Source organism: Acanthochromis polyacanthus, chromosome 18 (genome assembly GCF_021347895.1).
Source record: "Acanthochromis polyacanthus isolate Apoly-LR-REF ecotype Palm Island chromosome 18, KAUST_Apoly_ChrSc, whole genome shotgun sequence".
In the NCBI taxonomy this organism is placed as follows: Eukaryota; Metazoa; Chordata; class Actinopteri; family Pomacentridae; genus Acanthochromis; species Acanthochromis polyacanthus.
In genome coordinates, this window is record NC_067130.1 from 20,401,558 (window position 1) to 20,506,087 (window position 104,530).

The window sequence follows — 104,530 nt, forward strand, 5'->3', positions numbered from 1 at the left end:
ACCTCCCCGCCTACTCTCCGCTCTGACACTGCCTTGGCTCCACCCATGTGGTCACTTGGAAACTACGATGACAAAGGGATGACGAAATTTTTTTTTTTTTAACTCTGTAGCTCAGTGAGTTAAGGATATGCCTATGGAGCTGCAGGTTCAAGACCAGACCCTTCTTAAATATTTTGAAAATCCTGACAAAGAAAAATGTCAGTGGTGGGTCTTAAACCTGCTACCTTCCACTTGGTAGTCTCTTTTCTTACCCCCTGAGCTACTCGCTCAGATACTAATTCTTCCTTCTTTTGTGCATTTATCATCTATTTTTTGCCGTTTGAGTTTTTTTTTTAAACTCGAGTCTCGACTTGCCCGTTTTTCCCAGGAGGTTGGACTTCAGCCTTTGTGCTGGAGGGTTGAACCCTCAGTTCCAAGACTTTCCGAAGCCTCGAGCCCTCCCGAGTCTTCAGGACTTGAGCTTTCACACAGTCTGAGGGCTGAAATTTTCGAAGTCCCACAGTAGATCTCTGCTAGATTTAATTTTCTGACAGTCCAAGGACTGATGTCTTCGAAGTTCCTGAGTAGTTTTCTGTTAGTTTGAACCTTTAGACAGTCTGAGGGCTGAGCTTTTAAAAGTTTCTCAGTACTTCTGTTAGTTTGAACTTTTTGGTTAACAGAAGCCTTAAACCTTGTGACCATGAGTCTTGATTTCACATTTAGACCATCCATCTGAGTTCTTCTCAGACCTTCACCTGTGGGTTCTTTAGAAATCCTGAACAAACTTTGATTCTCTTCACTGAACAGAAAAGTTTGTGGAGATCAGAAGGTAACATTAGTTTGATTGATGCCTTCAACTACTAGTAGACTTTATCTGGAAAGCAGTTTTCTGAAATGAGCACTCAGTAAATCTGTCCACAATCAAACCAAGAATATAGAAAGAGGAAATGTTTGAAGAAACAACTTGATGTTTTCATTTCGGACTAGAAAAGCTCTTTTTTTATCGTTTTATTGTCTGTTCTGTTTAATTTGATCTTCTAAAGTCTAACTGGTGTCTTTAGTTTGATTTTTCTTAAATGTTTAGTTTTGCTCTTTTCTCACCTTTTATTCTTTTCTAATGTCTGATTTGATTTAAAAATATTTTGTCTTTTTAATGTTTAATTGTTGCTTTTCAAATGTTTGATCAGCTTGTCTTCCTTTTAATTAACTTTTTAAATGCTTCATTGTATTTTCTGTTTAATTCCTATTTAAAGTTTTATTGTTTTTAAATGTAAATTTTCTAATTAAACATTTTTTTAATTCAATGTTTTGTCTTTTTAAAGGTTTAATAATCTAATTAAATGTTTTGTGATTTTTTAAATGTTTGATATTCTTGTTTAATTTTATTTTTAAACATTTGATTATCTAAAATATTTTATCTTTAATGTTTAATATTTGTCTAAAAAAAGTTTAATTTCATAATTACAAGTCTTGTATCTTCTGTTTAATTACTTAAATATTTTGTCTGTTTAATACAATTTTGTTTTTAATGTTTAATTTTCTTTTTATAAGTTTGATTGTATTAAATGTTGTTTCCTTTGATTTAATTGCTTTTTAATGTAGTTTATTTCTTTAATCTTTTTTTCTGTCAAGATTTTAACCCCAACCTTAAAAATGAAACAAACCCTTAAATCACAATGAAAATACTTCTGTTGTCACAATCATGAGTTAGTCAATTATTCAGTTTATCAATTCAACTTTGTTTAGAACCTTTCACACAGATGACAAAACTACACAAGCAAAGAGAAAAAACAATGCCTAAACTATGATTAAAACTCAAAAACATCTTAAAAAAAGATTTAACATGGTAAAATGTGTTGTGTCCAGGGGATGGAGGAAGTTTATTGAAGTCTTCTTGGGCTCACATGGTAAATCATTTAAAATAGAAACTTGGTATTCAGTCTAAGGAAACTGCAGAGCGACAGAAGAACCAACAATATCTCCTGTTTCCTCCTTTGATGAGTCGACTCTTCTGGTGCTTTCAGACCAAAAAACTACAGACTCTTCACAACCTGCTCAAACTCTTGGTACAGGACCTCACAACACGGGCCAAGAAGGTTTCCTTCTCATTTCTATTCTGAAGCTCACCTTCTCCTGCTGAAACTGCTGATAAATGTTTCTGCTGCTCTAAAGTCTGGTCTCCAGAACTTCCTAAAAACTCTCAAAGTCTCTTCTGCTGCAGGTTGCTTTGTAAAACTGTTCCAGAAAACCTCACTAAACCACATGGAGGGGCCTCAAGATAGTCGTCCAAATGAAACCATACAAAAACCAAACTAGCATAACCCAAATGCTAAAGTCTCCTGCAGCCTACCAGAGAATCTCTTTAAACAGAGAATCAGGACAGGAACTCTTACCTTCTGGACAACCAACGTTGGTTCACAAACAAGAACACAGAATGTGTCTGACCAAAAACCTCTAAAGACTCACTACAGCCAAGATAAAGACACAACTCAGCTGCACCAAATCCACTAATCACTGCACACATTAACACCATGTGCCAACTGTGGCTAAAGAACCATATTTACCAAGACAACTATCCAGTACAAAGCCCTAAAACACACCAAGAAACACATTAAAGACGATTTTACTGCCTGAAGCTGAAAGCCAACACCTAAAGAACAAACTAAAGCAACAGAGCCAAACCAGGTTCAGTGAAGAGAAGCAGAGGAAAAGTTTGACTGCAGACAGAAAGCAGGAAGACACTGAGCTGCTCAGGTGTTCCTGATAACACCAAGCAGCCACCTTACTGGAAGTCCAGAGGGCTGGCTTAGTGAAGGAAATTTAGCTTAAAGTTGAAGCAGAAAGTTCACAAAGAAAGTTGAAAGCCATCTTCTGATACCTGAAATCTCTGAGTTTCCACACAAAGAACGCTTAAACATGTCAAACTGGTTTCATAGTAGAACCTTCACTGTAAAAACGTCATAGTATGGTGTGTTGCTCTAAAAACATTACGGATGGCTGATTAGGGTCGCCAAGGAGCGACACAAAAACAGGACAAACACTGGTTTCCAGGGGGTTCGTCAGCTATTTATTTGAAAGAGTAAGTTTACAACGACATGACATGTGAGCAGAAAAATCACAAAGTCTGTCTTTAGTTCGGCTGAAAATATTAGTTTTTGTCTTTTTTATTGACCAAACTTTTCAGGAAGTAGATGAAGAATAACTAAAGCTCTCATGTAGAAGTCCAACTTATTTTGGATCCTTGTTTATCTGAAGTTTAATCTTCATGCGTCATAGCAACATTTAATAAACCTAAAGCTTCCCTGTTGGCTCATTGGTGGAGTTTGTTCCTGAGCATCTGAACCTTAAATCCAGTCAGAGGACCATCTTCAGTCAGAGAACTTCAAGACCTTCCATCGGCTGGACCAGATGTGGCATCAGCTCCCTCTGAACATCTGGGTGACAGGAGAAAAGACAGAAATCAAACACAGTTCACAGAAATACAATTTATTCACTTTCATCATTTTATTAAAGTAGCATGAACTTTATTAGTACTGGACAACATCAGTAATGAAAGTAAATGTTTTGATCTCATCCTATTCCCTTTCAATTGTGGGCTTTGTGTATTTATTATCTTTTAATGACAAAAAATAAAATGGGTCACTGCTATGGTTTGGGCATAGAAAGTATTGGAAGTAATGCTTACTTGTTCACTCTGTTCCAACAGCTCACCTGTTCCTTTACTGACAGCAGTAATCCCCTCATCACTACTGGCTCTGCCTCTGACACTAAATCACATTTTTAAAATGGTCAAAATTCTCAGCACAAATCTCCCCTTTTTACAAAGCCGTCAGGTCACTTTCATGAATGTAGAGCTGAATCATCTTCTCATATAGAGCAGGTCTACACCAGACTCTTCATTATATTCATTCTAATAATATTCACTCAATGAACAATCCTACCTCTCACTCTGGACTTGTGGCTCTTGGCTGCTGCTTGGTGATGGATCTTTCTTCTGACTCTGAGGGGCTACAGGACAAAGTTTCAAACTTATGTGGTCGCATCATACTATTATTTAAATGATATAACGTTATGTTTTACGCTACAATGGCACACAATTAATTGACTTGATAATTAACTTGAACGGTGGTTTGCAAAGTTCAACATAGTCCATATCCGTTTCCTCGTCCTCGTTTGTCGTTTCAAACTGCGAGCTTTAGTGGAAAAGTTTCCAATTTCTGCACATTCGGCTGCGTCTGTTTCCAGAGCTTTCTTGTTTTTAACTCTTGCCTTCTCCGCCCCATCCTTGCACTTCCTGTTTCCATCTTTCAAACACCTCTGACCGTGTGCATGGACGTGTTATATCACGGTGTGTCTGCAAAAAAAAAAGAAAAAGAAAGAGCTGCCAGTGGAGGCGGCCCAGGAACAGCGGCAGCAGCAGAATGATCACCCCAGTGCCATGCCTGAACACCGGCCCACCGGGAATTGTCCCGGTCCCCACAATTAGCCACCCCGGGCCTGACGCAGGGTGTTGCTCTGTTACTGCAGTGAGTCTCCTCTTCTCTCAGCAAAACTTTCCCTCTCTCTGGAAACAAGAAGACACAGAGAAGTGAACTGCACCACACAGTGCTTCTGTCTACCTTCTTCACAACTGCACTGATGGTTTCTGAAGTAGTGAATCTATTGCAGACTTAAAGTCCTGCAGGCAGTCACGCAGCTCATCTGATCGTACAGTGATAAAGATAAAATGTTCACACTTTTGTTTCAGTTTTACTTTGTGTGGTGTCTTTATTCAGGGAGAAACACTTCAGTGGTTTTTGAGAGACTGCAGCAGAGCTATAACAATGAATCTGTAGGATTACAGCAATCCTGCAGATGGAAAAGGGTACATTAAGCAGCTATCAACTCTCAGTGCCCCAGAAGTGTTTGGAACTTGACAGAGTGGTGGGGAGAAGTAGGAATACATTTAATGGAGAGGACAGTTTTCTTTAGTCGGGTGTTGTACATGCTGCAGATGGTTTTTACTGGACTTACAGCCACTGTTACCTCCAGCTGAACTCATGCAGAGCAACAGATGGGGATAAAGAACACAGAAAAACAGATCTGGCTTAAACCTCGCGTTGTCTTAACATCCTGTACGCTCCCCTTGTCGTAAGAGTAAATAAAATGAACCGCCTTCACTGAGCCTCTAAAATAAAGCATTTTAATTGAATTTTCAACCCAAAATGTATTTTACATGAAGGAGCAACCTGTCCTGCATCACACACTTTGTGAATGTCTGGATTTCCCCTCTTCAGAGGGCAGAAAGACTGGATTTAATCAGTGGACACCACTCACTTTTATTAAATCTTACATGCTGTAGCTGTTGTCTTTATAAAGGTAGAGGTTTATTCTCACTATTGGTACTGCATAGGTGTAAACATTATTTGTGTAGCAAGAGGTAGTACTTGTATATCCTAAGAAAGTACCGGAAATGTGCAGAAAGTAGCTTGAAATGCATTTTTTTTAAGGGAAACAGTTTTTCTGAGATCAGCCAGTAGGAAACAAAATCTCAATTTCTCAGTGTGTATGTCTTTGTGGTTTTAGAGGTATGTGAGGTATGAAATGACCTGAAGAAAATCTTTGTACCCTGTTGATGTACAGCTTTGTTGAAAATATTTACAAAGACAGTGTTTCACTTTTTCTAGTTGCTGGGGTCACTTGAGTCATCAAATTTCAAGTTGAAAAAAGGTCATTTAGGGGTTTTCCTCTGCTGTTAACTCTTAGATGCATAAATGGGTTCATAATGACCCGGTGAGGTTGTTTTCTTGCAACATCTTTGTCATGAAAAGTTTTTATCATTTCATATTTCAGCTATTCCTTAAAAAAACATGCTTTTTGATGTCATTCTATTTAAATTTTTAAGTTACCCTTTGTACTTTTACAGAAACTGTAATATTCGTATTGCTACCCAAAGCTCTTTATCACTGATCATATCAAACCAGAGGTGATGAAATGCACAAACTTGGAGGAAAAGAGTGGAAAATTTTCAATAAAATGGACATTGACATTCCTCTATTGCTGTTCTGTGCAATATTCTTCTTTGTCAATTATCAATATATTCAAAATGTGTTAAAAAGTAAAAAAAAAAAAACATATTTCAAACATGAAAGCCATCTTGTGTGGACAAAAATGTAATACAAACAATAATACAAATTATTATTCTTGATCAAAATAACACAAATCACATAAAAACACACTGATTCTAAAACGGGTAACTTTTGACCCACTGGTGAAGTGTAGAGTCCAATCACTGGAACATCTAAGGGTTAAAAACATTCAGTTCCTCAGTTTTTTTTAACAGATATCTGCTGTATTTTTTTTTAAATGTGTTAAACCATTTCTAAACAGTTATTGTACAGATTTTCCCTGTAATGTTAAAATACAGATAATCTTGTCATGCTTTTTGTTTTTGTCTTGTCAGATGTCCTACTGTATGTTTTCCTTCTCCGTATCTCCTGTGTTTCTGTTTCTCTTGATTTACCTTCCAGTCCCCTTTTCTATTAGTACTTCCTGTTTTATTTTGAAATCATGTTCACCTGCCTGTCACATGCCCGACTTGTTCCTTGTTCTCCATGAGCTCACCAGGTATTTTGTATCTTTTTGGATTTTTCTTCTGACTAGGTTTTTTTTAGGTATCACTTGACCTTTTAGTTTGTTTTCTTATCTCACCAGCTGATTTTGCTGTTCCCCTGCCGGCCTGTGTTCTCCCTTTTGAGTTAGAATGACTAAAGATTTGCTTATTACTTTCAACTACCTGTCTTGTCTGTCTGCATCTGGGTCCTCTCTATATTTTCCCATGAGAAATATTGAGTAAAATCACAGAAAAAAATATGAATTTCCATGACAAATAAAGACCTCAAACAAAATATCTAAAACACAAAAAGGTCAAATTGAAAACATTACAAATTGTTTCACAAAAAGTAGTGTTTTTTTTTACAATGTAACCATAACATTACACTGTCACTATCTTTAAATCAGCAACAATTATAAAATAAATATTTGCCATTATTTTCACAATTTTTTTACCACTTTTAAATGTTGTATTTCACTTTTTTTTTACAGTGCAGTTTTTTTTCTTCAGCATGATTTTTTTTCTATAGCCAACTATGATGTACCACTTTACTGTCTGTGACAGTCTTAGAAACAAGTATTAACACCTTAAATGTGTTTTCTGTTTTCTAATCATTCTAATAATTAACTGGAGAAAACCTGAGAAATGTGTTTTGAGAAAACTTTCCAAGAGTCATCACTCAAGATCCTGTAACTAAAAAAATTATTGAACAGCAAGACAAAATAATTACAGTGGTACGAGGAACAACTGCTGAGGGACAAAATGACTGCAGAGACACAATAAATACGATGCATAGACAAACAGCAAAGACCACAAAAACACAAAAAGCTCAAAAAGAGACACTGTACAAACCCCCAAAAGATGCAAAATTAAGGCAGAAGATGCAAGCAGCTACAAAAACACACAATCTAGAGGTAGAAAGAAACAACTGCAACGACACACTCACAAAGCACACACAAATAGAGGGAAAATGATAACAAAATGCAAGAAAGTACAAAGAAACCTTGAGCAACCACAGCAAGGTGCAAAATTAATGTGAAAATGGATTGCACTTACGCAGCACTCTTATTTGTAACCTTTGTGGACAAATTACTTTTTATATTTTGCTTTTGACGAACTCATTCACACACAAACCATGCAAGATGCTCGCTTGCTATTGGGAGCAATTTGGGGCTTAATGTCTTGCCCGAGGACACTTCAGCACTTTCATAAAATTAATTTCTGTATTTTGCTGCGTAATATTCTAGACAGCCAAGTTAAGAAACAAAAATATATTTTTCAAGCATCACAACATATGGTCAGCCAAAAGCTTGATCTGCTTGAGTGTGACTGCGTGTACATGTGTGTTTTTAAGAGAGAGTGTGTGTGTGTGTGTGTGTGTGTGTGTGTGTGTGTGTGTGTGTGTGTGTGTGTGTGTGTGTGTGTGTGTGTGTGTGTGTGTGTGTGTGCGTGTGTAATGTTTTGTTTGTTTCACTGTGTCATGTACTTTCTTGTAATATTTTATTGTTGTGATGTTTTTATTGTGACCTGCCAAAGGGCTGGAGATGAAAATTAGCTTCAAGCTAACTCTGGTGCAATACATCAAATGGAAACATTTATGTTCAATGTTGTACAAGGTCCCTTTTTAAATAAAATGATACTACTAATAATAATAAACTTCATGTTGGACAGATTTACTCTTTACACTTTCACTCATGGGCAGATTAAGGCCTAGATAAGAACCCTAAAAGATTCCAGACATGGTCCATGTTCATCTGATCTGCTTCAGAAACACACACATTTCTCAGTGTTGTAGAGAAGATGGAGGATAGTGTGTGTGTGTGGTAAAGACGTTTCCATCAGTGAACTTTCAGACTCTCAGAGCAGCTGCTTGCTTCTTCAGACACGCATCAATAGTCAACTAGGATCTTCAACAAACAGCCACATTTTTCTACAACCAAAACACAACAAATCTCCAGAAACCCCAGTCTGACAGTGCAGTAAAACACCAGAGTGCTGAATTTCTGCAGAGTCTCACTTTGGAAGTTACCCAAAGTTCCAAGGAGGATTTGTAAGCAGCCCTCACCAGGCTGCTTCCCAGCATGCAACAGGTCATCCACCTGCACCGAGCAGAGCCATGGGATGTGTCTCTGGAAGACAACCGTCTTAAGGAGAAGGGATGTAACATGCAGTGACACTTATAAAAGCTGCTCACCAACAAGGAGAAGTTCCTCCATCAGGTACAGACGAGCAAGAACCAAATCTAGAGGAACTTCTGATTAGTAGCGAGAGCAAAGTTAGAGATGAAATAACTACTAGAAGCAGAAAAACACCAACCAGCAGAAGGACGAGGCCTCTAGAGAGAGCCAGAGAACAGCCATGACATGGGCCGACGTCATGGAGGGTATAGACGAGGTGGAACAGCTCAGTCAGAGAGATGAAGAAATCTCCAAACTGGACATGGAGAAAGAGTCTCTGAGATGCTGTTAGAGGTCAGAAACCTCCAGACAAAAGAAAAGCAGGAAGAGAAGGTGGTACTAGAGAATGAAATAAATGATGGAGGACAGAAATAAATAACTGCAAGATGAGAAGAGCAGACCTCAGAAAGAGAAGAAAAAGCTAAAGGAGAAGACTAAAGAACTGCAGGAGATGAGAAGGATGAAGCAGAACAACTCCTGAAGAAACAAATCACCAGTGTGGACGCTACATTTAAAAAGATCCTGGTTCTTACACCTGGCTCACAGGAGCAACATCCACATCAGGAGGCTGGAGGATGAGAAGCAGAAAAACTCCAAACTCAACTTCCAGAGAGACGAGAACGTTGAGTTTCTGAAGGAGCAGATCACTGTGAGAGAGCAGGAACTCCAAAGATTTGATGTTCTGAATCAGTTTCTCTGTTACGCTCTTCAGCATCGAGGAGCAGCTGCTGGAAGAAGAAACAGAATTCCAGCAGAGAGAAAAGACCTGGAGGACTGAACACAACACTGGAAGAGCTCAGGTAGGATGTTGTCCTGAGAAGAAGAAACACAAGAGGAGACTCTTCGAGCAAACAAGAAAAGAAAGAGACAAAACAGAAACGTAAAAGCGGGAGAAAGAGAAGGAACAGTCAGTCTAAATCAACAAACCTTCCATTTATGAAGACTGTAAAGTTCCATTTTTGTTCAAACATCCACAACAGGAAGATAATGTCCTGATAAGTATGTGTGGTAAATGTTGGTGTGAAAAAAAGGATATCTGTGGGCAACTTGATAGCCGAGTGTTCAGAGTGTAATCCACATGGGCACGAATGCAAATGCAGTCTCTTTTCACTGTATCTAATAAAAAAGATTTCAAAAAATGAAATGTTAGAAAACATGTAACATGAAATATTAAAAGCTAGAATATGAGCAATGCACCACGGGGACAAAACTCACACAGCAGAACGTTCATTTCATTTTTTTTATTCATGTACAAACAGTGCTTATTTGAAAATACAGTCGACTGAGTGCCTGTGAACTGGACAGGCGTGTCTTCTGTGGCTTTAATATCGAAGCATCTGCACTGACTTCTGAAGCATTTCCACTCAGTCTCCTGCAGCGTTTCTTTGAAGCTCACAGCTGGACGAAGACAAATAAAGAGGCTGATGGGAGATAAAAAACAACAACAAAAAAAAACAACATGGTCAGAACAGGAAGGATGGTGTGAAACACAGAGAGTTGCTTTGTTCATGTGCAGGTCTGGGCTTGTACTCTTAACTAAAAGCCCAACCAGGACTAAAAATACGACCACCTCAGATATTTATAAGTCCTGCTACACCTACTCTCAGCAGGGAGTCCTCGCTTGGCAGAAAATGACGCTGATGTTTTACACAACTCTAAGCCATAAGATGAAATTAATGGTGGTGCCAGAAAGTAAAAAATCAGGGTCTCATTTCTTGATAACGATCTTTTTCCTTCGAGCATTGCGACAAAAACTCATAAAAATTACATGATTCTCAGGGCAGTGATTAACTGTTAGGAGCTTCTCCATGTTGCAGAGAAAACTTTAAAATGGATTTTTTGAAATAACCTATTATCTCATTTCAAGCTGTTTGGTGAACTTGTTAGCAAGCAGGTGCTTAGTCATACATACAGCAGCTACAGAGCAGCTTTATCATTTATCTTATAGCTCCGTTTTTGGTCTCCTCCACCCGTAACAGAAATGTTTGGCTCTGATAAATGATAAAATAAAGTTCACCAGCTTGTCTCTCACTGTGTCTGCCTGCTGTTTGCTGCTTAGCTGGTATTAAATAGTACCTTATTAGAGGCATTTCTCTAAAAAAAGCGGTCAAATCCACCATGGGAGTAGTAACATTGTTTGTGATCCTACTACAAATCAACCACTGCGGACCACAAATTTTTTTAAAGATTTCATTGTAGGAAATCATACAACGACTGAGCAGCCTTGGCAGAGTACTGCGCTCTCTGAGTGCTTTTCTTATTATTATTATTTTAACTACAAAACTGGCGATGTTCTCAATCAACAATGGATGAATTCATGGCACAAACTGACCACAGTATATATTTTTCCTGTGTGGACATTATAGTTTCCGTCAACTGACACATTATACATGGACTTAAAAGGTGACACAGTTACATATAACACTGTCCTACTGTCATTAATTATCATAGTCATCTTTGTCTTGGTGGCCTGTTTCTAGTAAAATCCCTACAATGCTCTGATTTGGCAACATGAACTGCCTGTAGTCCGCATGACTGCCTTCTTGGGACACTACAGCCTTAATCTCGCTTCACCCATTCTGTAAAAAATAATAGTCTGGCTGCACATTAGTATCATTCTCCCATAGCAGGAAAAAAAACCACTCTGGCTTGTTTGTGTTTCCTTAAACCAATCACAGTTGTTGTGACGCCAAGCGAAGGATGCAGCTTTGGTATTCCCTCAAAATAATGACGAGTGGAAATGTTTTTTGCTAACAAGGAGATGAGCACTGTCATTAAAATAAATAATTCACTGATAAAACCTAGCAGAGGTAACTCACTGTAGGATCCAATTCCTGACATTTTTTGTGCAGAGCTATTCAGTTGTCAAGCATAGACATCGGATTGATTTTATTCACTACAGTGTACTTCAAGTGAATATTGGATTGGGACTCGATATTGGCAGATACTAAACTAGAGAGCACAGTACTCAAGCAATGCTGTTCATTCTCCCATATGGCATTGTCAGAAGTGCAGCATTTTTTTTAATGCGACATTTTTTATTACTTATTGATGATCAGAAATCACGGCAACATAGAATATACAGTAGATGTACGCACAAAGAAAATGACCCGTGATGAGCAGACGTGTGTTATACATCTGTACGTTATGTATGGATACTGAATCACGTGACCTGAATATGTCGTGGGCTGCAGGAATTGATGGGACTCGGAAACACCCCCACTATATAACTAACTGTTCCTCATATTATTCCCGATGGATAAGTCCCGATAAGTCCACAGCAGTGGATTTGTAGTAGAATCACAATCATATGATCATTAGCAGACAGACAGCTGATGTAGTGTTCACTTGTTGTCATGGTTACAGTGACGTCATGCCGCTCTCCGACAATGACACACAAATCTTTAACAAATCCGTTGATCCGGACTATAAGCTGCATCACTGCCAAAATCAAATCAGTCGGTCCTTGTGTCATTTCTGACCTTTCCTGAAAATTTCATCTAAATCCGTTAGTCTGTTATTGATCAATATTGCAAACAGACAGACAGACGGGCAAATCAACCCCAATCGTCACATAACTCTGCCACGTTCCTTTGTGGAACAGTAATATATGACACAGATTGGATTGGGAGCAAAAAAAACAAAAAAACAAAAACTGTAGTTGTACAAATACACACCTGAGTATCTCCACACTGGAGAGCTTACCTCATTTGCTTCAGTCAACCTCTTTCTTCAGGTATCTCTTCATGACTGATGCCACGTCTCCGCCCTCGCTGCCCTCTGCCTCCAGTCTTTCTCCCTGTGGCCTCTCAAACATGCGTCTTGGCCTGCCGCCCTGGGAGCTTCCTCCTGATCCACCTGAGCTGGACGACTCTGTCTCGGAGCTTTTCCTGCTGCGGGTCGAAGGAGGCAGCTCTCCGAAGTGGACGCTCAGGGCCCTCCTGCCCCCTCTGACGGAGCTGGCCAGGCTGCTGGTGGACTGCGCTCTCCGGATGGCAGGCAGGATGTCAGAGGCTGCATCCTCGCGGTCCCCAGCCAGACGACGGTTTTGGAAGACCATTGGTTCTGATCCCAGAGAGCCCTCGCCTCCATCGTCTGTAACAAGACTCCCCAGCATGCACCGCCGTGGTGCCTGAGGGGAGCGCTGGATGGGAGTTGTCACAGAGCGCAGAGGCTCTTCTAAGTCCTCCTCTGGGATGGCGAGGGAGGGAGGACGATGGCGAGTGGCGAGGGAGGATGCCAAAGAGGAGAGTCGTGGCAATGAGGGAAGCGATGAAAGGGAATCACTCGAGTTGAAGCGAGAGAGTTTGGCAGTAGAGGCTCCAGCAGATACCTGAGAGTCGGCGATGGAGCGAGTGCTGGCAGCTCGTGGCAGAAGTGGGGAGGACGGTTTGAGGATGCTGGGACCGGGACGGGGCTCCTGAACGTCTTCTGGGCCGAGAGAGAGGGCTGAGGCTCTCCGTCTAAGAGTGGAAGCTCCAGTGGTTTGATAAATTGGCAGGGAGATGGTGCTGCCGGTTCCATCTCCGGCATCACCACCACCTCTGCGTTTACGAAGTCCGTCCAAGAGCTCAGACAGCGCTGAGGAAGATGGGGCTTGACCAAGACCTCTGGTACCAACTCCTCCAGCCTCTGAGCCCTCATCGTCAGGATCCACGCAAGAACTTAAGAGGGATGAGAGAAACTATTATAGCTGGAGCCCATTTGACAAGCTAACATATATCTAAGGCTGGAACTCTTTTCTTTATATTAATCTATTAATTGATAAGCCTGAATTTACAGTTTTGCAGAGCACATATGATTTGCTTTTCTGTCCAACCAACAGGCCAAAATAGGGCTGAGTGTTAAATGAAGGTAATTTGAATAATTTATAATTTTTTTTTCAGCATTATGTGAATATGAGATCTTTCTTTCTTTGTTGGACAGTCTTGCAAGTGCTACTATCTTGTTGCTGCACAGCTGCACAGCAAATACCAAGAGTAGCTGCTCTTGGTATTGCTCTTCACTATGTTATAGAATAGTCATAAAAGCCTGGTGCTTTTCTACTGTTGTATAACAACAGTAGAACATTTTATATAACACACAGGAAAAATGGCATAAGGGCATAGTGTACTTGCTGTGACCTGTGCTGGTCAGACCGTCAGGTTTATTACCTCCAAGTATTGTCTGTACAGTCCTTAACTAGAAAAATATTACTCTCAATTTAACATTATGGTATAAATGAATCAATTGACACTGAAACTTTGCAATAAAGTGTCTTATCGTCTTTCTTCTCAGTCATCAGTACTTGAGGTGACAGTCTAAACAGTTTGTTTGGTATATTGGCGTTATCTGATACTCTCTTTGGTAAGGATTGTAAATTCCATTACTATACAGAATTATGTGTTTGGACAAACAAGTACACTATGCCCTTATGCCATTTTTCCTGTGTGTTATATAAAATATACCACATACATGAAGAAAAGTGCCATTTTAATACTCATAAAATAATCATACAAAACATAAAAATTCCTTAAAATTCAGATTTTTAATTTAGCGCCAAAGCAAGAGTTGTAGTTTGACCAGCAAGAGCCCATTCATGGCTCCAGTGATTTTGGTGGCTCTACAGTGAAGTTATTGAATATATGTGTAGTGTCTCTTTTCGCTGTTGCAGCGGTTTTGCTATTTGCAGACGGTCCCTGTTCACTCGTTGCACCGCCGGCTGCTCATAGACGCCAATGTTATTTCTGTAGCTTGAAATACAGCGACTTTTGATAAAATTGGCCTTGTAGCACATTGTCTACCTTACAACGATTTGAAAGAGGCATCGTTCATGTTTTGACAACATATATCTCATGAGTTATTGATGCCGGAAGTCCGAATCTGTGAATATCTTTCCAACTTTACCGAACTCCGCCAGATTCATTGTAAACTAAACTAATGCACGTGTCTGAGTTTGCAAAGAACTAAAACTGGACTTAATTTTCAGCAATTTAGGCTGTACAATGGGCTGATTCATACGCCAATTGCCACGATTCATAATCTCAAATTATGTTGTTTTGTTATTAAGCCTCCTTAGCCTCCTCATTAGCCTCCTTGCATTAGAAGGCTAATGTGTCACCGGCCCGGCTCGTTAGCGTGCAAGCTAAGCAGTACCGTCTTTCGTCCATAAACTGTATATCAATTAAAACAGTACAGTTTCATGAAATAAATAAATTACAAGAAGTTGGATGTGTTATTTACTTGACCTGTGAGGCGTCACCTGCCCCGGTAGGTCCACCGGGTCCACCCGGCGTCTACTCTTTATAAATGGCGCATGCGCGTTTGGAGCAATCTGTGTTCGATTACCTTCCCCTGTGACCTATGTGACGTCATTCCAGTATTTTTCTACTCGTACCCATAAACTTGAATTCGTCCTCACAGGGAAGACTTCGTAGTCGTAGAAATTAGAGTTGCACTCACAACTTTTAGGTTCATACTCGTAAAAACAATCCTAACCCTTAATTTATCAAACTCATGCATATGACAGCAGAATTTTGTGTACACATTTTTTATTAACATACAAACGTTTAACATTACGAATACGAATGGTTAGAATCGTGGATGAATACTTTTGACAGTAATCTTACTCCATATTATTTTGGCAAATTTCTTTCTTTCTTCTTTTATTCCCCTAAGAATCTTGAGATGAAAGGGAGGCTGAAAACAACACATCAAGTTTATCTATTTTTACAGTTTCTGGCTCTGGTAAATGGTGTAAAGACAACATGCCTTTTATAAACCCTACAGTGGGTTTTGAGGTTCAGAGTTTAAACACTGAACACTATTTCTGAGTTAATGAAGCATAATGTTTTAAAACTGTGAGTCGTCTATAAGACTGAAAACACTTTTTGTCCCAGCCGTAATTCTAATATTAAATGTAACTCTCTATAAAAATGTACGTAAGAAGTGTACTTCAAGGATTAGGAAGTATAAAAAGGACAGAACAGATACAAGTTCTAATTTTTATATTAAAAGTGACTGAAATAATCAGTCAGTGATCTGACAGCAATTATTTTTAATACTTTTGACTAACTCGTAATTGTAGCTCTATATATACACAGTCCATCCAAAAACAAAGTCACACACTCTAATATTTCATTGGACCACTTTTAGCTCTGAGAACGGCAGACATTTGCCGTAGCAGTGTTTCAATAAGTTTCTCCAATGTCACAGCATTTATTTCTGTCCAGAGCTGCATTAATTTTCTACCAAGATCTTATATTGATGATGGGAGAGTCAGACCGCTGCACAAAATCTTGTCCAGCACATCCCAAAGATTCTCAGTGGGGCTGAAGTCTGGACTGTGGGAGGCCAATTCATGTGTGAAAATAATGTCTCATGCTCCCTGAAGCACTCATTCTCAATGTGAGCCCCACGATTCCTGGCATTGTCATCTTGGAACATGCCCATATGCCATCAGGGAAGACAAACTCAACTGATGGAAAGATCTGGGGCCTCATTTATAAAGCTTGCGTACGCACAAAACAGGGCTAGAAAGTTACGTACGCCACTTTCTACGCAAAGGTTGTGATTTATAAAAACAAACTTGGTGTGAAGAATGTGCGCACCGATGCGCTAACCTTTGATGCTTGCTTAAGCACATTTTGGAGACAGAGGGAACGGCAGTGCTGGAGGGTGAAGTGGTGAATTGAAACCAGATTGATCTCAAACCTTTATTGTTATCACATATTAGACTTGTAGAGCCGAATAATCATAAACCCTCATTGTTGTAGATGTTCATATAGTGCGCCATTCGGCCTACGACTGTATTTGCAGAACTAAGTTCATATATCAAACTTCAATCTTCAAATGATATAGAGCTGTGGATGGCACTGATTGATTACTATTTGGGACAAGGCATGTGACAGTCAGTCCAATGTTGATCAAGCGGATAAATAGCGGGTGACAACCGTGCGTAACGTGGCACAATGGATGCGCTGGCATTGCTGGAAGTCACATAAATGGTAGATAAGAACTGAAAGAAATTTTAGGGATCACGGAGATTTCCTGGCCCATGAAGATGACTGGCTAACAAGCCGATTTAGAGTCCCTAGAGCAGTACTCTTGGATCTATGTGCTGAACTAGGCCGTCTTAGACAGACCCACCCGCCGAAACCACACCATCCCGGTACAGATACAGGTGCTGATGACTCGGGAGTTTCTGGTGACCGGCTCCTTTCCAGCGGGAATTGGCCGACAGGTATGTGTTTTATGTGAAGAATATATGAGGTTACATTTGTTGTCTAAATCCTATCTGGGTCTGATATACAGTTAAATGATGTCCTTTAGGTCTGGGATATCACAACCATCCCTCAGCGCAATAATGCCAGCTGTTTTGGATGACATTATAAACATGACCAGTGGATACATCAGGCTTCCTTACACTGTGGGTGAACAGGCCAACATTAAACGGCAATTTGCAGCGATGTCCAGTTTCCCAAATGTAATCAAATCAAATCAAATCAACTTTATTTATATGGCACTTTTCATACAATAGAGAAACACAAAAGTGCCTCACAGAGGATAAAAAACAAAAACAACACAATACAAAACACTGTGAAAAACCCGAAACCTTCCACCCCCCAACAAATATACACACAGATACACAATCACATATACATTCACACACATACGTAGACATACGAACAGACATACATACCCACACACACAAACATACTAACATACACACACCCCCACATACACCATCTGTCAGTAAGGAGATATAAAGGAGACATGGCTGGGCACCGAAATCCGAAGTGAGGAAGAAGCTACCTTTGGGGGCCACGCACACCGAGTGGAGTCATGGACCATGACTGCAGGGGAGCCGACACAAGGACCACCCCAGCCCAGGCAGACAAGAGGCTCCACACGAAGGTGTAAAGCTCTCCAGCAACCTGGGCCAGGGCCATCCACGGCCGGGACCCCCATCAATGACCAGAATCAACTCCAGGTGTGGTAGGCCCCCAGGAGGAAACACTGGAGAAACGAGGGACTGAAACAGTAAAACAAATAAATAAATAAAAAATAATAAAAATAATACATCAATAATAAATAAAAGGTATGGAAGCTAAGACTGAGATAAGAGAAAAGAATGTATAAAGTAAAAATTTATACATAAAATAGTAATAAAAATTGTAAGAATAAAAATGTAAGAATAAAAGTCAGCTTAAGAAATTATAAAGAATTAAAATGAGTCAGTTAAAAGCCTGATTAAAAAGATGGGTCTTGAGCCTCTTTTTAAAAACATCAACGTTCTCTGCGGCCCTGAGGTTCTCTGGGAGGGTGTTCCACAATCGGGGGCCATAACAACTGAATGCCGCCTCCCCGTGTGTTCTAGTTCTAACATGTGGTATCGTTAAAACCCAGCACCAGAGGACCTCAGGGTCCTCTGTATGCTCCCGCCCTCTGGTCCTCAACAGCACTTGTGCAGCTGAATTTTGCAATAATTGTAAGTTATGCATGCTCTTTTTAGGAAGACCAGAGAGCAGGGCATTACAGTAATCTAAACGACAGGAAATAAAAGCATGAATCAGCACCTCCGTACTGGCCTGAGAGAGGAACGGGTGGACTCTCGCTGTATTCTTGAGATGGTAAAAACCTATCTTTGTTATGTTTTTGATGTGTGGAATAAAAGTGAGGTCAGAGTCAAAAATCACGGCCAGATTTTTTACTGATTTGAGGGTTTAAAATCCTGTAACTTTGGTAAAATTTTCTCTCTCTGGCCTTCAGGACCAATAACTAAAACCTCTGTTTTGTCCCGGTTGAGCTGCAGGAAGTTTGCTGCCATCCATGAGTTGATGTCTAAAATACAGTGAAAAGGGCATCAATTGGCCCTGTGTCATCAGGAGACACGGGGATGTACAGTTGCGTATCATCAGCATAACTGTGGAAGCTGACGCCGTGCCTCCTGATGACATCCCCAAGGGGCAGCATGTAAAGATTAAAAAGAGTTGGACCTAAAATTGACCCTTGGGGAACCCCACACTTTATCTTATGGGTTCCTGAGGAACATGTATCCATACTTACAAAGAAACTTCGGTCAGTGAGGTAGGACGTGAACCAGTTAAAAACAGTACCAGAGAGGCCGACCAGGTTCCTCAGTCTATTTAATAAATGTGATGGTCTACTGTATCAAAGGCGGCGGTTAGATCTAGCAGAACCAAGACTGTGAGTTTATGGTTATCTAAATTACACCTGATGTCGTTTAAAATCTTTAAAAGTGCTGTCTCTGTACTGTGGTTCATCTTAAAACCAGACTGATGAGTCTCTAAAATATGTTTCGTGTTTAAAAATTCATTCATTTGATTAAGAACAAGTTTTTCTAAAATTTTACTTAAAAATGGTAGGTTGGATACAGGCCGGTAGTTATTTAAAACATTGGGGTCTAGATCACTCTTCTTCAGAAGGGGCTTCACCACCGCCGTTTTAAAGGAGGTGGGGAAGACACCCGTCTGAAGAGAGCAATTGACCAAATACAGCAGCTGGTCCTCAAAGGATCCATAGAGTGTTTAAAAAACGGTGTGGGAATTGGGTCTAAAAGCAGGTCGTGGGCTTTACCTGGGAGAAAAGTGTCTTCGCATCAACCAGGGTAAAATTCTCCAGGGTTTCCTCAGGTACAAGCAATGATCCAGGTGTTAAAAGCTGTTGGGATAAAAGACTGGATCTTATGTCATTGATTTTTCTTCTGAAGTGGTCTGCAAAATCCTCACAAAGGGCGTTATCCGGTGTCTTAGAGGATCTTTTAAAGTTTTTGTTTATTAAAACATCAATTGTGGAGAATAAAACTTTAGGATTATTTTTATGGTCATGGATTAGGTTTTGAAAGTGGGAGATTCTTGCTTGTTTGACTGCGTTATTGTAAATTTTGAGGTGTTGACGTAGTATTTCATAGTGAACTGTCAACTTTGATTTCCTCCATCTCCTTTCAGCACTCCTGCATTCCCTTTTAAGTTTTTAATATCCTCAGTTCTCCACGGAGGTATGGGTCTTGTTTTAATTGTTTTGATAAAAAGTGGACCCACTGAGTCTAGTATTGACCTTATTTTATTGTTCAAGTTGTCGGTGAAAAAATCGCAGGGTGCTGGTAAAATTTTGGCAGGAGTGCTCCGTAAGATCTGAATAAAATTTTCAGCCACTTCAGAAGTTAGGTAGCGCTTCCTCACTGTTCTCATAGAGGCCTCCCGCTGTTTAAAACTGGTGATTGTAAAAAAACACACAGAAGTGGTCAGACACAGCCAGGTCCACAACAGAGGGCGCACCAACGGACAGACCATAAGATATAACGAGGTCCAAGGTGCGCCCCCTGCTGTGGGTCGGCATGACATGATATGTTGCTTAAAATCAAGGCAGTGTAAAAGATTTAAAAAGTCTCTAGACATTATGTCTGAGGAAATGTCGACGTGTAGATTAAAATCACCAGTTATTAAAATTCTGTTAAAAGAGCTATGAATAATTGATAAAAGCTCAGAAAATTCACTAATAAAAGAAGTAGAATACTGGGGTGGTCGGTAGACAGTTATACAGAGGATTGGTGGGCTGCTAAAAACGAAGGCATGGTATTCAAATGAGAAGTAGCTGTTAAATTGACTTCATTCATTTGCATGTTGTTTTTTGTAATTGAAGCAGTACCGCCCCTCTTTTGCACCCCCTAGTTGAAAATAAAAAGTTAAAATTGGGTGGAGAAGCCTCGGTGAGAACGACAGGTGCATCAGTGCCAAGCCATGTCTCCGTAAGGAGAATGCTGTCCAGGTTATTATCTAAAATTATGTCATTTATAATAAATGATTTGTTTAAAAGAGAGCGCATGTTCAGCACAGCCATTTTAACATCTGTGCTGAACGTGCGCTCATCATATTTATCCAGTGGAATGTTAAAAACACAGTTTGATCTAAAAGTAGTCCTAGGTCTCGTTTGTCTGTGCGAAATTATGGTTTTGATTGTGTAATTATTGTCCTGTGCCACTGGGGTCACTGAAGGAGGGGCGTGTATGATGTAGGTGGGGGTGGGCGAAGGTGAGTGTGGGTGAGGTGCAGAGGGTGCGTGTATGGGTGTAGTGAGTCAGGAGGTGATTGTGGTGCGAGACCGGACTGTCAAGTCAATCGGCGTAACTGACTGCACTCATGCTGCTGTAAGGGCTCCGAGTGAAAATGAATGTGTCTATGTGAACCGAAAAAATGTGCATTCAATCAGCGTACAAATTTTTTGTACATCGGACATGATCATAAATTTAGTGGCAGGGTGGCCTGGGTCAACACATGATTCATTCATCCTGACGCACAGCAGTGTGGGGAAAAGACTGCAGGCCGGCGCTGCGTAAAATGCCATGGATCAGCAGCTTATTTATATACAGATACATTCGTGAGTTACTTTGCATTGACCATTCATGGTAAAATGTGGGTATGCTGGGGTGGGATGTGAGGTGGATCCACCTGCGCAATCTTCCAGCTGGTGTGTGATTTATAAAAGGGAAATTGTGTGCCGCTGTGCGTACGCACAGTTTTATTAATCAGAATATTTTTTGGCGTACGTCTATTTCAGATTTTCAGCGTAGTCAAACTTCTAGTGTGGATCCTACACAACGTTTTATAAATGAGGCCCCAGGTCATTCAGTATATTCAGGTAGTCAGCTGATTTCATTCTTTGGGAACATAAGTTGCTGAACCTGACCAACCCCAGATCATAACCCTAACCCCCACAGGCTTGTAGGCACTAGCCATGATGAGTGCATCGCTTACTTTGCCTCTCTTCTTACCCTGATGCTCCCATCACTTTGGAACAGGGTAAATCTGGACTCATCAGATCCCATGGCCTTCTTTCATTGCTCTAGAGTCCAATCTTTATGCTTCATAGCAAACTGAAGCCTTTTTTTCTGATTAGCCTCGCTGATCAGTGGTTTTCTTAGAGCTAAACAACTGTTTAGTCCCAATCCTTGTGGTTTGTTCCAACCACATTTGTTCCTCGAAGATGATGGTTCACCACTATCCTCCAGGTTTTAATAATGCGTTGGATGGTTCTTAACCTGATTTTAGTCGATGGACATCCTTTCCACAACCACAGGATATGTCTTCCGACATGGCTGTTTAAAAATGAGAAGCTCCTCACTGTGTCAGCTCGGGTTTAATAAGTTGTTGCAGCTGAAATGTATTCATCACTGCAGTAATTATCCAATGGAAAGCTCGTACCTATTTGTATAGTTAAATCCAAGTGGCAATTTTTTTTGACAGACAGTGTATCTTTGAAAGAACATATGTTAACAGACTTACCGAAAGCTGTAGGTGCTCATGGTATCAGCTACAGACTGACGGCCACTATGGCTGCTGTAGGGCGAGCCACCACCGCGGGATCCTCCTCTGGGAACTCCCAACCAGTGACGAATTCCCTCTCCAACATCCTCTGTCCCGACAGAGCCAACACTGGACACAGAGTCACTGCAGGACAAAATCACATCTCATGGAAAACATCTCCTTTACTATTCCTCGATATAGGCACATTAAACATTAGTAGCTGCAATGGGTATGTAAGCACATTGCAGACTGCAATTTATGACTAGATTCCACTGCAAACTAGGGCAGCATTACAGTTAGGACTGCACCCTCATTTGCAAGACTAATCTGTGAAAGAAGTATCGATCTCGATAAAAGCATCAAGCTTGTCTTTTTAATGATTTGTTTTACAAACAAAAACCCAAAGTCATCAGAAGAACTGAAAGTTCCTGCAATAGGGGTAGCTAATGCTGAGTCAAAGCACACAGCAAGTTGTTGGATCAGCTGGTGCTGTTTTCTAGTTTCCAGGTCTTCCCAAGTTCTTTAATAGAGGGCAACTGGACTTCTTCTGAGTTCTTGAGAACACCTAACCTTTATCCAAGTGGCTTCAGCTAAGTTCTCTGTTTAATCTCTTAGCCAGACTGTTCTTGTAGCCTAGCCTTGCCAATTACTTGTTCGGTCCTCCCACTTTTTGATACTGTTCACAGTAGCTCCTGCTTTCCTGCCTAGGTCTTACCTATTGTGGGTTAGTTTCATCCTTGTTGTATTTTGTATTACCATTACCCTGGTTATGGTTATTCCGCATGCCCTCTGGAGGGCTCTAGTTTTGAGTGCATTTTACCATTCTGTTCTTGACCTTTACGCCACTTCCTGTTGTAGTCCTACACTTCTAGTTGTAGTCTGTGTTCTGTACTACTACTCTCGTTGTACAACAAATATTGTTTTATCTTGCTTTATGCTTGTTTGTCATGTCCCTTGTCTTGAGCCTTATCTGGATTTGTAACAACATCCTAAGAAACTAAAGAAGTCAGTTACACTTTACTGAAGCTGGATGACTGAGAATCTACACAGACACCCCACTGTTCAGGCACCCTCTGAATTCCATTAAGTCATCAACTTGTGTGATTCATGCTACCTTCAAATGGACTTCAAGATTTCATTGGAAGCTGCGTAAACCAAATGGTTGGCAATTAAGGTTGTAACATGGACTGTAGGTTGTGAGAAAGTCGCTGCTTGGCAACAACAGCATGGACAGTACTGTCAGTATCAAGAAGCCATTGATTTATCTATTTAGCAAGCGAGCAAGCAGGTAACAGTGTAGGAAATGCAAAGGTATACTATAAAGATGAGGCATTAGGAAGATCAACATTTTCTTCAGATGTTTTAAAAATTTGTCAGCACGAGCCATGATGAGTGCATTGCTTACTTTGCCTCTCTTCTTACCCTGATGCCCCCATCACTTTAGAACAGGGTAAATCTGGACTCATCAGATCCCATGACCTTCTTTCATTGCTCTAGAGTCCAATCTTTATGCTTCATAGCAAACTGAAGCCGTTATTTTTTTTTTTTGATTAGCCTCGCTGATCAGTGGTTTTCTTAGAGCTAAACAACTGTTTAGTCCCAATCCTTCAAGTCGCTGCTTGGCAACAACAGCATGGACAGTAATGTCAGTATCAAGAAGCCATTGATTTATCGATTTAGCAAGCTAGCAAGCAGGTAACAGTGTAGGAAATGCAAAGGTATACTATAAAGATGAGGCGTTAGGAAGATCAACATTTTCTTCAGATGTTTTAAAAATTCTATACAACTAAAATTGCAATATAGTGAGAGAAGATTAACAGCCAGATTCCAAGGTCTCTGCCATTTCAGAAAGTGTCAGCAAGTTAGAGCTTTCATAAAATTTGCAGGTACAAAGGTATACATACTACATATTCATGTGGAGTTATCACAGATGAAGAAAAGGAACAGATGATCCTTGTTAAAGGCCCAGAGAGGCCCATGTAAAGGTTGATGGTTGATGCCAAAATGGGATGAAGTATAAGTGGATGAGGTGTTCAAGTTGAAAAAATTGTCCCCCAGTCCGCAATTCTTAAAGCTCGTGTCCGGAGTTTCCGTTTGTTTTCAATGTATGTATCATTGTTTAACAAAGCTTAAATGTGTTAGTCTAGTTCGATACTATAATATAAAGTTAGTATGATGCGATATGAAAATTTATTCATGAGCTCCGCCTTCCTCTCATAGACCCCCATGTTATTCCAAAAAGCGCCGGTCGCTGCCGACCAATCAAGTTTGAGCTTCAGCTTTGTCATGCTGTCAATCAACGGTTACGCGCACAGCAAGCAAGCCCATGCAGAGGTGGGCGAGCTACGCACTACGCAACCGCGCGCACATTTGTTTTGCTTGTGGAGGAGCTGAGAGAGCATCAGGGATCAGCAACTTCCAGAAAAGTTACCAATCCCACGGCTTGTCAGGCCAAGAGACTGCAGGACGTTTTTTGGCTCGGAGTGCTCGCGTCGCTCCCCGACCACGGCCTCCATAGCCCGCTTGACGGCTTCGTTTAGATGCCCGACCTCTGGAGGAAGATGTTGGGGCGTCTGGGACATACTCTTCGTCAGAGGAGTCATGCAATTCTGAACTCTAGATAGAAATAAATAAATAATGTAACATATATACACACGTAAATGCACTAAGTTTGATAAACAACGTCATCGAGAGGGATACACGAGTGTAATCACATATTGAAACTTTACTCGTTCGTCCTAGCAGATTCATGTTATTTTGGTATTAGGACAAGTTAGACTCAATACAGAATTCTAACGTAATTCCTTTATTATTCACTAAATGTACTAAATGTAGAGGAGTGGAAAACAGCAAAACAGGCAAGATGCTGCAGCACTCCGGGCACTCCTGTCAGGTACTGCGTGCGTGCACAAATAAAGGGGCGAAATCAGAGGGAGGGAGGGGACCAACAGTGTATTGGGAGACGCTGCGATTCAAACTCCGGACACGAGCTTTAATAGTTGGCTTGATTTTAATTCAGCACTAAACATGTCACTATTTCTATTTGCTACCATGCCATCATAGAGGCATGTGAGGCTAATGACTCTGAGACCAGTTATTAGCTTGAATCTTTGTGATACAGTGCTAATCGGAAGTGGGAAGTGTTTATTATAAGCCTATGGCAAAAACATAATGTACAGCATACAGTAATTTTAGGATAATTTGAAATTTTTATGCTATTATGGAATAAAAGGTTTGCTGAAGGGCTTCACAGTGGCGTGGTGGTTAGCACTTTCGCTTTGCAGCTAGAAGATTCCTGGTTTGTGTCGCGGCTTCCCCGGGATCTTTCTGCATGGAGTTTGCATGTTCTCCCTGTGCATGCGTGGGTTTTCTCCAGGTACTCCAGCTTTCTCCCACAGTCCAAAAAATGTGCTTAGGTTAAATAATTATTCTAAATTGCCCGTACGTGTGAATGCGAGTGTGATTGTCTCTATATGTAGTCCTGTGACAGACTGGTGACCTGTCCAGGGTGTCGCCTGCCTTCTCCCTAAGTCAGCTGGGATAGACTCCAGCAACCCTGCGACCCCAATGAGGATTAAGCGGTGTATAGATAATGGATGGATGGATGTTTGCTGAAGTGCAGCAGAGACCTACTGACTGCTCGCAGCCATGCACACAGCCTTTTTTTTCCATTTGCATCAAAGGATAATTCTGGTTCCTTTTGGTTTTTTGCTTGTTTTTTTGTTTTTCAGTTTTCTTCCAGTAGACAAGAATTATCCTTTTAGGTCACACAGGTCTCTTTTATATTTGGGTCACTCTACATCATTTCAGACAGTAGTATTACTCCACCATCACAGATTAAAATGTTATTTGTTGGTCAGGACCAAAAACTCCAGAAATAGAACTTCCATCCCAGATAGCAAACTATGGGTGAATCAATGCTGAATCTATGTTGGGACCTAACGTCGAAATTATACAGAAAGCGCAAGGTTGATAAAATGTTGAGTCAACGTTTGCTTACATAGATTACATGTTTGCAAACATAGATTCAACATTAATTAAACATTGACCTGTCAAACACTTTAATTAAACCAAAATACAATGTAGATTCAATGGTATCTTTTAAACACAAACTTCAATGTTGACAAAATGTTGTTGAATCAACGTTGATCCAACCATCAGTCTTCAACCGTAACCACAATTCAACCTTCTTAACCCTAATTCAACATTGATTTAACATCTTTTGCTATCTGGGTAAAGTGTGATTTATGGTTGAAAAGCAAACGTTGACTCAACATTTTATCAACCTTGCGCTTTCTGTATAATTTCGACGTTAGGTCTCAACATAGATTCAGCATTGATTCACCCATAGTTTGCTATCTGGGATGTCCATTAAATTTGGTGAGAACACAGACAAAACTATCCCCAGCAGATCCAAATGATTGAGCCAAATTTGTATTCATTTGCACTTGAAAAAAAACAAGGGTGGTATTGCAGCAGAAAGTTCCTGTAAGTTATATACATAATAATGTATTCATATTTTCTACTAAGATTCAGTCTTTTGGCAACATTTCACAAATTCTTAAGGCCTCTAACATCAGAGAAAATTTGATGTGTGCCAAGTTTCCTGCTTTTTGCTATTTTGACATGTCAAATTGTGATTTGGACTCATTTACAGGACCACAAAAACTGGTGTGCAGAGGAGTCTACATATTGCAGTTGTATGTGCCAAGTTACAAGTTGCCACCATGTTGTCTTCATGTTGAATTTAGCAACATATGAGACCTATTTTGCCTTACTGAATTGTCCCATACATATACTTGAAATTAACAGAGCAAAGAAACTGATGCTAATTCAACATGTATCACAGTAAATCTCATGTTTTAAAAATCCTAGCAAGAGCTATAACAACAAGACAGGAACCTTTGGGTCCCAAAAAACAAATCAGTTAACTTTTAACAAAATCTGAGATGGTGCAGCAACGTATTTTCTGAATTTAGAGACACTTAATGATGACAGGTCAAGGCCTGTTCAGGTCACACTTGTAGGCAGAACCACACACTACCAAGTCACACACACAGTCATGAGTTTCTTACAGGTCTTTCTTTCGTGTCATGGACTCCACAGCAGTTTGAACGCTGCATCGAAGGGCAGAGTGGTGACAGGTTGAGATTAAAAACACAGAAATAATTATTTAGGCAACTGCCGAAGCCAAATTACCTTTCAGCATCGCTTTCATCGCTCGACTCCACCTCCTCCAGTGCAGCCTGCAGGTCAACGATGCGGCGAATGGATGTCTCCAGGTCAGCCTGCAACGCCTGTCTGACAGCAGAGAGCTCCTCCACCTGCATCTCCTGCAAAAAAAAAATCATCATGAGATTAAAGGACATTGTAGAAACAACAGTGAAAATCATGTAATTGAACCACATGTCACGCAGTTCAAGGACAGCATGACAGTTGAAAATGGTATTATTCTTTCTATTTTTACAGTTTTAGACTAATGTGTGCCTTAGTTTTTGGGATTTATTAAAATTTTTCCAATTGATAATGAGCAGCGTTTCCAAGCAATAATAATTTAATAATATTACATACACTCCCATTCAAAAGTTTGGGATCACTTACAAATGCCCTTTTTTCATTTTTTTTTTCATTTCATTTCATTTATTTATTTTTAAAATGGGACAGTTCATATTAATGTACATTTTCATGTAAATACGAGAGATTATAGCCATGCGGCTAATTTCCATCTCAAGTCCCATTGGCAGATCAAAGATAGAATAACATAAAACCATAACTAAACAAATAACATGAAACCATAAATGGAGATGACATTCAATGAATCAGAAATACAGTCTAGACATTGATAATGCAGTAAATTACTATTCTAGCTGGAAACAGCTGATTTTTAAAGGAATATCTACATAGGAGTACAAAGGAAAATTTCCAGCAACCATCACTCTGTGTTCCAATGCTACAATGTGTTAGCTAATGGTGTTGAAAGGCTCATTGATGATTAGAAAACCCCTGTGCAATTATGTTAGTACAAGAATGAAAGCGTGAGTTTTCATGGAAAACATGAAATTGCCCGGGTGATGCCAAACTTTTGTGTGTATATAATAACAGACTAAGTATCAATATATATCATAGCTATTTCATAAGTCACTCAAATGCTTTGGGTTACATGTACCATTTGACTATGAACAGACTGCCCCATAATACTTTGCCTTGAGCATATCAGCTCTGGCCTGGTAGCCATTAACCATCACACAAGTCTTTGTCATGGTGGCCCTTTAACTCACAAAACGCTGGCAATGCATTTCACTGGTCAACACAGAACTATTCATAGCCTAAGTGACACTGCAGTCTTAAACATTCTCTAAGTACTATGATTAATCTACAGTACATTTTTTGACATGAAATTTCTTCATCTTCTTCCTCTATTTGTAATCAGTTAAATCACTAAGGGCAAGTAATCAATTAACCCTTAATCATTACCATGCCCAGTTCAGAAGGTTAAAGGGGAATTAAATGAAATTAAACTTGTTTGGAGCCTTAAAATGTCTCGCAATAGAAAAATTGCTTTTTAACAGACCTCTTTGGTGTTAATACACATCCCGAGATTAAAGGACGTTTGTGTATACAAAAATCACCTTCAACAGGCCAAGTTGGCAACCTGTACAGACCCCGGGGTCCAATCCGCCACAGCAATTACCTTCATTCGAGCCCATATTACCTCATCAGTCAAACGCTGAATGTCCGATGGCATCACACACAACCCTATGACCTGAGCTCTGCTGCTGTTGCCCGGGTTATTTGGGAGAAAATTGTTACATACACACGCTGACATTGGGGAACAGAGTGATTTATTAATTTGGCTTGTCTGCTTTTGTTGTTTTTGTCGTTGTTGTTGTTATTCTGTCTCTTTAGCATCCTGTCACACATGCCTGCACACTCACACACACACACACACACACACACACACACACACACACACACACACACACACACACACACACACACACACACACACACACACACACACACACACACACACACACACACACACACACACACACACACACACACGCGCTTCTAGGCTTTCAAAGTTATTGGCTTTGTTGGCTTTGAGGAGACGGGTGTGGGTGCAGTGGTTGTCATGGAGACACATAAGCATGTGTGCGTGTGTGTATGTGCGTGCGCCCATAACCTTGAAGAGACAATGAGGATTAATCACAGTCAGAGAGAGAGAGCAGGATGAGGGAAAGATGACGTGAAGAAGGGTGGAGGGGAGGTGGGAGGAGGAGTGTGTGTGTTTTCGCTGTGGTGTGTATGAATATGTCTATTCAAGTAAGCGTGTGTGTGTTTGTGTGTGTCTGTGTCTGTGTCTGTGTGGCTGGTTGGTAGGTTGTTAAAGGGCATCCTTGTGTGTGTTGCTTTGTGCTAATAACTGAATAATTATTGAAGCTCCTTCTCTTTTTCTCGACTTGGCTCAGAGGTCACAAAGAAATCTGCTGTGAGCACGAACAAGAACATGATTAAGGAAGTCTCCCATCATCAGTGGGTAAAAATAATGTTTATTACCCATCAAATGCCTATATTTAGTGTTTATTGCATAGAATAATAAACGTAAGCCCAAACAATTGAGTATGTGTGGCAAAAAAAAAGAAAAACTTTACATGCATACTTTTGGGATAATAAATCCTCTAAACACCAAAAAATGTGGGTTACTCTGAAGAGGCATGTTACGTTTTTAAAAATCATCAAACTCACACCATTTGTCGGCCAGAAACGGTAAAAACAGTAAGAATCATCAGATCTTTATCTTTCTGATGATCGCAAAATAAATATTTGGATACCACCGTCATGACCAAATATTATAATATTCGATTGTGACGAATATGGAGACAGCTGCGGGGATCGGTTCATCTGCTCACAATCACCTCGTTCCATAAAAACCCGGTTCATTCCTGCACTCTCTGCTAGACCACAGACATTGAAACACTGCTGATCCCTGACCTGTCTCCTACCTGCCTTCCCCTGGTCGCTGCTGCCTGACCACCCTGCATCAGCGACACACTCGCTGTCCTGATCCTGGCCACAATGTATCTGCTGCTGCTGAGAGACAAGTCATCAGGGTGGTCAAGAGTCAACTAAGAATCACCAAAAAGCAGATCAGAAATAAATTAGAAGATGCTGGAACACAGATGTCAGTGTCCACAGTTAAGCTTACTTAACATTGCCAATGACTGAGAGCCTGCTGTGAAAGAAGGAAATCCTTCTTCCAGAAACTCAACTGTAAAGCTTGACTGAAGTTTGCTGTTGATCACATGAACAAAGACAAGGAGGAAACTTCTGTTGTCAGATGAAATGGAAACTGAACTGTAAGGCCACAATGACCCAAAAGATGTTTGGTGAAGAGCGGGTGAGGCCCTAAATCCCAAGAACACCAAACCTGTCAAGCATGGTGGTGGTAGTATTATGCTGTGGGGCTGTTTTGGTGCCAGCGGAACTGAAGCTTTACACAAAGTCAATGGAATAATGAAGAATGAGGATTACCTCCACATTCTTCAGGAAAATCTAAAATCATGAGTCAGAATGTTGGGTCTTGGAAGCAGCTGGATTTTACAACAAGACAATGACCTCAAACATACATCAAAGGTGGTAAAGAAATGGACAAATTAGCTTAGGGTGGTCTCCTCAACATTCTTAAACCCCATCAAGAACCTGTGGGCTGTGATGAAAAACCAAGTCTATGTTGGAAAGCCAATCAAATTAGTTTAACAGCCCCAGTTCTACCAAGAGGAGTAGTCAAAGGTACAACCAGAAGTTTGGGGACAGCTACCATACACTACCATTCGAAAGTTTGGGGTCACCCAGGTAATTTCATCTTTCATGAAAACTCACACTTTCAATCATGTACTAACATAATTGCACAAGGGTTTTCTACTCATCAATTAGTCTTTCAACAGCATTAGCTAACATAATGTAGCATTAGAACACAGGAGTGATGGTTGCTGGAAATGTTCCTCTGTACTCCTATGTAGATATTCCATTAAAAATAAGTCGTTTCCAGCTAGAATAGTCATTTACCACATTAACAAACTGTATTTCTGATTCATTCAATGTTATCTTCATTGAAAAAAATGCTTTTCTTTTAAAAATAAGGACATTTCTTAGTGACCCCAAACTTTGGAATTGTAGTGTATATTTTTGATCCAGCAGATTGTCATATTTTCAGAAGACCATAAATACATCTATAAAAGAACCAAAATGCATGATTGTTTGTTGTGACAAAAGTGCATGGGTTTCAGTGAATACATCATAGAATATTATGAGATAGCAGTCATTGGAAACTCAGACAGAACACAGAGCAGAGGATGCATGGAAACAAATCTAAAAGATATGAAATAAAATATCTATACCTGCATCTGTTTTTCTCAACAAGTCCTCAAATTCATACGACCACATCAGTCGTATGTAACGTGCACCGGAATACGACCCATGAGAGCGTATTTACGTTAGCGCCCCTACGGGGAAAAGGAACGCATTACGGGATTTAATTCGAGAAACGGCTTTTCCCTCGTGAAACGGCTTTTTCCTCACTTTCCCAGCACGGGTTTAGGGTTAGGGTTAGGGTTAGGGATAGGGATAGGGATAGTGTTAGATAAATGTTTGTTCATGGTGACGTTTCACCTACGACACCGTAGTGTCGATATTTACTCAACCGCCAGAGGTTGCATAGTCAAAACGTAACACTCGGTCGTAATACGGGCGTGTACAGACGACGTATGTGGTCATTTTTGGTTTGAGGACAGGCTGGTTTTTCTACTAAGCCACATTTCTGAGGTTAATGTTGCACTTTTGTTAACACTAAAGACACCACCAGCAAGTCATTGTCTGTTGACCACAGGCTGATTCATATTACTGTTGCCCCTCATTATTTTTGATGACTTGTTTAGGACCTGCCTGAATGTCTGAACTCATCTAGGCTACCACCTTACGAAATACAAATAGTTTCTGCTGGAAAATTAATCCCCAAAACATTAATGACATTGAAATTGTTAAAATACTCTTTGAACTTAGAAGTCAACATAAACCCATTTTAAATGTGTCATAAAGAACAAGTAATTTGGCAAAAATATCTTCCCTATTATCTCATCTGATTGAAAAAAAAGGGCAGGTATTTAATTAATAGGTGAATTTTGGCCTGTTTTGTTTGCCGTTACCTGTTACTTTTATTCTTTTTTGTGGCTTAGTGATGACATGGGTATTATATATCACGTAAGAACAGAAAATTGCATTATCAAATTAGCCATACTATATGACTGTTTCTGTGTTTTCGTGTTTATCCTGAGTGTGCAGAAGCCCTCCCTCATGCTGTCGGTGCTGCTACGATCTCACTCTGCTGTAATGAAAGTGATGTTTTTCAAATGTTCCAGATAATAGACCAGCTGTTGTTTTTGTTAATGAGAACAGCCGAGAAGTGACTGTTCTGGAAGTGTGCTGCACTTTAAATCATAGCCTGGAGGATGTGCTTCTTGCCAGGGCTTTTTAAGTCCCAGCCCCTCTCTAAAATGTTGACGCACAGCTCAGATGTGCGTAGCGGCCTGTGGGGGTTTGTATTTACAGTGGCATGCAAAAGTTTGTGTCCAAATTTCTGCCACTGTGAACAGCTCAATGAGTAAATGATGACCTGATTTCCAAAAGACACAAAGTTAAAGCTGAAACATTTCTTTAATATTTTAAACAAAATTTTTTATTTCCATCTTTTATAATTTCCAAATAACAAAAAAGGGAAAGGGCTGAAGCAGAAGTTTGGACACCCTGGATGGTCAGTACCTAGCTGTAGCCCCCTGGGCACATATCAAAGCTTGTAAAGGCTTTTTGTTGTAGTTCAAAGTCTTTCGCTTCCTCCAGCAAAAGGCATCTAATTGTGTCAGTTTCTCAGACTGTTCTGCTGTTCTGCTCTTTGAGGCCCATCCACACCTTTTCCATGATGTCCAGGGTGAAGAATTGCGAGGCTAAAACCTTCAGTTTTCTCCTCTTGGGGTTGTCTACTGGGGATTTTGAGATGTGTTTGGGACAATGACATTGTTGTTGAAGCAATGCTCTTTTTTTCCCCACCATTTGCTTTAATTTAACTGAATCTATCGTTCCCTCTATCAGAAAATCATTTCCTGTTTCACCAGCAGCAACATAAGCCCATCATCATCGATATACCCTGCTTACCAGTTAGAGATGTTCTTTTTGTGAAACTCTTCACCTTACTTCCTCCAAAGTTTGCTTGCTGCAGCCAGAAGCTTCAAGTTTGATGTTGTTAGTCTTTAGCACTAATTTCTTTGGGTCATATTTGTGTAGCTGCATTGTAGAACAGAGCAGCTCCACTTCACAATCTGATCAATCTTCCGGAAGCTCTTTTGCAGTCAAACAGAGATTTTGATTTGCTTTTCTAACAGTCCTACAAGCTCAGAAAGTTTCTCCCTGACCTTAGCTTCATCTCCACCATTTCTATTAACTGCAATTTCCTGACTGAGGAAATGAGCAAATGGCTTTCTAAAAACACTCTGCTGTCGTTTTACAGCCTCTTCTGCTTTGCGGACATTAGTCATTTTAATGTTCAGTGCTGGCAGCTGCTGATTGTTGGGACAAGCTTTGAGGAGTCAGTTTTCATAAAGCTGTAAAGGTTTCTAACAGTGAACAAGCAAATGCCCTAAAATTACAACTAGGAAATGATTTTAAAATTAGTGAAGTCATTTGGTGTAGGGTTGTGAGATAAAAAATCTAAAGAATCTGAAAAAAGTTCTCAAGTCACCCCTTTGGCTGAATTTTTTATCTGCAATTACTTTTGGTTATTTAATGAAGCTATGCAAAATGTTTCCTTCATACTATGGATATTTTCAGAGTTATAGGCACCTGAAGCACATTGGGGTGGGTCCAAATTCTACGCTTTCCAAACTTGTTAGACTTTTTCCCTTTTCCCCACATAACTCATAACTTCATAAGCACAGGACATAGACACACAGTGTCAGTCTAAAGCCAAAATGCAATTTTGGTCCAGCAGGATTGTTTCTATATCCATATAACATGGTTTCAATAGCAAAACTGAACCAGTTTAAAGTCTAGAACAGTAGTAGAATCAAGCATAAGTAAGAAGAATAATTTAAAAGTGCATTTTTGATAAACTTTCACAAGTAACATGAACATCCCCATGTAGGACAGGTGGTTGGTCAAAACAAGGTAAAGCAAATGAAGGTTTTATTTTTACAATGTGATTCCTTATGTGTCAAAATCATTTTCCAATTACAACAAGCTAATTGTTTTAGATTAGGAAGGTAATTTGTTATAGTATACATTACCATAGTTTCTTAATTGTAATATTTAAACTTGTAAGGTAAATTTGTAATGTGAATTTTATTTCATATTCCTATAATCTTAGTGTTCTTGTTAAAAGTGTTATTGGAAAACAGTGACTTGCTTAGCTATTAGGTACTGACACCTGTGTTAAAGTCATTTGGCAGTCCAGGCTTTTGCATGGTGCTCCTTTCCTTTATTCAATAAAAAACAAAAACAAAATACTAATCGTATTTAAAATGTTGAAAAGTTTCATCTTGAATTTTATGTGTTCTGGAGGTCAATCCATCTTCTACTCAACAATTTACACAAACAGAAATTTGGACCAAACTATTGCATCTATTGTAGCAGCATGTGTGCTGTCCTGCTTCTGGGTTTGAAAGTCATGCGTAAAAAAAAAAATCACCAAAATTGGAGCATCGATCAGAGGAAGAAACTGTACAGCCAGAAGGAATCCGATCTGAGCTTTAACTGTCTGATGGGGCTCAAAATAATCAAGTGTGATGTGTGGTTCTGTGAGGAAAATTAACCAAATCTAAGCTTAAAATAAAGAGAGTTCCTTAACTTTAATCTACTTTAAACATTTCTCCAAAAATAAAAGATTTGCAACCGATTCTGTAAAACACTAAAAGCTTAGTGCTCCTCTGTACAAAAACAAATCTAGAAAGATTCTAAAATATATGTTTACCATCCCTAACACAATACCTTACAGCAGGGTTGTCAAACCTGTGGCCCGTGGGCCAAAATCAGCCTGCCAAAGGGTCCAATCCGGCTTGTGCTACAACTTTGCAAAGTGCAAAAATTACAAAGACAACATTAACTGCAAAATGTAAATTTGTAAAATTGGAAATTTTACTAATAATTTCTAAACCTTGACAAGTTGTTTTGATCATAAAGTGAAACACTGTATTGTTCAGGTCCAGACATCTGTTTCTAAATGTTTCATGCTTTTGTGGACACACTGTAAGTTGTAATGTGTAAATGATAAATTGAGGCATAATATTGTTGAAGCGGAACTTTTTATTAATATTTTTTCTTAGGAAATTTCTGGTTGTTCATAATGTTTTATTAAGAGAAAGTTCATTAAATGTGAACGCTTTCAGAATGCACTTTTTTTGCACTAAAACAGAGGGAAAAAATGGAGATGTGGTTATTCATAGGCTATTACACTCTGATTTTACTGGTCTGGAGCACTTGAGATCAAATTGGACTGCATGTGGCCCCTGAACTAAAAGTAGTTTGACATCCCTGCAGTCTATTGTCACATGTTTGCTGGTGTCACTTCCATCCAGAAGAAACCGATTGGTCAAACAAAAATTCAGCACAAATCAATATTTGGCTTGGATATGGCTTCATAGCCTTTTCCCATCTTGTGTGCAGCCACGGTGCACAAGCCTCTCTCTGTCATGACAAAAATAAGAGAGACAGTCCTCCCCTTGACAGTAAGTATAGAAAAGGTGTTGTATTGCAATCTTTTTTGCTGTGGCAATCTCAGATCTTTATATGCTCATAAGACCATTTGCAATTGTTTAAGTACATCGGAAACACATCTACTGAATTGTATTGTTTGTCAACAGATTTTTACAAAGTGCATAGACAGGTTTTGGGCTTAAATGTACTGAGATAGAAACAGCAACTGGTTTATACTGGTATTATAGGATCACCTCCTTGTAATTGTTTTTATGATGTGTGCTGTTGACCTCTTGGCCAGGTCACCCTTGTGAAAGACATCCTGATCTCAATGGGTTCTATCTGATTTAATAAAAAATAAATAAACTGGTAACATTATTGATGGTTGGACTGTTGTGAAGCTGCATGCAGCAGCTGTTTGAATGCATTACCAGCTCCATGCGTCTGCGGCTGCTGTCCTGCTCTCTCTGGGTCAGCTCCTCCATCTCCAGCCTCATGTCCTGCAGGCGCTGCTGGTAGTAGCGGGCGTTCTCTTTTTCTCGAGCTTCAGCCTGAGCGCTCTGCTCCAGCTCCTCTCCCAGACGAACCACGCTGTCCCTTAAACGCAGCACCAGCACCTGCAAAAGACACAGAAATGGCAATGAAGCCATTAAGGGAATACAATAACACACATGTTAATAATTATGTGTTTAAATTGGATAAGAGTTATCTGATCTCACCTCAAACCTCTTGACTTGCCCTCTCTGGAACTCTAATTTGTTTTCCAGGTCACATACACGGGCCTCCTGTTTACTGACAATGCTACGCCCCACAGTGGATGACTCAAGGAACTGCACCCTGGACACGCTCTGCTGGAGCTGCATGACGAGTAGGCGGACAGAGGAGTGAGCCAAAAGCGTTTGGAGGACCAAATTATGCACAGATATATCAGTGCTCCACCTGAAGCTTGCAGTTATATTAAGATCTCCAACAAGGAGGTTAAATGATCCAAAAATCCATTGCAGTCTCTTCTCAGGAAGTTCAAACAGCAAATTTGGTTCATAAACCTCTCAGTGCTGCATATACTTTGTGATTGTCAAACACAGGTTACCTCTTCTTGCAGAGAGTGTCTCTGTTTCTTCACCTCCTCGAGTTCAGCCTGCAGCTCTCTGATCTGAGCGATGTCACTGGAGGACTAAGGAGGAAGAAATGATATGGGATGATTCAGTATTTAAAGAGGCTTAAAGACGAGCTATGAAGTCCAAAGCAGCACCTGTGCAATGAGCGCTTTGTGCTTTTTCATAAGTTCGTTTAGGTCTTCCTGGTCCTCCTCGAGCCTCTTCAGCAGGTCAACCTTCTCGTGCTGCAACAGGGCCAACTGCTCGTCCACCTGGACTCACAAAAACAAAGAGGGAAATTAGGCTTATGTGCACATATTCTTCACTTTGACTATTGTAGTTATCTAAATAATGTTCTTGGCTGCCAAAATCCAGATGGCAAATAACAATCTTTTACTACAAAAGATTTTATTACAAGCAAGCTAAAGACACAGAGAAAAATGTTACTGAGAGTAACATTTTTGTGACTGAAGGAATGAGCTTAACTCTTTGCACATTTTAATTCTTTGGGTTTTATTTTAAATGACTCACCTAATTTAACACAGCTGCAGGCTGTGTGACTTGTACAACAGGTGGTTCTACAAGTCACACAGTTAGTGAAATAGAGATTATCTGAGTGCAATGAATGTGTCTCAAGTGATTCTAGCATAAATACACATGTAACTGGAAGGTCCTGTTGTTGGTGAATCAGTAGTCCTGGCTAAAACTACACCATGAAGACAACAGAACACTTCAATCAACTCCGTGAATAGGCTGCTGAAAAGCATAAGTAGGGGGATAACTCAAAACATTTTTCAAGTCACTGAATATTCCTTGAAATACAGTTAAAAATCCATCACTAAGCCATGGAAGAAATATGGAACAAATCTCCTTATAAAGTGGGCTAAGCAAAAACCGAGTATCCATGCAATAAAGCGACTAGTGAAGGAGGCCACCAAGACACCTATGACTCCTCTGAAGGAGTTACAAGTTGAAGCAGGTAAGATGGGAGAGACTGTTCATACAACAACTGAGAGTGACAAAGACAAAGCTCAATAAATCTAACCTAGAGTTTGGCAGAAGGCATGTGGAAGAGTATGAAGTCAACAGGAACAAGGTTCTTTGGTTTGATGAGAACAAATTTGAGCTTTTTGACCATCAGACTAGAGACTATGGTTGGTGGTCCCCAACACTGCACATCATCACAAACACACCATGTCCACCATGAAGCATGGTGGTGGAAGTATCATGACGTGGTGATGCTTCTCTGCAGTCTGGAGCACTTATAAAGGTAGTGCAGTAAAGTATAGAAAAATCACAGAGGACAACCTGATGCAGTCTGCAAAAGAACTGCATTTATTTTCTAGCAAGATGATGATCCAAAGTGTAAAGTCAAAGATACACAGAAATGGTTTAAGGACTAGAAGGTGAATATTCTGAAGTGGCCTAGTCAGAGCCCGGACCTCAATTCTATTGAGAATTTGCGGCTGGAATTAAAAAGTACTGTTTGTTCATGATACCCATGCAACCTGACAGAGCTTGAGCAGACCCTTGCACATACTAATAACAAACAGCTTCTGTCTCAAATGTGTCATTATGTTGAAATATCAGATGCAATTTTAGGAGGGCATTGCTTCATTTGGTGTATTGAGGACAGTGGGAAATAGTCTCTCTCATCACGTTCATCAAACCATCAGTTTAGCTCTCATGACCTGCATTGAAGCTTCTCTTGGTATCTGTCATCCGTCTACAGATGCCCCTCCAAAAAGACAAAAACTCACCACGCTCTTCTGCTTGCAGATATTTTCCAGTTCGATCTGAGTGTTTTCCAGCTCCTGGGACAGAGTCGTCTGAACACTCTCGGACTCGAGCCGCCTCGCTTCACTCTCCTCAAGCTAATTAGAGACACAGATTGTTTCTCACAGAGCAGAGGGTGACATTGCAGAGGTGTAAGGATACAAAGGTGCTTATACAGGTGAGAGTACCTGGCAGTGCAGCCGTTCGATCTGTTCTTTGCTGCCGTTGGGCAGGTTCTGCCCTGAGCTGTCGATGGTGGCAAGTAGCAGCTGGGTGTCAGCCAGCAGGGCATGAGTCCTCTTCAGGTCTCTCCTTAGTTTCTTCTCTACATCAAAGTCTCTGTGTCCCACCTGCAAGAGCAGACACCTCAGATTCATTCTTCCCCTAAAGCAGGTGCAGTGGAGGAAAACGAGACTACAGAAAACAAGAAAGTAACAAAGAATTTTTGTACGCACAGGTACTAAAGAACAGAGTCCTGTGTAGGACTATTTTCTTAATCATATTGCTGCTGGATGTCTGACCATTCACGCCCACACAATATTGAGCTTCATTGATTTTGTGTTGTCTCTGGTCTCGCACAGAAGCATGTTATTATACCGTGTAGTATGAACCTAAAACCTGCAGACAGGCTCGTCAAATCACACAATTTATCAGTCATAAATTGTAAAAACAGGAGGAAGTGTGTGACTGTCCAAATTTAAGATTAAAATTGGCATATTTTAGGGAAATCCCTTTATTCAGCATGTATCATTTAAAAATTCTCAAAATAAAGCCTTTGCACCAGATTCTTCCAAAAAAAAATAAAAATTCCATGCTCCTCAGCACAACACATTGCCCATGACAGACTCAGCTTTGACCAACAGTCAAAAATTCAGTTTTTAACTGCAGGCAGTCTTTCCCCAGACAAGAGAAGAGATTATAAGACAGACTGAAAGAAAATTAAGCATATTGCATCAATTAAATGTGTAGCATGGCTCAAAAATGGTGTATAACAGAGCAAGATGTCGGCAAGTTGATGGAAGATACATTCAGCATTTAGCGATGTGTGGACTTGTGTGAAAAAGTTTGTAGAGACTGTAAAAATGCAAGTAGTAAGATATTTATAGCATGTGGAGTCTCCATTTTCTCTAGTAATTAGTAACACCACAAAAATTTCGGACAAGTCGATCTGAGGTTTTTTCACTTTTTCACCTTTAATCTTCTTTGAAACCATTTAATACATTATAACTGTGTTAGACTACACAGAGGAAATTTCTTAGTTCTTATTACTTCTAGACGTGGATGTGCTGTTTTTTTGCAGTGAATAACATTCTTTATTATATTGTGATTTTTGCTTTATTTTCACTGTGTAATAGAACCAAAATCTGTCATGGAGCATTACCATGGAAGTCACCATCAAAAGCATGACTGTCACATAATTAGGATGGTAGGAATTTGCAAAGCAATGGCTACATTATTTAAAATTGTGGGTTACACACACTGAATACCATGCATGGGTCATTCCATATAAAATCAACCAAATCTGGAGAGAGCTCCTACTTTCACACTACAAATATTTTCAATAACAGGCCTTTACGTACATAAAGGTGGTTAAAATGTCACATCTTTAATTTTGCCTTATTTTTCCCTATTTTTTTTAAACCCTCAAAACTTCATAAGTACAGGAGATACACACATGAAATTTTCACAGATAAGAAAACACCTTTGAGTACTGGTGAAAGCCAACCAACCAAATTATTTTTACGTCCATTCCAGGTGTCACAATCTCAAGCCAAAGTCCGGTTCTTGTTTAGCAACACTTATGTCACAGTTCAATGACAAAAACTGCAGCAATTCAATGTCTGTAACACAAATTCATAGAAACAAGCATTGGTACCCTAAATGTGTTTTCTGTTTTCTGAAAATTCAATGGAGAGAATTTTTTTTAAAAAGGGCATTTTGGTAAACTTTAAATGGCCCTATTACCATGGGAGATGGGTGGTTGGTCAAAACAAGTTATAGTAAATGAAAAGTCTCACTTTTACCAACATTTTAATATCAGGCTCAACCAAAAAAAAAAAAAAAACAGACACTTTTTAACAGCCATTTTCTTACTGATATGATAGTTTACGGCTGAGAAATAGATAAACAACACTGGTGCTTGTACAATTTTTCATGGAATAACCTATATCCTAAATTGTAGCCATTATGCAACTTGCACTGTTTCAAATCACGATTTCTATTAGAAATTGATTAATTGTTCAGCCCTACTGGCTGCTCTAGCAGGATCTGCATTACAATCCTACTGCAGTCCATTACTACATGGTGCAGCACTGTTAAAGTTTAATAAAAAGTAAAAAAGGAAAGTCTTTCATCATGTTACAGCTCATAGACCTTATCATTATCAAGTAATGTAAATTACAACATGTCAGAGTGCTATTTCAGATAAACACAAGTTAAGAAATGGGTTTTGAAAAGTTGCTCCCATAGTAGGTATGTCTGTCCAGTCACTAAGGGTGATGCTCTAATGAAAAACCAAATCACCTCAAATGTACTGAGGTTGAAAAACTGCAGCCTAATACGGTTATGTAATTTACAGCATGTATTCTGTATGTGGGTGGATCAAACACAACTAATCTTTCTAATTCTCTTCAGAAACACAGCAAGAATAAGATATGTGGGCCGTAATATGTTTGGCTGTTTTAAAACTTCACAGGTATTTAGGGATTACAAAAATACAGCACAATTTATTCCGTCTTTCCTTTAACATTCTAAAATCCTCAATTGTTCCCAATTGTCTTGTTTTTGTTTTTTTTTTTGCTGTTACACCTATTTAGATTCAGCTCAACTAGTATTTTATTGGTACCAAAATCATGCAAACTTGTACTGTGATTTGTGGGCTGTATAAAAAAATCATATTCTTCTCTTTAAATTTTTTAAAAGACTTAAACTTGGAGCTCCTTGCCAACTTGGCCACATACCAGCTCCTTGGCCACTTATCAAGAGTCCAATTACATCCTCACAGTGACAGAGTGTTAAATTAGCTGCTGCCTCTTTGCTCCATATGCTTGTTTTGTGGTGCTTGTAATGCTGCCGTGGCATATCCATCATCTAGAGAACATTAACCCACAATGATAGTGATCTATGACAGTCGCCTGCAAAGAGCTGTGGCCCTCTGACAAAATGATTTGTACTGTGTGTAGGATTTAGGGCGGCTCTATTTGTTTTTAAAAAAAAGGAAAATAGCAGTCTGAATTATAATAAAATCTGTATATAATCACCTGAAAATAAGAACTGTTGTCCTTTGTTAGGTATTTATATCTACAGAGAGCATAGGTCATCGTCCACAGAGCTCACTGTGCTTCTACATTGGATGCTATTGTTTTTCCTTGGCAGTTCAACCACCACAGATGTTTAAACAAAACATATAACTCATGACATAATGTGTGACATACGATATACAACAGCGGTGAGTACACTCCTTTGCAATATAATTTGAAGGTCAATTGATTCTAAACTGCATTTCTTCTCAATATTTGGATTATTTCTAAGTTGGGAAGTGCAATATGTCCTCTTATCATTAATTAATACAAGCCCTGAGTGTAGAAACTCTCATAGCTGTTATTAACCACGCCTGATGAACGTCAGCGGGGTTACTGCATTCGGTGCGGTTTCTGGCTGGGTAAGTATGTATGTATCTATGTATGTATGTATGTGTGTATGTCCGTTCCAATATCTCTGCAAGTGCTGAAGTCAGGATAATCAAACTTGGCACTGAAGATCAGTCTAAGGTCCCCTGCCAAGTTGTGGAGTTACAGGTCAGCAGATCAAGTAGGAAGGGAGATACGTACGATGATCAAAATTGATACATAATGCATCATTTGTATAGGGAGGACAGGGTTTTGGCCAGTAGAGGGTGTAGTTGTGCCCTCTACTGAGGGCTCGTCTAGTTTACAATCAGAAAAACTGCATGAATGTGATTGTTAAATGAGAGGTGAACAGCAGAATTTTCTCAGTTTTCTCAGACATGATTATCTGCATGTCTGCATCATGGCTCTACATCGAGTATAACCAGAGAAACTGAAAGTCAGATTGTGAGATTGTGAGACCAAGACAGACAAGGATGCAGGCAAATGAGTGACCAACTAACAACAATATAGTACCACTAATCAGAGCCACGCTGGTCGTCCTCCTAAAATGACAGCATGGACAGAGCGTTACTCTCACAATCTAGCTCTAAAAAAAACAGACAAGTGCTTCAGACATACCACAGGGGTTATGAATGTAAAGCAGAGATTTTTTCACAGCTAAGTTACACACGTGGACAAAATTGTTGGTACCCCTCAGTTAAAGAAGGAAAAAACCCACAATTCTCACTGAAAACACTTGAAACTCACAAAAGTAACAATAAATAAACATTTATTGAAAATTAAATAATCAAAAACAGCCATTACTTTTGAATTGTTGATTAACATAATTATTTAAAAAAACAAACTAATGAAACAGGCCTGGACAAAAATGATGGTACCTCTATAAAAGATTGAAAACTATTTGACCAGAGTGACATGATTAACTCAGGTGCGTCATTTAATTGACATCACAGGTGTTTCCAAACTCATAATCAGTCAGTCTGCCTATTTAAAGGGAGACAAGTAGTCACCCTGCTGTTTGGTGAAAAGGTGTGTACCACACTGAACATGGACAACAGAAAGCGAAGGAGAGAATTGTCCCAGGACATCCGAAAAAAAATGATAGACAAACATCTTAAAGGTAAAGGCTATAAGACCATCTCTAAACAGCTTGAAGTTCCTGTGACAACAGTGGCTCATATTATTCAGAAGTTCAAGACCCACGGGACAGTAGCCAACCTCCCTGGACGTGGCCGCAAGAGGAAAATTGATGACAAATTGAAGAGACGGATTGTTGGAATTGTATCCAAAGAGCCCAGAGCAACCTCCAAAGAAATTAAAGGTGAACTCCAAGGCCAAGGTACATCAGTGTCAGATCGCACCATTCGTCGTTGTTTGAGCCAAAGTGGACTTCATGGGAGACGACCAAGGAGGACACCACTGCTGAAAAAAACTCATAAAAAAGCCAGACTGGAATGTGCAAAAATGCATGTTGACAAGCCACAAAGCTTCTGGGAGAATGTCCTTTGGACAGATGAGACCAAACTGGAGCTTTTTGGTAAGGCACATCAACTCTATGTTCATAGACTCAAAAACCAAGCATACGAAGAAAAGAACACTGTCCCTACGGTGAAACATGGAGGAGGCTCAGTAATGTTTTGGGGCTGCTTTGCTGCATCTGGCACAGGGTGTCTTGAAAGTGTGCAAGGTACGATGAAATCTGAAGACTATCAAGGCATTCTGGAGAGAAATGTGCTGCCTAGTGTCAGAAAGCTTGGTCTCAGTCGCAGGTCATGGGTCTTCCAACAGGACAACGATCCAAAACACACAGCCAAAAACACCCAAGAATGGCTGAGAGAAAAGCGTTGGACTATTCTAAAGTGGCCTTCTATGAGCCCAGATCTGAATCCCATTGAACATATATGGAAGGAGCTGAAACATGCCATTTGGAGAAGACACCCATCAAACCTGAGACAACTGGAGCTGTTTGCTCATGAGGAGTGGGCCAAAATACCTGTTGACAGCTGCAGAACGCTCATTGACAAATACAGAAATCGTTTAATTGCAGTGATTGCCTCAAAAGGTTGTGCAACAAAATATTAAGTTATGGGTACCATCATTTGTGTCCAGCCCTATTTCATTAGTTTGTTTTTTTAAATAATTATGTTAATCAACAATTCAAAAGTGATGGCTGATTTTGATTATTTAATTTTCAATACATTTTTATTTATTGTTACTTTTGTGAGTTTCAAGTGATTTCAGTGAGAATTGTGGGTTTTTCCTTCTTTAACTGAGGGGTACCAACAATTTTGTCCACGTGTGTAATATGAAGGACAGGTCAGAACATAAACTTTGCTGAACAGATTTCATGTAAAAACACCCTTGGCTTGCTGTTGTGTAAAAAATAGCAAGATAAAATTTGACTAAAGAACATTAAACATGACTGGTAAATATTGGGAACCCATTCTATGGTCAGATGAGATCGAGATGTATTTGTTCGGCTCGGATGGGGTCCAACATGTTCGGTGTGAACCTGACAGTGAAGCACGGAGATGGACGTGTGAAAATATGGCGCTGCATGAGAGTAAAAGGTGCTAGGGAGGTGACGCTTACAGATGTGCCATGAATGCCTGTGGATAAAGAAAACGCAGTGACAAGATGACTTCCAGTCTGCAGAAGCTTGGCAGAAGAGAAACATTCCAGCATGATAAGCATCTGAAGCACACTGCCAAAACCAGACTTAACAATAACGTGAAAACTATGACTTGGACAGGTATGTTGCCTGACTTGAATCCGACATAAAGATAAGCAGAGCAACACAACCAGTCCAGCAAAGAGCAGCTGAAAAAGCAGGCCCTGATGAACTGCACAACATCTGTCGAGAAATTTGGTACCCTCCACGCTGAGAAGAATTGAGTCTCTCATCATAAATTAAGTGGTCATATGTAGTAAGAAAAAAGTTAAAGATGTGGATCTTAGTGCAGACTTTTCTTGTACTGAGTTTCTTTTGTGAATCCCACATTTTAAATATCACAAATTTAAGCTTTCAATTTGATATCACAGCAAATACCCTGCCGTTCAACTTAGAAGTAATCTGATTACTGCAACGTGATACAGTTTCAATATTGCACAGGGGTGTACTCACTACTGTTGTATGCTGTATGTGGAAAATGTGTCCTAACATGCGCAAAATTAATCTTTATTTTGTAGTATTACACAGGTAAACTGGAGGAGTTAATGGAAGTACTGTACATATGAGGGACGATGATGAAGTCAAGGAGGCATGTTATGGGCTGATTTATGATGTGCGTGTACACGTCAGTGCACATGCGTCAGTCAACGTTCTATTCAGAGCAGGACTGATGCTCCACTTTGTTCCAAAATCACTGAACTATTGACCTCTGCCAACATAGCAGCCATTAAAAATGCCAAAAAAAAAATCAGATTGCTAAATGTGATTGCTAAGCCTTAATGTCCAATGTTCCAAAGCTGATAGTAGACACACAAGAAAAACATGAAGATGTACAGTGTGAGCCTGCACGTATCTGTAATTAGAGGATGACTTTATTTGAGTTGTTAAATATATATGTAATATACCTGGTCGCACAGGGTTGCGATGAGCCCTTCCAAGTCGTGCTTCTCGTGAATCACCATCTGTTTCTCTTCGTACTCCTGCTCCAACTGCATCTCCAACTGCCTTAGCTACACACACCGCAAACAGAGAAATGATGAACGACCGGTCTGAATGAGCTTTTATTGTCGCTGACAGGAAGTTTTCCCCGCAGCAGCATGCATAATTAAAAGCATAAAAACATCATCATCTGTGGAGGAGCATAAAAATAAATGGTAGAGAATAACTGAGGCCTTGAAACCATCTTCTGTTGAATAAATCAGTGAGTTTGCTTGGTTTAAACCTTTAGCCAGAAGGAAGATATTAAGGCTCCTCATCGAGGAGATTAAGACAACATTCTGGTATCATTCTGACCTTCTACACAATCTCCAGTTGCACCACGTCAGCTCGTTGCTTCAGTGTTCACTGTACAAATGACTACCCTGACAAACGTCTATGACCTGCAAGACCGGGGTCACGTAACATATAGGGGTAGAAGAGCTAGCAAGCTGCAACTACAGGCTAATCTGCTAGCTTACCATTTGGAAGCCAAAGCATTAAATATTTGTTAAAATTATCCTACTTCGCACTTGATCTGTTACTTCTATAAGCCTTTTCCTGATGGGTTTATGGTCTCAATTGCTAGTTTCAAATCTCCTTGAATAAAGCAGGGTATGATTCAGGATGTGCGCCTGCTTTCAAAATGACAATGGTGACAACTGAATTCCAAACTCAAGACTTCAAAACAGGTATTCACAGCATCAACTGTGTACAATTTAACAGTGTTTCCCACAGAACCTAAATCAACTAATACGATTGTGTGGTGATGAGCTTGCTGAAGAAACGTTGTCCTTGATGGAAGTGCAGAGTAACTGCTGTTTGCCTGAACAACATGGTGAAAAGGGGGAAAAAAAGCTAAGTGAAACAGTAAGTGGAAAGAACTGTTTTTTTTTCTTTCAGCCAAAGAAGGAGATTGAAAAAGAGCCATCTGTACAGAAACAACACAATGCTGCTGTCTTCTACAAATGAGGCTGTACGGTTCACTGTTGCTAGAGGCTGGATTCTTACCATGCATGATTCTCTTTGATCCCCTGAAGAAAAATAATGAGTTGTGTATAAAAATCAAACCAATGTGAAGACAGTTTCCACCTGACCCCCACAGAATCAGCTGATTTACTTCATAATATAACTTTAGCATATTGAATAAAAGGGGTTACATTAAACCTCAATACTGTGACTATTTCAAAGTCGAAGGCCCTTCAGTGACATGGGGGTGCATCGAAATGTGGTGCATTTAAACATTTTGCATGGCTTTGTTGAATCTAAAGTAGCTATTGTACAATAAAAAATCTGCTGATATTGATGAGGTCATGTGTGACTCATTTTTCATAGAATGAGGAGTAGTATATTCATGACTAAAAGCACAATATCTGAAAATGCATACTGCAGAAATGGATAAAATTTCTAATAGGATTTCTCAGTACGCAGTGTTCCAAATTCATACTCATGCAGTTAATTAGATTCTACCACAGGGTCCCGGGTGATCTGAAAGGCATGCTGGGATAATTGTAGACTTTCTTAGTTCACACACACAATCAGCTCCTAAGGCAAGAGGAGTAAGACCACCTCGGACTAAAAACAGATTCTGGAACAGTGCTGGTACCTCAACATGGCCATCAAAAATAAAGATTTCATTTCATTGCGTTAAACCCACCCGTCTCTGAGAGGACTTGTGGACATCCTCTAACTCTTCTTCTTTATCCTCCAACTCCTTCTGATGGATCTGCTTCATCCTCTCCATCTCCATCTCAAACCGCATGTGTATCTGTCAGAAAAACATCAACGAAGAGGTGAGGGAGGCAGCAGACAGCAACAGATTTCAGGAACAAACAGATTTTGTCCAGAGCTTACTTGCATGTTATTTAGGACACAAAACTAAGTTGTGTAAAATGTATTGGCAGAATTGTGAGAATTTCATGTTTTTACTTAGAGCCTGAAAAAAAAACCATCTAACCTGTAAAACCATTTTCAGCAAATAATAGAATAACCTCCACAGCCAGCAAATTTAATGCGGACATAGACAACATTTTTTTTCAGCAAATACAACAGAGGCAAAATTTTTACTTATTTGCTTTTGAAAACTGAAAAAAGTGCGAATGCGGATGGTATTGGCTCCCCAGATAAATCTTTTAAATATATATATTTGGATGCTTCCATATTTCCTAATAAAAATACAGTCTTTGGTTGACCTTTGAGTCCTCTTGCATCAGTGGAATTCGAAATGTGGTGAGTGTTGTGAGCCAAGAGCTTTCCTTTTTGCCATTTTGCCATGCCAAAAAAAAAAATGACATGGGCTTATCTGTAGGACCACAAGAACTGATTTTCATGGGTGTCAATGCATTGTTGTGCACAAGCTGCATCCATGTTGTTGTTTAACAACATATGAGGCTAATTTTGTTTTACTGAATGTCTACATACACTACTGTTCAAAAGTGTGGGGTCACCCAGGCAATTTCATGTTTTCCATGAAAACACACTTTTATTCATGTGCTAATATAATTGCACAAGGGTTTTCTAATCATCAATTAGCCTTTTAACACCATTAGTTAACACAATGTAGCATTAGAACACAGGAGTGATGGTTGCTGGAAATGTTCCTCTGTACCCCTATATAGATGTTCCATTAAAAATCAGCGTTACCAGCTAGAATAGTCATTTACCACATGAACAATGCCTAAACTGTATTTCTGATTCATTCAATTATCTTCATTAAAAACTGCTTTTCTTTCAAAAATAATGGTATTTCTACATGACCTCAAACTTTTGAATGGCAGTGTACATATATTTGGATTGAACACTCATCATGACAAACCTCATGTTCTCAGGTCTCTACAAACATATACAAATCTTGGTTTTGGATCCTGAATAACAATAAGTAAACTCTAAACAAAATGTAATATGTTGTAGTGACACAGTTGTCTGAAATGCTACGCGCTGACCCAGTAAGCTAATTTCCATGTGTCTGTGTTCACTGTGAGCACCTGTTGCTGCTGCTGTATCCTGGCGGTGAGTTTGGTGATTTCTTCTGCTCTCTCGTTGGCCTGGCTCTCCAAGAGGCGAAGCTGCTTCTTGAGGTCAGGCAGCGAATCCGTGGCGAGATGGACGGGCAGGCTGAGGTCACGGATCTGAGCGCAGAGCTCCTCCTTCTGCATCTGCAGACGGCCCACCTCTGTCTGGCTCTCCTGCATACACCCACACACAAAAACATTAAGCTTTTGTTACAACTTAGAGATTCTCTCATCTCATTGCTGCAGCGTCTCTGGAGATAGTGCTGGTTAAACAGCCTCAACTCACTCAAGCATACTGGAGGTTTTGTAACATGGGAGTTGAAACCAAAACACAAAAACACAAAGGAGCACAGTCACACAAAAACTAGAATTAAACAATGCTTCCTGTCTCAGATCTCATGCTAAATCTCAACTTCTGTCCAGATATCAAATTCTTTTAATATAAAATACTGAACATTAATGAAAAGTTGTTCTAAATATAAAGCTGTAACATTTAGTAAATTAACTGATTGGTTGATTGTTATGCTGTAACTAACATTTGCTTTCATTGTTGATTTGTCTGTTGATTACTTGCTGGACTAATCATGAAGTAGTTCAGTCCATAAAATGACAGAAAATGGTGACAAAATTTTGATCAGCGTTTCGCAAAGCCTAAGATGACAAATATGCTGCCTTGTTCACAACCCAAAGATATTCAGTTTACTGTCTGAGAGAAGAGAAACCTGAAAATATTCCCACTGAAGAAGCTGCAGTAAGAATCAAGTAGTATAGTAGGAAGGTAAAACTTTGCATGGCTTCATTAAATATACTAAAGTTATTATGCATGAAAAATCAATTGATTCAGATGAGGTCAGAAGGGAGCATTTCTCAGATTTGATTCATTTTATATGGAATGACCCTTGTAGCTGTATGTTCCTCTTTTTATTTTTTTACTCAGGCTTCATATGTTTGCTTTTGTCTTTTAGATGTTTCTGACTGAATCTGATATATATATATATATATATATATATATATATATATATATATATATATATAGCATATATTTTGTACACTGTATGTATCCTTCTCCGCAGACACCAATTACATTCTCTTACTGTGTCATCTTGTTACTTCACCAAGGAACGCGGTGGAGTTATGTGACAATTGGCGTTGGTTTGTCTGTCTGTCTGTTACCAACATTACTCAAAAACTGATGCGGATTTGGATGAAATTTTCAGGGAAGGTCAGAAATGACACAAGGACCAAGTGATTAGATTTTTGGCAGTGATGCGGCTTATAGTCTGGATCCATGGATTCATCAAAGATTCCTGCATCATTGCGAGATAGCGGCACAGTGTCACTGTAACTATGACAACAAGTGAACATTACATCAGCTGCCTGCGGACGATCACATGATTACGATCCTTCTACAAATCAGCTGCTACGGACTTATCGGGACTTCTCCATCGGAAATGATACAAGGAACAACTGATTAAATTGTGGGGATGTTTTCGAGTCCCATCAATTCCCACCACCAGCTACATATTTAGGTCCCGCGATTCGGTATCCGTACATAACGTACACATGCATAACACACCCCTGTGCTCAGTGCAAGGTCATTTTGTTTGTGGGTGCATCTATATTAAATGGCCACATTCTATGTTGCCGTGATTTCTGTCAGAATTTTTTTTCAAGATTTCAGCTGTCGGAAATGATGCGACTGAGCAGCGTTGACTGCGCTCTCGGAGTGCTTTTCTTGTTGAAATTGTGACAAGCTGCAATAAACAGCAATAAGAAATCACAGAGGCAGGAACCATAACTGAATAACAATGAATTCTGAGTTTCATATATGTCAGTTTCTTTAAATCTGTATTCATATTTGATAACACTAACCTTTTAGTGGGCAACAAGCTGTCAGAAGCACAATATTTTGGGTCGGTCATATGTCAAATATGCTGCTGACTACCTTAACATAACCGTGTAATTCATCAAGCTACAATGCAATTTTTTTTTTTACTTTACTGGAATAAGACCGGTTCATGAATCAGATCTGACAACTGTAATTTCCACAATAAATTCTGCGCTCTATTCCATTTTAAACTTGATGAATGATGGCTGTTGACTTTTTAACTTAAAGTGGATTACTTTATCATCACTGTCTGCTTGTGACTAGCAGAGGTCATGTTCTGATTTCAGATTAAATAATAACATTTTTCCTGTGATTTCATACTAAAACAGACATATTTGGTCCATTTATAACCAAAGTCGTACCTGCAGATTGTGGCGTAGGTTGTATATTTCAGCACCGAGTACTGCATTTTCCTGAAAGGCTTTGTCCTTCTGCTCCCTCTCATTGTCGGCTTCCTCCAGAGCCTGAGTCAACTCATTATCAAACCTGTATGAAAACAGAAAGAGCAGGCAGAAGCACTGGTTAAAACGCTGTGGACATTTTGCTGCTAAACTGGCCAGAGCAACATTTTTGTGAACACGTTTGATATGTAAAAACAGGTGATGTTTGCTTTAACAAAAAAAATGTCAAAATGACACTATTTATCAGCCAGAGACTGTTGTAAACTGTTGGAGATGTTGATTCCAGAAAATAAATGAAGAAATTTCTCCTTTTTATGATTTATGATAAGTCTAACAGTATCACAGCTGCACAGAAAACATTTTTTCTCCTTCAAGCCGTGTTTGTGCTGGTTCCATAAAACTGTGGGGCTTAATATTTCAGTGAAGAATGAGTTCATAGTGAGGAAAAATAAACAGCCAGAGTTTAGAGAGTCACAAGGGACAGCAAATTTAGTTCAAAGATCTCTTATACTTACTTGAAAAAGGCTGTTTGTGCTGCTCTATGTAGGTTGCATCCCAGCTTTACTTTAACATGTACAAGAATTTCATTGTTCAATACACACCAGGAAAAAAAGCCTTTTAACTTTTCTGCCTGAAGGGTAATTAGGATCTTTTCTTTTTCTTTTTTTTAACTTTTGTGTTCCCTACCAAAGAGCGCCTTCATTATAATCATTTGAATTTCCGAAATAAATATCAGGACTGGATTTATAAGCCGTTTGAAAGATCACAAGATCACAATAAAAAGACCATCATCCCTGACAGTGACAGATACCCAAAGATGATAGATGTTTACATTAGAAATCAGTAAGCATTAAATAGAGGTGTGCAAAATGAGGCCAAACACAGCAGCAGGGTGGTGTTAAAGATAAAAAATAAAGGCCTGCTACATCATAAAATTACTGGGTGGATTCAAACCAAATGATATAAAGATGAAAATGATGTAGCAGCAAGATGGCATCTTCCATGCATCCATCATCTATACACCGATTAGTCCTCATTAGGGTCACAAGGGGGATGGAGTCTGTCCCTGCTGACCTAAGGGGAAGGCAGGAGGCACCCTGGACAGGTCACCAGTCTATTACAGGGCTACATATACAGACAAACAATCACATTCACACTTATAGACAATTTAGAATTACCAGTTAGCCTCAGCATGTTTTTGGACTGTGAGGAAGCCGGAGAAAAGCCACGCATGCAGAGGGAGAACATGCAAACTCCATGCAGAAAGATCCAAAAAAAAAGATCTTCCAGCTGCTAGGCCACTGTGCAGCCCCATTGTAATCTTGATTTAATAATAACATAAAAAAAACAGTATGAGGGGACACTGACCTTCTCTGTTTGCGGTCCACTTCGTGCATGCGGCTCTGCAGGCTGTCAGTGAGGACTCTGGCGTCCTGGAGGTCGGAGGTCACTCGGCGACAGTGACGTTTCAGTTCGGTCACGCTCCTCCTGGACTGCTCCAGCTGGGCCTGCAGTGTCGCCACCTAGACACACACACACAAAAACACACACAGCGTTATTAAGCTCAGACATTTAATCTGCCATCAGTGTTGCTGTGCACGTCACAGTGTCCTGTCTCACCTTGGTATCGAGCTGTTGTCGGGTCTGTCTCTCTGTCTCCAGTTTTTCCTCTGTCTGCTTCAGTCGTCTGCGGACAAATTCCACCTCCGTCTGGCAGCACTCCAGCTGCATGGCCAGCTCGCATTCTGCGTGACACGGAGAGATGGATGTCACTTTGTCCGGGGTGATCGTCAGGGTCACTTTAAACCTGGTGACTCTCCTCTGCCTCATTTGTTAAATTTGAAACTAGGTCAGTCCTTGTCAATTCAGATATATTTCGAATTTGTTGCTGCACTGTTTAAGATTTTGTTCACGGTTCAGTTATTTGGGACACAAAACTTATGTAAAACTATTTTATATTCCTGACAATATTTTGACCCTAAAAAGGTCTAACCTGGGAAGCCATTTTATGGGTTCCATGACACCAGATATATACACACGTGGACAAAATTGTTGGTACCCCTCAGTTAAAGAAGGAAAAACCCACAATTCTCACTGAAATCACTTGAAACTCACAAAAGTAACAATAAATAAAAATGTATTGAAAATTAAATAATCAAAAACAGCCATTACTTTTGAATTGTTGATTAACATAATTATTTAAAAAAACAAACTAATGAAACAGGCCTGGACAAAAATAATGGTACCTCTATAAAAGACTGAAAACTATTTGACCAGAGTGACATGATTAACTCAGGTGTGTCATTTAATTGACATCACAGGTGTTTCCAAACTCATAATCAGTCAGTCTGCCTATTTAAAGGGAGACAAGTAGTCACCCTGCTGTTTGGTGAAAAGGTGTGTACCACACTGAACATGGACAACAGAAAGCGAAGGAGAGAATTGTCCCAGGACATCCGAAAAAAAATTATAGACAAACATCTTAAAGGTAAAGGCTATAAGACCATCTCTAAACAGCTTGAAGTTCCTGTGACAACAGTGGCTCATATTATTCAGAAGTTCAAGACCCACGGGACAGTAGCCAACCTCCCTGGACGTGGCCGCAAGAGGAACATTGATGACAAATTGAAGAGACGGATCGTTGGAATTGTATCCAAAGAGCCCAGAGCAACCTCCAAAGAAATTAAAGGTGAACTCCAAGGCCAAGGTACATCAGTGTCAGATCGCACCATTCGTCGTTGTTTGAGCCAAAGTGGACTTCATGGGAGACGACCAAGGAGGACACCACTGCTGAAAAAAACTCATAAAAAAGCCAGACTGGAATTTGCAAAAATGCATGTTGACAAGCCACAAAGCTTCTGGGAGAATGTCCTTTGGACAGATGAGACCAAACTGGAGCTTTTTGGTAAGGCACATCAACTCTATGTTCATAGACTCAAAAACCAAGCATACGAAGAAAAGAACACTGTCCCTACGGTGAAACATGGAGGAGGCTCAGTAATGTTTTGGGGCTGCTTTGCTGCATCTGGCACAGGGTGTCTTGAAAGTGTGCAAGGTACGATGAAATCTGAAGACTATCAAGGCATTCTGGAGAGAAATGTGCTGCCTAGTGTCAGAAAGCTTGGTCTCAGTCGCAGGTCATGGGTCTTCCAACAGGACAACGATCCAAAACACACAGCCAAAAACACCCAAGAATGGCTGAGAGAAAAGCGTTGGACGATTCTAAAGTGGCCTTCTATGAGCCCAGATCTGAATCCCATTGAACATATGTGGAAGGAGCTGAAACATGCCATTTGGAGAAGACACCCATCAAACCTGAGACAACTGGAGCTGTTTGCTCATGAGGAGTGGGCCAAAATACCTGTTGACAGCTGCAGAACGCTCATTGACAAATACAGAAATCGTTTAATTGCAGTCATTGCCTCAAAAGGTTGTGCAACAAAATATTAAGTTATGGGTACCATCATTTTTGTCCAGCCCTATTTCATTAGTTTGTTTTTTTAAATAATTATGTTAATCAACAATTCAAAAGTGATGGCTGATTTTGATGATTTAATTTTCAATAAATTTTTATTTATTGTTACTTTTGTGAGTTTCAAGTGATTTCAGTGAGAATTGTGGGTTTTTCCTTCTTTAACTGAGGGGTACCAACAATTTTGTCCACGTGTGTATAGTTCCCACCGGCCATGAAATTTGCCGAGGACACAGACAAGCAGATCCAAATCATTAAATGGCTCCAGGAGAAGACATATTTATATTTATTGGCTCTTGAAAATGGAAGAAAGTACAACAGTTTCAAACAAGGAAGGAAATGCTGTCCCAAAAAGTTGCCAGTGCATATATACAGCGTCCTCCATAATTATTGGCACCCCTGGTTAAAATGTGTTGAAAGCCTTAAAATAAATTAAATTTTTATTGCAGAAGCATACTCTCTCACTGAAAATTGTAGAAAAATGTGTTATAGGAGAAGATTAGATGCTGTTTTGTTGGCAAAAGGGGGTTGTACAAAGTCTTAACATCAGGGGTGCTAATAATTGTGGCACACATGATTTGATGTAATAAATTTCCTAATGTGTGATTTTTTTCCCCACTGAATAAATGCAGTTTAATTAAAGGTTGGATTTCCCTCTGCTTTTCATTGTAGTCCTATGTTATTTAGAAAAAAAGATTTTATTAGAAGCTAAAGAAGACATCTTAACCAGTGGTGCACTGTGTATCCATATTCCTAATAAAAATACAGTCTTTGGACAACATTTCACCAGCCTTTGAGGCCTCTAATATCATTACCATTTGATGTATGCCAAGTGTTGTAAGCCCAGGTTCTGTTTTTTGTTGTTTTGCAAAAATGGTGATGCAGAATCATTCGTAGAACTACAAAAACTGGTGCGCATTAGGGTCCATAAATAGTCATTATATGCGATGAATTACAGGTCTCTTGCAAGTTGTCTTCAGTTTAACTTTCTGGGGTCCCAAAACCACTCGTTTGAAAAAAAAAAATTGCGCTTCTTTCCATTTTCAAGGACCAATAATTCAAATATTACTCTCTGGTGGAGCTGCTCAACACAAACTTTTAGTGAGTTTTTAGGAACAGTTTGCCTGTTAGTCTGAAAATGCCTAAAATTCTTGATATCCTTAAACACAAACCTAAAACTTACCTTTTAATTGAAATGTTATATTTACATTTTAAAATGTTCTATTCCTTCTTGTTGATTGTACTCATCGGTCGGAGTGTCTCAGTCATCTGTAATGCTCTTTGCATCGCACTAACTTCTAGAAAAGGTGCTGTACAGATAAAGTTTGACAGAATGATTGATAATTAAACGGGTTTGTACCCAAGATGTGGTTACGGAAGTGAAGCTGGCTGTTTGCTACAGATTAGACCACTGTGTCACTGTTGTCTGTTCCCAAACCATTATGTCAATCCCATCACTTTAACAGTGCTTCATGTTGGTCTGTCTTCTTGGTACAAACATTTATTTGTAACTGATTCACCACAAAATCACTGTTTCTTTATCACAGCTTTAAAGAAACTCTCTTAAAATTCACTTTTAGCTTGACCCATTGCTGCCCTATTTACCTGTCAAATACCATCAATAAATCTTACTAGGGAGCAAAACTGAGCTGATGAAATTATAAAAGGAGTATTTCCAGATCTACAAAATAAATAGCAAAATTAGTAACAATGATGAGACTGCTGTTGTTGTTTGTCTTTACATGAACTAATAATCTGGGGCTGAAAACTGCTAGCTAAACACCTAAGTAACTGCCATCACTGACTGCAGGAATTGAAGCTCTGCAGTGTTCATTTCTTCTTTAGAATGAATGAAATGTGCACAGCAACAAATAAGAAGAACATGGTAGACTTGTGTGGCAATGTAGGTGTCATTGATTACGCTAATGATCACATCTGACACCCATGAGCAGGTGGCATTCATCAAGATGAAAGAGCAATTTACAGGCAATTTGTTTAGTTAGGAAAGTCAAACCTCTTGATAAAAAGTGAGAAAGGTTTGGAATAACAACAGGGAAATGTTCCTACATGAGGATCAATAGGTGTCTCTGCACTGCAACTCAGGCTGTTGACAGGAATGGACCCCTAATTTGCTTTTCCAGCCTTTCTGTTTCCATCCTACAGCTCTGATTGTGACATTATCTCTGAGTGCACTAAAACAACAACAAATATAGGTTTGGGATGTAACTCAATTTTTATGAGCACACAAGAAATAGAACAATGAAGGTTTGTTATGTCAGCCTTTTTGTTGAAGAAAGATGTTAGAGAGTAGAAGACTGTTGGACAAGGATATTGAGAGGACAGAAAAATAACCTGTCAGCATCGTCGTTTGCACTGCAGCTTTTAGGGACTGCTCAGAAAGACCTACAGGTTCCACAGAGGCAGTTCTCATCAAGGTACACTACCGTTCAAAAGTTTGGGGTTACCCACACACAGTTTTCCATGAAAACTCACACTTTTATTCATGTGCTAACATAATTGCACAAGGGTTTTCTAATCATCAATGAGCCTTTCAACAGCATTAGCTAACACAATGTAGCATCAGAACACAGCAGTGATGGTTGCAGGAAATGTTCCTCTGTACCTCTATGGTGATATTCCATTACAAATCAGCTGTTTCCAGCTAGAATAGTCCTTTACCACATGAACAATGTCTAGACTGTATTTCTGATTCATTTAAAGTTGTCTCCATTGAAAAAAACTGCTTTTCTTTCAAAAACAAGGACATTTCTAAATGACCCCAAATTTTTGAACGGTAGAGTACACTACTGGTCAAAAGTTTTGAGACACTTTCTCATTCAAATAAGTGAGAACCTTTCTCAAAACTTTTGACCAGTAGTGTATTATTGGAGTATTTCTTATCGAGCCATAATTTAGACATATTTGGAGAAGCCTTTTGAAACTTTAGAATTCTGATCCAGTTGGATCAGGTTATCTACCAATATTCTTGTTTATGTGGTACAACTTGTCATAACTGCTCAATCTGTCAAAGAAGTTTAACAAAAACAACTTTTTATTTCATTTTTGCAACCAAGTATTGTATGTTAAACAGTATTCTACGCGCTTTGTTTTGTATTACTGTGACATGCAATGACGTGGTGCAACTAGTTGACATCTGCATTATTTATATTATTTTTTTGTTAATGTGTGCTCAAGTGACTTTTCATGACAGCTACAGTTTTTTTTTTTCATATTTCAGCTCACCCACAATCAGGAACTGTTTGATCTGACTGTTTACAATAGATTCTGAATCAGTGCTATAGTTGGAAATAACAGTGAACATTTACGACTTTTATCTTTAATATCTATATATCTATAATATCTGTAATATATCTATAATGACCCTATACATTTCAAACCAGCTGAGTCTCTCCAAAACCCTTCCATGTATCTCCAGGTAAAAGCAGTCCAGTAAACTACAATTAATGACTAACAGATACAGAAATGATTTTGACTTTTGTGTTTTCTGTCCTTAATGATGAGAAAAGCACAGAAAAGCGAACTCTCTTGTTCTCTACCTGTCCCTGTTCCTCTCTGACTCTCAGCAACCTGCGCTTTCTGCTTCTCCTCCTCCAGCTGCTTCTCCAGGGTTTCCATGGTGACTTTACACTGGTCTAGGCGAGCCTACGGTCGAAAGAAGACAGATGTTTGACAATAAAGAGGATGAAATCATTTCAGGAATGCTATATTAAAGTCACTGCACCCATGAGGTGAATTACTCTCTTCAGAAGTCACGCGCTGTGTAATAGATTACTTTTACAGTCGGCCTACCTGCAGGTCTTTGTTCTCTCTGCTGAGTCGAAGTCTCTCTGCCCTCTCCACATCCAAAGCCTGACCCACCGCATCGCCACGGAAACGCTCGTCACTTAGCTCAGATGTCACAGCCGTAACCTGCACACATGGATCACAACATGAGCAGTGCGTGTCTGCGTGCGTTGTGTATGTGTTGAAGGCAGCACAAACCTTTGTCTCCAGGCTGTCTGCAGTCTGCCTCAGCTCATTTCTCTCCTTCTCTGACTTCTCCAGGCGTCGTCTCTGAGCTGATATCTCATCCTGACAAAACAAGAGCATCTTAGAGCGACCGAAACATATTTTAAGTCACACCCTAAACTATTTGCTTGATGAATTGCTTATTTTTCTGACTAAATCTTTTGCTGAGACCAAAGTCCACCTGTTGGATGCGGAGGCAGTGGAGGAAGGCGCTGCTGCAGCCGACCAAACTTCCATCATTCAGACTAATCAGCTCACTGCGTATGTCCGTGTATCTTATGGACTAACCATCTTCTTCAGTTTTCCAAAACAGTTTCATTGCAAGACAGTGTGATGGTAGCTGTTGCTAAAGATCTTAGTACTGCACATGAGTGGAGTGTATGATTTGTTCAGAGGCAATGACTTTAATTTGCTTGAATCAATATTACATGCTGCAGAATTTATGCCAGGCTATTGTAGCAGTACAAGCTGAGGTTGTTGTGAGACTCTGGGAGCTGACTGCCCCTGGCCAATAAGCAGTACAAAACCACAGCACGTTGCTTTTACAGTTTGGTTTTGTACAGACTAAACAAACAAGATACGATGAGTTAATTACTGAGCCTCAGGCAACAGAACGCTCCATCTTGTCATATGTTTGAACAGTTTCAGAAACTCCTTCGCTCTGCACTTTTATGGCATCACAACTGGGAAGGGTTTCTTAAACAGACAATGTGGCATTCACACAGCGATTCGAGGCAGAGGGCAGGGTTTGAACCATCTTTAATAGGTAGTGAAACACTATAAGCTTCTTCCAGGAGAGCAAGTCTAAAAATGTAAAGCGGTGGAAAAAAGTATTTGGATACCCTCAAAACAATCTCAAATATTATCATGAAATATTTATGGAAAAATCTTACTTGTGTTTCAAAAGGAGGGCTGTTTTGGACAGACATAAACAAATACAAATTATATTTTTTTTGCTTATTGTTTAAAAGAAAAACTAACAAAACTAAATTCTTGACAGTTTCAATATGTCAGTTCTCAACATTGTCAGTACAAAAGTAAACAAATGACAGAGAATATGTTCAAAACTGAACAAAAAATAAATAAACCATCACATCATCAAATTAATATTCAGTAGTCCTGCCATTAGCAGCAGCAGAGCTGTAATCCTGGCTGGCATGTTCCCCACGAGCATTTCACACCGTTCAGGGGTAATGTTGTCCCATATTACTGCTTTTAGTTCTTCTAAATATTTGTTTTGTTCTTGTTTTAGCCATTTTTGTCTCTGAAGAACTTTCAAATGTGCTGACTTTATACAGACACAAAGCACGGCAACAAAAATTGTGTCTTTTAATAAAAAACACAACTTTCATTTGTAGCACTGTGACAGACTGGTGACATGTCCAGGTGTCCCCTACCATCACCCCAAGTCAGCTGGGATAGACTCCAGCTTCCCATGACCCTAATGAGGATAAAATGGTGCATAGATAATGGATGGATGGATGGATGGATGGATGGATGGATGGATGGATGGATGGACTTTCATTAGTGGATCACTGCTACTAAAATGACCCAATACTCAAAAATTCTTTTAAGTTTTTAATGGCTTTCTTTAGGATTTGTTTAGCATTATGGCTGTGACTGCACTAAAATAAATTGCATTTGAAGATCAAAGAGTGATTCTTAATGCAATATTTCAAAACATTTTTCCACCACTGTACATTATATTCCCTTTTTTTTTTTTACACCTCTCCATAAGGATGACCTGGCCAGGATGACACACAGGAGCACATTGCAAAACTAATTAGCCAATATGTTCAATTAGTTCAGCAGATAACCCTGAAAGGAATGCTTATACTCTCTTAATGGCATCGTCAGTTTCTGAAATCTGTTCCTTCAGTTGGTTACATTACAAAAGGTCTGTGAAGCAAATTTAAAGCAAACTTTTGAAATGGCACAAAAAAAATCTAAATCAAAAAAATATGAATTAGGTTTCTTTCTATTAATGCTTTTGAGTGAATAAACTAAGCTGCATAGTGCCATCAGGAGGTGGCACTATAGGCTGCATAGCCAAAATAAACACAGCAAAAGAAGCTGTTTAGCAATCACAAAGGAGCATGGAGATACTGTTCAGTGTAGTTTTGCTATATTCCAATTTTGCTTGTTAGTGGATAAGGTGCTTTTCAGTGGCTGAGAACACCGTGGAGGTTTAGCTAGCAACAGGCCCAAAAGACAGACTTCTATAACGGCTTCCAGCCAGCATCAATGTTTAGGAAAGCCCAAATTTTCCTGAGACAGTATTTCAGTAGCCATGTCACCCACGAAGTTAACTGGTTTCACAGGAAGTATCCATGGTACAAACAGCTTTATCACCACAAGGAAAAATAGCCACTTTGCGTAATGGTTGATCAAATATTGATTGATAACATGGATGATCATCAGTAGAGAAAATTATCCCTATTGACAACCACTAAAAAAACCTTGAGGAAGAACAGGGAGAAACAAACAAAACTTCATCTGTTTACAAGAGTAAATGGAGAGTCTTCAGGAATTGTGTTCAATCTGTAAAGTTGGAATTATTCTTTCATGTCAGTTGGTATCGGACATGTTTCATGCTGTTCAGTGACAAAGACAGCAAAAAAAGCAGAAATTTGCTGATCAGTCATGTGAGTTCATTGTTCACCACATCAGCACTTATTTAGAAAAGACATTTTCATGTCTCATGAAGCTCATCAATTATTTTTTTTGACAAAATCAAAAACACAAATGGGAATGTTTTTTTTTTTTTTTATCTTTGTGTTGTGACGTTTCCATGAACTTTTTCTCATGTAACACTTCCAAATACGCATACCCAAACACTATGAAGGCTCAATGAAAAGTTACAGAACAACTGTAGCGATTAAGAAACCTTGAATGAGCCATAAACAGAGACATAGTAAAAGAATTAGTCATAATAATGTTTACAGCAGCCTTGAATTCAGTCTGAGGTACTAAGTCCAAGTTGAAGCAGAAAACATAGAACACTTTTGGCTTCCAACTATCAGGCTCATCAAGGAAATCTGAGTAAGAGAGTAAATAGGTGTATTTCCCCAAATGTTTTAACACCAGAGCATAATCATATGTCTACCTCTTTGGCCCTGAGCCTCTCATTGTCCATGTTGACGTCGAGCAGAGGACGCACTCTGCAGAAAAGTTTCCACCAGCTCCACTTGGTCACAAACCTCAGGGCCCGCAGGTTCCTCTGGAGGCATCCGACGGCCATCTGCTGCACCTGGAGACATAAAACAGGGTTGAAGTCAAATGTGTGTGAGGTAGGCGCCTCGGTAGCTCAACTGATTGAGCAGGTGACCCATAAACAGGGGCTACAGTACCCGACACAGCAGTCATGGGTTCAAATCCAACCCATGGCCCTTTGCTGCAGGTCCTTCCCTCATTCTTATCCCCACGTTTCCTGTCTCTCTCTCCACTGCTCTACAAAATAATATCTTTGAAAAAAATTGTGTTAGAACTATCACTGAGCTCTCTGTTCTCCCAAAGTGACGGCTATCAAATCCCCAAAAGACATTTTAACTGCAATACTGATAATGACTACAAATAGAAAACTTACTTTCAAATGACTGTATTTGCACACAACATGTACCACATTATTGAAAATATATTACCAGTTTGGCTTGTTGTTGCTAAAGCCAAAATTTCTTCTATCACAGTCATTAGGAAGAGGCTCAAACGCCACAGAAATTCCACATGGAGTTGCTTCAATTTCCATTTTATAAACATTACTGCAAATTATACAAGTATTTTGTAGCTCATTCAGTACTAATGAACAGGCCTACAGGGCCCAAGAGTCTCTGTATGAAATGGTAATGTTTTGTCTTTGTCAGAGTTCAGTTTAAAAACAAGCAAATATGCAATATGACCACCAAACGAAAACACAAAGGGAGGCAGAAAGAACAAAAAAAGACACCAAAAGGAATGCAAAGAGACACACAATACATAAAATAATCACAATACATATTATTTGGAGAGACAAAATAATTTACTGGTGTGTTTAAGTCTGAAAAAAATCATTAATAAACAACTTAAAAACACAAATATTTGCATCTAATTCAAATCTCAGAATGGTTTCTGGTTTCATTTTCTCAGCTCTCCCTGCTTTTCTGCGTTGTATAACAAAGCAAATTGAAAGTTTTTCTTCTGTAGACAAACTGATGTGCATCTTCAGTGATAAAAGTTCAACAGACAGTCAGCACTGCAGACACTCACAGCGACACACTAACCTTGAGTTTGCGGTATTTCTGCCGGGCCAGATGTCCCATGCAGGCAGCCTGTAGATGCACCAGCCAGCCGGTGACCTGCTGGTCCCTCTGCTGCTCCAGGTATCGCAGCACACCTCGCTTCATAAACACCTGACAAGCAGCAGGGAGAGGATCCATGAGCCACATCGACTCGATTCATGTTCGGCCGTTTATTACAAGAGTTCAAACGTGTTCTCACTCTGCTGGCTCCTACGACGATGCTCTTTTTATCCACATCCAACTCAACCAGCAGCTCCTCCACTGCCTGAGACACAGAGGGGAAAAACGACTCATTTATTCTCAGCTGAGCATCACAGAGTGTTTGTGCTGCTTCAGTGTGACATCTGACCTTTCTCTCGTCATGGCTGACAAACATCGAGGCATAACGTTTCATAATTGGAGGAGACAGCGCCTGGAAATGACACCGGAAGTCGCTCAGAGTCATGTGATCTGGATAACCTGCAGCCAGAGACAGAGGGAAGTTAATGACATTTTGTTTCTACAATCAAGTCTGCATGCATAAAAGCTGGAAAACCTGAAAAAATGATTTGTAATAGAAAACATGATAGAAGTTAGGCACAAAATGACCACAAAAAACATAAAGTGTCTGTCACTGTGAGTGTTTGTATGTTATATCTATGCATTATTCAAATATTTGAATAACAGAACATGAATAAGCAGCTGCACAACCATAAGACATGAACATCTTTTTTTTTTCATTCTAATGATGACAATTCAACACTGAGCAGTCTGTAATATGTCTCTGCTTCATCCAAATACAGAAGTGGTTCCAGATCAGGAACACTGTAATCCAATAATCCAGTAAATTCAGACTTGAGCTGATTCCAAAGAACTTATGCTGAGGCTCCTGTTTCTCCTGCATCACTGTGCCAGGCCAGATAAAAAGAGGCACATTTCTGAAAGTAAACTGGATTGTGGATCTTAGTGGATAAATCCGCTCCCGTGGAAAGAAAATCTCACCCAGAGGTGGAGTGTGGGCTGCTGGTTCTTCATTCTATTTCTCAGGTAATGAGCTTTATGTGAAGTTTGGCACTTGAATAAAAAATATTTTTGTAGGATTTGTACATCAAAGGCAAAATACCGCAAGTCTTAGATTTGTCCTTGTTGTTTTCTTGCAATATCTTTGTCATGAAAAGTTTGTGTCATTTTATTTTCCAGCTTTTCCTCAAAAAACAAGTTTTGATATCATTCCATTTAATTTTTTAAGTTACCTCTTATAGTTTTAAAGAAATTGTAATATTTGTATTACTACCCCACGCTCTTTATCACTGATAATATCATACAAGAGGTGACGCAGTGCAGAAACTTGGAGGGATGGAGAGCAGCGAAAGCTGCAGGAAAAGAGTGGAAAAATGTCAAAAATATCAACAAGATAGATGTTGACATTCTTCTACTGCTGATCTGTGTAATATTCTTCTTTTTCAGTGATAAAAATGTTCAAAATTTGTTATAAAGTGAAAAATAAACATATTTCAAACAGGAAATTTTTCTTGTTTGGACAAAAATATAACACAAATGATTATTTTAAACCAAGATGACATAAAAACATTGATTGTTATACAGGCTGTTTTTGACCCACTTATGGAAGAGTGGAGGGTCCAATCATTCATGCATCTAAGGGTTAATAAATTAGACATTAACTGCCATATTATATACTCTCAATTATTAAAGTATCTCCCACTGTTAGAGTGGCTTTTTGTTTTGATTGTAAAAATATGAGCAATGTGAGTTATTATATTATATTGATCCTATATTGATCAGATGATAATAAGCTGTTATAGATGGAATAGGTAGAACGGAGCCTTGTTTTCTTGGAGCAAACATAAAGGAAAACATGCAGAATGGGGTGCTGGTACAGTTTTTAACCTCATGTTCGAATTAAAAGGTGTTTTGTTATTATGTTTAAAGTGCAAATAAATTACTAAAATCGAAGGCAGCAGTCAGCAGGTGCAGTGTTGCAATTTAGACAGTTGAAAATGTAGTTAAGCAGTGGATCTCTGTAAAGATAGTTTAGCAGTTTAACCCTAGTTTAACCCTCTGAACCCCAAAACCCATATGATGGTTTCCAAGGCATATTGTTTTTTTAATGACTCAATTTATCAGTTAGAAACTGTAAAAACAGAAATTATCATCAGATTTTCAACTCAGTTGGTCCTTGCTCATTACCCATCAGTGAAAGAAGTAACTAAATCAAGCTTACAATTGTGACATTTCATTGAAATCACTGTATTCTACATGTCTCATTTCAAAATTAACCAAAACTAAATTGTTTGCCCGAACAATGTTTTGTAAAAAAAACACAACAAAAAACTGTCTGTAGGTATGAATGTGAGTGCAATTGTTTGTCTCTATACGTAGCCTTGTGACAGACTGGTGACCTGTCCAGAATGTTCCCTGCCTTCACCCTAAGTCAGCTGGGATAGCTAACGAGGATTAAGCTGTGTTTAGATTATAGATGGATGGATGGATATTTGATGTGGAATGTTCAAATTCAGAATTCGCAGTCTATTTTCACACAGGAACACTTGCTGGAAAACTAATAACAACATGAAAACATCAAAGACATTAAGAAAACAGGCAAAAGACACCAGGTCCATTCTGTGTTTCATTATCTGCTGCATAGTGTTCAAATCTTAGGCATTGAAGAGATTCATGGTTCATTAATTAACAGGTTGTTGCTGATTTGTTTATCTGTAACTCCTCAGCTTTTTGTGAAAAAAGAAGAGGTTTGTCCGTGTGAATTTGCCAACCTGTGCGGTAGAGCTGCAGGGCGGACAGGATCTGTGTGGAGTGCAGCTGCACTCTGAGAGCCGGGACGTCAAAATTTCCACCATCAGTCTTTGCATTCAGACACTGCAGGAACACTGGCCGAGCTCGACGGATCACATTCACCAGAGCATCCTGGAGGCCGAGGTCAGAGTGGAAGAGAGAGACTGAAATCAGTGGTGCTTCAGAAACAAGAGAAAGTAAAGTTACTGGTATACTCACTGCCTGCACTTTTACTGCGATGCACTGGGAGTGTCTGCGTATGGCTGCCATCCCCCGCTGAATGTCTTCCTGATGGTGCCATTCCTCTGCAGAGAGCGCTGACTGCCGCCCTCCAGTCCCCCCAGACCTCGACACAGAGGAGGCAAGGAGATTCTGGGGGTGAACATGGACTTCACCTCCCCTCTGCAAAAGAAGAAAAGAGAGAAGCCGGCTTTGATATGGGCAGTACAGCATGTTTTCTAGTTACCATTGCACTCATTTATCATCGACAGCAAATGTGTAATCTTGGATGAGTGTTTTCTGTCCATTTGGAATGAATGTAAAATCATTTTTGAACCAATTTTGAGTCATTTTGGACTCTTTTAGTGCCAATTTAGACAAGCTTTTCAATTAATTTTGGACACATTTTGAATAATTTCAAAACTACTTTGGACAAATTCATTTTTCTCATCATTTTTCATCACTATCGTTTAAAAGCGTGGGGTCACCCAGACAATTTTGTGTTTTCCATGAAAATTCACACTTTTATTCATGTGCTAACATAATTACACAAGGGTTTTCTAATCATCAATGAGCCTTTCAACACCATTAGCTAACACAATGTAGCGTTAGAACACAGAAGTGATGGTTGCTGGAAATGTTCCTCTGTACATCTATGTAGATATTCCATTAAAAATCAGAATAGTCACCACATTAACAATGTCTAGACTGTATTTCTTATTCATTTAATGTCATCCTTCTTGAAAAAAAATGCTTTTCTTTCAAAAAAAAAGGGCATTTCAAAGTGACCCGACACTTTTGAACGGTAGTGTATGTGACTGTGAATTTCTCTTGGAGTGTGAAGGCAGAGTGTTGCCATAAGTCACAGTGGGCAGAAGCCACAACACAATTGTCAATTTCCAACAACTCTACTCGCCAGATTTGCCTTCCTGTGACTTTCTCCGTTTCCCCAAAATGAAATTCAAGTTAAAGGATGGCTGTGTAGACAGAGTGGACCAGCAGGTGGTGCTTGACGTGCTTACAGAACAGACTGTTCAAAGAGCTTTTCAAACTTTGCTGGAGCACCAGGAGTGCTGTATCATTACACAAGGTGATGACTATGAAGGGAATGGCGAGCAATTTTAAATCAGGTTTTTTTGCTTTTTAAAGGCACAGCTCTGAGCTTTTTGATCACACCAGCAGGAGCCAACTGAAAGACTCACACACACACGACCTGTGTATCAGCCTCCTGGGTCTTTAAACAGACTCACATGGTGGAGTTTTGGAGCAGACAGATGGCGTTGAGAGCAGACGGGTTGTTCTGGATCAGACTGAACCATCCAGTCAGGTCGTAGCGGACGGGGTCACCGCCCATCAGGTGGTTCACCTCGCACTGCAACGGCTGCTCGCACTGACGCACTGCGAAGACACACATATTCACCACACCCACCACTGAAGTAGGATACTATATGTAGTATAGAGTTCACACACTCTGCACACACGCTGGGAGAGGAACTCTGTGAGTCGGTGAGTGTGTTTATCTACCAGTGTTGCTGTAATACTGGCAGACTCTCTCCAGGGCACTGTTCTCAGAGGAGGCTGGTGTCACCATCTCCTCATCCAGAACCCATAACAGACCTCTGGGGTCTCCATCTGCCGCCCGGACCTGAAACACACACACACACATACATACACTCACTCGCAATGTACAATTACCACAAGGCTGCAAAATGAGCTCTTGCTGTTTTTCAAAGATAAATTCAGCTAAAGCTTTGAGAATCCACCCAGATGGTGGATGGACAGAAAAGAAGAGAGAAAGAAACATTTTCACCATATTCATATTCTCAGGCACTAACAGCAGGAGCAGTGTAAAGCAGCTTTAATTTAATTTAGAGAAACAGTTCCCCATAGCATTAGATAAAAGCTGCCAACTAAGTGCTGTGCTTCTGGTGCCTTTCTCTTTCTGAGAAGAATAAACAAAACTACAGACTGAATAATGAGCACACAGAAGAAGTGGAAGTGCTCCAACAACCTCAGCCTGTAGGTTAGGGCAGCATTTCTGTAGCATGGAAGGTTAAACTCTGGTCAGTGCTTAAATTGCTCACAGTTGCTGGTAAAGCTTTTTGTTTACCTCTTTTATCACCTGAAATTTAAAGGTTGGGAGGTCAAAAAGTATCAACCTGACACGAATCAGTCTTCAAAAATAAATTCTTTAAAATATTTTGGCTGAATGTTTTCAGAAATGCGACTTTCTGTATTTTCACCCTCAAAAAACATCTTACCTGGACCGTCATTTATAGTGTTCAATAGCTCTAGAAATATCACTCCCACGGATGATTCCAGCAGATCCAAATGAGTGAATGGCCAAATTAAAATTACGAGAGCTTGAAAATGTAAGAAAAGTACAAAATGATACTTGGGTATCAGAAAGTTCCTTTAAGTGTATATACACGTGGACAAAATTGTTGGTACCCCTCAGTTAAAGAAGGAAAAACCCACAATTCTCACTGAAATCACTTGAAACTCACAAAAGTAACAATAAATAAAAATTTATTGAAAATTAAATAATCAAAATCAGCCATCACTTTTGAATTGTTGATTAACATAATTATTTAAAAAAACAAACTAATGAAACAGGCCTGGACAAAAATGATGGTACCCATAACTTAATATTTTGTTGCACAACCTTTTGAGGCAATCACTGCAATTAAACGATTTCTGTATTTGTCAATGAGCGTTCTGCAGCTGTCAACAGGTATTTTGGCCCACTCCTCATGAGCAAACAGCTCCAGTTGTCTCAGGTTTGATGGGTGTCTTCTCCAAATGCCATGTTTCAGCTCCTTCCATATATGTTCAATGGGATTCAGATCTGGGCTCATAGAAGGCCACTTTAGAATCGTCCAACGCTTTTCTCTCAGCCATTCTTGGGTGTTTTTGGCTGTGTTTTGGATCGTTGTCCTGTTGGAAGACCCATGACCTGCGACTGAGACCAAGCTTTCTGACACTAGGCAGCACATTTCTCTCCAGAATGCCTTGATAGTCTTCAGATTTCATCGTACCTTGCACACTTTCAAGACACCCTGTGCCAGATGCAGCAAAGCAGCCCCAAAACATTACTGAGCCTCCTCCATGTTTCACCGTAGGGACAGTGTTCTTTTCTTCGTATGCTTGGTTTTTGAGTCTATGAACATAGAGTTGATGTGCCTTACCAAAAAGCTCCAGTTTGGTCTCATCTGTCCAAAGGACATTCTCCCAGAAGCTTTGTGGCTTGTCAACATGCATTTTTGCAAATTCCAGTCTCGCTTTTTTATGAGTTTTTTTCAGCAGTGGTGTCCTCCTTGGTCGTGTCCCATGAAGTCCACTTTGGCTCAAACAACGACGAATGGTGCGATCTGACACTGATGTACCTTGGCCTTGGAGTTCACCTTTAATTTCTTTGGAGGTTGCTCTGGGCTCTTTGGATACAATTCCAACGATCCGTCTCTTCAATTTGTCATCAATTTTCCTCTTGCGGCCACGTCCAGGGAGGTTGGCTACTGTCCCGTGGGTCTTGAACTTCTGAATAATATGAGCCACTGTTGTCACAGGAACTTCAAGCTGTTTAGAGATGGTCTTATAGCCTTTACCTTTAAGATGTTTGTCTATCATTTTTTTTCGGATGTCCTGGGACAATTCTCTCCTTCGCTTTCTGTTGTCCATGTTCAGTGTGGTACACACCTTTTCACCAAACAGCAGGGTGACTACTTGTCTCCCTTTAAATAGGCAGACTGACTGATTATGAGTTTGGAAACACCTGTGATGTTAATTAAATGACACACCTGAGTTAATCATGTCACTCTGGTCAAATAGTTTTCAATCTTTTATAGAGGTACCATCATTTTTGTCCAGGCCTGTTTCATTAGTTTGTTTTTTTAAATAATTATGTTAATCAACAATTCAAAAGTAATGGCTGTTTTTGATTATTTAATTTTCAATAAATTTTTATTTATTGTTACTTTTGTGAGTTTCAAGTGATTTCAGTGAGAATTGTGGGTTTTTCCTTCTTTAACTGAGGGGTACCAACAATTTTGTCCACGTGTGTATACACTATCATTCAATAGTTTGGGGTCACGCAGACAATTTCATGTTTTCCATGAAAACTCAAACTTTCATTCATGTGCTAACATAATTGCACAAGGGTTTTCTAATCATCAATTAGCCTTAGCTAACACAATGTAGCATTAGAACACAGGAGTGATGGCCAACCCATCTTACTCCCTTATCAGCTTTGACTTGACACAATTCATCCAAAGCCACTGAGGAAAGTTGTCACAGTCCAGATGATGCTGACCTTTATGTACAGACTACATGTAGTGTTTCTTTTAACTTGTTAAGTCAGAAATCTCACTCCTCTCTCCTCTTCCCCAGGTTTATCTGTGTACCTGTGGAGGCGACTGGTCGATGGCAGACACAACCTCAGCTGGGCTGCTCTCTGGACACTCAAACTCCACACGGATCTTCTCCTGTAACAAAGAACACATTTCAGAGCTAGAATGAATGTAGCTGGAGGGTTGTGGAAGCATCGTTGCATTAGCAGCAGCTATATTTACTGCGCCAAGGAACCAGCGGAGTTATGTGATGATTGGCGTTGCTTTGTCTGTCTGTCTGTCTGGTAGCAACATTACTCAAAAACAGATTTGGATGAAATTTTCAGAGAAGGTCAGAAATGACAAAACGACCAAGTGATTAGAATTTGGCAGTGATGCGGCTTATAGTCTGGATCCACAGATTTGTTAAAGATTTCTGTATCATTACGAGATAGCAGCATGGCGTCACTGTAACTATGACGACAAGTGAACACTACGTCAGCTGCCTGCTGATGATCACATGATTGCGATCCAACTACAGATCCACTGCTGCGGACTTATCGGGACTTATCCATCAGAAATGATACAAGGAACAATTGATTAAATTGTGGGGGTGTTTCTGAGTCCCATCAATTCCCGCCTACCATTACATATTTAGGTCATGGGATTCGGTATCTGTACATAACATACACATGCATAACACACATCTGTGCTCAGTGTGAGGTCATTTTGTTTGTGGGTACATCTATAGTAAATGGCTACATTCTATACTGCCATGATCAATAACTAAAAAAAAGCTGTATTCCTCAAAAAATGTTGCATTTCTGACAATGCCATATGAGGGAATGAACAGCCTTGGCAGAGCTCTCTGAGTGCTTTTCTACATCCTTTGAATGCAGCTACCATATTTATATAAGTTCATAAAACAAAAATATTTCTGCTTGTTGTTCCACATTTGCATAGCTTGCACTAAATCAGGTAAAAGAGCTTAGCTATGCTGCAGATTTAATACTGTAAAACTACTGTTTAGTGATGCAGAGATTAATCAACTGGTTGGCAACAAGTAACTCTCTAAACAGGATATTAAAAAGCACGTTGTCTGTAAGAAAATTTGCCAATATCCCACCATTTAACACTATTAACATTGAAATACAGACTGTGAAAAAACATTGGATTTTGACCTTTTCAACACTCCTTGAATTACTCATCTCTGATGATGTCTCATTTCAAAATTCCACTGTTTGCTCTAACCAGAGGCCGTAAAACATTAAAAAAAACAAATAAAAAAAAATTAATAATTTTATGCTTCTCAGCACAACTTTGCCATTAGTGGTTCAGCTGTGGCTATAGTTTTTTGGTTGTTTCTTTGACAGGATGGTACATTTTGGGGGGAATTTTGAAATGATGACATGCAGAATAAGAGGATTTTCATGAAATGTCACTATTTCCAGGTTAAATGTGGGTAGGTCTGGTTGTACAGTTTGTTGCTCTGATAAAGGCTGTAATTTCGGAAAATATAATGTGCTCTTCAAGCTTTTGGAGGCGAATGAAGGTTCAGAAAGTTAAATAAATAAATAAGAGCTGGAGCGTTTGACCCTGTGGTGGTCCTTGATGAAACATTGCTACAGTTCATCTTTAAAAGACATGAACAAATTCACATCTTAAATTTAATGACAACCCATCCCGTTTCTGTCCAAATATTTTCTCGAAATTTTGAACTTCATGGTGTCACCAAAAGACAAATCAGAGAAGTCATTAAGATGCATGTTTTTAGGATCATGAATGCCTTGATAAAACGTCATGACCATTTACGGGTTAGTTAGTTTCAGCTTTGACTGAGGTGTGTGGAAGAAATTATCTGCATGACACAACACAAATCGGCAGCCTCCGTGTTACCTGAGCGTATCTGTCCTGTGTGTGCCTGAAGGTGTGCGAGTGGTAATGCTCCAGCAGCCTCTCCTGCAGGTAGTTGTGGCAGAGTTCAGACCAGGTGGCTCCTCGCTCCTCTGCAGAGTGTCTGGGGTTCCTCAGGCCTGGTGTATCCACCACCATCACAGAGGCTAACGTCAGCTGCTGTCCACTCAGAGCCCTGCACACAAAATACAACCCGTTTATCATTTACTATGTAGTCAGCGCTTCCTTTAGAGGATGACTTTACCTAAGAGTAAGCAAAAACAGCTGATTCTCAGGAAGTCAGGCAGGAACTGCTTTCAATTTGTTAATTTAAAAATTAAATGACCCTATTGCTAACTATTAAGGGAGCTACTGTGTGTTCATTATTTAAGGACTAAATGAGTAAACATTACAAAAAATAAGTTTAAACAGTGCAGCTAGTCTATAATAATAATGCATTTTGTTCAAAGGAGCATTTTAAAACACCCAAGGATACCGTACAAAGTAAACAAAGTTAAAACACATTCCCAATAACAATATAAAATTTAAAGATGTGAAAAGTTTAAAAGGAGGAAATTAAACATTTTTTAAAAAAAACAGAAGGAAGAAGAGGAATAGAAGTCAAAGTCAGTATGCTTGTTTGAACAGGTGAGTTTTGAGACAGGATTTGAAAATATCCAGCGTGTCGATGTTTCGGATGTCATGTGGGAGGGAGTTCCAGAGGCGGGGGGCAGAGGATGAAGGCTCTGGAGCTCATGGTGGTCACAAGAGCAGGAGGGATGGCGAGGTTGAGGGAGGAAGATGATGTAGATGAATAGATGATGAGAGTCTGGCTGTGTGTGTTTATGTGGAGGAGGTAGTGAGGTAGGGAGTGGAGAGGTTATGGAAGGCCTTGAAGGTTCGCAGCATGGTTTTATAGATAATGCGATGTGTGATTGGGAGCCAGTGATGTTGTTGGAGAACAGGGCTTCAGCATTCTGAACTAGTTGGAGTTTATGGAGAGACTTGAGGGGGAGACCAGAGAGAAGGGAGTTGCAGCAATCCTATTTATTTATATAAACTATTAACGTAGGGAAACCCTGCATGACAGCTGCTGTGTTTAAAGTCTTGCTTGAGGTCTAAATGGACAGAAGAGGGCATGCATATGAGACACATTTACCTATTGAGCAGCAACAGTAAAAAGCTGTCTTAGTGTGGACGTAGTGTGAGGTGCATCCATACCTGTTGATGAGTGAGACTACAGCAGTAAAGAGCTCCTCATAGAGTCCAGCCGCCATCCCATCAACACACTGAGTAGCTGTTAACCTGGGACCTGTACACGAGAAAAACAGGAGCAAATAAAGATATAGATTCTTACTTTGTTTACCTTCAATACATTTAAATAAAGGCCCCACAGTCCTGTCAGATGAACTGAACTCTTATAAACACAACCCCTTATCTTCAAACGTGTTCCTTATTTACCTTGTTTAAAATGTAATTACATAAATGTAGATTTGTCATATATTTGTTATGTATTGTTATATTTTTCCATCCAGTCTAACTCTGAATGTTTAGGTCCGTTTGGTTGGAGCTACTTATTCATTAGTGTAAGCTATATATGTTAATTGAGAAGGTATCCATTATTTTCGACTTTCAACTTTCAGTAAACTAAACTGTTAACTAACCATACTTTCAGTGTACCGTTTCAACTATCAACCATACTTTTAGCTTACTGTTTCAACTATTAACCCTACTTTCAACTGACAGTTTAAATTGCTTATCACATATTTGGCTTACAAACTGTAGCTAATGTAGCTAATAAGTGTTAGCTAGATTTAGCTGCCAATATTTAATGTAAGCCATGCACTTAGTGACCAATATTAAGTGTTAGCCATGTTTACCCACCAATTTTAACCCTAGCCATATTCTTAGCAACTGCTATTAAGTGTGAGCCACTTTTGGCAAACAATTTTAACAGTTTATCCATAATTTTAGCTATTTCAACCACTTATTTACTTTGGCAATATGCCTTACATACTTTCCTTTTAGTCTTCTGTTTCTCCTGCTTATTAATTACATTTACATACTCTTTAAAAAAAAAATCCTAATTTCAGTTTCTGGATGAGTTGTTTTAGTCTTTACACGTGTCCTATAGCTACACCAGATGTACCCCCTGGGGTATTTGTGGCCCTGATTGGGAATCACCTGGCTACAGCACCATGCTAACACATTAGCTCGTTAGCTTTCAGTTTGTTTCCCAACCTTCACAATGTAACTTTTTGGATTTTAATTCCTTCTTCTTCTTTTTTTTTGAAACAGTGTCTTTCAGTTAAGCTACTGGAAGTCAGTTAGATAAAGAGTAGAATTTAGTGTGTGACAGTTGTATTGCAGTAGCCTTTGTTGGTCTGTGTGTCTGTCCCACCCTCATCGGTCTCAGCGGCAGGGTTTCTCTCTCTGCTGCCTCCAGTTGCTCTCTGCAGCAGCTGTCGGAGGTGATGTTTGAAGACGGCAGTGTGCAGGTCCTCTCCTTCACATCCAAGCACACTGCTGGCCACCTGAGCGCTGTCAAAATTCACAAACTGCCTCCTTCCCACTGCGCAAACGAAGAGAGAGGACATGATTATAGCGCATCCTGCTGAGGGAAACCATAGGTAGGTTACTTTGTGGATGTTTCCCCAAGACTGCAAACAATTGGTACCAATTATGTTATTCTGAACACTGCAGTCAATCGGTAACATTCCTGAAGTTAGAAAAGTTTTTGTTGTTTTAAGTGAACCATTTCTAGATTTGCAATTCAGTCTGAGTCTGATGTTGGGGCAGTTTATTTCTGTACCTTTAACTTTCTGTTTCAACTTAATATGTAATGGAGTTAATAATGATAACAGCACTAAAAAGAAGGAAATATGGCTGTTTATTTAAAAAAATAAACAAATAAATATGCAACATAAAATTAGTGAAATAATGACTAAAATCACAATAAAATCAACTTGTACAAATAATATTTAATCTTGAAAATAAAGGCAAGAAAAAAACATAGGAAAGCTAATGACAATTATCATTATCTGATTAATATTTATCATTATTTACGATAATAAAATATTCAGTGGAAAATATTACTTTTTCTATCGAAGCATTTATTGTATATTAAAAGTCAAACATGCTAAAAATGAAACAATGATAGCAACAATGAAATTATTAAGCTAAAACCATGTCAATAAAATTAACAAAAATGATAAAAGGAAACCTAATAATTAATAATATTCCTTAGAAAAATGTTAATTTTATAAAAAAGAATTTTCTAAATATGCCTTATTATTATTATTATTATTATTATTATTATTATTTAGAAGTTAGTATTACTAATTAACACAACAGATTCTTCTTCATATTATTATTATTATTATTATTATTAATTATTATTATTTTGTTTTTATATGATACACATCAATAAAATTAAAATGAACTAAAAGAAAATTTTCAAAAATCTAATATTATATTTGGAATCTTTTTACTTGTTTTTTTATTTGTATTTATCTTGCATTTTCTTTTAGATTAAATTGTTTTGTATTATTGTCATTATCTGTAATATAATTGTATTTTCTTTTGCAGTCCTTCATGAAAAGACCACCTACCTAACATCTGGTGCGGCAGAAATGCAGCTGCCTTTTCTTAAAATTTAATAATGCAGTATTATATCATTATTATTCTGGCAACTAATAATAAAAAAACAACTCAATCGCATTCAAACCACTGTAGTACGAACATTTCTCTTATGAGGACACTGCCTCATAAAGGACTGTTTGAGGCTTCAGATTTAAGCTAAAGGTTAGGCGCTAGAGAAGTAGTTATATCATGAGAAGCCTTTATGAGTACACTGTGAGTGCATATACAGGACTTAGTGTCACTGTCTGACTGATGATGAATCAGTGTTACCTTTACAGGCCCCAGCAGCTCCCAGATGGTAAATACCAGCCAGAACATGCCATATCGCTTTCTGCTCGCCGGCTGAGAAGCCCAGCGTTTCCATGGCAGTCAGCAACTTAGTGAAGGCGACGGACGCTCGCTGCTTCTCCTCGACCTAAGAGCAGAATAACAGAAAGGGAGGAGGTGCGGTCTGTCTATTATGTGTCTGAAAATCAGCAAGTTAATAGGGTGGAGTAACAGCTGAGTCACATCTCATCTCCCATCACAGCCTGAGTCTCTTCAAGATGGAACTCTTCACTGCATGATTTCACCACTTCAGAACCCCTTTTCTATTTTTGTTCCCTCAGAGCTTCACCCTTTCTGTGGTCACAGGAACACACTAAGATACTAGCTGAACCTCTCATTTGTTTGCTTGCAGATTGAGTTGATGTAGAAACGTTGTTTAATGTCTGGAACCAACAACAACCAACTGAGCATACTTTCTGTAATTACCCAGTGTGATTTAGTGGCTCTGATCTACAGATCCGTATTATGATATATGCAGATAAGCTACAACATTCCAACCAGGATTTCTTTACTATCCAAGTCCCAATCCAATACTGTACTCCCAAACAATGCACACCTCAAGTACAGTAATGCTATGACAATCAATTTACTGTATATGCATGACAATTGAAAAAATAATCGCCTTTCTGCATCCAAGCTGTTGCTCAATGGTAGTAGGGAGTGATGAACCTTGTTGTAAGGCTCGTGTAGAGCACCGTCTAAAAAGTAGTATGAAGGGGGGAGGGTGTACTATGGAGACTCAAAGATGTCCCTCAAATTACAGGCAGTTACACTTTGGTAAGGAACGGCATTGTTGGGCTTTAGCTGGCAATGGGCTCCAAGGCAAAGACTTCCAGCCAGAGATCATATTCAGCTCAACTAGAACAGTGTGCCTACTGGGTCCTGATCAAGTTTTTATTGCCCCCAATCCAATTCAAGTCTTTAGTCCTGCCCCCTTTGCAACCCTCGTGAGGATTAAGCCATGTACAGATAACGGATGGATGAATGATACTGACGCCTGGTCTGATACTGATCTTTTGATAATACAAATTTCAAATACCTTAAAGTTCTTTAAATCAATCCCATGTCTAAAACTGAGTCTGTTCCACAAACTTCAAAAGGAGGCAAAATCTTCTCATCTCCACATCCATGTCAGAAAATTTGTTGTAGATTAGCTGTGGTACCTGGCTGTTCCACCAGGTGGACTCTCTCACTGTTTAGTACTGTAGCAACCACAGGACTCACTTGGTATGGTCAGTTCCTTGTTGGCAAACAGAGATCATTTTGGGGGTTTAGCTCACAATGGGCACCATGGAAAAGAAGCTAGAAGGTCAGAATTAATGTGTCTGAAACCATGTTCTTTTATTTCAAAGCTGCTTTATACCCCAATTTCTGTGTCCACTGACCGAACCAGCAACATTAACACAGAACAAGTAATCACTGTGATGACAGTATTGTCAATTAATCCTTTACTGATTTATAATGTTGCCCATTATTTAGTAAGAATTAAAAAAAAATGCACCTATAGTGTCCTGACACAGATTGTGCCCTCTCATTATGTCGCCTGTGTCACAACAGACGTAAGCTAAGAACTGCTTAGGTTTGTGCTGATTTAAATTTCTGAAATGAGATTGGGACATGACAAACTAAAATCACCTCATTGAAATTGTGTGGGTCCTCTTAGCGCCATCTATTGCGCCTTGAACTCCACAAACATTTATGAACAGCAGATCCTGTAGTGCAGGGGTGTCAAACTCCGTTCCTGGAGGGCCACTGTCCTGCATGTTTTAGATGTTTCCCTCTTCCAACACACCTGATTCAAATGAGCAGGCTCTTCATCAGGCTTCTGGTGAGCTTGATGATAAGCTGATCATTTGAATCAGGTGTGTTGGAAGAGGGAAACATTTAAAACATGCAGGATTGTGGCCCTCCAGGAACTGAGTTTGACACCCCTGCTGTAGTGCATCTGCAATTTTATCTGTATGTGCAGTTCATAAACAGCTTGGCATATACCCTCACACTTTTTTATCTGCTTCCAGCACATCAACTTCAAGAACTGACTGTTCACTTGCTGCCTGATGTATCCCACCCACTGACAGCTGCCATTGTAACAAGATAATCAGTGTTATTCACTTCCCTTGTCAGGGGGTTTTAATATTGTGGCTGATCGATGTGGTATTAGTAGACGTGAGTGGGCGCAACATCATCCTCAGCTGTGGTAGTTCAGCAGTCATCATTAACCACGGCAGCTAGAAGGACAACTGACAGAGCTCATTCACTCAGCTTTCTGTAAGGCTGATTTAGATAAACTGTCGCTCTAACTGTGGCTGTGTTCTGGCTGTTAAAGTGAGTACTAATTTCTAAAGGGTGTAACCCTAACTACATGCAGTTTGAGTGTGTGTGTGTGCAGTTATGGTTGTAATAGTTACAGTACAGCTCAACATGCAGGTATAAAACCCCAGATTCTACCACAAATGTCAGAGCATAGAGCTGCAGCAGCACTGCTCAGTGCATTTAAAGAAGAGTCCTATGGGGGGCACAGAGCTACTGCAGGGTGCCATGGATGACTAGGGGAGGAACATGGGGTGAAACTAAGTGGTGGGATTCATGTATGGAAAATGAACAAATGTTTTCTGATGATATCAAGCTAACATTTACTCCACTAAAATTCTACTTTTATAGTATTTGCTTCCCCTCTCATTATTAAGGATCAATTAAAAAATGTGTGTGTGTGTGTGTGTGGGGGGGGGGGGGGGGTTGGCTGTGAACGTTTGTTGGTCATTGAAGGGCAGAAGAACAACTGTAATATGTCAAGTGTCCCATAATCTCTGCTTTCTTTAGTATCTGCAGAGTTTCCTTAAAAAGTACAGAATCACAAAATTCAATATGTATACAAAAGCAGACTTATGATGAATTTATACATTTACAATGAAATCTATAACAAAATAGTTGAATCCATACAGCATTTTTTTTTTTAACTTTCATACTATGAATATTTTCAGTTACAGGTCCTTGAAGTACATAGGGGTGGATCTAAATCCTAATAATTAGTTATTGTACATAAAAAAATGAGCTGATGCTAAGGGGGTTCGGTGGATGTTTTTTTTTTATTTGGGTGATTTGATATGGATCCATGCAACAGCACCATCTGTAGTCACACATGCGACTCGTCGCCTTGCACAGAAGCACACAGCTGCACTACTGGCATGCATGTCATTATCTGTGAGCATTAACTGTAGCTAGCTGTTACTGTACTGTCAGACTGTCTCCTACACATAGTCTAATGCCTGACACACACACACACACACACACACACACACACACACACACACACACACACACACACACACACACACACACACACACACACACACACACACACACACACACACACACACACACACCACACACTTGTATTGCACTTACTGTACCTTGGTGGGATGAACAATACCAAAAGAGTTGGACTCAGAGAGTTGGTGCAGCTGCAGCTCTGTCCTAATAAAGAGTCATCAGAGAGAAAATATTAGTGTCAGCTGTAATCAGGGCTCCAGGCTGCGACTAAATGCTCGCATTTTGTGACCAGTAAATTTGTTGATTTTTTTAAAATTACTATTGAATACTTTTTGTTGCCGACAAACTTCTGCTCCACATTTCAGCCTGGTAGACAGTAATGCCCAAATGAGCTGGTTTATCTGACATGAACTCCAAAAGAAGAAGAAAGGAGACGAACACCAACGAAGAAGAAGGTGGGCCAATGTGTGTGTGAGCGGGGGGCGAATGACGGTGAAGCTCCTGATGTTTCACAAAACCTTTATTTACGTTCAGCCTTATTTTGAACACAAATTCACCTTTCTGTCCTTCCCTCCTTTCTTGTCTCCATTCCAGCTGCTTCTAAGTTTAGACACATCCTTTGTTAGACAGCAACAGCGTGAAACCGTTTTCTTTCATCTTTACGTGAATTTTTGGACTTTTCTGCAGTGTCTTCGTCATGTAAAGAAACCTCTTCTTAGAGAAACATTTCCTGTGCCGCTGAAATGGTCACAAAATAAAAGCCCATCGCATTAAAAATACGCCTTCAAAATAAAATCCTGGAGGAAACGGTTATTTTAACACTAGCAAAACAAAGACTCGTCAAAAGTGATGAACTGATCAACAGACCTTTATAAGTGTAATTTACATGTGATTCGGTATAAATACATAACGTGCACACGCATAACACATGCCTGTACTCAGCACAAGGTTATTTTTATTACAGATTTCAGCTGTCAGAAATTATACATCAACTGAGCAGCCTTGGTAGAGTACTGCTCTCTGAGTGCTTTTCTTCTTATGTTGTGTCAACTGCTGCACAATAAATTCTGAATTGAAAACATAGTTTCTGCATTTATTGTGCAAGTATTTATACAGTGAAAATGAGAGGAAATGTGAATATTTCCTTTGCAAGTCGATTTTGGTATGCGCCCCTAAATTTTCTGCTTGTGCTCCTCAAATTTGAAGTTAGGGGCCACTTGTGCTCCGAGGAAAAAAGTTAGTCTGGAGCCCTGTGCAATAAAAAAAAAAATCTGACTAGGGTTGCGGGAGGCTGGAGTCTGTCTCAGCTGACTTAGAGTGAAGACAGGGGACACTCTGGACAGGTGGCCAGTAAATATACAGACAAACAATCACACTCACATTCACACCCACACACAATTTAGAATCACCAATTAACCAGAGCATGTTTTTGGACTATGGGAGGAAGTTGGACTACCGAGAGAAAACAAGAAGATCCTCATCTTCCACACAAATGGCGATCTTGCAGCTGCAGGTGTTTGGTGCTAACCACTGTGCAGCCCATATAACATAACATATCATAACACATATTAGCACGTGGATCTTTACTTAAGTAACAAGAAAAGCACTCAGAGAGCCCAGTACTCCACCAAAGCTGCTCAGCCGTTGTATGATTTCTGATGGATGAAATCTTTAAAAAAATTTGTGGTCTGCAGCGGTCGATTTATAGTAGGATCACAATCACATGATTGTCACCATGCTGGATGTATCTTCCAAAAATGTCTTCCCCTGTAAACTGTTTCCGAGCCATGTTGCATTAATTTTATTGATCTGAAAACTCTCAGAAACTCTCGCTTTGATTGTTGGCCACAGCTGAGTCAGTCACAGCTTCTGGGTTGCAGGATTTTTTGTTGTTGTTATTTTTTAATAGGATCTGATTGAAACGTTTTATCTTTGGCAAATGGGCCCTGTGGAATAAAGTGATTTTGATGAAATATAATGATTCTAAGCTGAGAGTTGGTAAATTTAAACGGTTGCATAATTGTATAAGTAGTATTTAGTACTTTATATACAGTGAACAGTGGGCCCCAACAAAATGGTCACCTGTCAATTATAGTACAAGTTGCAGTTGTAGAATGCTGTGCAGTAAAAGCACTGTGGTACAGTTTTTAAGTAAGTCTACATAGCTGCTTTCTATGAAGATTACCTCATCTCTGTGCCGATTCCTGCCAGCAGTTGAGAGAAGATGAGGAAGTTACTCTCTCCTTGAGTTTTCTGACACACTTTCCATTTGTCCAGCATCATCGTCTGATTTATGGAGTGGCAGGAGAGCGAGAAGGAACAGAAGAAGACATGAGCAACTTTGCACGCAACCATTTCTGTGTGTGTGTGTGTGTGTGTGTGTGTGTGTGTGTGTGTGTGTGTGTGTGTGTGTGTGTGTGTGTGTGTGTGTGTGTGTGTGTGTGTGTGTGTGTGTGTGTGTGTGTGTGTGTCCCATGCCTGTAGGTGTCCAGCAGCAGCCTGTCCAGCATGATTAAAGTCCAGAGAGAAGACCATGGCAAATCGAGATGAAGCGTCGCTGTGCTTGGAGCTCACGCAGCCAAAAGACCTGAGGATGGTGAACATGGCCTGTACGCGCTCCACTGGTGAAAGACAACAAAGACATAAACTGTCATCATTTCAGCTGCTGCACTGTCTGTAAAAAAGTACAAATGAGAGAAAACTATAGATTTTAAGCCAAATAATTTTTATAATCAATTATCAGCAGCTTTATCAAACATCCATCCATCTATTATCTATGCACCACTTAATCCTCATTAGGGGCGCAGGGGGTTAGAGTCTATCCCAGCTGACTTACATACAGAGACATTACATCTGACACATGCTAACTATCTAAATATCAAGAAAAAAAGACAAATTTCTGTGGAATTTAATGTCAGTCCAATCCACTGTGGGAAGTCTGGGACACACAAAAAAGCTAAATATGCTTAAAATGTGCATTTAATAGAACTTCTTGTGAGGTTTTACAGTGTACACACTAAGTGAACACTGATTTTGGAAGGCTTGTAAAGTTTTTTTGTGGTTAATCAAAAAAATCAAGATTCAAAGTTATCAGCAGTTATAGTCACTGAAGCAACAAACAAGTGTCAGGTTTTACAAATGAAAAGTTCCTACAGCTTAGCAACTGGTACTTGTGATCTGTGCCAAAGAACAGTTCTGTGCTCACCGCTGATGTTCTCTCCAGTGGTACCGGCTTGTTTTAGTAGAGCGTGAGTGAAGGCTTGACATGCTGTGGTCTTTCCCGTCCCGCTGCGTCCAACCGCACACACACTGTGGTCTCTCCTGCTGCCCACCATGGACACATACACCCGTTTGACCAGAGCAGCTAGAGCAGGAGGGGCCTCCCACACCGACTCCCCTCGCCGAGACTTTGGGGTCTGGTGGCGAAGAAGACAGAGTAAAAGCGGTGGGCATAGCTTTAAATGTAAGTAGCTAAAATGTTATGTTTGGACACTGAGCAGCTCAATTAAAATATAAATGAGCTGAACACATAATCAACAAGAAAAGCACTCAGAGAGCGCAGTACTCCACCAAGGCTACTCAGTCGTACGATTTCTGACGGCTGAAATCTTGGAAAAAATTGTGACAAAAATCACAGCAACATAGAATGTGCCAATTTAATAAAGATGTACCCACAAACAAAATGACCTTGTGCCGAACACAGGCATGTGTTATACATGTGTGCACTAAGTATGGATATCGAATCACGTGACCTAAATATGTAGGAAACACCCCCACAATTTTATCAATTGTTCCTTGTATCATTTCCAGTGAGAAGAAGTCCTGATTAATCTGGAGCGGTGGATTTGGAGTAGCATCACAATCATGTGATCATCAGCAGGCAGCTGACGTTATTCACTTGTCGTCATAGTTACAGTGACGCCGTGCAGATATCTTGCAGTAATAGAGAAATCTTTAACAAATCTGTGGATCCAGACTGTAAGCCGCATTACTTTCAAAATCTAATCAATTAGTCCTTGTGCCATTTCTGACCTTCCCTGAAAATTTCATCCAAATCTGTTAGTCCATTTTTAAGTAATGTTGCAAACAGACAGACAGACAGACAAACCAAAACCAATTGTCACGTAACTCTACCGTTCCTTGGTGGAGTACCTATCATTGCAGACACTGCATCTTTCACAATGTGTTTAGTTCACCTTGTTGTTGGCCTGTAATGGAGGCCAGAAGTTCACCAGGTTGGGTCCAGCCTGTGTGAGCGGCATGTTGTTTTTAGCTCGACTGGTGAGCGTGTGCAGAACTCCACATTCATTCACACTCTGCAGGTCACTGAGATCCTCGCATAGATCCAGCTCTGACGGGTTACACTGAGGAAGGAGAGGAGCGACTCTGTCAAACTGTTTAGGTGTTACTGGGAAAATCTGCTGTAAAAATACCATAAATAATGTCCACATCAACAAACTGTAAAGAGTAAAAACACATTTTTTTTTCCAGGTACACGTTGACTGTAACAAAAAAATTAAAAAGAAGTAAAGACTGTAAATTCATGTCTGCATCAAAAATGTACATTTTTACAAATTGTGATTTGTTTTTTTACAGCATGTGACCATAAAATTACACTGACATACTGTATTTAAATCAGCTAAAAATATCATTATTTTACACATATTTGCCATAATTTTCACAGTTTTTAACAATGTTTGAACTTCACAGTATTCCATTTTTTTAATTTTCTGCCAGATTTTCACAGTTGTTTTTTTTTTTTTTACAGCATTATTGTTTTACAGTGTGTGTTATATTGTCTAAAGGGATAGCTGCACAAATTTGAAGTTGACCTCTTTCTGCAGCTCCACCAGTGTCTAAAGTGTGTTTACTGTATCCATGAGGCAAGTTTCTGCTATACCAAAACTAAAGTCATACAGCCCTGCAGCTAGAAGATCTCTGGTTTGTGTCCTGGCCTTCCGTGGATCTTTCTGCAAGGAGTTTCTCTGGGTACTCCAACTTCCTCCCACAGTCCAAAAACATGTGCAGGTTTACTGTTACCTCTAAACTGTCCATAGGTGTGAATGTTAGTGTGATTGCTTGTCTCTATATGTAGCCCTGTGATAAACCAGTGACCTGTCCAGGGTGTCCCCTGCCCTCACCCTAAGTCAGCTAGGATAGACTCCAGCCTAACCTTGCCAGCAAGTTGATTTCTCGCGATATTTGTGAGTTCACAAACCTCTCAAGAAACCATCTTGCTCCGCTCCCGCCTTCACTTTTCGTACAGCACCAAGTTGGTTCGGGCCAATCACGCAGCAGTATTCGTGTGTGGGGCGGGATAATGTGCTGGATATTCGGGTATGACGACAACACCAAGCGCCAGTAGATCAAAACAAACATGGCAACGGAGGACAACGATCGCAGTGTTTCCCCTGGGTTGAAATGGCTGTGAGGCGGTGGGGTGTAGGCAAGGGCCAACGGGGGGGCGTGCGTGCGTGGTTTGTCCTGGGCAGACGAGCGGCGGCAGGTGTTAGCCGACCAGCTAGCGGGGGAGACCAGGAGAGAGCAGCCGGCGGACCCGCACAGTTAAAAATGACAGCTCCGGTGGCTTGGTGCTTTCCGTTTGTTTTTTTGGGGGCTCGGACCAGTGAGGCGGCAATTTCGGCAAAATTGTAGTGAGGCGGTGGCCTCGTCGGTCACATAGGAGGGGAAACACTGCGATCGTGTAGATGCTGCTATTAAGTCAAGTTTTACTTTGACCACACCATAGCACCTGCGCGCAACCCGATGACGACATATTAAAGTTTGCCGCGATTGGCTAAAAACAAACCTGTCAGAGGCGGGACATACTGTTGCATTGTCCAATCCGTGTCTCTTTCCTCCGAACGGATTTACATGGAACGGTCCCAGATTGATATTGTGGAGTACTATCAAGTACTACACAATTATTAATCTGGCTATTGCCAGGTTAACTCCAGCCCCCTGCGACCCGAATGAGGATTAAGCGTTGTGTAGATTAGATGATGGATAAATGGAATGACCTGAATCCTTTGTGATGGATAGTTTCACTTTAAAATAATATAGAGGATGCTAACATGTCTGACAGTTTAAGCACATAGAAGGAAATATTTAATTCTAATTGGTGTATGCGCTTGAACCCTTTTTGTATCTGAGCCAACAGACAGAAAAACTACCTTCTCGACTTCAAACTCCGTAACGTCATGCAACGACCCATCCGTCTGCAGGCGGACCCTCACTCGGCCCTCTGGGAGTTCAGGTGTTCCTTCATCTGGCTTCAGCTGAGTGGCTGAAAACAGCAGCAAACACACATCATGAGCCGAGTCACCCAGAACAAGTTTAGATCCTCAGCGCACGGCTGCGCGTCTCTCTAAGCGAGCTTTATTTCATAATTCTCTGATCCCTGCATATTAAAGAGCGGGGTCGGGGGTCACGGCGTGTCTGGGACTGTGAGGGTCTGATGGGATTAGTGTAGCACAGTAAGTGGGTGGATGGATGGACGCGAGGATGCTGGCTGGATAAAATGAGCAGCTGTAAGTAATTTGTAACATGATCTGTAGGTAACAGGCTGAAAGATTACTGGAGATTGGATGTGGATTAATAAAGGACTCCACTAATCCAGACACAGACTATGGCTCCAATGAGAGAGACTGTTTCCACGTTGACAGTGTGGATAGCAGAGCTGCAACTGTTGACTGAATTAACAAAAGTCAGCCACTGTTCATTGTTCCAGGTAGTTTTTTGGTAAAATTTTCTTGTTTGAGTTTCTCAGAGGTATAAATGTAGTGCTTTTCCTTTTTATTTCCATCATAGTAAACTGAATATTTCGGGGTTTCTAACAAATAGTTTTGAAATATATCTATATAAGACCACATTGTTAAAAAAAATGACATTTTTGTGTGATAGCGAAAACTGTCAATATTGTCCACATAAAAAATCTATAGTTTTACAAATGCTAGCTAACATTTTTTTTTTTTTACAATATTTGACAGTACAATTATGCTGTTTACCAGCATTTACAGTGCCTATAATAAGTATTCACTCCCTTTGATGTTTTACCCTTTTATTGCTTTCATAAATCAATCATGGTCAATCAAATTTAGCTTTTTTAACCAAAAAAAAATATTAGAAAAAAAACTCTTTAATGTCAAAGTGAAAACAGATTTCTATAAAGTAATGTTAATTAAAGAAAATTATATAAATAAAAATAATTGTTTGCATAATTATTCACCCCCTTCAAGTCAGTATTTAGTAGATGCACCTTTGGCTGCAATCACAGCAGTGAGTCTGTGTGGATAGGTCTCAATCAGTCTTGCACATCTGCCCACTGCAATTTCGCTCCATTCTTCTTTGCAAAACTGCTCAAGCTCTGTCAGGTTGCGCGGGTATCGGGCATGAACAGCCCTTTTCAAGTCCAGCCACAAATTCTCGATGGGATTGAGGTCTGGGCTTTGACTCGGCCACTCCAGAACATTTACCTGGTTCTTTTTTAACCATTCCTGTGTAATTTTTGCAGTATGTTTTGGATCATTTTCTTGCTGGAAAATAAATCTTCTCCCAAGACGTAGTTCTCTTGCAGACTGAAAAGATTGTCCCCCAGGATTTCAGTGTATTTTGCAGCATTCATTCTGCCCTCTATCTTTACAAGCCTTCCAGGTCCAGTTGCTGAGAAACATCTCCACAGCATGATGTTGCCACCACCATGCTTCACAGTGGGGATGGTGTGTTTTTGGTGATGTGCAGTGTTTGGTTTCCGCCAAACATGACGTCTTGTCTGATGGCCAAAAAGCTCAATTTTGGTCTCATCAGACCAAAGAATCTTCTTCCACTTGACCATGGAGTCTTCCACATGCTTTTTGCAAACTGTAGTTGAGATCTAACATGACTTTTCTTCAACAGTGGCTTTCTCATTGCCACTCTCCCATAAAGCTTTGACCGGTGAAGAACCCGGGCAGCAGTTGCTACATGCACAGTCTCTCCCATCTCAGCAGCTGAAGCTTGTAACTCCTTCAGAGTAGTTGTAGGGGTCTTGGTGGCTTCTCTCACTAGTCTCCTACTTGCACGGTCACTCAGTTTACGAGGGCGGCCTGATCTAGGCAGATTCACACAAGTGCCATATTCCTTCCATTTCTTGATAATTGATTTCACTGAACTCTGGGGGATGTTCAGTGCCTTGGAAATTTTTTTGGAACCATCCCCTGAATTGTACTTCTCAATAACCCTTTCCCTGAGTTGCTTAGAGTGTTCTTCTGTCTTCATGGTGTAATGGTAGCCAGGAATACTGATCAACCACTCTCTGGACCCTTCAGACACAGGTGTTTTACAACTCAATCACTTGAAACACACCCACACCACTCAGGTGATCTTCATTTCACTAATTGTGAGACTATTGGCAACAATTTGATGGACCTCTATTGAATTAGACCATTAAATTAAAAAGAAGGTGAATAATTATGCAAACAATTATTTTCATTTATATAATTTTCTTTCATTAACATTACTTTATAGAAATCTGTTTTCACTTTGACATTAAAGAGTTTTTTCCAATAAATTTTTGTGTTAAAAAAGCTAAATTTTATTGAACATGATTGATTTATGAAAGCAATAGAAGGATAAAACATCAAAGGGGGTGAATACTTATGATAGGCACTGTAAATCAGCTAAAGATTCAATATTTAACTGACATCCGAAGCTACTTTCACCATTTTTAGTTTCTGTATGTTTTACAGTGCACAGACCGATCAATCGGATAATCAGTAAGTAGCATGCCGACTAACTGATAAAAGCAAATAAATAATTCACAACTTCCTTATTCTATTTCTATTCCTATTTTATGTATTTTATCCTCACAAAAACAACATGTTTCCAAAGTGAATAAAATATAATGTGCTTGGAAAAAGCTTTTTTTTTAAATAAAGCAAAAAAACCACATGCTGCTCAGTGTTAAATTATTAAAAACCAAAAATCCTCATCTAAAAGTGAACAGATTTCAACTGCAGATTTTCCTTTGCTTCCATTTTACAGCTGACATGCACCACAATCTGAAGCTCTGTGGTTGGATGTTTTTTGCCATAATGCGTCATGGGAGATGTTGGTAGCCTTGAAGGTATTACGTCCACAGCCTCCTCAACAAAGAGACACATTTTTCTAAAGCAGGTCCTTCGTGCTGATTATTTAACCTGGAAAGATTCATGCTAACCTGTAGAAAAACTGTGAGCAAATAAACAGAAATTTACTCCTAGATGCTTGAAATATGACCTCCCACTTCACACCTCTACTGCAGTGGATAACCCGGCTGTCTCAATCATGAGATGTTTGTCTGGACGTGTCTGTGTTTTATGTGTTTGTCATGGTGTAAATAAATGATGTTTATATGCAGCTGAAAACACCGAAGCAACATGTTATTGAGCGTTACAGTGTATTGTCAGTGAGCATGTGTGTGTGTTGTGTTTTCACAGCTCACCGAGGGTGAAACCGTCCTTGTGGATGTACCACACAGTTCCAGCTTCGTACCAAACGTCCCTCACCTGACACAGAAACAAGAACAAACATGGTTTCTGTGAGCGTTGGCAGATACAAGATAAATACTTGTGTGTGATGTTAAGATGTGTGGACAGTTCCACAATATTAAATTCAGTGTAAGAGTGAATAGATCATTTGTATGATATTTAATACATGAGTTTCTGAGACCTCTATCTCATCAACATGATGAATTTTCCTTAAAAATTATGTTGTATATAACCTTATACATTTATTCTGCTCCCTTGTGGATTATCATTCTACTTCAGGCTGCTGAAGTCGTATTTTGCGCCTTTTCAAAATGGCTCTAAACCATCCACAAAACCATCCACATCATTGCTAATATTCAAGAAGTAAGGGTAAAAATAACATCTAAACTGTTACAGTTTTTCTTTTTTAAAACATTTGCAAAAAATTCTACATTTCTGTTTTTTTTCTGTCAAGATGGGGTGCTGAGTGTACATGAATGAGAAATAAAATGAACTTTTTGATTTTGGCAAATGGCTGCAATGACACAGAGTGAAAAATTTCAAGGGGTCTGAATACTTTCCGTACCCACTGTATAAGGCACTTTTTTCCTGAAACGTCATGTAACATTTTTGTAATATGATCTACATTATACTTATGAAAATACAAACACACACTATTTATTATAATTTAATTAAATGAATGAATGAAATGCCATCCTTAAATGCATGTTAAGTAGTTTCACAAAACCATTTAATCTGAAATCATAAACGCTATATACTTTACTGACCAATTTTTAGATGTAAACAGACTAGAGGAAGAACAGAGGGAAAAAAAATTACATTGAAAATCTCAAAGACAGACAAACAGACAAATGTACGCCAATCTACACATGACTCCGTCGCGTTCCTTGGAGGAGTAATTATCAACATTACTGCAGATGATCGTTTGTTTAACAGTGCTACAAACGACTGGAAATATGGTATAATTACAAATAATTATTTTGCCCCTATTGGATATTCAGTTTGATGGTGAAACAGGTATTAAATTACATTCTTTGCTTCTTTTTTGCTCTGTCTAGCAGCCGATCCTGACTTCATATTTACTGACCAGATGAGAGAGCAGTATCTGGCTTATCGTCTTACTTAGCTCCAAGAAAATTAAATTCCAAAATTAGGTACCAAATTATTTAAGCGCTGTGGAAAAAAACTATTGAATTACAGCAAAAATGTATCATTTATGTGCACCTCCTCATTGTAGTGTGTGAAGAGACTATGGCAGAAAACTTGGTCTCTGCAACTGAGGGACAGGAAAGGGGCTGGACAGCACATATGTTGATTTTATCAGAATAATCGGACGATGATTTCAAGTCACTACTATTTAAATGTAACAGCAACAACACAAAGTGCTCATACCTCTCTCCTGGCCTGCTCTGTTATGGTTGTGTCTGCTTGCCTTCCCTCTGGCTCCTGCCTCTCCTCCATCCCCTTCTCCTCTTTCTTCGCCACCTCCTCTATCTTCTCCTTCTTCAGCTCGGCCTGCAGCAGCTTCTTCATCTTCTTCTCCAGCCTCTTTTCCTCCTGCTTCTGCTGCTGCTTTGGCTGCTCTGGAGTCGAGTCCGGCCTGGTTTCCTGTGTGCTGCCGGGGTCAGGAGACACGATGTGGCGCTGAGATGAGGACCTGCCGTCAGACGGGCCCGAGTTTCGTCCTTGCTTTTTGCTGCTGTTGAGGAGCTGTTCGGCCCGCAGGGACATCTCTGCCTCGAGGATCGGAGGAGTCTGATCCGGGATGAGGAACTGCTGCACGAGGTTGCCGCTCAGTTTGCTTGGCTGCAGTGGAACAAAACAGAAGCTGGTGTGGTTCTTTGGGAGACCTGCTCATTCAACCTTCTTCCTGAGAGTTAGATGAGAAAATCAATACAACTTCTACGTGCACAGCAAATATAAAGCTACAGGAAACTGGTTGTGTTTTTCCTAACCAGTCATTTCCAGAGAAAAAGAATCAACGGGTTTTTAGCTTTCTAACAGTGCCTGAACAAGATGTCTCTGACATGTGGTTCAACAAAATCACTTCATTCTGCATGTCTCATATAAAATTCTCCTAAAATTAGGGTCCGAGCACCAAGGGTGCCGAGGACAGGCGGTGCTTAACTGATTCCACCCTATTCTGTGTGAATAAAATAATATATCGGAGCTCTTCAGAGCAAGTGTTCCACCATGACCAACTCAGCTGATCAACAGTCGTAAATTTTAAGAGTTTTCAGGTGAACAGGAGGCTGTGTTTAAACAGAGCAACGAGTAGAAAACAAGAGCAACTGAGAGGAAAATAAAACATCCCGAGTAATAAAATCAAAGAAGCATGGCTCAGAAACAGTACACAGAGCAGCAAGTTGTTGGAAGACACATTCTGCATGGTGAAACATCTTGCTGATGTGCAAAGTAGTGTGAAAAAGTTTGTAATTGTTGTGTAAATATAAACGGTTTAATATCTATTGTAGTGCTAAGAAGCAGTGGAACCCTGGATGTGTTTTCTGCTTTCTGTAGGGCTGGGACTTTAACACGTTAATTTTGATTAATTAACTACAGAAAAAAATAACGCATTTAATTGCACCTTTATCACTAATTTCTGGCACACCAGTAACACTGATGCACACTCCAGCCCAGTAGGTGGCAGAAATGCACCTAAAGTCTGTTTACCAGCCGTGAAGAAGATGCACAGGATGTACTAAGTGATGTCAGCACAAGAAAGTTTGGTGAAAAATGCACAGATATAGATGAAAAATAAAACTTATTGTTGTTTAAGGTCACGCACACTGCTGTTGGAAAGTTTGGGGTGACTAAGAAATGTCCTTATTTCTGAAAGCATTTGAAAAGCATTTTTTTTTAATCAAGATAACATAAAAGGATTTAGAAATACAGTCTAAACATTTTTAATGTGGGAAATGACTACTCTAACTGGAAACAGCTGATTTTTAGTGGAATATCTCTATAGGGGTACAGAGGAACATTTCCAGCAACCACCACTCCTGTGTTCTAATGCTACATTGTGTTAGCTAACGGTGTTGAAAGGCTAACTGATGATTAGCCTGCAGTTATGTTAGCACATGAATAAAAGTGTGAGTTTTCGTGGAAAACATGAAATTGCCTGGGTCAACCCAAGTTTTTGACTGGTAGTGTATGTCTATTCATCAATTCAGTCGTCCACCAAAATATATTTGAAATGAAAAACTTCGCTTGTTGTGTATTTGACAAAAATGTGATTAATGACAATTAATTCATTCAAAAGCCTCTAATTAATTAGATTAATTTTTTTACCGGGTCCCAGCACTAGTTTCCTATTAATGCACAGGAGAAAACTTGAACAGTGCATTGTGGGTAAACTTTCAAGGGTCACATCACCAGATGTGAAATGAATGACTCACTGCTTTCTCCTCTTTGACCTCCGGCTCTTTATGTTTGGTCTCCTTCTCTGAATCTCTGACCAGCTGTTTGAGGAAGCCGCCCGGCAGAGCTGACAGCGGCGCTGGAGGAACAGCGGTGGCCACCGGCGTCTTCTCCTCCTTTATCTGTGGTCCCATTAGACACAAACAGAAAGTTATTCTGTGGTCTGGATGCAGTACATTACGTCCATGCTGCAGGTCTGCATACACCTAATGTACTGTATAACAGGTCTATGCTGCTGGTCTGCATGCTGTACATGCAGGTTGCTAACATCTACATACATTCACTTCACATTAAAGACAAGCATTAAAACAAAAATGTCCTTATTTATAGTGCTGGTTTTGCATTGACTGATGTCTGATCGTGTGAGAAATATCCGAGAACAGAATCACCTTTTATGTCCTGACCTCATCAGAATGAGCTGACTTTGTTTCAACAGTGCCTTTAACGTATTGAATAAAGCCATTCAGAGTTTTATCTTTACACTGTTAAAATGCTCAAAGGTTACACAACACTGTATGGATTGCAGCTAGAAGATCCCCAGTTCTTGTCCTGGTTTTCCTTGGATCTTTCTGCATGAAATTTGCATGTTCTCCCTGTGCATACATGGGTTTTCTCTGGGTACTCCAGCTTCCTCCCACAGTCCAAAAACATGCTGAGGTTAAGTGATTCTAGATGGTCTGTAGGTGTGAATGTAAATGTGATTGTTTATCTCTATGTGTAGTCCTGTGATAGACTGGTGACCTGTCCAGGGTGTCCCCTGCCTTCACTCTAAGTCAGCTGGGATAGACTCCAGCCTCCTGTGACTCTAATGAGGATTAAGCCAGTGGTTCTCAACCCTGTTCCTCAGGACCCCATGTCCTGCATGTTTTAGATGCCTCTGCAGAGGCTTGATAACGAGCTGATCATTTGAATCAGGTGTGTTGGAGCAGGGAAGCATCTAAAACATGCAGGACATGGGGTCCTGAGGAACAGGGTTGAGAACCACTGGATTAAGCAATGTGTAGATAATGGATGGATCGATGGATTATTTTCTCTTCTGTCCTCTTTTGTGTCATGTGGCACCTTTTCATATCATTTTTAATTAATTGAGAATCATAATTAGTGATTGCTACTTGTCTCCTGCATCCTCTGGAAATGTTTGCCAATGAGAAAAGGTAAAAAACTGAGATTACTGGAAGTAAACTTGGTCGCCTCTGCACTGAATTTCCAAACTCTTCATTTTCAAATGTAATTTTAGCAGTTTCATATGTTTTTCATTGTGTTTCCAGCTTTACGAGGAAATGTGAGCCAGCAGCTACGACGAAGTGCCAAACAGAAAGAGGTGTCCAGAGGCCTGACATTTAGCTAATAGATATCACCTGCTGACACAATAGGGAATATCAGAAAGGTCAGTAGGACAGCTGTTTCACATTCTGTGACATGCTGCAGTGTGTAATCATGGCAAACTGTGGAGGAGCGAGCTGAGTAATGCCTAATTATAACACTGTAGGTTGTATGGGAGCCAAACTGCCACACATGAGCAGGCAGCAGACTCAGCTCCCAATTAATGGATTTGTTTGTATGTATGCCACGTTGTTCCAGCAGTGGTCATCTGTAATTCATCACTGATATCATTCTCATCCACACACAGATCATAAAAGCTTCGTCCTGATGCCAAATTTAGATCACCAGTGTGCTTGAAAGTGCTTTTATCAGGCTGGATGACTAACCAGAGGAAACGTGTCAGCGGTGCAGCCGCTTTGTTAAACCTGCACTGAAGAACGCCACACCGTGAACTTCTACTGATCTGATCCAGAATTTCATTAGAGAAGTTTTCAGTAGAGGATCCCAGCAGGATTACAACACCGCTGGAAGAAGTATTCATAACCCTGAACTAAAATACCAAACATCAAATAATGACTTAGCATCACCTTGAGCAGCTCCAACACACTGATGCATTAGTTTTAATCATCTCTTAGCATCAGCCACAGGGGCCGTGTTATTGCAAAATGGTTCAATCAGTCGGTGTCTCCTAACTGACCTCCTCAGAATCAGATTATTTGCATGTCTTCGTACAGTTATGTTGTTTGTATTTTTTAAATTTTGAACCTTCAAATGGGACTCTAGGTGGAAATTAGCCATATGGCTACAATCTCTCATATTTACATGTAAATGTTTATTCAAAAGAACTAAAAAAAAAAACTTTTTAAAAAAGACGGCTAAATTATTTACGGATTATTTTAATGTTGAAAAGTTTGGAGTCATGTAGAAATGGCCTTATTTTTGAAAGAAATTTTTTTTCCCAATGCAGACAACATTAAATGAATCACAAATACAGTCTAGACATTGTTCATGTGGTAAATGACTATTCTACCTGGAAACGGCTGATTTTTAATTAAATATCTACATAGGGATACAGAGGAACATTTCCAGCAACCATCACTCCTGTGTTCTGATGCTACATTGTGTTAGCTAATGGTGTTGAAAGGCTAAATGATGATTAGAAAACCCTTGTGCAGTTATGTTAGCACATGAATAAAAGTGTGAGTTTTCATGGAAAACATGAAATTGCCTGTGTGACCCCAAACTTTTGAACAATAGTGTATAACTGGTTCTTGCATGAGGATCATTGATCATCTAAAATTACAGCATACCAACAGAAACATCAGCTACTATCCGTAAATGTCGAGTGACAGCATGAGGCTCTAAAACGCTCCAGCACCAAACATGCAGGATGACTAATGCACCAGTCACACTGACATGCCACGATGATTCAGGCTTCCAGCAGAGGGGTCCACTCACTGTGTAATCAATGCCACGTCCTACTACACAACACACATGCAGGGGAGATTATACAATAGAAGTTCAATTAACACGGCATGCAGCACCTCCCTTCTTCTCCCACAGTTTTAAGCGTGATGACAGAGCCATGGCTGCACAGTGAGGGGGGGTGGTGGTCGTCAGCCAGATGTGATGGTGGCAGTGTGTGTGTGTGTGTGTGTGTGTGTGTAGAAAAAAACCTGACAATGGAGATAAACAGCATAAAGTGAAGGAGGGGACAGAAGCTTTGGTGCATTTTAATCACTCACATCAAATAATTTATGGAAGAATTCACCCAAACACACACACACACACACACACACACACAAACATCACAGTGACACAGTTTTCCATCACTGAGATGTCCCACAGTCACTTTTTGTCCATTAAAACCTTTCTTCTTACCACAAAGACACACAAAACAGCCACAAAGAGACACAACATGACCACAAAGTGGCACAACTATCACAGAAACACGTAAAAGTCAGGTAAGATGTGTTCAGCCCTCAAATTTTACAGAACTTAAGTTTTGTGTGAAGAAAATCTGAGATGGTGCTGCAACATCAGCATCTGAAGAGACCCAGCTAAGTTTTCTCTTTCTCTAATCTAATTTATCTGTAGTGCTACCTGTACTAGGTGAACCTTTGACATCAGTCAGTGTGTGGCTCGTTCCTAATGCCATGTAACCACTGGTTCTAACCATAGAAAGTTAAAACACGACTGAAACTGAGCACATGATTAACTGACAGATGATTTCATGAAGAGTTTCAGCATGTTGCACATCATTTATTTACAGAGCAGCTGAACACTCACATCTGAAGGACTATGTTCATATTGTCTTGGTGTCTTATGACGGTTTTTGTATTTTGTCCTTTAGTCTACCTGTTCTGTGTTCTCTCCTGGTATTTAACACTGATGTGCACCAGATAGTAGTGTGGTTGTGTATGCACACTAGAGAGTGCGCACAAACATACACTACCAGTCAAAAGTTTGGACACACCTTCTCATTTAATGCTTTTTCTTTATTTTCATGACTATGCACATTGTAGATTCTCATGGAAGGCATAAAAACTATGAATGAACACATATGGAATTATGCAGTAAACAAAAAAGTGTGAAATAAGTCAAAATATGTTTTACACTTTAGACTCCTCAAAATATCCACCCTTTACTTCAACTGCTGCTTTTCGCATTCTCTGCATGAGCTTCATGAGGTTGTCACCTGAAATGGTTTTCACTTCACAGGTGTGCCTTGTCAAAGTTCATTTGTGGAATTTCTTGCCTTCTTAATGAGGGATCATCAGTTGTGTTGTGCAGAAGTCAGGTTGGTACACAGTTGACAGCCCTATTTGACAACTGTTAGAATTCATATTATTTCAAGAACCAATCAGCTAAGTAAAGAGAAATCACAGTCCATCATTACTTTACAAACTGAAGGTCAGTCAGTCCAGAAAACTGTAAAAACTTTGAATATATCCTCAAGTGCAGTCACAAAAACCATCAAGCGCTACAACAAAACTGGCTCACAAGACCAAGACCGCCCCAGGAAAGGAAGACCAAGAGTCACCTCTGCTGCTGAGGATAAGTTCATCTTAGTCACCAGCCTCAGAAATGCCAAGTTAACAGCACCTCAGATTAGAGCCCAGATAAATGCCACACAGAGTTCTAGTAGCAGACACATCTCTACATCAGCTGTTCAGAGGAGACTGAACCAATCAGGTCTTTATGGTCAAACAGCTGCTAAGAAACCACTGCTAAGGAAATGCAACAAGCAGAAGAGATTTGTTTGGGCCAAGAAACACAAGGAGTGGACATTAGACCAGTGGAAATCTGTGCTTTCATCTGATGAGTCCAAATGTGAGATCTTTGGTTCCACCTCTTGTCTTTGTGCGATGCAGAAAAGGTGAACAGATGTTCTCTACATGTATGGTTCCCACCATGAAGCATGGAGGAGGAGGTGTGATGGTGTGGGGGTGCTTTGCTGGTGACACTGTTGGGGATTTATTCAAATTTGAAGGAACACTGAACCAACATGGCTTCCACAGCATCCTGCAGCGACATGACATCACATCCAGTTTGTGTTTAGTTGGACCATCATTTATTTTTCAACAGGACAATGAACCCAAACACACCTCCAGGCTGTGTAAGGACTATTTGACCAAGAAGAAGAGTGACGGAGTGCTGCATCAGATGACCTGGTCTCCACAGTCACCTGACCTAAACCCAGTCCAGATAGTTTGGGATGAGATGGACCACAGAGTGAAGGCAAAAGGGCCAACAAGTGTTCAGCATCTCTAGGAACTCCTTCTAAACTGCTGGAAAATCATTTCAGGTGACGACCTCATGAAGCTCATGGAGAGAACGCCAAGAGTGTGCAAAGCAGTAATCAAAGCAAAGGGTGGATATTTTGAAGAATCTAAAATACAAAACATCTTTCGACTTATTTCACACTTTTTTGTTTACTACATAATTCCAAATGTGTTCGTTCATAGCTTTGATGCCTTCAGTGAGAATCTACAATGTAAATAGTCATGAAAATAAAGAAAAAACATTAAATAAGAAGGAGGGTCCAGACTTTTGACTGGTAGTTTATGTTTGCCAAACAGATGACTGATAATCTTAGCATGTAGAGCTGGGTAGCCTTTTTTTTGCCCTTGTTTTCTCCTTTTCTCTTAGACACAGCATAGCAAATGACTGCACATTGTAAAATCAGATGCCAAGAACAAGAATCCTGTTAACCACAGTCTATTGTGAAGTTTAACAGGGTGAAATGAACAAGTTTTGGAAAACGGTTCACAAAATTCTGCATAGAGTAGTGACTTGATTTAGGAGGTTAAGATTATTGTTGTTTACTTTACATTGATTCCCTGATGTAATATATTTTTAGGATTGTTTTTATTTTTTAACATGAAGTATTTTTTCTTGGTTTTCTAGAAATATAATTCAGAGACTACAATTGTCATCCACTGCTGCCTTTGAATAAATGTTTACAACCCATAAAAATCTAATTTCCCTTATCCTTTATCGGTTTAGATGTTCTAGTGCTAAATGCATTTTCAATGTTAGATAGAGTTGATAGATCTCAGTTCTGGATCAGAAACAATCAAGAAGTTTTATGAGAAGAAAATGTTTTAACTGACAGGCAACTACCGTTACAGTTCATGTTAATTCCAGTGGCAACATTTTATAAAAACAGTATATTATTACCAAGTCTATCACAGTGTTAAACAGTAACCCTCATATTCTGCTTTAGACTGCTGGAACTGTTCACACAGTAATGAACAAATGATACATTTTACATGAACGCTGGAGACAGTACAGGTCTGTTTTGTTTGTAATTTTGCCCTTGAAGCTAAATTTGACTCCTCAGAGCTGTAAATATATTATAAGTAAACACGGCTGTTATCAAATGTGTTTCTGTGGCTGTGTGGGAGCTGCAGGGGAACGTGGCTCACTTTCATGTTGTGTCTCAATGTCTTGAACAATGGCAGACTGTGAAGCAACAGCCTAATGAAGATATTTCAGTCAATAAATGTGTTGCAAGCTAACTTTAGATCTCAACACTGATGAACCACAGCATTGACTGACCCAACAGAAATAAAGGCTTTAAACAAGTTACTGTACTGTACTATAATTACCTTTGAAGTGGTTCCTTTTTCATCTTTACTAGTATAGATGAGGGAAAAGATATTCTACTTTACTGTGCTTCTGAAAGGCATCTAGCAGATACTTATCGCACTGAACATTTTCTTGCATGTTGCTCAATGCAAGAAGAGCCAAATGTCACAACTCTGACCAGTTGTTTTCATGGGCTCTTGTGCTTAACACAATAAAAAGAGAGACACAAAATAACTGCAAAAGAGACACCACATAAGCGCAAAGAGAGACAATATGGCCACAAAGAGACAGGAAAGGACCCACAAAGAGACAGAAAATGTTTTGTAAACAGACATAAAACTACTATGAAGGGACACCAAACGACCACAGAGAGAAAATGACCATAGCGACACAAAATTAACACAATGAGACACAATATGAACATAAAGAGATGCAGATAACCGCAAAGAGACAAAAAACTATTACATAGAAAGACAAAATGACCACAAAGAGACAGAAAATGACCCAAAAACAGACATAAAACTACTGTGAAGGGATAACAAATGACCACAAAGAGAGAAAATTACCAAAGAGGCACAAAATGAACACAAAGAGACATAAAACTATAACAAAGAGATGCAAAACTATCACATAGACACAATATGGCCACAAAGAGACAGAAAATGACCTGTAAACAGACATACAACTATGAAGGGACACCAAAAAGAGAGAAAATTACCACAGAGGTACGAAATGACCACAAAGAGGCACAACATGAACACAAGAAAAGCACTCAGAGAGCGCAGAACTCTGGAAAGACTGTTCATTTCCTGACCTTGCATTGAGCACAGGTGTGTGTTGTTCATGTGTGTGTTATGTACAGATACCGAATCGCCTGACCTAAATATGTAGCAGGTGTTGAGAACTGATGGGACTCAGAAACAACCCAACAATTTAATCAGTCGTTTCTTGTATCATTTCCGATGAATAAGTTTCGATAAATCCGCAGCAGTGGGTTTGTAGTGGGATCACAATCGCGATCGTCAGCAGACAGCTGGCGTAGCGTTCACTTGTCATAGTTACAGTGACACCATACCAACATCAGACGCAGTGGCGCTATCTCAAGGGGAAATTTTTTTTAACAAATCCATGGATCCAGACTATAAGCTGTGTCACTGCCAAAATCTAATGATGTGGTCCTTGTGTCGTTTCTGACCTTCAATGAAAACATCACCCCAATCCGTTAGTCCGTTTTTGAGTAATGTTGCAAACAGACAGAAGGATTTACGTACGCTGATCGTCACATAACTCTACTGCGTCCCTTCGCGGAGTAATAAAGAGATGCAAAACAACCACAAAGACATAAAGCTATCACAAAGAGACACTATACGGCCACAAAGAGACAGAAAATGAGCCCAAAACAGACATAAAACTACTATGAACATGAGACACCAAAGAAGCACAAAGAGAGAAAATTTCCACAGAGGCACAAAATGACCACAAAGAGACACAATATGAACATAAAGAGATGCAAAACAACCACAAAGTGACCAAAACCTATTGCAGACACAAAATTACCACAAAGAGACTCAATATAGACACAATGTATTTTTAACCAGGTTATACAGAATGAACTGTGAATATTCTGTTTCTAGTGCTATTCTGTTTCTGTGATGTTTTATTAGTGCTCAAATGATATTTTAAAGCATGTTCTCATGGACTCACACTCAGCTGCTAACCAGATTATTCACACACTTTGATTCCTGTTTATTTCTCTGCGTCTCCTGTTTCAGAGCTGCAGTTTCAGTTTCTCCTCTAATCATGAGAAGTGAGTTCAGGGGCCACACAGAAAAGCACAGATGTAAAACTATTCTCTTCAGTGTATCTCTCACCAAGCGCCATGTTTTCACTCTGCTTTCAATCTGGACCACAGATGAAGAGATTTCTGCCTGGAAGAACCATGTTTAGCAACAGGATGCGTCAACAGGCAGTTTGTCAAAAGTTGGCAAACACCAAAATCTTTACAAATGATTCACATCTTCAGGGTCTGTTTGACATCGAGCTCCAGTGGGCTTATTCTTCACTTTACCAGGTGACACTTTAAACCCTCCTTTAAACCACGGATGCCACGCTTGGCTGGACAAATTTACGACCCATGAGGAGTCAATAGCAATTTCCTGCAGATACAGAAACACATTCGACAGTAAAGATCGAGTCAACCATAAAAGCGACGCTCCGGTGACTGAGCTGGTGTTATATTCTGTCTGAGGCCAATGTCAAATCACACCAGAGCTATATCGCAGCGCACAGGCCCTGTCCAGCTCCAGTTGACTATAAATAAATCAAACCAGGACAATGTTGTTACCTCTGGTCGTCAAGACAGACAGCACACACAACATCTGAGGCCATACCTTCCAAAACAGCCAGGAAATGACTAAATGGTCCACACAGCGAATCCTGCGAGGCCTAATGAGAGTCCTGCTGTCACACAGACACCACCACAGACACACTGGGTGAGACTGACTGAGGGGGAGTAGAGTCAGAAATAGAGCGACACATACAGATAAGCAGCACGGCCGGCCTGACAGACGATTCCTCTATAAATATCTGCAGGCAGAGGGTGGAGGACGGGGATACGACCCTGTTTGGAGAACCGGCTGATCCCGAGACACACAGCGGGAGCAGTGTGAAGAGTTCAGAGTCTCTGAAGAGGTGCAGAAGCTCAGTCGCAGCTTCTTTTACTTCTTTCCCGCTGCTGTTGTCAGACGTTAGTGAGGTTTTAATCTGTTTCTGCAACATCACATTGAAAGAAGTGCTCTGTGACCCACTTAGGGTCTGTCCAACAAAGTCAAAGAAATACTAAAAAATTAAGCTTAGAGCCGAGCCGATTGGAAGTTTCATTTTAAAGCTAGATAAAACGATCCAGTGTATGAAACATGAAGGGAGAAATATCATCTACACAGCTGAACAGAGCATTGCAGAATTTCTGAGCTTACTGCTTTACCGTAGTTTGATGGTCCGGGACAACAAGCACAACAACACAAAACTATCACAAAGCTGTAATACTATCAAAAAGAGAAATAACATGTCGGCAAAGAGATACAAAATTATCACAAAAGGGTCAGAAAAAGATTGAAAAAGACAAAAAAAAAACACAAAACGACTACCAAACATTACAAAATGATGAAACATAGCCAAAAAAATGCAGAAAATTTTAAATCAAAGACTTAAAATGAAAACAGAAACACACTTCCGTTGAAAAGTTTGAGGTCACACAGGCAATTTCATGTTTTCAATGAAAACTCACACTTTTATTAATGTGCTAACATAACTGCACAAGGGTTTTCTATTCATCAGTTAGCCTTTCAGCACCATTAGCTAACACAATGTAGCATTAGAACACAGGAGTGATGGTTGCTGGAATTGTTCCTCTGTACCCCTATGTAAATATTCCATTAAAAATCTGCCATTTCCAGCTAAAAAAAAATGCTTTTCTTTCAAAAATAAGGACATTACTAAGTGACCCCAAACTTTGGAATGATAATGGATGTGAAATGGCCACAGAGGGATGTAAAACCAACACCAAAAGACATAAAACATCAACAAAAAGACACAAAACCTCAACTTACTGGACAAACTAAAGCGAAAATAAAAGTACCGCTCCTGTTTCCAGTCATTTAAATCAAGAACACACGAAGATCCTGAGAGCGTCAGTAGAAAGGAACCACACTTCACCTTTAGGTTCTTGAAGATGTTCCACTTTCATCCAAAGTTTCATTTCTAAGTGACTTGGATGAGTGTGAAATGTCTTCAAGAACCTAGAAGAGAAGTCCAGCTGTTTTCTACTGAAGCTCCCAGGATTACCATGACCTGGATAAGTGAGAATCTACACACACGAAGATAAACATGCAACATTAAACCAATAAACACACCTCCCAAAACGCCACCTATTTCATTACAGTGAACACGTGACTGCAGCTCACTGATACGAAGGGATGTCTGATGTTTCAGGCTGAGGTTTTACTTGTTTTTGTGTAAATGCAGGAGAGGGGATAACTGACGCCGGCTGTTCCCCAAAGAGGACACAATCGCACATGTGCAGTTCTGCATCAGCTGTCCGTCCTGATTGACATCTCCAGCTGAGGGGGTGAGGGGTAAGGAGGAGGAGGAGGAGCCTCCTGGTCTCTATGAGGAGGAGGGAGAAGCATCAGCACTTCATAGAGATGTTTGTGCACAAACCACTGCAGTATTTTCAGAAATTAAACTCATATTTGTAGTGATTGTTGTGAGATCTATGATCAGATATGCTGATCGTTTGCAATCATGGTGCCCAGAGGATGAATTCTTTAAAGGCCCTCTCATTTTTTTTTAAATTGTTTTCTGGAATTTGAATCTAGCTGTTGAGATCTTGTGAAAAGTTTGCAAAGGTTTCATAAACACTTAAACATGTAGACAACAGCAGCACACATTAACTGACATTTATGCAACATGATCCTAAAATTGTTCTCAACCTTAGAAATAGACATTTATGAGTAAGGGCTCTTTTTTTTTTAATCACAGCTTTCAAATTTATTCCAGCTCATGTTTCAGAACTTGAGCTGTTAAACTACACTCATACCCACTGATAGTGGCATTACGCCTGGATTTAGCAGTTTAAAATATCCCCATCTACTGGCTGCTTACTGTAGTTGCTTTTCCTGAGCTTTCAGCTCCATCATGGTCATCGTGTGTGGATGGTGTTATGTCAGTTCTCAAAGAAATGCCCTTGTTGTAAACTCAGGAGCTGTTTTACTCAAAGCACTGTCAAAAATTCTCATACTCTTAGTCTCTGACAATTGAACACTCAGGAAAAAGCAAGTACATGTATGTAAGTTAGGCTTTTTTGGGGGTCAAATTATCATTTTTGAGGTCAAGAGGGAATTCTGAGGTGTATATTAACAAAACAACCAGGATAATCAAACATCCACTGTTTGTAGGGCGTACACTTCATAGTGGCTAAAAGGTAGGTTTAGAAGTTCATTCTTGACATTTCATGAACATGTTGTGGTGAAAGGTCAGGAAAAAGTAAGTTCACTTTGAATTGGGAGTGTTTCGTTCAACTGTGATTTTCAAAGAGTGAACGAGCACCAACACCAACCAGAAGTTCTCAAAAGTTCACTTGAAAGTCTGTTTGCTAGCCGTTTCCTGAGCTTTCAACCATATCACACAGGTTTCATCTGCAGATGGAGTTTGTTCAGTTGTCAGGATGGAAGCTAACATGCAAACTCAGTAACCTATGCTTTGACCAGTTGTATTTCTAGTACTTCAAGTTCATGTTGATCGAAAGCATGACAAGTTCGTGACACATGATGTGGTTGAAAACGTAAGTAAGCAGACCTTGAACACAGGCTTCACTTAGGAGTAAATAAAAACTCAAAAGTCAACTGTTTCCTGAGCTTTCAACCATATCACACAGTCTTCACTTGAAGTTTCCTCTGTTGTTACAGCTGGGTGGCTTCAAGTGAAACATGGAACCTTCAAACTTTAAAAGTCACATACGTGATGTGGTTGAAAGGCCAGAACAAATCAAACCAGAAAAGCACTCAGAGAGCGCAGTACTCCACCAAGGCTGCTCAGTCGTTAGGATTTCTGATGGATTAAATCTTTAAAAAATTTGTGGTCCACAGCGGTGGATTTGTAGTAGGATCGCAATCATGTGATCATCAGCAGGCAGCTGATGTAATGTTC

At 39.7% G+C, this 104,530-nt stretch overlaps 1 protein-coding gene across 1 annotated transcript; it reads right to left on the bottom strand.

Annotated features, from left to right (window-relative positions):
- Positions 1 to 9,962: 9,962 nt before the first annotated feature.
- Positions 9,963 to 95,398, bottom strand: LOC110957038 (unconventional myosin-XVIIIb). Its single transcript, XM_022202856.2, is given in 44 exon segments — positions 9,963 to 10,169; positions 12,454 to 13,412; positions 22,032 to 22,196; positions 27,128 to 27,169; positions 27,252 to 27,385; positions 36,224 to 36,409; positions 36,512 to 36,649; positions 36,883 to 36,966; positions 37,045 to 37,161; positions 38,650 to 38,763; positions 38,854 to 39,015; positions 45,871 to 45,975; positions 47,598 to 47,708; positions 48,925 to 49,125; positions 51,202 to 51,325; positions 52,609 to 52,763; positions 52,861 to 52,985; positions 58,270 to 58,375; positions 58,523 to 58,642; positions 58,715 to 58,804; positions 61,848 to 61,991; positions 62,998 to 63,126; positions 63,215 to 63,280; positions 63,365 to 63,474; positions 65,787 to 65,937; positions 66,025 to 66,074; positions 66,077 to 66,207; positions 67,275 to 67,422; positions 67,549 to 67,669; positions 70,425 to 70,505; positions 72,246 to 72,438; positions 73,464 to 73,554; positions 74,644 to 74,814; positions 76,155 to 76,299; positions 79,622 to 79,685; positions 81,667 to 81,767; positions 81,960 to 82,102; positions 82,687 to 82,897; positions 83,678 to 83,845; positions 85,655 to 85,767; positions 88,942 to 89,005; positions 90,380 to 90,793; positions 92,386 to 92,529; positions 95,261 to 95,398. Coding segments are annotated over 43 exon segments (6,438 nt in total). The 5' UTR covers positions 95,318 to 95,398; the 3' UTR covers positions 9,963 to 10,169; positions 12,454 to 12,463.
- Between the last annotated feature and the right edge of the window lie 9,132 nt (positions 95,399 to 104,530).